We start from the raw sequence: 118,335 nt of genomic DNA on the forward strand, positions 1-118,335 counted from the left end.
TGGCTGCGGGGAAAAGCCTCACCCGAACCCATTTCTCCCTTAGAAAGGGAAGGACACGTACAGATGCATCGGACAGTGCCCAGATCTCCCACAGCCGTGTGTACCCAGAGGTGCCCCGTTTGTGGAGAAGCATGGTATCATTTAGGCTCCTGCTTTAGACAGATGGAAAATTCAGGCTGGTGGATCTGCACCAAGGAAAGCCCAGCTCGACAGCAATGGTTCTGCACAGCAAGATGTCAAAGCACCCAGGTTACAGTGGCATTGATTTCTACTCGTTTCTACCAAATAGGAGAAAACACTTTCAGAAGGGCTTGAATTCCTTGAGGAAACCTGATCTTTTGTCCCAACAGCCTCAATGGACTGAAGCCAAAGTGACCTCTCAATTACACATTATGATTTGCAGCTTCTCCACATCACTGCTAATCGCATATGTGGAAATTATCTATGTCCTGAGTGAATCTTACAGAAATAAGGTCCTGTGTTTAAAGGGCTTTGTTAGGACTCAGAAGAGGTAAAGTTTCCTTTTCTGCTAACAATTTCCTGTTACATCATAGGGCGTATTCAAAGGCCCTCACCCTAGTTAGTGAATGTTATTAATGAAAGTTGTAAGAGCCCTACTCCCAACACTGAGGGGGTCAGCCCCACTCCTCTCAGACAACTGAGAAGGTCTCCAGCCTTCCCCACTGCCCCCAGGTGAGCAGCTTGCCTGAGCTGCACGCAGACCAGTTCTGCTTATCTTCTGGGTAAAATATACTGGGGTCACTTCCATTCCCATCCAATATACTTTTTATTTAAATGAAGAGAAATGACAGTTAAACCATGCATAATGCTACTTTAAGGATAACACCGTGGCAAGCAAAAAAACAAACTAAGGCACATTCCAATTCAGATATTAAATGTCTTTATTCTTTACAGCAAGCACGTAAGATAACAGTGCCCTTAAATTATGAAATCAATTAAACATGTAAAACTGTCTGCTGCACCTCCGCATGCCCAGCTAGTGGGGGAAAAAAAAAAAAAAAAGAAAAAAAAAGAATTCAGGTTACTTTTATTCCTCAGTCAAAGGAAAACAATACTTCTGGTCAGATGTATTCCCACTCATACCTCCTAAACCCCAGGCAGTTCATCCACTTCCACAGAAGTCTCACTGCAAGGGTAAACTTGCATGATTTACTTAAAAATAACCAGTGAATAAATCCATTGGATTTGTAGCACGAAGATAGGTTTCACTGGAAATCTGTACTCTTGGGCCACCTCTTCAATGGGTAAATTCTGGGTGGCAAAGGCCAAATACTACAAGAAAATAAAGATTCACCTGATTGTACTCTCAAGTCCTACTGGACTCATCGAACCAAGGGCTTTACCAGGAAAGTACGTAACTGCCCATCAACCAGGGCTCTGCTGTGAGGACAAGCAGAGGGACTCAAGGCCAGGCTGGACGGGGCTTTGAGCAACCTGGTCTAGTGGGAGGTGTCCCTGTCCATGGCAGGGGGCTTGTAACTCGATCTTTAAGGTCCCTTCCAATCTGAACCATTCTATGATTCTATGACTCCACCGCACAGCAGACCTACGCGCTCATGCCAGGGACAGAGCAGAAGGATACCTTCATCTCGCCAAGATGCACTTACTACTCAGTGCTGAAGCCCCCGGGTCGTGACTACAGCCACCCACACTTGTATTTTCCACCTGATCAGAAGCAACAAAAACCTACAGAAATCCTGCAGGCTGGAAGGAGAGTGGTTTTGGTGCCCTTTCTGCTGAGCAACAAGCTCCGCCAATGTCAGCTATCTCCTAGGTTCACTCTCCCCAGCCCACACCCACATAGGAAAGTGTTTCTGCTGGGAAGAGATGGTACAAGTGCTTCCACAGACGCTGCTCACAGGGACTTGGCATCCACCTACTCCCTCCCTTCTGCCTTATGGAGCAGCTACAGCACCTTACAGCTGCATTTCAGGTGAAGTTTCCTATGTAGACCAAGCCTAATTACCATAACATTCAAACAAGCAGTGTGATAGCAGAGAGACTTGCTAAGCACACCTGGAAATGCTCCCCATCTCCCCCACTCGACCCCACCAGCATGGCCCAGACACCCTTGGCTGCTCTCTCCCAGCCAAAAGGGCGAAGCACCATCACAAAAGGGACCGACTCTAAGCCCAAGAGCTGCTAAGCTCTCCTCCAGCATTACCATCATTACTCCTGTGAGGTAGGTAAGTGTTGCTGCCCCCACCTTACTGTTGGGGAAACTGAGGCACAGAAAAATGGTTTGTTGAAAAATGTTGAGGAACATGATCATGAGTGGAGCTGGTAAAAACCCCATCCCCTACTCCAAGTAAGAACTAGAGAGATGCTGAAGGCACATTACTGGGAGAGAGCACTGGCCGGAGCTGGCAGGACTGCAGACACTTCAGCTGCCACTGGGAAGAAAGGAGCGAGAGAAAGGACAGACGTGCATGGAGAACATACTGCCTTAATTCAGCAGCTAACCCAGAGGAGAGATAGGCAGGACATGACAGGCTGAAGTTTCTGGCCTGAAACTCCAAAAGCGCAGCCAGCCCCAAACAAAACCCAGCTTGTGCTAAAAATAAAACAAGACCTGTTTTATGTTGCATTAAAGTAAAAATAAAAAAGGTATTCCTACCATTATAATAATATTACTCATAAACCAAGGATTTGTAATTAATTGTGTTGCCCCAGAGGCTACAGGCAGCCCTTTGGAACTACTTAAACAGATTATTTTTATATTTTTATATTTATTTATGAAGCCACATCTTGTTGAGAGGAATGCTGCAGGCCACCTCCAAGACCAGCCACCACACCACTGTGGAGATGGCCCAGGTACTATGAGCCTTTTCCGTAACCCCATCTAGCATCAGCCACACCATAGTGTCCATCTGCCGCCCCCTCTAACCCAGGCAGTCCATCAGTCAGTCTGTGAGCACCGGGACAAGCCAGAGGGATGGATCCTGCTCCCAAATCACACTCTGCTCCAGCTGCCATTACTATCAGTATCTTTTGCAGCTTTTATATCAGATCTTTTTTATCTTTTATCTGTTCTTGCTACCCAACAGTGGGCTGTTATTGCATTTCTTCACATTACACAGTTACGTTCAAGCCTTTTCAGTAGCTGGTAGAACTGAGACCTCCTATTTAGTCCCATTGTGGTTTCCACGCCGCTGTGTATTATTTCTCTTTTTTTTTTTTTTCTTTTGCCTTATCAGAGAGATGGCGGGAACTTCAAAGCAGCAATATAACAGGAAAACAAGGCAGCAGAATCTGTTTGCCAGGGAGGCCAGCCCTGGCAATCTCAGCAGGGAGCTTTGCTCAGAATTAGAAAGTGTTCCTCTTTCTTCAAACGAGTGGCTGCATTTCATACCCAAAGTCCCCACATCATCTCGCCCAGGACGTGAGACACATCCCCAAAGGGCATCTCAGAAGCCCAGTGTCCATTGGCAGCTCCAGGCACCCCCAGGCAGCAGGGTGCAGCAGGGGATGGCTCTCTGGCGCGGACCTCAGAGGCCGTTGGCGGCTACAGAAGACCCTGGCGAGTTAAGCCGAGCAGCTTCTCCCCAGAACAGTGGGGCCTCAGGGGAGAGGGTGAGCGGGAATGCACCAGCTCCTCCTCCCACAGCTCCAAATTCACCAGGCAGAACTGGGACACGGACTACGCTGGGCACCCAGCAGCTCTAGGTGCCCATGCATCCAGCGGCTTCTTCACAGTTTCCATTGGGAGACAGGCTGGTCAGAGCCACTTCTTCCTCGGGGTCCTGCAGGTCATCTGCAAAGAGCAGAGAGAGGTGAAGGGAGATCTGAATGGGAAACTCCTCTTCATGCAAAATGCAACTTCAAACAACATGAAAAGAAAGTATGGCACAAAGCAAGTGATATATAACCACGACCTAAGCACAGCTGATTTTTTTCATAACTGATTTTCATTTTGTTTTACAAACTCAACATTGCTTCAACAAACAGGGGTGATCTGTGACCAAAGGAGGATGGGACCGAGCTCCCTGGCCTCCTGCAGTCTCAGCAATCTCAGAACAAGCTGTATGGCCATGAAGCATCACCTGCCTGGCACTGACTGCAAGATCAGACACTAAATTTTTTTTTTACTCTAGAGGACATGTCTCAAAGCTGCACAAACATTTCAGTTGTTTTCTCAGACCCTTACGCTTTTTACAGTGGAGGAGCTTCCCCTCATCTACATGCTCCGTAGAGCAGTCTGGATCTCTACACCATGCACCTTGTAGCCTCCTGTGTGGGAGCTCTCTGCAAAAAGAAAATCACTGCTGAGAAAGGCGAGCAGAAATGCCAATGGTACAGCAAAGACTGAACACTGGGCTATTCAGTACGCGAACAATTTCCTTTTGAATGAGCCCAAGGCTGACCACCCTCTTCCTCCTCCCTCCCAGCCCCAAATACAAGTGGTTTGGGAACGGTCCTTCCAGCCGCATTTGCAGAAAACATGTAAGATCAGCATGATGCTTCCAATTCATTGTTTGGATGAACGGCAGTTGTGCTGCCAGGAACTCCTGCAAAGTACAGCTGAGCCCAGCAGTGTTTCTAGGGGTATAGCCAGGCACCGGACCCAGCGTGTTTTTATTTAGCCAAGTGAAAGGTCAGAAAACAAGGAGACAGCAACACAGCAGCCAAGCGTGCGCTGTTTGTCTTCAGGTTCTGGCCAAGCCACAGCCACAGGAGGAGACGTCAGATGAGGAACTGGATATAGCTTAAGGAGGCCACCAGCAAGGGATTTGGGCATAAGGACCACCAGAAAGTTGGTGAGGAACCTCTGACAGTCACAGCAGGAGTACAAGGGAGGGAACTGGACATACCTTCATGAACATTGTTTGCATCTTTTGCTTTATGACCTTCTCTCCGGCTCCTCCGGCTCCAAGAAATGCAACGCAGGAAGGATAGGAGCCTCCACCTCTCCCTGTCTTTCCCCTCTTCTGGATAAACCAGAGAAGACAAGTTCTGGTCAGGCAGCAGGTCAGCCCTGCTGCTCCCCCACCTCCCCACTGCTCTCCCCTCCATGAGCCCAACTCCTCGCAGCAAAACCGGGTCTGCTCCACAGAGCCCACCCCTGGAAAGCACAGAGCAGCTCGTGGCAATCCTTCTTTCAGGCTGAAAACTCTCTGCTGCCCCGGAAATTTGTCCCTGGTGTGGGTTTCCACTTTGCCACCTCGCTGCCAAAACCATCCTGGATGCGGCAGCCCAGAGCGAGCGAGAAACCTGGCAGGAGCTCAGCCGGCACACGTGGCGAGGCTGGGGACTGACACAGTTAGGGCATTCCTGCAGAAGGAAGTTTTTCTTTGGTATTATCACACAGCTTCTGCCACATCAACCTATTCACTGCTCCCTGCTTTATTAAGCAATTCCTCCCTCCCAGGGAGGACACACAGACTCGCAGCACACTGACAACTATCGCTCTAACTGCTTGCAAAGTGTAGAGCACACGTGGCCTCCATTGATGTATAGTATTTATTCTGGAGGACAACAAAGGTCACAGCAAGTTACTACAAGCTTTAAAGCCATTATAGTAAAACACTACTGCTTGTAAAACACTACAGCAGCGTATTTTATACGGTCTCCAACAGGAGCAGTTCAGCATCTCCATTGAAATACCGTCCAGCCTTTCACCTCCTAATCAGATAACAAACGATAAACCACTTCAGCGTCCTTCAGCTTATCAGACCATTGCGACACTAAAGGGTTCACAGTGGCAGTGTTTCCTGCAGTCAACAAACCAAAACCTCCAGCCGTAAACACATCCCCCCCCTCGCAGTGGATGGGGACTCTGACCACCACTGAGACAGGCAGAACAACAGCCCAGCACGTTCCTGCTTAGACCCGAGAGATGTAGGAACCCTACTGCCATTCCCATCCCAGCTCCACTGCTCAAATGACAGTGTCTGGGACATTCCCAGCACGGCGGGATCTGCAGATCCAGAGCAACTGTCATGGGCAGAGCTGAGCAGCGATGTATGTGGAAGAGGCTTTGAAGCTGGGCTGAAGTAAAAGGGCACAAGCACACGTACACAATGTGTACTTGTGCTTACTTTTTGTGCTTACACTTTGTACACCTCCCCAGCAGCCTTATCCAGATGCAAGAGCATGTTTTTTCAGCTTAGCACAAGCCCCTTTCAAGGTCAAGAGGGGAAACAAGACAAGCTCAGCCCTGACTGAGGACATCTTTATGGTGGTATCCCTAGAACCTGCTTTGCAGGGTGCTCCACAGCCCCACGCCCATCTTTCCCACAGCCCTCCCTCATGTTACATTAAAGATATTATTCTCCTTGTGCCTTGCTTGTGGGGAAAGCCACAGGGTAAAGGAGACTGCAACGAAGCTGGTGCTGGGCACTGCCAGGTCCCCAGGTCTCCAGCGGCATGGCTACACTTGGAATCCTTCCGGCCACATGGAGATTTTGGAAGGAAGTGCTCACAGCATCATGGAGAGAAGCTGCCTCTGCCTAAGGTTGAACCCTACAGCTGATGAGCGTCCTCATTACACATGCAGGTCCTGGGACACTTACATGACTAAGAACACCAGGCAGAGCATCAGAGCTGAATTAAAGCAGCGTGCTGAGTCCTTCTACCCACCACGCTTATAAAGCAGACACAAACAGGTTGCAACACCTGCTCCGGCTCCTTCTGCTCGTCTTTCTCCACTGCTGGCTTCTGTGCTGCTTCCACATCTGCATGAAAGACCAAGCCAGAGCTAGCCACAAAAATACATGTACTGAGCCAAGCACCAGCAACATGCAGAGGGAGGAAAAGGTCGCGTCTGCAGGGATGCTTTTCTGCCTCTGCAGCTGCTCTCCCACCAGGCTGCTGTGACCAGAACTGAAGGGCTCACTGGCAGCTGGGAGCACACCAGAAATCCTTGCAGCAGGAACAATATGAGGATGCAAAAGGACAGAAGCTGGAAAGGGGATCGTGCATGCCTCAGTACAAAAAGTTGTCGGAAGACAGCCCTGCACCCTCACAGTGGGTCCCGGCCATCTCAAAGCTCAACATTCAGATCCAGGATTCTGGACTGAGCTGATGGAAAGAAGCATCTGAGCTGCAGCCGACCATCCCCATGTCCCAGGGATTCCAGAGGATCCTGTCAATGTGGTGCAATGTGGTGCTGCAGGCAAGTGCCAGGATCCCTTGGAGTAAAGGCAGAGAGCAGAGCACCAGAGCCCTGGAAATGAAGGGGAGCAAGGGAAAAGTGGGGAAAAATGAAAGAAGGGAGGAGGAAAGGGAAAGAGCCCAGGACAAACAGTGCCAAAGATTAAAATGAGCCCGGGCTGTTTAGTGTGGCTGCTGTGAGGGCAGAGCCTGCCCAGCTGCCCACCACCCTGTTTGCACACAAACGTGACTCGCCCCAGGGCAAGCGTTGCTCCTCAAGGCTTGTTTGACACTCAGCTTTCATCCTGCCATCCTCACCTTGCTTAAATCACCAAGGGACAGGTGGTTTTAACCCCAAACACCCACTTGCTGCTGTTCTCATTCATTATGCAAAGCCATCACAAGCACCTTCCTCCCACAGGAAGGTCAGGTCCTGCCTGCACCCTACAGCAAGGGCTGAGCCCCAACCCTGCGTCCCCAGGCACACACATCCATAAGCATGGACGGCCACCACGTCACAGCCATCAGCTGCCACATCCCTACTATCCACGAGCTGCTCCAGTGCTTCCCAACCTGCTGGGAAGTTTGTCCTCCCCAGCTGCCAGGGCTGGGAACCCCACTAAAAGAGGCAGATCCCATTGGGAAGGCTTTGATCCCACCAGCGTGAAAGAGATCCCATTGGGAAAAGCCAGATCCCATTGGGGTGGGGGAGAGATCCCACCAGGAGTGGCCAGATCCCAACGGGAAAAGCCAGGTCCCATTGGGATGGGATAGACCCCATCGAGGAGGAGAAGATCCCACAGGACAACGGAGCAAATCCCATTGCAAAAGCCCCCGGCCCCTGGTGATGGATGGAGCAGCCCGGCCACCCGCTGCCCCCCCCCCCCCCCCCGGCCGGTGTGTGTCCCCCTCCCCCGGTACCTGCGGGATGTTGCAGGGCGGCCCGCAGGGCGCGGCAGGCGGCGGCGCGGCAGTCGCGGAGGGCGGCGGGGCTACCGGGGCTGTACCGGGCCGCCTGCACCGTACCGGACACCGGGAAGTGCCTCCGCAACGTGGCGTCCAGCACCGCCGCGTCCTCCCCGTCCCCGCCGGGCAGGAGGACGCCCACGACGGCGGGCGGCGGTGCCGGGGGCAGGCGGCTCCGCACGTCCCGCACCACCTCCCGCAGCCGGGCCCGGGCCCCGCGGTCCCGCGCCGCCCCGCCGCGGCACAGCACCAGCAGCAGCCGCGCTGCCAGAGCCCGCCGCCCGCCGCCAGCCCGCCGCCGCGACCGGCACCCCGGCACCGGACCCGGCACCGGCGGCGCCTCATCGCCCAGCAGGTCGCGGGCGAAGGCGGCCAGCGTGGCCGCCGCCGGGGCTCCCTCCGCCACCTCGGCCACCAGCAGCACGGCCCGCCGTCCGCCCGCCCGTTCCACCAGCTCCCGCAGCTCCTGCAGCTCCGCCGCCGCCGCCATCCGCCGCCGCCGCTGCGCACCCTGCCCGGCGCCCCGCACCGCCCCCGCCACCGCACCGCCCCCGGCACTGGCACTTCGCACCGCCCACCGGCCCCTCGCACCCTGCATCATCCCCGGCCATCGTACCCGGTCACCGGTTCCAGCACCGGCCTCCCAGCGCCAAGCACCACCCCGTGCGCCCATCCCGATGCAGTCAAGGGTACCCCCACAGCCCCATGAAGGGCACCTCCAGCCCCGTCCTGGGACTGGCACCGTCCCACCCCCCCCCGTCCCCCGTCCCCCCGTCCCTCCCCTCCGCCAGCTCCCTCCGGTGAAGAGCCCCTGCCCGCTGCCCTGCTGCCAGGGAGGGTACTCGAGGGGACCTGGGGGCTCGGAGCCCTTGCACAGGCCTCCTGCGAGGCTGGTCTTGTTTCCAATGAGGAGGTGATAAAAATTCAGGCAAAACCCGTGCGGTGTGGAGGGGCTAGGAAGCTGAGAGAGGGGTGAGAGGAGGCTGTGGTGACTGCAAAGTGGGGCACACACGAGGCCACAGTAGAAGAGCAGCTGAGCACACACCCCCAGGGGTATAGTGTGCTCCCCAGGGTGTAACATGCCATACCCCAGAGTAGCGATAGAGTGGCCTCCATGACATCATGTGCCATAGGGAGGCCCTACATTGCTGCACAGCCTGGCCAAGCTATAGCTATATTTGGGAAACAATTCCACTTTGGGAAACAATTACCCCCTCAAAGCCACACTCTTGTGACCCTCACTGGTCACAAGTTCCCTAGTTCGTGCACAAGCACACAGCTGAGCTGCAGCTCCCACCCCACACCCTGCCCCTCCGAGTCCTTCCCAAGCCAGTCCCTTTTGGCTTCCCCTCTGCAAACACCGCATCCATCCCCCTTCACGCAAAACACAGCCCATAGCCACCACCCCACCAGCATCGGCAGCGCTCCGCAGTGACACACACATCCTGTCAAAGCACAAAATGTTTGCAGGGATAAGTACGGAACTATGATCAGGGCTTGGGTGCTGGCATGCCTTACACAGACCCAGTGCGGGGAGAGGCCCGTAGCCCATGAGCTGTCTCTGCCAGCCAAGGGTGAATGAAAGCCACGCAACGGCAGCTGCTGTACCCAGCCCTGGTGCTTGCATGGTGTCAGTGTGTTTGTCAGATGAACATGGATCCACAGCACGTGGTAAATACTTCCTCTGTGCCATATCAGAACAGGCTCCTCCAAACAGTTAACTTCTTATCACAAGAACCCAGGAAGCAGCTCAAAGGTGTAAACGGCCAGAGTCACCTTGGCCAGTCGTTCTTTGAGACTGTTCAGAGCCAAACCATCTCTGCAGGATTGACGGAGGTGGCTCCAAGAGCACTGGGAGTGAAAGCAGAACCAAAATCCACGTGTCTGCCCCAGATCATCATTCCCAACATGTGCGTTGGGGCGCACTTGTGCCATGAAGGTGGCTGAGCCAGCGTGCCTGCTCCCTACCCGTCCTTGCAGCCACCCATCCCCAGAGCCCAGCAGATCAGTAGCCACGACAGGGAAAGGATGTGCCACAGGCGGGTCCCCAGGCACAATAGAGGTGTGGCAGCTCAGGAAGGTCACTGTGTGCCACCAGTTTTAAGCCAGGAAAACATTTGCCCCAGCTATGACAGGCTTAGCAAACACTGCCCCACGGCCGCATCACGGGGGCCGGACGGCCCAGGCAAGGGTTTCAGAGAGACTTTCTGCCCTGGGTCCTAGCAAAGTGACTTACTCATTGACGAGTGCTGATTAGCAAATCAGGGGGAGATAAAACAGAAGGATTAGGCTCCTCTTCCAAAGATCAGGGTCTATTGTTGCAAGAGCCCGTGCTTCCATGTCAGCGTGGTAGCCCTGCAAGGAGCTGTCAACATAGCAGGCCTACAAAGTCAGACATAATTCAATAGTCAGGTCTGGCCTTAGTGTTGCCCAGATTTTGTATGGCAAGGGTTTTTTTCTCATCTGTTCAGAATCCTGCTCATGGTCCCGTGGAGAAAAGCCCTGGGTGTAATCAGCACCATGACTCGTGCCAGCAGCAGCAGGAGGGGACAGGAGCGGGTGCCGGTCCCCAAGAGCCCTCACCTTGGGATTTCTCTGCTCGTACTTTCCCCCACTACAGAATTTCAGGTACAGCCCTCCCACAGATTTGCTCATAAGCCAGTCACAAGCAGAAGGTTTCTGGGAAGAGGAACCAGCAGCTTCAGCTGCTCCCTGCAAGGAACAAGCCAAAGACAGACACTTCTTCAGCCAGCTTGACTGGGGAAGTCCAAATTTCTTGAAGTTGGCTCTAAGGAGGCAGGATGCTCCCTGTAAACTGCCACAACAAGACTCACAGCATGTTTAAACTCCACACAAGCTGCCAGCACAGCCTGTGGTATGATGGTGCCGGTTATACCCTGTCTGACGTGCAAAGACCACTGCAGCGTGGGTCTCGCAGGGCTCTTTTCAAGCAGCGCCATGCCAGTGAGTCACACAGAGGCCCCAGAGTGCCTCAGGAAGTGGGCTTTCAAGCAGGCGATTCTCCAGATTTTTAAGATGATTCCTGCAGAGAAGGTACGGAAAAATGGAAATGACCCATTGAATGAACCACTGGTTATTTCTCTGCAGTGGCCCCCATGTTTAAACTGCCTGCACAGCCTCTAAAAACTAATATTTAGGACCAGATAGAGCTGTTCTTTGTGCTCACTGCAATTCTCTAGTTAGTTTTGGGTACACATGTACCATTGCCAGCAGAGACTGGTTGGAAAGGGGAATATCACCCACAATACCCAAACAACCTTGTTTACATTTCTTTATTCATTAACAGAGGTAAGACCCGATAACAAATACAACTTTATCTTCCTTTGTGGTGCTTAAAGAGGTACAGCTTAAACGGTTCATAGGCAGTCATGAGCTCAGCAGTAGTTGTAGTCCCCGACAAAGTGACTGCAGAGCTCTGGCAGGCATCAGAACGAAAACACAGATGTATTTACAAGGCCTGACACTCCTTCAAACATCCAACAGCCACATTTGTCAAAAATTTTTACAGATAGCCCTAAATGAGGGTAATCGCATCTCTTACATATGCCCATGGCTGTGCAAACACATCTGCTCATTTTGGACTTCAAAGGAGGAAGAGAAGATGCTTTGTTCAGAGAAATAAATTTATCGCGTGTATTAGTAGTGCCTTCAAGTCTAAGCAAAATCAACGGTCCATTAGATTAGGCTCCTTAAGAGATGCATTTACCAAGATTAACCTCTCTTCTGAAGAGAGTAGAAAGAGGACGCGAAAAAATTATTCTCGTGCCAGTTTTGATGATAGGACTGCAGAGAAGTTAACTGAGCAAGAAGGAATCTGTGGGAGCAGCACCAAGGCCCTGCGTCCAATGACCCAGCCCAGCTCCTTAAACTCTTCCCCTCAGCAGCCTCGGTGCTCACAGGGGTGCTTGGAAAAGCCTCTGAGCCAGGCAGGAGCAGGAACTGGCTGCTGATGAAGCTGAGCCTTAGCAAACATTTGCACAAGTGCTCTTTCCCAGACCTGTTCTCCAAACCTACTTCCACTTACTGCTTTGGAAAAAACACACCATCATTATGAGATGCTGGAGAGGATCTGCTCTACTTGTGCAGTGCTACCAGCTGCCACCAGGAGCATTGCTGTGGGGCATCAGCACTTGCTGAGCTCTTCACCCACGGAGATCTTCTTGGGTGTCCCAAAGTGGCAGAGGATGTAACTGTGAGTGAAGAAAATACCCCAAGCCCCATGTATCCCCTTGCCCTGAACATCCCAGCGATCCCCTTCTAGCCCCTGTCTCCTGTTCATTCCTCCGCGGTGGTTCTCCTCCATTGACCTTCCCCAAAACTCCGCTCAACCTTTCTCCCCCCTGAACCCGGACCCCTCCCCACTTTTCACTCACTGCAGCCTGAACTGTATCAAAGCAGACATGGACCCTTCCTGTGACAAGTTCAGTCACAACTGAATCCAAACTGATCACTTTGTTCTGTCCCAGCTCCCCACACCCTTGACCCAGCCACCTCCGGGGACCACTGAGGCAGCTCCAGTTTTGGTCCCCTAGCAGCCTGTGCTGACTCAGCTCTGGCCTGGATCCATCCAAGTCATCACATCCCTCGGAGCTCTGCTCAGCAAATAAAGCTGGGAAGTCCCTGGCTGCCCCACCGCTTGGGGGCACAACCTGGCTTCCTGATGGGGAACCCCAAATCTTTCCCTCTCTCTCTTCTCCAAAATCCCATTCCCTTTGAAAACCATGACTCATCCTGTCCATCTCTGCAGTTGTCCTAAGTTTCCTTATGTTTCCTTGAGTCACAACACTTTCAGGGTGGCAGAGGGGCATAAGAGGGTATTTCTAAGAGGAGGATGGGGACCTGGCACAGGGCCATGTGCTGAGAGCCTGTGGTGCTGGGACGGTCCTGATCACAGGGTAGGAGAGATGTCTCTGCCTGTCTCCTTAGACAGCAATGGAAGCTGCTCCTCAGCCTGCTCCACTCTTTGCTTCCCCACTGGGAGGATATTAAAAAACTGGCTGGTGATATCAGACCCAAGGACCTGGCTGTCTCTTCTGGCCTTTTTTCAGCTGTCCTGCCAGAGCCTCAGCTTGACCCTTGCCTTTGGTTTGACAACAGGACCCCAAACTTGCTCTTCACAGTCACCAGCCTCCATTTTTTCCCTGAACACATGTGCCTTTGACACCAGCAGTCCAGCTTTTTGTGTGCTTACCCTTTGCAGAACCTCTTAAGTTACCCTAGACCCCACTGAGTTGGACACCTGTGGCTGAGGACCACTGCATGCAAACGCAGTCCCTCCTGCTTCCCTCTTGCATCCTCCTCTCTCCTTCACACAAAACCTCTTCTTGGCACAGGCCGAGCCCCCAGGTTCTCCCCCTCTCTTTACAAAGACAAAGGGCAGATCCACCAGCTTCCCAGGCTGGAGTTGCTCTGATGGGTGGAGCAGGTGGGTTTAGAGCTGCTTGGTTTGACACTGTTGAGCCCTGAAGGAGGTCACAGGTAACTAGCTGGCAAGGTACTCTCCTGGCACGCTACAGGATTGCACCAAAGGGCAATCAGGCTTTGTCCTGGCACGTAGATATGGTGTGCCAGATCAGTGAGGAACAGGGGTAGGCCGAGGGTTTTTTGGAAATGGGTAAAGCTTGGTTTGGATGGCAAAGCTTGGCTCAGGTGCTGTCTTGATCACAATCTTCCTCCAGAGGTATGCTCAGATGCTCATACGCCAGGAGCCCACAGGATGGCCACCCCCTGCTGCTCTCACCGGGTGTGATGCCAGCTGTGCAGAGCAGTTTGTTCTTCTCTGGCCTGGGAAGAGACCTGTTACCCTTGGCAGACTTCTGGGCCATGCAGCAGGGCTCCTAATACTTGCTGGTGTGTCTCCTCTTTGGGCTCTGAGCTGAACTGGCTGGAGAGGTTTGAGGCCACAGCTGCTTGTTCTTGCTTTGCTGAATCGCAGTGCCCCTGCCAGCCTGGCAGCGGAGCTATCGCACGAAATCTCACCAACCCTGCGTTAGTCAAAATGAAAAGGGCGTTCAACATTTAAAGAGTAGATGTTCCATGACTTGCCTTTGTTGGGCTGCAGCAGGTTGGGAGAGCAGTCACGGGGGCAGAGGAAGGAGCTCCAAAACTCCTCTATATCCACCCAGGATTAGTGGCTTGAGAGCACCCATGGTGTTCTGCCTCCTCTCCTCGGCTGGCCTGGCAACCACACTCCCCGTCCCAGTTGCACATCCCTGCAGCTACATCACTTGCCCCCTCAGGACATCCCTAGGCTCCCAGGTCCTAGCTAGGACTTCAGCCATGTGCCTCAGAGCTTCCCCTTCCACCAGCAGCGTTTGGCAGTGCTGCACATCACCCCACGCAGAAGTGCCTGGACACAGCACAAACATGCTGCCAGCGGAAAAACATGAAAGAGCTGCACGGACTGCGGCTGGCTTGGGACAGTGAAATAATTTCTGTATCAGAGCAGAGTTGCCAGGTCCAGTTTTTGTTTGAATTGCCATTCAGAAGAAAGTCTTAAATTTACCCAATACTGTACTCTGATACACAACTACTCCACCTCCTTCAGGATTAATTATATATATATATATATATCAGCCCACTGCAGGAGAGGGGCAAAGCCCCGGGCCCAGCAGGGTCCCCGCTGTCTGCAGGCAGCGGGAAGCTCTCACTCAGGGCTGCCCTGGAGCTGGAGTGAGGGACGGTCAGGACCCCTGCCTCACCGACTGGGGACACCTTCCAAATGAGGGAACAACTCCATGGAGTCAACGGTATCACCCAGCTGGGGTACTGAGGGGCCCTTTTGGGACTGTGACATCAGCAGTGACCACGTCAGCCTGCAGCTGCTTGAAACCTCCCTTAACACTACCCAGTTATTTTTGAGGTATCGCACTTGAAACTCATTTTTCACCACCTTATTGTTCAAAATACCTTAAAGAGCTCATGAAAGTGCTCCTCTAGCCTGAGATAAAGATCCACCCCACACTGCACTCTGTGATAAGGCTGGCCAGGAAACCAGCAAGTACCAACACTCAGGCACTACAGAGTTGTGTGATGAAAACCTGTCTAAGTAGATTTCACGGAGCAGCTGCTGCGGGCACACCTGCTGCCCAGGTACTTACAGTCTCACTGCGATTCCACTGGAACCACTGGTTTTAGACTCAAGCTAGAAGTTACACCTGCCAGGATTTAGTGTCCCATCACACAGTTTTGTCTCTTACAGTCATCACTAAGTTTAAGAGAAACAGGAACAAGAAGTTTCCCTTGAGTAGGTAGGCAAGGAAGTATTTCTTATGTTCTATATAAAGCTTGTGTGCACAGTTTATCAGGTTGTAAACATTTATTGTTTAGCCCTGCAAACCATTCAGATTCCACGATGGGAGGCACAGACAGGTCGCAGTAAAGGCTGCCAGCTATTTGCCTTTAGAACGTGGTCTACTCTACCAACGCCTTGCCAGGCACGGCTCAAATCTCCGTGTCGTCTAGCTTGGAGTCACTGCTCCACCCCTGTGCTCTGAACTCTGACAGGCTACTGAAAACGAACCAAGTCCCTCGAAATAGACGGAGGGGATAAAAATCAGAAGTGTACAAAAATTAAACAGGTTCTCCATTTTATTTCCGATAAAAATTTAGATCCTAGATGGATACAGCATCTGCAAAAGACAAGAATGGAGAGAATCATGTTAGTACAGTCCAATAACAGGATTTCTATTTCAAACACAAGTTTTGCAGTTACAATCTAGATCATCCATCTCTTCAACTACTATAGAAGTGATCCCCCCATTTACACAGAAGAGCTTTAAGAATGGAGAAGTGTAACTAGTTCAGTGACTTGATGTAGGACTCTGCTGGTGCACAGGCTCCCCCAGCAGTCAGCCCTCCTGCTCACTGACAGGAACAGTCCTCACGAGTAGTTTCAGGGTTTAACTGCCACTCCTACTGTGCTTTTTCTAAGGCACAGGAGAAAGACACAAAGGAAGGACTACACCCCTCTGATACTCCTTTTGGCAACATCACTAGAAATATATTGCATCAAAACTCTGGGTGAGGGACCACAAGGGACGGTCTCACTGAAGCCTTGTGGCTAAAACACTGACTGTGCAGCAGGTACCAGCGGACACATCAGGACAGCGCAGCCCTCGGAACATTTGGGAAGAAGGACAAAAATCTATCAGCGGTAGGAACTGGAGTAGAAGGATGCAAAAGTACACATACAAGATCCAAGGTAAAAGAGATCAAGATAGCTTTAGAAGGGAGCTAAGTAAGAGCCCCAGAACTCAAAGAGCTTTTCCCGGCAACCTGAGCAAACATACAAAAACCCTGACAATGCAACAACCCCCCCTTCAGCACAAGCAGCCAGCAACAACCTCCCCAGCTCCAAAAGGAGCACTTAGCAAAGAGCAATGCTGAATACACAACAGCAACAGACCAAAACCATGGTTCAACTCTTCCTTCATACTACGTGGAATTAAAAGGCACCCTGAAAACTGCCAATAAATATCTTATTGCTAAAATAAATCCACTTACCACCCGGATTCTGTGTCCAATGGCCTTGGCAGGAAGGTTGGAACGGAACTTGGCACGAACCATGCCACTGTTCCCATGGGCACGCGTTACCTTCCCCCAGATGACTCGTGTCCTGTTGGGTTTGCCACCGGGGGTTACAGTGTTGCTGAGGAAAGAGAAGAAAAGAACTGCTGAGCACACCAGTCACGGCTCCCTACAGCACTGACCAGTGACAGGGCAGACAATGCAGCCTCTCTGAGGCAATTCCTTTATTCCACAGCAAGGAGTAAGTTAAGGCACTTAACTTTATTCCACAGCCATCTTTAATTGGACCACCTTCCACTTTTATTTAACTGTGACATTTGCTAGGCCTGGGATTTTCACTGTAAGTGAAAAGTGTTAAGTGGGCAAATACTGCATCTTGTAACTTATGAGAAGCTCCACTGGAGAACTACTAACAGGTTACTAGGCTTAAAAATTTGGAAAATACTGATGCTAATATGATCAAACAGAAAACACGTCAATTTCAATTCCAAAGAAAACGTAGTATCTTGTTTGTAAATTTTTTCCAGACACACCAAGGGCAGAGGAGACCTAAGTCACTGCTAAGTTGAGTTAGCCTGAGCTAACTCAACAGCTCATAGCACTTGACGCAAATTCACCTCACTTCAATTTACTCGATATCAAGCTGCCTTCAGTTTTTGCCAGTCTCAGGCAAAATCTGGTTCTCACCCCATTTTCTCTCTTAACATAGAATTTGTAAGAGCGGATGATTATTTCATATAATTTTCTGATCTGAATTAAGAACATATAAGCCAACTAAAGCAAAAATAACCAAGGACTTTAAAAATGAAACCAACCCAGGAAACTGGTCCACACAGTACTCCATGGACATTCTCTTGATAAATTAAGCGAAATTTATTTTTGCTCTAACGAAAGCTCTATAAACAGACTGCTCACATCCTGGCATTTGCAAAAGCTGATACAAGAGTTCGCTAATTTAGAATGACAATAAAAGTTACTTACTTTTTAGCTTTGTATACATAGGCACACTTCTTGCCCAAGTAGAAGTCTGTCTCCTGACGTGCATAGACACCTTCAATTTTCAGAAGGGCAGTGTGCTCCCGCTGGTTTCGGAGGCCACGTTTGTAGCCAGCAAAAATGGCCTTGCACCACAGCCTGAAGACATTGAAAACATTTACCAGTTATAATTCACTCCAAAGTACCAAATTTAAACAACAAATCATGTGCTGTTTCAGCAGAAAGTATTTCCACACCAGTAGAAATTTAGCTGAGGAAAAACCCCACTGCTTTTGCTTTTACAGATTACTGCAAATCCTTGCATTCAGTCAACAGAGGAAAGCTAAATAACTGGGACATGCAGTATTTATGAGAACTTTGTATCTTTCTGCTTGTAATAAGCCTCTGGCACTACAGGCTTCACACTAAAACCAAAATACTTCAACATTAGTAGGTGTTATGCTTTCAAATGTCTACAAGCACTCTGCAAGAATTAAACATTATTTTATTTCTATGCATCACAAACTGAAGTCTCCTCTGTTGCAGTAACTGCTATAGGAGAAGATATTAACTGCTGTTAATTTGTAGCCTCAAAGGAATTAACTGCAGTCTATGGGGACTTCCAGAGCGACAGCCCCACATGCACTAGACAAGTGACATTACACAAACTCCTCAACAATTCTTCATGGCAAAGACCTATCTGTACTACCCAGGCAAAGCGATTATAGAGCTCATTCCACACATCACATGCACATCATGGCCGTCTCAACTGCACCCAGCAACTGCCCCATAATGCAGCAATATTAAACTAAGATACCAGTTCCACCTTCCACACATGCACAGCAGAAGATAAACTCCAAAAACAGAGACAAAAAGCTGTGATTCAGATTCAATCCCTCCACCGTTTACAACCTCAACCCCTATATCCGTAAGAAAACCCAATACTATAATAGCCATTACTCAAAGAAACAACATGGAAAGCCTCTACTGTACACTGAAGGGTCACAAACACTGTGCTCACAAAAACACCATTAATATCCCACATCTGTTGATGGGCTAGGGACAGCACGGCACAACGTAAGAACAGCTACAACCAGCTTCAGAGAGAGGCTTCAGAACAGGGAGACACAACTGTGGGCGTTTAACAGAGAGGCCAGTAGGATACTAGGTAAAGGAGCTGTCCTGGAAAATGACAGCAGCCACAGGAAAACGGATCATTGTCCGTAGTTTTAACAAAACACTCTCAGAAACGCCCAGTTTGGAAGAAGACTTGTCAAGAGTACACTCCTAACAGCGAGCCGAGAGCCATCCCAGGACAAGCCACTCACCTCCCGGTCATGGTGTCCTCCTGAAGCCCTGGTCCCAGCAGGCCTAGAAACGACACACAAGCCATGAGCCTCCCAGGCCGGCAGCTCTGTCCAGCCGAGCCAGCGGGAGCTGCCGCAGGCCTGGCCCAGCGGCCAGAACATCCCGCCGGCTGGGGCCACCCACAGCACGGCGACAACCGCCGCCAGCCTCCCTAGCACGGGCTCCGCTTCAAAGGACAGTGAAGGGGACCCCTCCGCTTCCCCACGGAACGGGACGCTCCAGGCGCCTCAGCCCCGCTTCAGCCCCGGGCCTCAACGGGCGGCCAGGACCATCTGCAGCACATCGGCGCCATCCCGCCCTCTACCCGCTCCGCACGGCGCCAGCCGCAAAGCCCCGGGAGCCCCACGCCCGCCGGCGGTCCCATGGCGGGGGCAGCTCCCCCCGGTCCCTTCACCCGGCGCCGCCGCTTCGGACTCACCCCCACGGCTGCGAACCAAGATGGCGGCGAAAGAGAGAGCCGCCGCGCTGCCTTCCGGGATATGGGCCGCGAAGGACCCCCCCCCCCGGCGGGCGAGCACCGCCTGAACGGGCAGAACCAAAGCGGCCCCGGCGGGGTGGGTACATCTGACCCCAGCGCCATCCCTCGTCCCGTTCCTCGCGTCCCCTTTCTCCTCCGGGTGGCTATCCGGGCAAGGGCGGCCCCAGCCACGCTGGGCAGGCACCCGCCTGGGCAGCCTCGCAAGGCCCCCGGAGCTTGGTGGTTGCCATGGAGACGGGCGCCAGCGCCGCCGCGTCGCGGTGAGCGCTGGAGCGGGCCGGGGTCGGGCCGGGCCCAGCACCGGCACCAGGCGGGCAGGGGGGGACAGGCCGGTACCGCCGACCCAGCCGCTGTGGGCAGGGCGCTGCGGCAGCTTGGGGTGGGAGCGGGGGGGCAAATCCCGGCGCGGAGGTTGAGGGGAGGCCTCGAAGGGCGAGCGGAGCCGCAGCCCGGCGGCGAGAACTGGCTGCGATGGTGGAACAAACAGTGGAGACCTACGAGGGGGCAGCGGGGAGGTGAATGGCAGTGCTTGGTGCTTCTGGGGTGGCCAGGGCTCCGGGGCCCCCTTCTGATGGCGGCTCTCTCAGCCCTGCCTGCCTTCCTCCGCTCTCACCTTGAATTAGTGAATCATCTCAATATTTATTTTACTCCTGATATCACCTCACTGACAGAAAACATGTATTTCTATGCTCAAATTCCTATAACTAAATCTCACATCCCTGTGTTTTCCTAAATAAGAATAGGTGGAAGCACGTACTTAGCCATTTTCTCAAGTCAGGGTCATTCACTCCTGACTTCTGTCACTTCCCTCACACAGCCAGAAATTCAGGTGCACTTCTAGAGCGCTTTAAGTAATTTAGGAACTTACTCCAATATGAAACATGCCCTAGCCATCTGGACTTTCACTGTAACTTGGTTCCTAAGTGTCTTAAACTGTATTTGAATGTGTGTACAGAGTGTTTTTATGAAAATTTTATCTCTGGAATGAAAATTACTGTTGTCAGCAACTGGGCTTGGAGAGTTTGAACCTGGACTAAGGAATTAGATCCCAATCCAGGAGGAGAATTAAGCCTATCTGTACTTTGCTGGGCCAGGGAACTCAATGCCTTGTAAGCATGTATAAGCAGAGGGTTTTCTTAGAGAGATGAAATTGTTAGGAAGTAGGAGCAGAGAAAGGATGGAATATTATGAATTCTCCAAATTATTCTGCTGGCTTCTGCAAGAAAGCAAAGCAACGCTCAATAATCTACCCAGTGAACAGTATCAAATGTGTGCTAGGAATCTCTGCTCAGAGAAAGGACACAATCCCTACTTTGAGGAGAATAAACTATCTGTCAAAATACTCTTGTTTTCTAGCAGTAGAGATGCCACAATCAATGCTCCCTAAATCTTATCTTTTCCTGCCCCGTACAGATTTAGTCCCGTATGGGACATACAGCTAAAAGTAGCACCACATCTTTCATTCCTGCAGTCAGTTTTCATCAATAGAGCCTCAGAGAGCAGGAAGTCTTTCGCTACAATCCGGATGAAAACTAAATTGCATCTCTAAGCCAAAACCAAGATTACTTCAGCTTTTCAAGGTTTTGAGTTTTTCAAGTTTTTCAAGGTTTTTCAAGGTTTTGTCCAGTTTTGGGCCCCCTACCACAAGAAGGACATTGAGGTGCTGGAGCAGGTCCAGAGAAGGGCAACGAAGCTGGTGAGGGGTCTGGAGAATAAGTCTTACGAGGAGAGGCTGAGGGAGCTGGGGTTGTTCAGTCTGGGGAAGAGGAGACTGAGGGGAGACCTTATCGCTCTCTACAAGTACCTGAAAGGAGGCTGTAGAGAGGCAGGGGTCGGTCTCTTCTCCCAAGTTACAGATGATAGGACAAGGGGCAATGGCTTCAAGTTACGCCAGGGGAGGTTCAGGTTAGATATTAGGAAATATTTCTTTACTGAAAGGGTTGTCAGGCATTGGAATGGGCTGCCCAGGAAAGTGGTTGAGGCACCATCCCTGGAGGTATTCAAGAGAGGAGTTGACATGGTGCTCAGGGATATGGATTAGTGTTGGGTGGTGTTTTGTGTGTGTTTTTTTTGTTTGGTTTTTTTTGTTTGGTTTTTTTTGTTGTGTTTGGTGGTTAGTGGGGTTTTTTTTGTTTTGTTTTTTTTTTTTTTGTTGTTGTTTTGTTTTGTTTGTTTTTTTGTTTGTTTGTTTTTTTTGTTTGTTTAATCGGTTGGACTAGATGATCTTAAAAGGTCCCTTCCAACCTAGGTGATTCTGTGATTCTGTTTATTTTATTTCTCTCTATTTTTTTTTCCAAATGAGCAACTTACGTTCTAGCATTTGTAGTGGTAGGCAGAGTTTTGTAAGGCCACAACTATTTTGCTTGCCTAAGAGACATTTTTTTGGTAAAAACGAAGGCATTTCTGATTTATGGCCCAGCCACTGCTACTGTGGATATTCAGAATTTCTCTTTGCCAATCATTTGCAAAACAGAGCTAAAAGAGATGTGACGTTCTCAACTTTGAATTTTATCACTGTAATTAATCGGCATCTCCTTAATTGACTAAAAGGAATGCTACAAAAAATGCTGCCTTTGAAGCCCTTTTATTATATCGGGCAGCAGGATGGGAGAAATGTGCATCCAGGACTCTCACACAGCAGAGGGAGTTGCAATCCCCAAAGGAACAGGAGGCCAGACCTCTTATACAGTTGTTTTAAAAATTATTTCTTGATATGTTTTTCTTTCCCTTTAGATCAGCAGGGAAAGAATGTCAACCTAAACTCTTGGGGGAAGCTGAATCCTTCATGTACCTCTTTTTTTTTTTTTTTTGGCTGTTTTTATTAATACAGTTTAATGAAGGAGTTGAGCAAAGTGCAGTGATTAAACTCGATGCCAATGGCTGAATCAGGATGGTTTGTGGGCGCTGTGTTAATGCTAAAATCCAGGGAGAGCAGCTCACTATTTGTAGTGTCTCTTAATGCCCCAGACAGCGGTTTCCTTCTCACTTCCAAGTCAGCATAAGCCCACAGCGGACTGGCTTGGCACATGCACATGCTGAGTGAGTATACAGTTATAAGAGGAGGTATATAGGAGGAACAAACCAGCAGGCTTTAGAGAAGCATTCCAGCTGTGAGCTTTCTTAACATGCATCAATATCTTGAATTAATTCTCTCTTGGACAGAAGCTGCTGATGGGATAGAGGAAAAGCAATTGCATCCTCCTTTGTTTCCAAATAAGTCACTTTTTCCTATGAGAGCTGCAAGTGTTATTTCTTCTTTCAAGAATGCTGTCGTAATCATCTGTCACAGTTCTCCCACAGCAAATCTTTTTTCACCATATCTTTAGCATTAGGACTCCACATGTAATAGATTATTCTCATGTTGTTTAGACTCAAAATATAGAATGTAGATATTTTTTTTTAAAGATAAAAATGAGTAAAACATGATAAAGGTATTTTATTAATGCCTGTTGACTGGAAGGAGACATCATCTAACTTTACGTAAAAATATTTAATTTGTGCATCTCCACTTCTATCACTGATTCCAAGTTTGAAAAGAAATGAAAAGCAATGCTTTTAGTTTATTATACAGATTATTAGTTATTTATTTGTTAGTGATATTATCAGATTCCTATCCCAAGCTGTAGCAATTTCTTTTTTTTAATAATTACGAGAAAGGAGAGAAAAAGTCTCAGAAGTAAAGGGAGGAAATCAGTTCCTTCTTAGTCACAGGTGACCATCGAAAGCCCTGAACAGTGGGATTAATTAGGTAAGTCAGTATAAATAGTAGAAGGAGGACAGCAAACATATTGATAATAATTAAGAATCACTCCTTTGCTGTTATCTTTTCCTGCCATGGTTTAACAAGCTTCTTGAACTAATTTAGAACACCTCTGCCATTATCTTGTCTGAAAGGCTGCTCGATATCTTCATCCACCCAGAAGTTAGAAACCTTATCATAATTGCCTGTCTTAGGGGAAATTACACTCCTTTGACCCTGGACCAGTATCATCCTTTAACTTAAATAGCTCTGTCTCTCCTTGGTATCTACTCTTCATACATATTTACAGAGAGTAATCACAGTCCTCAATTCTTTTAACTTCTTGTAAAACAGAATTTCTATTTCCATGATCATCCCACTAGTTGTCTTGTGTACCTGTGCATGCTTTTTAACATAAACAACTAGAAACATGCATCAGGCCTTATCTGATGTTTACTAATGCCTTATGCGGCAGCACTAATACTTCTTTATATCTGCTGAAAATACCAGTCCTGCTACATCATAGCACTTTGCATTATTCATGGCTCATAAGACTGGAGTGATGCCAGCCCTGAACCCTCTCTGCCACCCTGTGTTCTTGGCGGCATGGCAGAAATGCTTGTGTAAATCCTTGATGCAAGTTTGTGCACCTTACCGGGTAGTCTTCCATTCTGAGTTATTATTCAGTTAATCAAAGAAAAGGGTCCAGGCTGAAAGGAGCAATATTCCAGTCTCATTGACTATCCATGTAGCTGTCATGCAACAGACTGCCACTTGCACACTAGGCTTTCTAGTCTTATCCAGAAGGAAAGCCACGTCCTGTTACAAAGAACAGCACATTTCAATACATGTTGCATTAAACAACTTACTGCAAGAGACAGGGACATCAAGAAACAAATCCATAAAATCTAAGTTATTTTTGTTTGTTTTACCTATTCTGATACTAATAGACACCTAATAAACCTGCACTGAAAAGTGACTCATTTTTCTGCCCAAGTGAAATTAATTTAATCTTCCTACCGTAAACAACTATAGCTTCTTCAGTAAAACCAACAAAAAATAATGCAGAAAAATGGTAACAGTTTCACAGAGGTTACAGTGAGTATGCATGTTTTTTTTTAAACACTTCTAAAGCTACTTATGAAAAATCACAGATTTCCAGTGATCCAGAACATACCTGCATTTAAACCTCTTTAATTTTCATAGAATGTGGCCATGCCTTATCCTGTTAATCACGCTAACAGCATTGTCTGATGTATTTCCTTAGCACGCTTACAGATTGGACTGTAACATTCTGCAGACCTAGAATATGTTTATTCAAGGGTTTAACAGATGGCACAAATCCAGTTGTAAGGATAGCAGCCAAATGAAGATTTTGTTAGTGGATGTTGATGCTGCCATTGCAATGACATTCAGGATCCCAGTTATCTCAGACTCCAGTTGTTCTAAGTATTATACAAGAAATACCTGTTTTGTAAGTATACAGTTTGGAGGGATTGTCTAACAGCTTACCAAAACATTAAAAATCTTGGAGAATTTCTCCATTGTTATGCGGGTGTTGTTTTCTTATGCATTTTTCTAAGTGGACCAATTTCACTTGGACTAATAGCAAATTTCCACCATTTCCTAGATGCGCTTTCACAATATCCCATCTGTAAGCAAGGCAAAGGGATGCTTAAGCGTACATCAGAGCAGTATCACTTTTGAAATGCAATTTAAAATAAACACAGAACGTTAAAGATAGTTTTATTAGTCTAGATACTGGTTCTTGTTTGACATTTAACATCTTAAGGTGGTAACACTTCCTGCTGATGGAATTGGCATCATAAAAATATTAAAGCTATGCAGTCATAATGAGGAATGATTAGAGCGCAAAGGTTCACCACCTGCGATTTTAAAAGAAGTGTGGAATTTTTTTTTTTTTTTAAATTTTAAAAAGGCACCTTCATTCTATTGTTTCTCAAAGAACAAAGTCTGTCTTGAAGCACTGGTCACCCTTGAACTGAAGAGTGAGACCACCTCACTCAGTTCATTCCCTTCTGAGCCTGTCTACCCAGATCTGCTGTAGGAGGGACCAAGACCTACTTTGTTTAGTGAAAGCTAAACATTCCCAATGTCCCTGAATGCAGCCATCAGAGGAACATTGTTCCTCTTATAAACAGCATATGAAAGGCTATAAACAAAGCTAGGGAAGTGTATGAAAGGCTGCAAATAAGGTCATTTCAGGTCTACCTTTAGTTTAAATTACTGTTACTAACACCATATTGTCTTCCTCATTGGTATCTTTTGTCTTTATGCCTCTTAGCAAGAGCACAGAGACTAAAGAAATGGAAAAATTCACTCATCTGGAAGCTCTGCTGTTTACTGCTGTGCTGGAAAATTGTGTTGATCAGCTCTCAATTCTTGGATATATCATGCCGGTTTCATATGAGGGCCAGACAGACATCAGCCACGTATGTGCCTCTATCCTTGTTCTCTAAAGAAATCTCTCCTGGTTTTCTTCTTGTCTTGGTTTTATGTTTTCTAGCAGCATTTTTTTTTTAAATCAACTCAGATACTTTTCCTGCAAAGTGCTCCATGACCCTTGGGTGAAGAAACACAATAAAAGTGCATGGATGACCAATTTTACTATTTATACTGCAGCATCACTGAGAAACCTTTGTCAAGACTTTGTGAAAAGAACCCTACTGACGCAAGTTGAGGTTCCTGGGCTTACAATTTTAAATCACAGTGGTAGGATGACAAGCAAAGGATTAGAGAAAAGGAAATAAACCATCTAGGGTCTTATACAGATAGGCAGCGATTTTAAAAATGCAAAAGAATAGGTTATTTGAAAGTACTCAGACGCAGGGTATTTCTGTTCCTCTCTAAATCCATGCTAAAGATCCTTTAGTCCCACAGACAATGAATTAAGAAAGATTCCACTTCAAAATATATTAGTAACTACCCATTCTCACTGAAAATTATTAATTTGTTTATGTCTAATAAACTTCATAACTAAGAGGGTTTGGGCAGAGATACAAAGAAAGAGAAGAAGCCCTAATGCTCAGGCAGAGGTTTGTTGCTGTGGAGGAAGGTGGTGTATTTCTGGTGGCTGATAGAAATAAGAAACAGGCTGGGACCACCCCGAGGGGTAAATGGTTCTAAGTTCTGTTGTCATATATTTTAAGTGGCATAGCAGGCTATTTCCAATTTAAGCAGGTTTGAACCTCTGTTATAAGAGGAACTCAAAAGAAGAAAAAAAGTGTGTAACCAGGATGGAAATAAAAGCTGGGATCTGAGTTTTCAGATCTAATGCTGTTCGCTCTGCCTAATGTACCACTTAAAAATGCGAGAGGAAGGTAAGTCAATATGTTGATTCCTACGTGCTTCCTTTCAATACTACCTACTTTTCAAAAAATCCACTGCAAAGCAGCAGAAGCTGCTATTTACTGTAAATTTCAGGGCGTGAACGATACTTAGACTGTGCAATAGAGGGCACTCCTCCCCTTAAAAGAGCTCTGCGAGCCAACCTCACCTCTTTCCAGGGCATGCTCCTCCCTCAGAGAGCTGGGTAACCTCCGATGTGCCAGGAGCACAAACACAGAGAAAAGAGCATATCGCCAGGACGGTAGGAATTGTTCTTCAGACACACAGACTCAGGCTGATAGACATGCTAAAGATAGACATTAATTACAGAGAAAACACCTAAGCTTTTCTCTTCAATCACAAATGTTCATTTTTTCCAAGTCACTTCTTAAAACACAAATTTTCTCCCAGACTGTAAACCCTACTTGTGTTCTTAAACATGCCAAAAGAAATCGAGACACAAACAATTTAGAAACAAGAAAATGTCTTAGAGAAGCTACTTGCTAACTTTGGTGCTCTTTAATTTGCTGCTCCTCCCTGTTTCTCAGTTTACATTTGGCAGTTATCCTTGGATTTGTAGACAACCTGTATTTGCAAAGCACCCTGGAGCTATGTCAGTTAAACAATGACATTTTCAGAAATTGACATCTAAATTTCCATTGATGACATTTTTGAGAGGATTAATTACAGTGTTGGCCAGCATCTCCTTGATTACCCAGACTGGGGACTCTTGTGCATTGCTTCGTGCAGTCCACCAGAGGAAGGCAGCCTTTCTATTGGCTGAATTTTGGCAAAAGACTAGCAAAAGATAAACAGCTAGGAGACTACACAGATGCAGTTTACAAACTCCTTGTTCTTACATAGTTATTTGGTAATTATTAGTTTGTAACTCCCTGCTATTTACAGACAATCCAGTTATAGCCTGGCTTGAACTTTCCCAGACATTAAAAAACATGTGTCAGAACATTCATAAAATTTACATTATATTACAGGAGTTTGTTTACCAAAAGTAGTTCTTTCTGAAGTACAGCCATCACCAGCAAACTATTTAAACCCTTTGTTTCTAATCAACTATGTCATTTTCATTGGTCTGTGTATACTTTGCATGAGATTCGTTTAATGTAAATTGAACTGTCCAAAAACTACACATGTAGTCACCTAGACTCCTTCCGTAGTCAGTGGTGAGTCAGGCACCGCCAGAGGCTGATTCATCCCATCCGGAGATGTCCAAGATACTCAGAACGAAGCAGTGCCCAGCACACATAGGGGAATGCAGACATAAACCAATAATCATTGACATTTTGAACACAAATGGAACTGCACCATTGTTAACATCACTGTCAAAAGCTGAAAGGTGGAACAATACACAAGATGCAATGTTGCCTCTCTGGAGAGGCAACAGTGTCCCCTTCTCTGGAAGGGGGTTTTCAAGACCCACCTTGATGCAGTCCTGAGTAATGTGCTCTGGGCAATCCTGCTTTAGCAGGGGAGTTGGACTAGATGATCTCTAGAGGTCCCTTCCAACTCTGACAATTTCATGATTCTGTGATCACCCCTCAGGGACTACAGCACCATCACAGAACACTAACGGAGCCTCGCTCAACAAGTAACTTCTTGGACAAGTAACTGGCCTACACACTTGCTGCCCTGACCACTTGTTTTTATTCTGCCCTCTGTGCTGTGTTGGGACAAACGTGTGTGTAGTTGTGGAGCGATCTGAACTGAGAACTGGTGCTGCTAAAAACAAACTTTTCTTTTTTCCCCTTTCTGCTGGAAAATGTCTCAGCCCAGTGAGTTCTCTATTCCATTTCCCTGAGCAGCCAGGGTGGGGAGTAGGCAGCTATGGACTAGGATGGGGCTGGCAGTGACTGTGTCAGCTGGCTTCAGCGGTACTGCTATTAAGTGGTCAGCCACAGAGATGCTGGTAGGGGGGCAAGAAAATTTTCTTTTTTAATGTCCCATTGTATATACCAGCATTCTTACCCATAGCACGTAAAGCAGAGAACTGCCTTGAAGCAAGGCCTCAGCTGATTATATAGTGTACTTTCCTTTTCTGGGGCTTTTTCTTTTTTTAAGAAAATTGTGCACAGCCACAAGATACCTTTCCACGTAGAAGAGAACTGCCAGTATTTTGAATTTCATCTTAAATTCATGTTATACTTCCTTTGCTGTCACTCTCTCAAAAAAACAGCTAAGCAGATAGCTGATATCTATCACTTTTAATTTCCACACATGTCCGCTCTTGTTATAACAATGATACTGTAGGGAAAGGTGGGGGTGACAGGCAGTGGGAAATGGCAAAGATGGAGAGAAGGCGGGAGAAGAAACAGACTAAGTCTTCCAGTACATAAAAGCAGCTGCAAAGAAGGAAGGAATGATTTGTTCTCTGTGCCTACAGAGACCAGGACAAGAAGCCAGGGGCTCAACTGCAGCTGAGGGGAAAACTTTCTTATGGTAAAGATTGTTGTGATGTGCTGGTACTGGCAGGAGGGTGCATAGTCTCCATTGCTGGAGGTCATCAAGAACATGTCAGGAATGACACAGTCTGAAGCATCATCTCTTGGGGCAGATGAATTCACCTTTTGAGGTCTTTTCTAGTCCTGTCGCTCCAGGACTTGAGATCCAGTAAAACTTCAATAGGCCTATATTGTGTGCTCAGAGCTAACCAAGGTAAATGTTTCTGCTCTTCTACTCTTGCAGAATCTAACATACACTATCAGCTGCTCTTAGTATACCTTCATTCTAGTTTATTATTCATTTTTCTTCCTCTCACATAACGTTACAAAAGGTTTATTTCTACTGCCCAATGTGCAAGCAGGTGTCTCTTATTCCCTTTTAGACTGGCAGCCACGAAATTAAAGAAATCATAGAGACCCAGAAGGAGCTGGACAAAGAGCTTATGTCAGCAAGGGAAGGGAGAGGGGAAACAGTTACCTCCACATCTCTGAAAAGTGTTGAACACAAGCAGCAGCTGGGGAAAACTGAAGATCTAAAAAGCACCCATCGTCTTTCCAATAGGGCCATGAAACACAGTGCTCCGTCTGCAGAGAATCTCAGAAAAATTCAGGCTGACAGGTGAGTGAAGCACAAATACAATGACTGTGGGGGATGCTTAGAGCCGTAAAGTTCTCAGTCTATCTTTTGACAGCAAAAATACAAGCTTCCTGCTCTCCCACTGTTGGTGTACCTCAGTCTTGGTCCAGAAGAAGAGCAGTGAGGTCTAGCTTCACAGGCCATTTAGTTTTGGCCTTCGCTTGCTTCTGGATGCCAAGTAATGACAATCAGTTTATTTTGAATGGAGTTGCAAAATATTACCCAGTTAATAACAGTTGCTTGGATGGAATTCATGCCAGGTAGTAGCCCATGCTGATGTTCTGGTATCAGGAGTCAGGTTTCTCTAGCAGATACGTACAGGCAAAGTGGGATCTCAGTATTGTCTCGTGACCTCAGTTATTCTGCAGGGCACACAGAGCCTCTATGGCAGCTACAGCCATTCTCCTTTATAGAACAGATATATAGGTATAAAGGTATATAATAAAGATATATACAGGTATAAAAACAAAATAATTCCTTTTTAAAGATAAATTTTATTCCTGCACCTAATCCAGTGCATTGATTTGCAGAAATACCAGCAGCCTTTGGCTTAAAAGACAGATTGGGGAGCTGAGCATTCAGTATTCATTTTTCTACATCCTGGCTTCTGTCCTTTAATATTATTTCAAAGGGCTTAAAGAAGATCCTAACACAAATGAGGAAAATGCAGCTAAAATATAACTACCATATGCACCATGAAATTCAGTAAACTGGGTAAGACCATGTGTTTGTTGAGATCAGCTTAGGGCTGTACAGGGGTATTTTGGCACCCAGATATCCCTCCATAGATACACTTGTCTGCATACCCAGGTCTCATTTTCCAAGATCCACCTGTCTGTCACCACTACTGCAAGGCCAACAGCCTTCTTCCTAATGGCAGCATAGTCTGGCACAGCATGGATATGGTTTTGCTTGCTATTTCCTAGAGTAGCATTCAGGGCAGCATTTTTAAATTATAAACTTCAACCAACTCCAAATACAGTTCTCCAGATGTACAAGAAGCAGGTACCATGGGAGAAGCACTCTTGAGTTTGATAGGACATAAGAACAGAAGTGGGATCTTGTATTTCCTTGCCTTTTGAGCTGTAAACAATCAATAAAAGTACCAGCACCTATAAATTACTGTTGTGTTCCTTTTCTTCCTGGCAGGCAGTATGCAAATGATGTAATTACAGTCACTATGAAAAAGATGCAGGAATCAGGAACATTTAATAGCCTAACAGAAGCTAATGAGAGAGAGAAGGAAAAAAAGAGCAAGTTTCATGACATCCTTATCAGGTCAGTGTTGTATTCAGTACTTCCCTGCTTAACTGATGAAAGCCAAAGGCCATTTCTGCTCAGGGCACTTCTTTCCCCTTCAGAAAGAAATATCTGGTGGTTCTGATACTGATCTGAGCTAGGAATTGCCTGAGCTTTGACCACAGTGGACACCAGTGTCTGCATTAACGCAAATGCTGCCCTATATCAATTAAAACATAATGTGATGTAGGAGCTCCCTGATCTTTTAACTCTTGTCCCCAGTGAAAGCCAGAACAGCAGAGAATCTGTTCAAATGAGGGCCAGCAACATATGGTCTTTAGGTTATGTGATGCCCAGGAGAATCTGCTCTGACCCATATGCAAATATGCTCCCTTTTCCCAGTAGCAGTGAGGGGCTAGCACAGATGGTGGCAGAGACAGTTGTCTTATTTAAGGCTAATCCATCAAACACTGTGCTATACAACCTCTTCTGTCCCAAATCTTGTAGATTACAGATTTGTTATCATCTCAGCTCAAACTGGTGATTCCTTAGTTCAAACTTCTGTGCACTAGAGGTTTGGAGCTTTTTGGCATGGGAAGCTCTGGTTCAACCCCAGCCTGTCAGAGAGAATAGCTGTCATCAGAGAAGTATGTGACCATTTTAAAGCTAGTGTGTTCTATGTAGCAGCTTAGGCCCATCATTTAGGGCAGACAGCAAAGTTGCTGGAATTCATGATTTGTCCTGAGTCCAATCTACTGGAACAGCTCCAGTGGTGGCTCATGGGTCTGCCTCCAGGACAAGTCCCCAGCTTCCAGTGAAAAGTGTGATTTCAAGCACGAAACCCAACTCTTCCACTATCTAAACCCAAAGGATTTATTGTTTATCCATGGAAGAGACAGAAAGCAAAAACGAAAGCAGCAATTGCTTGTAGAATAACTGTCCAATACTAGAAGGCAAAAAGGAGCAGAGAAATTATAATCAGGAAGGACATAATCCTTTTTATTCCATTCTGTCAATCACATCTAGCCACTATGTTGTCTGTTCTACTACACATTCTTTTCATGGAATGAACTTGATCTGTCTTTCAGTATAATACATATTTGCCTGGTTTTGTGTCAATATACTAGTCTGAAAGCAGTCTGCAGTAAGACTGGAACTCCTTATCAAGAGCTTTTGTTCATCACAATCACCCAGCTAAAGACTCTGAAAATGAAATGCATGTTTGATTGTAAGGTTGTGATGGGGTACAAAATCTCAAGTACCAACTGTAGTATTTACTGGCTTTAAATCAAATCATGTGCATTATTAGATTAAATTAGAAAAGCACTCTGAGTGAAATAAGAGAATAAGACCTAGAACAAAGCGTTATCTGTTTTGTTTTAGACAGGTAAATACCTCTCTAGCTTTTGGCCTTCACTCATATCCCTTCATGGATCTCAGAACCTGAGGCAGTGTCTTTTGAAAGATTTTAAGTCTGATATAAAAAAAAAAACATTCTCCATACATATAATGAAACTCAGACAATCTGGCACTGTCTGGTGCTCAGGTCTGCTTCTGCACAGAATCAGGGAGATTTTTGCCTGAAATGCAGAAACAGTGACTCAATCATAGGCATCTTACCTCTCTGCTATAGGAATTGCAACATCCTTAACTCCACTCCAGGCTTTCAACAAGAGCATCCCCTGTTTTTTGGCTCATTCTCCCTTCCATTCTCATCCTCCTTGCTCAGTCTGTGCACCTTTTCTTTCAGGATTTACTTACCAAGTCACTAGGTTTGGTGAGAAGTCTCTGTGACTTGCAGATGTGCTGCCTCCCCAAGGCACAGAGTGAAGAGATAAATGCCTTTCTTGCTACTTAGCCACATGAAGCAGCTTGTCTTCTGCTGGTCTGAAGAAGCAGGCCAAGCTTTTGAGTGCAATTATTTAAGTTCAGCTGTTAGAAACTCATTGATTGAGCAGGATAAGTGGGGCAGCACTCAGCAAGGTGCCAGAGTGTATCAGGAGACAGGAAGTTCCCCTTCTAGGTAAACAGCTCTTGTCTTTCTTGATTTATCCAAGTGATTGTATTTATCCATTTTTCTTCAGGGAGGAGGAAGGAAAGAAAGAGATAAAGTCACTTGAGGAACAGCTGCAAGATATCAAGAAAGAAACTGAATTAGAACTTCAGGTGAGATCACTTAGCTGTAGGTATCACTCCAGGGGGGAGGCCTGTGAGCAAGCTGGCCCCTGCTGTCCGGGAACTAGCACTCAGATGAGAGGACTTGTGGCATATATAGTGATCCATCATTTAGGAATATAGAAGCAGAGTAACTGCAATAAAAATTTGTATTCTGAAAAAAGCCTGCTAATGACTTTGAAAACAGCGTCCATTGGTTTTCAAATGGGAGCATAAAGTGCTCATTAATCATGAGAGACCATGATCAAGTTAGAATACCCAAAACCGCTTCTGGGAGTGGCAGAGCATGGACATCTGCACTCAGTAAGAAAGAGGTTATCTGCAGATAGCAGTATCTAAGATTCTGTCATGCTTACTCACACAGACATGACACCCGGCACAGAAGAAAGTGTGATGATGAGGGAGTGAGAGAGAGACTTGGCATAGGGGCATGTCATTTTTCTACATACAATTTTGTTTGGGGAAAATGTCATGATTTTAATATCTTTTTCTAGTCTTCCAGATACTAGAAAATCCCAAACATGGGAGTCCTATACAAGGGCAGATTAATGTTATTGCATATATGCTGTCTACTTTATCTTTCTGGAAAGCTTCAGCCCTTCTGTCTGCAGTATGCAAATAGCGTGTGCGTGCACAGTAAACCTGGGACATTCTGGAAATGTCAGACATGTTACACAAGTGCAGATCAATTGAATGGCATATCACAGGTCACTGTGATGCTCACCAGGCAGCTCAGACTTGATGCTCGTGTGTGCTTTAGAGCAAAAGCACACACAGTTCTGTGCAGAAACAGGGAAACGTTGCCTGGCCCTGCTGAGGCAGGAAAGAGTGTGTGACAGAAAACAAGCAAAAGGCAGGCAGGTTCAGAGCTATACAGGGACTAGGAGAAGGAACAAGACTCTGACGCTTGGTTCAGTGTTGAGCAAGAGGACAGCAAAAGCATCTGAGGAAACAATTGGTATCACTGAATTTTGTCTTTGGACAAAAGCATGGACAGTAATCAAGCCAGGATCTAGTTGGCTACAGAGAGGAACTTTAAGCCACTGACATGCTGGTGAAGTACAGTTTATAGAACATGAAGGTTTTTGAAGCTTGGATGCATATGCAGTAGAAAGTTTAATTGTAAATACAGGATGGTTGTAAGAACATGAAGGATCTATTGGCGCTGGCAGTGTATGCAGCTATCTATAACTGACTGAAGACCAGAAATCTGGGAAGATATAAGAACTTCAGAGAAGAAAGCAGGAACATAAAAGATGGGAAAATTCATGTAGGTCAGTACTCACCTACTAGCAGAAATCCTGGAAATGCGTAACATACACTGGGAAGTGTAACAGGATGAAAAGAACACTGGAAAAAAAACTATGGACATAACAGAGAAGAGAAAGAAGAGGAGTCACTGAAAGAAATGGAAAAGTTAGAATGTTACGAGATGCACCAAGAAAGAACAGTTGTGGGAACTAAAAGAGAAATGCAGGATGAACTTTTTTTCCCTACAGATTTGGACAGAAAATCTAAAGGATGTAGAGGTGAGAACCAGGACTGAAAAGGGGAGCTGTATACCCCAGTATATACTTACTGCCACTGGAAATGGTATGGGAGCCCATTTCCAGGCCCTATGAGACAACCTAAAAGTCCCTTGATGTCTGTGTGGCAGTTAAATGAAATCAGCTGGGTAGTTTGTCAGGCTCAGGGACTGTACGTTGTCTGTTTGCTTGTGCACATTGTCCCTTCTCAGTCAGATCCTGATGGCTCCTGGGAAGCTCCTCTTCTCCTGCTCCCCAGGCTAGTGAATATGATGAGGTAGTTCTCCTTCTGTGTAGTGCCCCTCAGACCTCACAGTGTCTGTGCACACGATATACATCTTGTTTAATGCCTTCCCAGGGACAGGTGTATAGGGGGCTCTAATCATCCCATCTCACACTAGCAGCATGGCCCTGGCGCTGTGCAGTCAGGCTGGGTGCTTCCCTGTGTCCTGTCCTGCTCCTCTCCTGCCTCTTGCAGTCATAAGAAGGTGTGTAGCTCCCGTGCTGAGAGGGTGCTCTTCTCCATGTTCTTTCAGTACCTTCTGCTAATTTAGTTCTTGCTTTTTGCCTCATCAAGTGGGATCTCCACTCATCTGGGATTTTGTTTTATATTTCCAGCTTAAGAGTAATTTTCTGAGCTTCCTTATAGTTTCAGCTTTGATAACAAATCAAAGACCAGACTACTTTCAAGTATTGCTTTCCTCCTGTGCCAAAAATAATGGTGTCTCACTGTGTCTCCCAAGGGAGAATAATTTCTGTTCGCTTCATATGGGATTTTCCCATAGGCAGTTTTACAGACACTTGCATGATTTGTCACCTTGCCAACTAATTAAAAACAAAAATACAGCTTGCTGATTTTGGAGTACTTTGAACAGTAATAATGAACAGACCTGTAGACAAAAGACTACATGGTTGCCTCCGGTCTAGTGGATGAGAAAACAAAAGTGAGCAAATCTTATCATGGAACCAGAAAAACACGGTCTTTGCTTCACGCATGTTGCCTGTATGTTTGTATTGTCAGCCTTGCTACCCCTTAATGAGATGCTAATTAATGCTGCATTACTCTGCTCAGCTCATTTCTCTTCCTAATGGAGCACAAATCAAATGCTAAATATTCTTATTTACTTTGTTTTCATTCCTCTTGGAAAGGACTGATGTCTCTAAAGGAGCTGAAATGACTGGTCTGGTTTTGCTCTTACCCCTCCGTGCAGGAGCATCACCGATAGCTCTAGTTTGGCTGCAGGAGTTCCGTTTGCTGCTGCAGTCTTCATTTTCTAGCTTGTACAAAAATACTTTCTCTAGTTTCCTGGGTAAGTGATGGGAGTCTGTACAGATTTGAAACAAGTTAATATCATATAGGATTATATAGTTTAAAAAAATAATTTAGGAAATGTAAACTTTATAATTCCTGCCTTGCCATTCACCTACAGGACTTTTTATGTCCTCCGGGTTTTGTGGTATACTCATGCCATACGTGTGTGCAAGACATAGTACAATTTTATAACAAGCAGTAATATTGCAGGCTACCTACCAGACAGAAACCCAAGACACTGCACCACGGTACCAGTGAAAACAGGTCCGTAACTTTTATTCTGTGTGGGCTGTCATAACACACTCAGCTCCACTGTCCCAGCACGTCGCTTGGTAGTGCTTTTAGTGTGACTAAAATCCATCATGTTTCTTCCTTCATCCTCTCCCAGGAGAACAAATGCATCAATGAAGTGTGCTGGGGGAATGTTTTAAACATATATACACACCCGCTGGTGCATGTTTCTACTGGAGAAATGCACCAGGCGATTACAGTGGAAGGCACAAGGCTTGTGGTGGTCTTGAGCTCCCAGGTGACTTCACTCCACTGCTGGCAGAGCCCCAGGGCAGCTCAGCAGGACCCGGAGCTGGTGCACTAGATCCAAACCTGGCTCCAGAGGGACAGGACAGGACTTTCCACAAGAGTGCTGCTGCCAACAGGTCTGCTCCCTCTGCCAGCAAAGTGCCCCTCACACAGCTTGCTCCGGCAGTTGTTGGGACTGGAGGCGAGCTAGGAGAGGGCTGCAGAAGCCATTCTGTCGAAGCCGGGTGAGCTTCCAGGCCTGCCGTCCTTTCAGCTGAGGCATTTCTTGGGGGCGCACAGCATGGGGATCTTCTGGCAGCTGGAAGAGATGTGGGCTATGGCCTTATCGAAGTGTCTGTTGGGCTGATTTCAGGGGGAGCAAGTCCAGGCTGCAGGAGGTGTGTAGATCTAAGCGTATCTCCAGGCTTTGCAGCTGCCAGCGGGGAGACTCGAGCTCGTACGCACTCGGTGTGGCAGCCAGGAGGCAGGCAGCGGGATGCTCTGCCTGCCCTCGCTGCCTGCACATCGCACAGCACCCGTCCCCCTGCCCCCTCCAAGGGCCTGCCAAACGGCGGGCATTGGGTGTGCGGCGGGGGGTTTGTCCCACTGCTGGTGAAATTCCTCAAACTGTTTGCTCCTGTTTGCTGTTTTTGTAACCAGCCGTATTTTAAGTGGCTGTAAATACTAATTGCTGTATTAGTACAGGGAGAGCTGAGAGATCTAGGTGGCACTCGCAAGAGAGAGAGAAATCAAAGTAAATGAAAACACAGGAGTGTGCGTGCCCTTTCCAGCTAAGAGCAGTTGCTTTTGCAGCCAAACAGCGTCTGCGGGGCAGACTCCTATGGCACTGGAGAACAGCAGCAGACAGGCCTCTGAGCTGCCGTCTGCGAGCTGAGAGATCAGAGAAAATCAGCTTGTTTACCTGCTTGCGAAGCAGACTGGCTCTTGACAACTATTTCCTGGGTTTTGATCTTGGTCTCTGCCCGTTTTGTGATAGTTTTGGACACACGAGGTATGATTTTGCATCTTTGGTTTGGCAGATTCAGCGCTGAAGTCACATCCCAAATAAGCAGCCCAGAGGTTTACTGCAGTAACTATGAAAGCGCTCCGTGTCTTGGCTGGGACCTCTGCTATGATAAACCAGAATGAGTAAATATTAACTCATTTTCCCAGTGCCTGTCCCTGAAGTTTGGGGAACAGCACGCTCTACAGATGGTGCCCACAGCTTGTGGGCATTTACTGCTGCATTTACTACCTGCAACCCAATACCAAACGTGCCCCAGTTCTGCAGGGCCAGGGCCATCGGTTGGGCTGCAGTAGCTGCCCACATGCCCGCAGCTGACTTTCCCCCTCCAAGCCAATGGGTTGCTGTAAAACCACCAGTGGGGTTTTACATTTCACTTCCCGTCTGCTTTGGATTGTGTAACCAAAGCCCCCAGACTCCCCACCTCTAACAAAGATGTTTTACAACACCACAGCCCAAATCCAAACCACAAACACGCCGTACAACAAAGAAAACAAACAGAGCAGATGGGCCCCCATCCCGGCTCAGGCCTGGGGCGCTGGCATCAAAAGCACTTTTCCTCTACTTTACTAAAATATGAAATGAAAAAGAAAATAACTTGGTGAAGTGTTCATGCTCTGCCCCACCTCTCTAATAGCCAAGTACTTTGTAACCCAGGCTGAGCCCTTTTTTTTCTGACCTATTTGCAGATCCTTAGCAGAGAGCAGTAACACGCTGCCATCAGCAGCACTTGGCTTTGCTGAGCTTCGGTACCACAAAAAATTGGTGGTTTTCATTAGGATCTCCCCAGTCTGTCTGCCAGCCCCTCAATTTAGACATGATTCCACCATGATAGAGGAAGACAATCTCAAAATAAAGTGGTGTGGTCACCTCCCATGTCTTCTGACCCCACACAACCTCTCCCAACGCCCACCAAAATTTCACACCAAGGAAAACAAAGGCCATTACCAGAAACCTTAATAGGGCACAAATGGGTCATGTCTGTAGCTGTCTGCAGTCATATGATGATATGGCTGTAAAGGAATATCTGATGTTGGAAACCTTCAAAAAAATTTGAATGCATGACTTCTAAACCCACGAAACAGCATCAGCCAAGGCCCCTAATTGTCTTGAGCCTTATAAATATACTTTACTCTTCCTAACTATGTCCGACAAGGGGTGCAGAGGGAAGGATTTTCCTTTTAACTGCTCCAAACTCTTATAAGGAAACCTTTTCCAAATGAGTCATGCTGCATAGGCTTTTAAACACAGCACTGTTGAGCTGGCTTCTTCCTGTGGCATTTTTCCATGTTTACAGAGCTAAAGAATGCGAGGGTGCTTCAGAGACAAGATACGTGGGCTTCAAAACATTGAAATGCCAGCACTTTGGTATTTCATCTTCAGCTGCAAGGTCTGGCTGATGAATGTCAGACCTGTCATGGCATGGCAGGAAAGCAAAGAGAAAGGCTGTAATGGAGCAACCGGGCGCCAAACCAGAGGCATTACGATGGATCTTGCATAATTGCACAGGAGACTTTGATGACCTTTTTAACTCTTAAGACAACAGTCTAGAGTTTTTAATTTTACAGACGGTTCTTCCAAGTTCCAACCCCAGATTAATAAATTTTTATCTGTCACTCAAAGAAATTCATTAAAAAGGAGTAAACGAAACCACAATCCCAAACCAAGCAAATGCGCTTTTCGCTTCCTGAGCGCACCCCAAAAGGCGGACAGACGGAGCACGTTGGCTCAGGATTCTTGCCCATAGGGGAGCTCCTGGGGACAGAATTCCCCCAGGAGAGCTCAGTTCCATTGCAAAACAGGGCACGGGGAGAGGCTGGGACCTCTGAGCCAGCTTTTCCTTGGCACTTCTTACTTGCCCTCAGTGTACGCTTTTATAATAAAGTGGGCACCATCTCCCTGGTAAGACTTCAAGAAACAACTGTTTCAACATATAAGCAAGTAGAGATTAGATTTTTACCCGGTCCTAAGGTTGTGTTTATACTGTTGCTGCATAACTAGCATAACTATTCCAAGGAATACAGTATATTTTAGGAAATCAAACTTTTGCGTACGTGGGGCTGAGGCATCATCCTCCTCTTACAGATGCTCACTGATTGAGATGGCCTAATCCAAGAGGTTACTAAAGCCTAACTCTAAGCAGTTGAAATTGTTGGGCTTCTTTCATGTTTATAATAAGCAGGCCTGAATCCGTTCCCGGATGAGAGGCCAGAGGCCTGGCTTCTTGCCCCACTCTTTTCATCACTCTGCCCTCTCCAGGAGTAATCACTCCTCACTGATGGGTTTATTGCCTTCTCTATGGGTTAAAAACCAAACTTCCCTTTGAAGCAGAGGCTGAAATGGGGCAACATTCAGGGAAAGTGTGAAGCCTATAGTCTTGTCCCTTCTGAGTTTATCAGGGAGTGGAGAGGTGAAGAAACAGTGGGCTGACCTCGGTCTCCAGGTTTGCTTTTATGCTTCCCTCTCTTCCACTAGAACCGAGATACTATGATTGCCTTCCTCAAAGATCAGCTCCTAGAGGTGAAGGCCAAAACGAACATGGAGAGCTGCTACATGAAGAAAAGCACAGACCTCCAGGTCCACCAAACCCAGAAGAAGTGCAGCAATGCAGAGAATGCCCTGGATGAGGAAATTCAGGTAAGCCCTTCCCCACAGCCCCTACTGGAAGGCACGTCCAGCTAGTAAAGAAAGAGTCGTCCCTCTTCTCCCCAGATGCCCTTTCTGTTCTCCATCAAAGTCACCAACACGACTGTTTGAACGGGATCGGGAAACTCACCCCATTTAGAAATCTTTATCTCTTCCACTGCTTCTCTGTATGGTCCTGCAAACAGCAACAGCCGGGATGCCATGGCTGCAGGGGACAGCGGCTGGAGGCAGGGACTGCTTAAACTGATACCATTGTCAGAGAAACGTGCCCATAACTATGTCCAAAGGGTGTAGTTATGAGGCCATTTAGCAACATAAGCAGCCCGAGCTCCCAGCCTGGCCCACAGCACATGATGCTGATAGAGCTGTTCATGTGGCCGCGTGGTGAACTGGACCAGAAAACTGGTCTGGTTTTGCAAGCTTTTTTTTTTTTTATTTTGACTGACCAAGGTCTGATCTAGTTGTCCCTTTCTCACGGATGGCCCGGGGCGAGGCTGCCTCAGTTAGTTTTGTCACTGGGAAAAACATGTGTGGACTACACAAATTGCTCCTCCGTGTGCTCTAACATGGTCTCTCCTGTTTTCTGTCTGCACCGGTCACAGAAGCTGAGGAGGAAAAGTGATGAGGAGATTCGAGTCCACATGGAGATTGATAATTTCCTCAGGCGACTCCATAAGGTATGTGGCACTTTCTGCTAATGCTTCAAATAGCAACTGGTAAACATTATCAATTAGTGCCTAAAGAAAACGAGTTATTGCTCCTTCAAACTAACCAGGTTCATGATTTTTGCTGTTTGAATGACCATTAATCCTCAAGTCTTAATTAACCCAGCTCTCCCAGACTTGGGATTTGCTTCATTTGGATACATTTCCTTAAAATTAGAGTTCATGTAATGATCGGCATTGTTTATTCAGGCATTACATCTTTTCCCTCCCTCAGATAGTTGTTAGTTATTCAGCTAATTGGAATTTTATTTAGACCTCCCTTAGCAGTAGCTGGGGCTCCCAGGGACTGAGTCAAGAGTGGGGCTGCTGCTGCTCAAAGGGAGGGCAACAGTTTCACACACCCAAGTGTTGCACAGAGGGGGCACTAAGAAGGAAATGACACAAACTGCCAGCCCAGTTTTGCCTTATCTTAATCTGAGCAAGAATCTGGGTTGGATAATTGCTAACTCACAATTATTGTGCCCATTTTCAGCAGCAAACATCCATGAATGGCCTCGTGCTGTTGATCCAAAGGTTCAGAGCTTTTGTGTCATCAACAGCAGTGCCCGTTACGGTGAATAACACTGGAAAGCACCTCACAAACCGTATGACTGGAAGGAAACCTTACTACTTCAGGGTACCTCACATCACTGCCAGTACGAAACTTAATAGATGATAATAAAATGTAAAAAACATAATTTGAATGAAAAAAGCGCTGTATCTTGTGCACAATTAATTAGTGTCCTCTATATCCCAGAGCCTTAGTCTCAGCAACGCTTCACAGTGAGGGGACTTTCCCAGTACAAGCTGCAGCCTATTTGACCTCTATCAGAAGGCAAAGTACAAGCCCCTCTGCGCTCAGACAGCAGCTGGTGGCTTTACAAGGGCCCACAGAGAAGAGGATGACCATGGCCCCCATCTCCCTTGTGTGTCCAGCTGTGGTGCCGTAATGAGATTGATGCTTTTCCTCAGATTATTTTTCCATGCAAGCACTCATGGTTGTTGCTATGGAGAAGCTATTCGTGAATGGGAGGAAGTCAACTGGGTGACTGTTGCAGCAACACCTGCCCTCCTATTCACGAGCGAGACAAAGCCAAGTTCACAACCTGAAATAGCGTAAAGTGCCGTCCCTTGGGACCTTATTCCTGGTGCACTGCGCTTAATCCAGGCAGCGGGCAGGGAGTCAGGCAGAGGGTAAAAGCTTTCTTACCGTCAGATTCTGTTTCTTAACCCCCCCTCCCTCTGTATACACACAAAGGATGGCTTCTGGTTGTCACTTACATCACCAGGATTGACCGTGCACAAAACTAACCTCCAGTGCTTCTCCGTTCTTCTGAATGGAGACCTCTGAAAGTCCAACATGGTCTGTCTTCTGGGCTAAAAGCTCAGTCCAGTGCTGCGGCTTCCATGGTGAATCCCCAGCGAGGGGCCTGCAGGCCACCAGTAATTTATCACTAATCCTAGGGGTCTGAACCTTTCAAAATGAGAAGGAAACATTGCCTATGCAAAATTTACGGGACATTTACACCACCATCCTGAGAGCAGGCCACATAATAGTAGCAAATCTTTCCCCTCTGCACTCTGTACCGTGCTGAGCACCACTCTATCCCCATGCAGAAGGTGGAAGAGAAGCTGGAACACTGGGTGGACAAGTTTGAAAACGACACAGATGCTAAAGAAGAAGAACTGGATGCCCTAAAAGCATTAAAGGCAAACAACTTGGAAATGCTGCGACAAATTGCCATGGAGGTAAGACATCAACAGCATCTCAGTGCTTAGCCGTGCAAACCTGCATCCCGGCTTTTTCCTACCCTCAGATAAGGAACCAGGACCATGGAAGAAAAAGATCGGTAATCTTGAGGTGTAGGCTGCGATTATAAGCAGTGGTGCTGGGAAGGCAGGGACTGAATAGTCATCTTCTGTTTGCCACCTGTGACATCAAGGAGGGATGATGTTTCCCCTACAGCTATTTTCAAATACCAGCAAGTACTCAGAGAGCTACTGACAGCCTTTGTGAAGGGCAAAGACACTGTTCCACCCCAGCAGTACAGGAACTGCCTCACCACAGCTTGGTGCCTCAGTCTGACCAAATCTGCTCCTTCTAACGACACCTGGGTACGCCCGGCTGGGACTGGAAATGGCAGCTCCATCCCCTCCTGCAGACGCACAGCGCTGCTAGAAGGGAACTGATTCCAGTTAAAACCATTCCTGCTCCACGTTATTTTCTTGGTTAATTGCTGGGCTGTGATCACAGCTATGCAGGCACAGCAGAGCAGGCAGCACAGGGCAGAAAGAATTGTCTAGGAAAAGGGGTGTTTTAAAGCCAGAAGGAATGGACTTGTAATCATTCCTTACTGTCACTGGCTCTGAGATGATGGGACCGAGTTAGATGTTTCCCTGCTGGTGGGCTCATTTTTCACTCTGTACACTGTCATCTCGGTGTCCCAAGTGTGTTTGTGGATCATCTGCTGCCTGGCCTGGGGGAGCACGCCTCCTTCCCACCACCATCTGTTGCCCGAGACGCCATCAGAGAGCCATTTTACAGCACAGGACCAGAGGGTTAATTGCAGCCAGGCCGTGAGAGGTTTCACTTTGGCAGCAGCTCTCAGTGCCCTAGGACTGAGGCTGGTAATGAGCAACATTCGCCATCTGGATTCAGGAAAGATCAAAAAAAGGAGGTGGGGGAGGAAGGTCGGTGCTTGCACATTACCCTTGGGCTGCCAGGGAGCTCCTTGGTGCAGAGGGTGGGACCCACGGGCCGGAGCAGCCGCTGGGGGGCTGTGAAAAGCATGTAGCAAGGATGGGGTCAGAGGAGAAGACTCCTCGCACCAAGGTCCAGGTGAGCCCTGCCCTGCCAAGCTGCTGGGCAGAGTGAGCCTAGAAGGTTGGCCCTACAGCGCAGGGGATGCGTTTTTCACGTGGCTGTTGCCGCTCCTGTGCTCTCTTGCAGTGCCAGATGTTTGAGGAAACCATCATCAGAGACCGAGCAGAAAGAGAGGCTGAAAAACGACAACGAGAGCAGGATGCCCTGGAGCTGAAGAGCATCCTGAAGGTAAAGGGGAGCCAAGCTGCGGCAGTGCCGTTCCATCAGCAGCTGGGCGTTCATCATTTGCTCCACAGGCTTTGTTTGGGCAGAGAACGGCCTGAGAAAGTTGGCTGGTGTGGGGCGGCCCAAGGCAAGGACAGATGAAGCCTGACCCTTTCTTCTGGGGCAGACGCAAAGCCAGCTGCAGGTGTTTGAGAGGGGATCAAAGGGCAGAAACCAGTCTCCTCAAATGACTCGGGGCTGTGCTCATCAGACCAGCCCCGCTGCCTGGGTGACACAGGGAGGGTCACGGGGCGGTTGCCCTGCTCATCCCCTTGCCACCACCAATGTCCTCAGCCCAGACGTGGGTACCTTCAGTGTCACCAGCACAGGCCCAGCTGCTGCTGCGGGGGCCAGGGGCTGGGGAGTGCAGGAGGGAGGCTCTGGCCGTTGAGCTGTACCAGGTACTCCAGCAAGTGATTTCCCCTAAAACCTCTCTCTCTCTTCCAGCTGCAGGCCTGGTGGAGAGGGATAATGGTCCGCAGAAACCTGGGCCCCTACCAGAACCTCAAGAAGAATTTGGAGAAACAGCTATCAAAGCAGGAAGAAAAGGGGAAGAAGGCAAAATATGGAACAAAGAAAAAGAAATGATGAGTAAAGAAACCTGGCTCCAGGGCTGTTGCTGGGCAGGGCACTGTGGTCTGTCTGTCTGACAGGACAAAATAAACCATGTCACAGAGCTCGGGCTATTCTAGAGAACACGGTTCATGACAGACACAGTTCAGGTGAAGCTGCAGTAACTCTGAAGGTCTTGAAGCTGCCCTTGTACAGCAGAGACACCGTTTCTCCCGTAGAAAGGGCATTTGTACAAAAGCAGCGAGAAACACTAATCCCCCAAAGTATTTTGTAGAAACGTGACAGCTTAGCAGGAGGTAATCCTGTTTACAGCCCAGTAACTCACCCGCATGGGACGCCCTGCGCCGAGGACGGCCTCTGCAGACCCCAAAGCACCGGCCGTGGCCGAAGCGCGGTGTGCGCTGTGGCTCCGAGCGAGGCAGGAGACCAAGTCACCCGCATCTGGGCTCCGGCAGCACCGTCCCTGTTGTCAGAGCTGGCACCAGGTGGGCAGGGAGAAAACTGCTGCCAGTTCGCAGCGTGACACAGGGGCAGTCAAATTGATTTTATGATACGTCAAGTCCCCGGAGCCGCAGCGAACAAACCGGTAGGAAGTTAACGCACTGCGCTGGATCAGGAAATAATTCCAAACTTTCATTTCAGTGACCGGTATCTCAAAAAGAAAAAAACAACAAAACAAACCCAAAAAACCCCCCAAACCCATAAATTGCACAGGCACAGCAAAGTCTGCTTCCAAAACCGGGAAGCTCTGTGTCTGCGTGTATAGGGGAAGGGGTACTTTTTATTTCAAAAATGAAATAATGATAATTAAAATTAACAGTAGAATTGGGTTTGCTCTCCCAGTAAGATGGAGGGTGCTGAAATCTTGAGTCCCAACACGAGGGTCCTGGCCGCCGGGTGACAGTGGGACACGGAAGAAGGTTTTTAACCCAACCGAACCCCTGTGAGCTCACGCCTCCCGGGTGAGACCCAGCAGCTCTTCCCTGGAGACCCCAGCCCCGTTGCCGCCCAGCTCCCCCCGGCCTCCGTCCCAGCGGCGCCGCTCTCCTCACCAGCCTCACCGCGCTCCCTCAGAAACCAGCGGTGGGAGCAGAGCGCAGTGTCCCAAAACCCGGCAGTTTTGAGGAATTTCACCAGGGTTGGCACTGCTCGTCTTTTCCAGCTGTGGAGAGATGGGATCAGAACTGCACATCCATGATATCTTCTCTACAGGGAAAACCAGAAATCACAAGCCCTTTGGAGAAACTGGTTTCCAGGGAGGTAAATGGAGAAGGAAGGCTGGAGAGTGAGAAGCTGGTCAGGAGAAGGCTTTAGACAGAGAGAGGCAGAAACGGACACTGGGAGAGAGCCGGGTGGCCCTGACGGTGGCAGGAACGGAGTTGTCCCAAGCGACTGCTGGAGGCACCGGGAGGTCACAAAAGGCGGCTGAAGCAGCTCGGTGAGCAGGGAACAGCCCCACGGGGGTTTGCAGCGCGTGGAAAGGAGGGAGGGTTTGTGGATCTCCGGCAACTTCTAGGCCTTGAGTTGTTGGGTTGTTTGTTTGTTTTTTTTTAATAATAAAAACTAGCTCTGAGGAGGGAAGACGAGAGGAACGGATGTTTCGGTTAATAAGAACAAACCTTCCAAATTCTGCAGGGGCACGGAGCAGGGCTGCAAGTTTTACAGATCAAACCCGAGGCAGGATAAAACCAAGCAAAAGATGAAAAGGGCGAGGAGCAGCAGAGCTGGCAGCAGCAAAGGACCCACACCCAGAACGGGCATTTCACTTCAAGAATGAAAAAAAAAACCCAAAAACAAAAAACCAAAACCCAAAAAAGTTGTGTGGGGAGGGAGGAGCAAAGGATTCTGTACAAAATCACTGCTGCTCACTGTCTGGGGAAGGTTAAAAATATCCCCAAGAAAAAGCTTCTGATGCGGCTGCAGAACGTGTGTAAAAATGCTGGAATTTTTCTATCCCAGTTAACTATGAAAAAATAGAGAAACAAACCAGGTCCGCGAACTGTGAGGATGGGGAACAGACACCCGCCGGAGGGTGGATGTGACGCTCAGCGATGCGACACAAAACCGGCAGGAAATACACAGTAATTCATGTAAGTTTTAAAACTTTATTTCAAATTACCCACGGTTTCTTTTTATATTATCGATGTGCTGGAAGTTCACGCTACTGGCAGAATACAGGCAATTTCAAATAAAGTATACAATATTCAGACACATTTATATGTAACAGGCTTAGAAATTATGGAATGTATTTACAGACATACAGCATGGGATGAAGCTTTAAAATCCTTTTCTCTATTAATTACACGTTTACACGCCTTTCAGAAATAACAAAATTAGATCGCTTTGTAAAACACCACAATATCTATACAAAAGAATTTTTTCGATGTCCAAATTCACCTTAAAAGTCCTCTGGTTCTAAAACTACTTTTTTTTTTTTTTTTTTTTTTTTTGAAGAACCATTTATAGTCATGAAAGGGTAAAAATCCCATTTGCCATCGTGTCACACCCAGAGGTGTTCTCAGCTGCTGTAAAAAGTCATCTCTGATTTATTTTAGGCAGGTCGCCGAGGTCGGGGACTTTACGAAAACCTCCCCCTTCACAAGGGGGAAAGACCCAAACCTGGCTGTTTTGGCCCCGACCACTCGATGCCACCAGGGATTCCCGAGGGCCCGTGTCACTCCATCGCGAGCGTGTCACCTCGCTGAGCCTCAAACGCTGCTCAGCGCTCCACAGGTGGTAACGCAACGGAGTCAGTGTATGAACACCATCAAGCACGGAACACTCGGATTCCTCCCGCACCCTCCCACGCAAACGCCCCAGAGAGGAAAGACAATCGCCTCTTTGCTTTAACACACAAAATAGAATTTTTTTTTTTTTTTACTTTTTTCTTTTAAAATATTCTTTTCACGGGATACGACAAAAATTGCACATAAATACACCCAGAAATCCCAACCCATTTTATAAAACAGAACTGCAGTTGGTTTTGGTACAATACATTAAATAAACCCTATGATGAAACTTCAGGTTTGGATCGTTGCCCTCAACACCTGGTCACGATTCAGTGTTTGCCAGCACGAAAACACGGGATTATAAATGTCGAACCGACACGACAACACACATTTGAAACTGCCAGAGCGAACCGTTGCTTAGGTCACAGCACGTGACACCGGGGAGATGACGCCTGCCCAACCCCGCAGCCGTCGCTCCTCACGGGAGCTCAGCTGCTCCAGCAGAACCAGGCATGACTGGAAACAGCCATTTCCGGCAGTTCAGGCTCAAGCCCCCACCACATTAATTCCTTAAAAACTGGTATTAATGAAATGACGTCAAACTTCCACCAACCTGAACACTGTTAAGGTTCATTTTCCCCAAGTGCTGGAAGCTGGGCTGGAGCGAGCAGCACACCCTCACAATTCCACGAAGGGAACGGTTTTCTTAAAATGGGAATATTTAAATAGTCCAAAAAGGGTGTGCTATTAAAAAAATAACGTGCCCCTGTAACAACACAAGTGACCTAATGTTGGAAAGGAAGCTGAAATCCCTGCCCCCCTCTTTCAAATGACGCGCAGAGGCAAACAGGGAAGAAACACCCGTGGTCTGTCCTGTTGGCTGCGAGTGGCAGAATCTACAGCCGAGACTCCAGACACCTGTATGAAATCCTGGAAGAACGACCAACGCCCCTTGCAAGCGAAATTAAGGGAAACGCAGGATGCGCTTAAGGAGGAAAGCACGTCCGTGCGGAGCTGGCTCCCTTCCTACGGGTATCGCAATCAGCGGCACGTTCATTTCTCGCAGGGCTCGGGGCGACGCGCTCACCCAGTAGGAAAAGGTCTCTCTTTTCAGCCACGCGCTTTTAAATACCCTTCAGGTGGGATTTTTTTTTTTTTTTTTTTTTTTTTTACCCCTTCCACTTGCAACGCCATCAGCCAGTGCCAATAAGAAGCATTTGGAATAATTATGTGAAATAAGGGATTCGACAATCACCACAACGGACCTTGACAGAAATACATGAAGCAAAACAGAGCGGAAACAAAACCGCAAATCAAAAGGGGAAAAATCCAACTAAGACCAGTCCTTGCCCGAGTTCCCTCGGCAGCTTTAATTCAGCAAAAATGACTTCTAGCTCGCCTCTTCCCATTTCTTCTCCCTCCTTATCCCCATGAAATCCTCCTGGTGTGTTCTGCTCCAAATACACCCCCAGATGCAATATCTCCGATGCCTGAGGTTGGTCTCGGACCTCGTGCACCCTCAGTATCAGTAGCACAATGTTCTGGGACGCTTTAAATTGGCCAAAACATAACAAGGGAACCGCACGGGTGGAGAACTGGACTTTGCAAGGTCTTTTTGGGGAAAAAAAAGAATAATAATTATTATAACCGATCTGGTAGCGGGCTTGGCCTCATCACTGGGACCAGAGCACACAGAGCTCCTCTTTGTCTGGCAGGTCAACTTCCCAGCAAAACGCAAGACTTGTTGGCTGCTTCTCCCATTCCTGTATATTGAATTTCCATTTTTATGTTAAGGCAAGAGGAAGCAAGTCATGGTAGTTCCGTCAAATCAGTGCGTCTCTATATGAATTCCAATGCTAAAAGGCTCTATGTATTAAAGCCTTGTTAAAGCCACAAATAGAAGCTACCCTTTTGCAAGGGACTGCTGCTGCGGGAATGTGCAGCCCACCCAGGGAAATTCAGTAATTGCATTCTTCCAAGTGGTAAATTTCTCAGTGGCCGGGACATTCGCCAGCGTCGGCGCGTCTGCACGGGACGCTTCAGCCCCTAACAACCGTATTATTCAATAATGGGTTTCCAATGATTAGCGTGGCAGGCTGTGATTCTTCACGCTGCAGTAAAATACATACACGGTTCTTGATGACACCTGGTCACCATTTGACAAAACCGAGTGACCAAAGGCACCCCTACACGACCAGAAGGGGAGGCGAGAGGAGGCAGGAGATCGCTCCTCACTGATGCTGGAAAAATTTTCAGATAAAGACATGTTAAAATCCCCCCTAAAAGTGAACCCAATAAGAATGCTAATGTGATTAATACAAATTGAACAGTTCTGCTTTAGTATCTTTTACTAAGGTGTTTCTTGTGGAGAAAACACGCAGGTTTTTTCCCCTTGGGGAAAAGAAAATTATCCTTTTTCCCTTCAAATATTAAGTACTGAGAACACACCAACACAAGTTACAGCTGCGTGAGTTTGGACCCTGTTACCAGATGCTGCAGGTTAAGATTGTGTGTTGCAAGCTTTTAAATATATAATAGAAATAGCTGTTGTTGTTCCGAGGCAAAGAAATTCCCTTTCTTTGAACCCTGCGGGGAAGGAAAGAAATTTCATTTCCCACGTGCCCAATGTTTTCACAAACGAATTCCCCGTGGAATCGCTCTCCCAACTCTACACCCATGTCTTCAGTCCACAAGCTCAGTTTCTAGAGCTGGCTCCGACAGGCAGCCACTGGAATTCCCTGCCCTCCTCCCAATGAACTCTATTTATTTTTTTTTTTTCTTAAATAAGGGGCAAAAATACTGATAATAAAAATGTTATTGGAAACTGTTGCGATCTCCAAAAAAAATGGAGCAATGAAGTAAAACATTCCTGTCAGGAATCACGGAAACTCATTTCCTTAGAACAGAGCTCTGTGTGTTTGGATGCACTGCACGGGCAGCAACGTCTTCACGTCCTTCTGCTTAGCCAAGGTAACCCAAAAGGTCCCGCAGGTCTCTACACAGCAGACAAGTGGTGAAGCTGCTGCTGCTTTGGGGGTGCCAGCTCCAGGAGCGCCTGGACAGTCACAGCTACCTGTGTCAAACCCTTCTCTTCTAAAATATGTAGAGGCAAACATAATTGCTCCTGAATGGGGAACAAAACAAAGACAAAAACAAAATGGATGAAAAACACTCAACTGAAAAGAAATTAAAAAAAAAAATAAAAATAATAAATTAAGCAAAAGGTGACCGAAATATGAAATGTTCTGGACAGCCAGCACACACACAGGTATGGAATGAAACTTCTGCTTGTGACTAAGGAACCGTGAACTCGACTGCTCGAAGGAGGCGGCCCTGGGGTAACCCTTCTGTTTGCTTACCAGAAAACCGTACAAATAAGAACTTGGAAAAGGATCGTGGGAGAAGTGGGGAAGAGCAAATCGTCCTCTATCTCTGCCCATGCTGAAATGGCAGCAGTTTATGAAACCAAAAGTCGATGAACTTAAGGAGGGGAAAGCTTTGCTTTGACATGATGAACCTGCTACAACGCGGAGCGGGAAAGGAACCGCGTCCTCCTTTCCACGCCACAACTGCCTTTTGGAAGGAGTCCTCACGCAGGGAATCTGTTGAGCTCTCAAACGTGAGGAAGGACCTGCTTCAGGGCAGAGAATGAAATGCGAGTGTGTGCTGCGGAGACACTGCAACAAGTCCAAGAGGAAACGTCGTACTTTAATACTGAAAGTAATCCTCATCTCATGAGACACACTGCCCACGTGAAGTCCTTCTGTCTGTCTGTCTGTGCTGATCTCTATCCTTACAAAAATTCCTTGGAAGGTATGAAAAAGCAAAAAGCACAGGTTGTTTTATGGAAGAAAAAAGAAAAAAGAAAAAAAAAAAAAGAAAAAAGACTTTCTTCTATATATGACTGAAATAACCTTGATCATGAAAGTAGAAAATGCCCTGTCTCCTGTTGAAGGCAATGAGGAATTGACAGTACATTTACAGGCAAATATCAATCCCACCTTACGTGTGAGTCGCTACCGCTTATTTGTCTGCCAGAAGTACCCCTGCTTGGCAGGTTACCTCCAAAATCCTTCTGAGGAATAAGAGTAATACGCAAAATGCAAAAAGAGGTTTCAAAGTGTTTATTAATAATTGTGCTATTCTCAGTCTAAGATGGATGTAAAGCCTCACGCTACGTAAGTCCTTGGCACATCCTGGCCACCCTCCCTCCACACCAGCCAGGAGACGTGTCCAACAGTTCTCTGTGTCTGTAGAAAATAACCAAACTGTGTCCTTCCTACAGAGCTACAGAGATTGTTTTTCATGCGTTATTTCCACCACAACCTGCATTTCTCCACTTTTTGAATCTTTACCGATTTTTGATAAGAAATCCTTCAGCATAAACAGTTAGAGCCAACACTCCTCCCGCAAAGCTCAGAGAGGACAGAAAACAAATGAACCCACGCTGAAATTCTCACAGTAAGATCAGGCTGAAATACATTTTTTTCTTCCAGCAAATTTGTGTTATTGTGAAAAAATGTGCTTTTTGAGAAAATACTTGTAAACTTGAGCAAATATGCCTTATCTTTTTTCTCACGTATGCAAACAGATAAGGGTAAAAGCTTTGGAATGACTCCATACCACAGACAGTCACGACAAACAAAATTTAAAAACTGGAAGGCACCGTTAGTGTAAAACCTCTTGCAGCTTTTATCACAGTGTTCATTAGAAGAAGTTAAGAAACATAGGAACCGAGTTCAGTTTAGTTCATACCAGTAAGCAGTGCAAAAATAGCTTATTTGAAAAAACCCACAACAATCTCCCCCTGTCAAAGGTCCCCTCTTTCCTGAAAAATGTTTTGCTTGGACAGAACACTGCGTGTGATCTGGAGAGAGGGCATCAGCTCCTCTACTCGCCCCTCTGTGAAGTTCTCATCACTTTTATTTTACAAGAGCTTGTGAGACCCATATACACATAACACATCTTTACTGGTAGCGACCACATTTGCAACTGAACTCCTGTGTATCTTAAACTGTGCTCCAGAGCTGTTGCCAGGTTACCATCGGAATGCTGACACCACTGAAACCGGGATTACAAACTGTATTTTCAAATGTAACAGACATGTATTGAAAACACATTTGGAAGAGCCGTTTGACTTAACACTTACCTGTCACCCGTCCCTGAATCAATCTACACTCTGAGGAGACATGGTCTTTTACACATTGCACGGGGAGTGCCCTGAAGTTCGGAGGTGTCCCTGAGACATTAAAGCGTTAAAGCACCAGGATGCTTTTCCTGGGGAGGGAAAAGCTTTATGGAAGACCACCTGAGTTTGGTAAAACAGTGAAGAGTGACCGTGCAGCCCGGACTTATATTTCTGCAACTGCATGGTTCAAAGGTTTCTGAAAATGACGGGGTAAGAGGAAGAAGGGAATAAGCAGGACACAAGCCCGGGTTGGGGCACCCACGATCAAGTAGCAACTCAAGATGTTTTTGTTAAGTTTTATCCAGAGCGCAGTAACATGCTATGACATTCCGTGGCACCTGATAGAATCTTAAAGTTTTTTTCCTTCTGTGCCAGAAAACGTTTCTCTCAAAGCTGTTGAAGAGCTCAATTTTCGGAAAATTTCCTGCTTGATCTGTTATAAAGCTCAAGTAGCTCAGGATTCATTGACAGTTATTTTAAAAATTCTGACTCAAAGTAATACACCACAGTCTACAAAAATGAGAAATCAAATGCTCTCAGAGGCAGGATAAGGGACAGAGGGGTAAGAGAAGAAAAATCAGTATACAAAGTCTTGTGGCCAAAACTTTACAGACCATGTCTCCTAAGAATGTGGGATCTGATCAAGAACACTGATGTTGAAAAAAAATACTTTGCATTCTTTCACATTTTTCATCAGATAATCCTGAAGCAATTTAACCAAAGTGGGTGCAATTCCCATTATACAGATGGGGAAACTGAGGCACAAACTGACGTCGCAGTTTTCCCAGAACTATATCACTCGTCAGCAGACCAGGGCACGCGCCCTGGGCTCAGTCCCTCGCTCTAGCCCCGGGACAGCACTTCCTCCCTCGTAAAAGCGTTATATCTGCTAAATATGACACAGCAAATACAAACGTGAGTTATGTCACAGATGGTCGTGTGGGTGCACCAATGTGTTTACACATCGTACTCGTCACCTCTGTCCCAGCAGTGGGAAAGAAAGCACTTCATACACACAGTCTTGAGAAAAACCAAAATCCTTTCCCGAGCACCGGGGTGACGGAGGGAGGAAGCAGCACCACTACCCCTCAGCTAGAGAAAAAAGACCCAGCGATAGAACATACAGAGCGTTAGCATTAGAGTACAGTAAAACACCACAAAGCCCCAGAGCTGAACGGAAAGGAAGACAAGACTGGATTCTTCTGAATCTGTCCCCAGGGAAAGAAGAGTCTCAACTGTTCTTTTAACGCTGAGGTTTAGCTGAAGAATGTCAGAAGGGGAACAAAGATTGTCCTGTCCAGAGTGTGTGAGCAGGAAGGGAAAACAGACAGAAAAAAAAAGGTCAGTCAGTTAGCCATAGCAACATCCACCAAGCAGTCAGTCATCAGACATCTCAGATAAAACCGACGTGTTCGAGAAGCCTATCACAGCTGGTTAGTTCTCACAAAGGAATCTGCAAGACTCCCATTGCAAAGAACTCACTCAATGCAAATATTTAGTGTTCAGTGAGGTGCCTGTCACCTGCACAGCTTAAACATGTAACTATTCTTTGGTGTTAACAACACAGCACTTCACACATGCCTTAGCAGAAACCATTTTCCTCTGGGGGAAACGAAGAGGCTACAGGTTTCTGAGATGCTGTTGGCACTGAGCGCTCACCACGGCTAAGTCCCCACATGTACCTTAGTTAAAGAAAACAGTAGGACAAGGGATTATTTACACGTAACTGATGCTTGAATGCAGCATCCTGCAGAAACATCTATTGAGTTTTAGTGTTCTGTACCTATTCCCACTGTGTATCTTTTCCCTCCCTTTCACACAGGTGACTGCTGTAAATCAGTGAAATCTAGATGCACATATCAATCTGTTCAACTCTCGGTTTCTTTTCATGCAAGGGCTTTAGCCAGCAAAGTCCTACAGAAATAGCTGCTCCACTGTGGTGCCTGTAATTAGCATTTACTTAAAGTAGTCTCCCTCTTAGAAGGTAAGTATTTCTACATAGATCCGTACTTTCAGAAAGCCTTTTATTTTTGTAATTAGAATTTAAATGAAAGGAAATACCTGCAGGCATCTTTTCAAGAAAAATGTATTAGGCTGCCACGCCATTCTTACATACGGCTATCTTAGGTTCGCATCTCAGCAGATATGTAATGTAGACATGTGAGAGCAACTCGAGCGTTCAGGTGGGGGTATTTCAGTGAGTTTCCCCAGAGACACTCTCCTTGAACTCTTGCACATTAAAGCAAGAAACACGAGAAACCCAGGAGGGTCCTAGAGAGTAGGTGTGGCAGATACAGCAGACTGGGTCTATAGGGGACCTTTTCTTGAGTGGCTTTTTCATTTGTTTTTAAACGTGGGTCACTTCTGCTCTGTACTGCAATCCCATAAAAACTACATCTTCATCTTTGGAGGGACTATAAATAGGGAAGCTGGGATGGAATTGAATAACTTTGCCCCAGACGAGTTTATGTTGTGCAGTTCTGCTGGGAGTAAAAGTCTGAAGTTTCTTAGGGGACCAAAATAGTGCAGGCCTCTCAAAGTACTATGGATCACTTGCAACTCCCTACTACGTTCCAATGCGATTCACCACTGAGTCATGTGAAATGGCCAGGCAGCTCCATAAATATGCTACCCCAAAATCCCAACGGCTCAAGTGCCTGCAAGTGAAGCTATCTGAAAACACCAGAAAATCCTGCATGATTGACTTGAGAACGCTGCTTTTAGAAATAGCTGGAAAATGAGTCACTGGATCTACTTTTCCCTTTCACAATACAAAAGAAAGAAACCAGCATCTACAACAGAAACACCAATGCTCAGCAGCACAAGAAAACAAATCAGTTAATACACTAGAAGAAAAATTAAGAAAAACATGACATATCAAAACTAGTTTTACTGAGACAGCTGCTGAATAAGACAAAGTGGAAAGGACAGGACAGCATAAAACAGGATAACTGGACTCAGAGGGACTGTTTTACATGTTCCCACCTCCTAGATCTTCCAAGTTTCAGAAGGGGACAAGGAATACCAGAAGACAGACTTCTACCACTGGTACATAACAAAAGAATTAGGATCTATGCAAAGATAGGTACCATCAGAGAAAGGCCAATAATACTGTGACTTGTTGCAAAGACAGTAAAGACCTTCACGCAAGAGAATAATTATGAAGAAAGATGAAAAGCTTTGGGATAAAAATAACACATACAAAGCATCATCCAAATTTTATCCCACTTCTAAGCTGTCAAGTATCTAATATTGAGAAAATGTAATTGCTTTTATAGAAACACCTTGAAATTCTAAAGGCAGACTCGAACTGCATCAGCTATTATGAATTTGAGGCAGAGCAGTAAGTGAATGAGATCTCTGATAAACTGTATCTGACTTCACTTTACTTTGGAAGGCAATGCAAGAGAAGTCTGATCTATACTGCAAGGCACAGCATATACCTGAACCTTCTACACTTTTCATCAGTTTGTTTTCATCAAATCTTTCAAAGGAGGTTTTATTTTCTGAAGCCTCATAGAAAACTGCACCTGAAACATATCGTCAGGACAGTAGAAATACGTACCTGAGGCACTCCGATCCTCCTGCACGCTTCCAAGAAATTCTCCACGTTTCGTCTGCATTTCGCCATTGTAAGTTTAGGCTGCAAAGAAGTAAAGGAGGCAGACGGACAGTGTTCTTAATTGGCAGGATTTCAAAAGGTCTTTATTATTTATTTAAATAAAACTCTTAATCAACCTCTTTGCCAAAAAACATACCGCACTGACATAAGCTTGTCTAATTCAAAGCAGGCTCTGTGGAAGTTTGCTCTTCTTTAGAAAAGCAAGCCCAAATTTCAAAGCTATTTTATGAAAAGCTAATCTATGAATGCTCAAATGTTTTTAAAAAAACACAATTCTAAGCTGTGCAATATTTATACACAAGGTGCTATATAAAACTAGCTAACACTTTTAGTGACTATAGTATGATAATTTTAAAAATGTTTTTTGAATGAAACACAGATGCATGGCTTCCATGCTACGATTTCAGAGCAATTTCATGATATGAAGCAATCTGGAGTCTGTTCTGGATTACTACAATACAAAACCATATAAATATCAAACCATATTTCAATTAACAAGGAGAGAGGAGAAAAAAAAAAAAAAAGGCTAGAAGAAACCAGAAAATAATGGAAGAAAAGCAGAACTGAAGCTTGCTGCTTGTAAGCCTCTTGCAGATGTGTTTGATGGAGCTGTTTGAATTGCTCTCACGGCACTTTTTCAAGCAAGCTTTTTTCTGCAGTTGGCTTTCACACCTCCACACAGACACACCGCGGCACAGGCACCGTCTTGTTTCTATTCTTGAAGCTTATTCTTTTCTGGTCGAAGAGACTCAAGCTTCCTGCTCCTTTGAACAAGCTACCCACAGCCTATGTGGCAGCAGCCTCTGTGGGTTCAATACTTTTCCGTAAGTGGTGGGGTTTCCGGCCTGTGCCCTCAATATGCTGTATTTCCCCACCGAGAAACCAGGTTAAAGGCTGGTGCTGACTCCTTTTTCCCCAAAGGATGAAGGGAATACAAAGATCACATTGTGACTGAGGAATGACATGATGCCTCTTCTGCTCCTGCAGCCGTGAAGGCTGCCTCTTCCTTGGGATTTATATGACAAAGCCATGATTTAATTCCTCACACAGAATATTCAACACCACATAAAACCAAGCCATTGAAAAGCTGTTCTCAGTGACGCAAGTCTGATGAATAGCGGCTGTATGCCTCTGCTCTTAATGATGCCACAATCTGCCTAAAATGTTGGCGTGTCCAGTTCAATCATTCTCAAAATAACGAAGACATCTGCTCGTTCACATGAAGTCCAAGGGAGAGGAACCACAATGACAGAGCAGGCAGCTCTGTAAGTGCCAGTTCAAATTCCAACCAGCACAAAGACAGACTCCAAAATAAGGAAAAGCAAGCACGACATGCGTGTTTCAACTTCTTCTCCCAGGAACAATCTTCAGGTTTTTTTCCTTATTCATACAATTTAAAGGTGCATAACAAGCAATCTGCCTATCCATACAACTTTTAAGTAGCTGACCCTAAATATTTTCACTGAACTTTCTGACTTCCACAAATACAGATTAGGTAAATAATCTGTAGTTATTTCACAGTTCTTGACCTTTCTCTAATTCTGTGCTTTCCCTACACGATACACAGTTAATGCACCCAGAAACAGATCATCTTCGTTGGTTTCCAGAAACACTGCAGCTGGGCAGGGTAAGAGAACAACTTCAGAAATTTTCAGTCTTCTCTGTGTGCTTCCTTCCTTGCTCTGAACAGTCCCCAGATACAACAGCCTTTTTTCCTGTTATCACAAAGGTATGACTGGATTTGCTTTGTTCCAGGAGATGCTGTTCTCCAAGTAGCTTGAGTGTGCTCTGCTCAAATTCCTAAGCAGAGGACTTGTAGTGCTGTAAAGTGGACACAGGAATCAACTTGGCTTCTCTGCCTGTTTTCACTGTCTTGTGTGGTGGGATCCTAAATGTTGTAGAGAATGTACTTCCCTACTATCTGTTTTCCTGAACTTCTTGGACCTTTTGATCTTTTGAAATACCCTATTTCAGTTTTCATGCTGAACCGTCTCTTATTTCACTAGCTTTCAAGTTAACATAGGGAGGACTCGAAAACATTAACATTTTCTTCCAATCTGTTAGAAGTAACTTCATTTAAATGACACACACCCAAATATAATTTATTTTAATGAAGCTATAGACCCTTTTTAGACAGAACAGATAGTTATTTTTTGTCACACACATTCACAGAGGAGAATGCTGAATTTAGCATTTGTCTGGATTACAGAACTTTGTTGGATGTTATTTTGGACACCTATAAAACACTATCTTTATTACATACTTACAACAGCAGGTGAGGGGACATGGATGCTGGGAACAGATCGGGGACGCACGTGATTAGCTAAATGGCACAGAACAACACCGTCGGTGAGAGCTGCTCCGAGATCACTGGGCAAAGACACTTTCAACCGTGATTCTATATTCTGCAGAAAAGCGAACATGGAGACAGAAAAAGGTAACAGCCAGTTTCCTCCAACTGCTCAGTTCTGCAGAACATTTTATAAGAGGCAGAAGCTACTGCATTACAACTCTCTGTCCATCCTCGTGACATTTCTAAACAGTAACACCTGTGATCCAGAGCTGACCAGAATCTGAGAGCAATTGAGTTCAATGATAAACAGTTTTCATTGTACAGCACAGGGCACTCATACAACCATTCTTCAAAAATAATGGAAATCAGCATCTAGGAACAGTATTCCTAATCCTATGTGTTCTCAGAGAATGGTTCTCACAAGAGAAGTGAAAATAATAGTCTTTGTGGTTTGAAGGACAACATAATTAACAAAAGTCAAGACAACATTTTTCCCTGTAAAGAAAAAACTGAACTACTTGGCATAAATGGTTTTAAAAAAGGAGCTAGTTAGCATTTGTGTAAGGGAATGAATGAAAATTCAGTTCAGCCTTTTAATCTTATTTCAAATGCTGTGTGAATTTCAGTTGTTATACTGTATCTAAATTTTTTTTTAAGCATAAAAAAATAGTAATTAAGCTCACCTGGGAAGCAGAACAAGAGCCAGACTGTATACAAAGCATTTTAAGATAAGAGAAGAAAGGCTCTGCAAGCAGCACCAAGTTTTGCTTTGTTTTATTTCAGGTAACTTTCTACTTTTAGAGAAAGGAGAATGTCCTTACCTGGGTTGTTTATGGCTTTTAAAATCAGCTTTAACGAGGAGAAAGTCTTGTTTTTTGCGACAGTTCAAACAATTAGAGTACCTCAAGGAATCCTTTCATGCTCTCCAGAATCACGTCTGGGGCAAAGCAGAGCAGTACCTTAATGCCATGTGGGATTTTATATATTCACGTGTACTGTCGTTGTACCTGGGCACAACCCAGGAGTGCGAATAGACAAAAAGCACAAGTATAAGGAATATTTGTGCCTCAGGTGTTCTCTGCTTAACTAAGGATAAGGCAAGAATCAATAAATGAATCCAGAGCACACAAGGAAACAACACTGCCAGCGTGACTGGTAGGAGACCCTGCACTCCATCTGCTCGTCTCGGGGCTTTACAGCAGAGGAGTTTTAAAAAAGAGATTAAAAGGAAGGCAGTGAGGCAACTTTCCGGGGAGTTCCTTACAAGTTTGAAGGCTGATAAGGAAGAAAGCAAGCACACATTCATTTGAAAAGCAGAGATCATGGGATATTCAGAAGCAAGAGTCAGCACAGTTTACTTTAGAGAATGCGAAGCTGACTTTCTCCACCACAAAAGCCAAAGCGAACACCACTGCATCCATCTGAAAGAACCAGACTGTACAGTGCCATTTCATTTTTATCAGCTGGGCACCATATTGGTTCAGTGAAACTGGTCCAAGACACGAGGACAGCTTTAGCAGATTGCACGCAATGCATTTACTACGATACTACTTCCTGGCTCCCGACAGCACTTACCTTACGTAGCTGCTCTATGAGCTCCAGCTCCTCCTCTCGCTGTTTGGAGTTTTGTCTTACTCTGGGATCTGCAGAATCATTAGCAGGAGACAAGGCACGGGTAGTAGATGAAGTAACAACTAAAAAAGCAGCACGAAGGAAAGGAAATCACTCAGCATGGTGTGGCTGACTGTACTTCACTGCTGTGCTATACACACACACACACACAAGGTTCCAGAATGGCTACAGTGCGTTCCTTTTCACAAATCTGTTTCTTTCATTTGATTATCAATCAAACAAATGGTCTACTAATCTAAATGAGATGGTTTATAACACATTTTCCTTTCTGTGTAGATTCTGTTCTTTCTGTTGGCTGATAATCATTCCCAAAAAGAGGCCAAGGTTTTGCCGGTTGAAGGGTGGTGAAACAGTTCCGTCTTTCTACAGAAATTGCAATTTTGTTACATGTGACTGTGCAATGCAAAATTTATCAAGCTGCCTTCAACAGCTGTTGAAGGCTTTTGTGGCATTTCCTTGGTATCTTTTTAGGTGTAAGCACAGACCAAGAAGAACAAATTCCCACATTTCCACAAATATGACAAAAGAATATTCGACAGCTCTAAATAAAAAATTGCTTATTCACAAAGTATTTAATGCCATATGTTTACAAATGGAACTCTAAAAGTAGTTTGCGGATGATGACCTGAAGTAACAGAACAGTGCAAAATCAGGTAATTCAGATGTTAATATAATGTAGCAAAACTAGCTAATTTCTGAGCTACGTAACCTACCTTTGTTTGCTTCATCCCTGACAGCTGCTCGGAAAAGGAAACTCTCAGGTCGCTGGGAAGGGTTTCTATAGGAAGGTGGGGCTGCATGACCAGGATATGGAGGGGAAAGGTGGACTAAACAAAAGTGGAAAGGCACAGGAAAGGAAAGGAGGAAGAAGGAAATGGTTACAGTTTAAATAGGAAATGGGTTCAGCGATGTGGTAATTAAAAAGAACAAAACAAAAATTTTAATATAATAATGACAAAATAAAATACAGCCATGCATGATAAAAGCGCAGGGCAGGAAAAGGCACTTCCAAGGGCACTTGCATGCAAAGCACATTCCACATACCAATTCCAACAACTGTTCTGACTGTTGCTGAACGCATCTGTGTGCCAAAGCCTGTATGAAGGCCTAAAACAGCCGAACCCTACACTGCCTGAGGACAGGCTTCACCCGTTGTCTCTTCCCTCATGTGTTTCTCAGGAGACCCAAATAACTGGGTAAATTCTAAAGCACAGCAGTGCCGTGTACAGAGATGGGAACATACGCTCCCTTCTCTTCACAGTACAAATAAGCAAGCAGGCATTTTGATCTTGTATTTCAGAAATTTTTCTTCCCTTCCCTGTTACCTGTCTGAGTGTTAGGTGAGCCAGGGGAGATGGTAGATCTGTCATCACTCTGTGGACAAAAAAAAGCAGAAGAGTATAAATGGTCCTAATCTGGAAAAGCTTTGGCTACATTTTAATTTGCTGTGTTTTAAAAGAGTCACCACCCATCTAAACGTGTTTCAGAAAAAACAACAAACCAGAAACGTGACAAAACACAGCATGTTGTTCCCCAAGCCTCATCTCTGCAGAAAGTGACAGTTTTTTCTTTTGTAGAAATGACACAATTGCTTTTATTTTCCTGAGGAAAAAGAATGATGAAACAGCACTGACTGTGCAATGATAGATCTTTGTTTACTCTTCCTTTCAACCAAAACTTCCAAAGTATTCTTTGTAAAGGAGACATGGAAAAACACATAATTAAATTAAACGCAGAACTGATATTACAGCAGCACCAAAAAGGATACACCTCTCTGACATCTTTGCTAATGCAAAACTGCTATTTACTGAACATCACTCTCCCTGGTGTGTTTTTATTACAGAGCTTGCACAGACTAATGATTTCTGGTGATGAATACATTTGGTATAGCAGTATCCACAGAAGAAAAAGAAATATAGGATATCTGTATTCAATTGTGAAAGTAAGCTGGTAAAGAACACAACAAAAGTACTTTTGATGAACTCAACTTGGTCAAGAGAAAATCATAAAAAGTAACATCAAAGAAAACCAAGAACCCCTGGGAGCAGAGACTGGTTGCCATGTTTTGATAGCTTAGGTCTCCTGGAGACACAGCCTAAAGCTAAGATGAGGTAATATCTACTACAGTTTAATCAGGTAAATCGGATTCATACCCTACCTGAACTTTTGATTAGCAGCTGACAGACTTACACCTGTTAAAACAGATGTGTGGATCCAAGAGATTTTTTTGTTGGCTTTAGTGGTGAATGATAATAGCAAGAGATACCTTGACAGGAGTGAAGGCAGAGGCATTAGGCAGGACAGTGGCACAGCTTTCTTCACTCAGCCCTGAGAGTGACTGAATGCAGAGAGAAAGAGAAGGCAGCAGCAGGGTTAGCAAAGGGCTGACAGGTCGCGCACAAAGAGGGAACGCAGCAGACAAAAAGGAAGAGGTGATCACGATCACATTCTCAGAAACACTCAACGGGCAACAGATACACACTTGCTGAACTATAGGTAAAGCCTTCCTGCCCTCCTGAACTTACTGGTTAATAAGCTTGAGAGGTGCAATGTTTCTTTTCCACTCAACACAGTGACATCAAACACAGAACTAAGAACAACATGAGAGGCAAAAGCTTCTTTAGTAATACTGAATGTAACACCTATGCCATCAAACAAAAGGAAATTTTACCCTACAACAGCTCATTCTGAGCCACTATTCAAAACAGCTTTCTTTTTAATGTTTCAAGTATGTTATGCATTTTACTAAGTTATTTTCCTATCAACTTTGTAAAATCAGAGAAACCCACATCTAACGAGCTGAAGAACACACGCTTTGTGTCTGCCACAAGGATTCACTGCTGATCCTTGTGAATTATATACAAAGTAAATTAACGTTCCGTGGGTGGAATCTAGCTCTTGGAGAAGACGTCAGTGTGAAGATTTACAGTGTTGTCACAGATAAAAATGCTGCCAAATTTCAATTATAACCATTATCAAACCTAACAAAATAAACAGCAATTTCGTGTTTCCAGAATGGGAGGTCCAACTGACAGGTGGATCCAGAAGGCCAAATTCTGTCTTATCGAAAGCACAACCAAAATGTTAATGCTCATGGACTGAATGGCGGAAGAATGAAACCATACTTTATGAAGCAGCATTCAAATAGCAAAGTGGCAGTGCAGCACAGGAAAAGAACACCAAATGACACCTAGAAACTCTACAGATGCAAGCGACACACTTGAGAGTGTTTGCATTTTAAACAATTCACAACTATTCTGCCACTTCAGCACAGCCCAGCCAGGAAGGACTAGAAGGAGAAGTTATACTCAGGGCAAGCCTTAAAACACAAACATCTTCGGGCCCTGCGCACACTAACAGCTGATCCACCAAACAGCCTCTTTCTCCACAGCAATGCAGAGCAAAAATTGTGGATTTCTCTTTTTTTTTTTATTTAAAAAATTTCAAAACATCACTTGTCTTAGGCAAAACATTAGCTAGTATATGAGAACAGTAAAGTAAAACAGAAGTAGGTGGTCTGTAACATTAACTTAACTATTTATTCCTGTATTAAAAGAGCAAGAGAACCTTGACACAGACTAACAAGAAGTCATTACGATCCACGTACCCAGCAGTGGGCGAAGGGAGGGGGGACACGGCACAGCACAGGGAAGGACAATCACAACAGCAACACACGGCATGCTCTTCACCTGTTTGCGAGTCCCTGGCCTTCGTTTAATGGTATTGGTGTTACTGTCAATCTCAAACACAAAGAGAGGCTCAAAGCCATTCTGTCACAGCGAGGAAAGAAAGGGAGGAAAGAAAGGAAGAAGTGAGGCAGAGAAAAACCGTGAGAGCAGGCAGCCGCAACGCAAAAGGAACCAGGATGCTGCAATTCAGACTTACAACACTCTACTGCACATGCCGCACGTGGCCTCTAGGTCTAGCACTGAAGTCAGAGAAATCTCCCTGCGCCAGAAACAACCGTAGATAGTGGGACTGCCAAAGCAGAGCCCAACCAGAACTCTGCACCAACCAAATAAGGATATTTTAAGGGAATATAATTATTAAACATTTGAATACGCGAATGGATGCCAACGGTCTGAGAGAAAACTCCAGGGCACAAGTTAGCATAATTCAAGTCCTGCTTACTTTACTCATACCATCATTACGTGCAACACAGTGCCTTAGCTTAAAAAAAGCCTTAACTTAAAACGTTTCAGACATCCCACACGCTAACAGCAACATGACAGCCTCAGGCCACGTTTGAGACCACAGCAAGAAAACACAGCGCAGTTCGGGGAGCACAAGGCAGCAATGACACAAAGGTTACAAAAGGAAGAGGTCACACCAGCTGCCTGATGCTTATCAAGTGTTTCACAGGCTTCTTAACAGGGAAATTGAGCAGCAGTTTAAGAGGTTGTTTTGGTTTTTTTTTTTTCCTTCCATAGTACTCACTTTATAAGGGATAGTTTGGTAGAAAACAAGAAGATATTTGGGGAAAAATGAGATTCATAAGCAAACAAGGCTGAAATCATGAGCCAAGTCTGAAGCCTTCATATTATCTCAACAAGTAATCTCAAATGTAAGGAATGGGACTACCCTTGTGAGAATAGCAAGCAGGATATGACTAATACAAAATGTTGAGGTATAAAGCCCATTTTCTCAGAGGCCAGTGATTACATTTCTTCAGCAACATTTTAGTTAGTCTGGCTATCACAAGTCAATACGAAGAAACCCGCCAGTGTGCAATGAAGTTCTACAAACTCCACTTCATTTCTGATCACAAGCACACAGAAAAAACACACAACTAAACTGAACTATTAACATTCATAGAAAGTTTGGGTAGCGATTTTGTGAGTTCAAACAGACTGTCCTGAAATTGCTTGCAAACAGAAGGAAACAGTCAGAATAAGCTGTGCAATGTGAACACATTTTAATTAGTGATAAAAGACAAGGAAAACACCAACAGAAACATGATGTAAGATTTAGAAAAGGAGATTCACAACTTAAATTCTGGTTTTCAGAAAATTTTTGTTAGAGCAGTTAACAATACCAGAAAAGGGAAGCAGTAAAATAAAAGAAAGCTCACTTGCTTTCTAACTACATGTTAGACTTACTAGTTTTATAATCTTTTCCTTACATCTGAGTTGAAAACATTGTTTGCAGTAAAAGAAAAGCAACTGCTCAGTTTAGAGAGCTCTGCTGTAATGAGGGAAATGCTGAACAAAAGATCTTTTACTATACCTCTATGTAATATTCTCCTCTTTTGCCACAAAGTGTTATTCCCAAACCATAAAGCTAGAACAATCAGTGGAAAACGTAGCAGAACATTTTATTTTATTTTAAACTAGCTCTTCTGCAAGTTTCAGTGTCCAAAAGTTTTGTAAGGAAAAGTTTATACTACTGCATGCAGTGTTTATGCAGAGAAAAAAAAAGCCAGAGAGGAAACTATGTAAATGGAAAATACATACTGAAAACTGCCATTAGTGAATAGAATTTTGATATGAAATGTCTCCGTATTTTGGTGGAGGAAAAAAACATCCTCAGAAATTAGAAGTAGAAATTAGAATTTCAAATCCATAAAGACAGGGAAAATGTCAAATGAAATGCAATAGAATGTAAAAAGGTAAAAGCAATTTCGACTCTTATGACAAAACCTTTTTCTTTTTTTTAAAAAAAAGGCAAACTAATGAACATTTCCTTGTTGTTGAACAAGTTTTTACCATACAAAATACATTCGTAGAAACAAAAATGCTACAAATTCATGACCTAGCATGGGCTTAATGTTCCAGTTACAATAATTGCCAGAAACAGCTGCCCTGGCGTATGTCATCATTAGACACAGTGTGTATTTCCACTACAAAACAGAGCTGCAGATCATCCTTCAGCAGGTCAGAAAACCCAGTATTTCATATATAATTATAGTTTAGTGTTGCTGAAAAGAGTTGCAAAGAATCAAAAGAAAAATGAACACAGAAATGATTGCTTTCAAATCTAGTTCAATCTCTCCCTACGAGCCTGTCTGCTTTTTTTGTGAAGAGCGGGGATGTAACTTGGTTAAAGACACAAAGGAAACAAACACAAGTCACAGGATCACATGGGGTCCTTAAAGGTATCTTTACAATATATTCCAAAGATGAATTCACTGACAACAGAGTATCAACACTTAAACCAAACCACTGTTTCTTGTTATTAAAGTACGAAAGCACATTTTATTATGCTAATTGATTGTGATTTCTCTAAACAGGCACATGCATGATCACTAAATTTCTCTCTATTATTATAACCTTTCTTTCTCTCCCACAGAATGGTAGTCATGTGAAAGCAGGAATAAAGAGACAGTAAATATCTTGATGAACACATTCTGGAGTGAGATACTCTAACTAAGAGCACTGCCTAAAGAAAATTTAGGCAGATAATGGAAGCACATGAATTAAGAAAACAAATCCCAGGCAGGCATGCAGTCATGCAACAACAAGCAAATCAGGTGTATTTTTTTTTCATAGACATGGATTATGGCATTATAGTCTTTAATTATGCTACATCGCTAAGATGCCATAAAGGAAGAAATAGCATAAAACATGAATTAAGTACATAAATGTTTTTATTTTTTGTAAGTGTTCAAAATAGATTATTTTTAAGACATTTTCATCAATAAATAATAAAAAGGTATGAGGAACATTTCATTATTTGTAGCATTTTATGGAGAGCAGTTTTTCTCTGTGCTACGATATGGTTACCAAGATACTAAGTATTTCTAACCACCATGTGCAGGATGCAGACAACTTAAGTAGAAGGCTGTACTCGAAGCATTAAAACTGCTTACTTGACACTGAAGAGCACATCAATTAGGAAGCAAGCTAAATGGAGAAGAAATCAAACCAGAACAACTATAGGTGAAGTTTTATTTTTAGAAGCTGTTCTTTACTATCAGTAATTTTCTTCTGCTCTCAGCAAAAGATAAGTGTTAATTATTTTGTGGAAAAAAATCACTCTATTATTAACAAATGGCTGACAGTACTAGTTATCAACATATTCATAATATTAAAGTTCACAGCTAAGCTACTTTTCAAAGAAGATGGTCATGTTTTATGCTATTTAGATTAGCTCTAAAATAGTCGGTCTAATCTGAGACAATCGTAACATTATTTCTACACTCTAGAATCTGCCACGTAAAAAGGCCATTGCGTGCAGGATCTTACCACTAACAAGGCACTATCATCAGTATGCTGAGACCTTCTGGATGGAAAGGGACACTGGGAGGTGGGAGAGATGGAGTAATGTCAGAAACACACAGAATGTCAGAAACACACGGTATGTGAACAGACAGACATTTTGGAACACGTACTGCTATTTATAGCATTGTGAGGCTCTTTTAAAAAGCCAGAAAGTATATGTAACTCTGTAGGAATATACAGTCACTTGACCCATGAATTACAGTGCATTCGTATTACTTAAGGAATCAATTATTCTGCTTTCTGTGTTGTCTCAAGCAAATAAAGACAACTATGTATTCACAGTTCTTACTGTGGTAGAACAAAGGACCCTTTAAAAGAATAAATTAAGAACAGAAGAACATTAAGAAGGAAAAGGAGCACAAACTATTTCAATTACCCCATGTTTTGGTAATTTTCTAACAAAAGAGTTAGTTGGAAAATACTGCTAAAGAACTATTTATATTCATTATATTATTAAAAGTTTTGATCTGATTAACACTGCCTAGTGAATTATCTTCCCCTGGAGGAAAGTGGGGATGGCAAGCAGTGGAAGAGCTATTACTATGCAGAAATCTGATGCAGAGTGAACAGATATCACCGGCTCAGCTCTGTATATTCCAGAAGTCTGAGGCTTGTATGATGTGTTCCCTACTGACTTACTGTTTTTGATTATAAAACTACAGTAGAATAAAACTTTCAAAAAAATTTATTTATTTCTTTTTCTGATAGCCCTCAAAATTTTAATGCTTAATCTTTCTGTGATAACTATTAATCTAATGATCGGAAACTGGGAGAAAACGGATCAATGAAGGATGACGTCAACACAGTAAGTTGTCTGAATACTCCTGTTAGAAAGTAAACCTACTGCTCACAAGGAGCATCTTAAAATAGCATATGAAATGTATTTTCTCTATAGAACATAAAAACCATACAAGAACTAATAAAGCAGCACACCTGGACAGGCAATCTGCATGAACAGAAGGAACTATGAGACTGGTTCCATGAGCAAAAAAACCAACCAACTCAAGGTTTAAGAGTAAGTGTGAAAAAACTATGCTATAACCCAGCCCTGAAGAGTTCTCCACAATCAGGAAAATATCTCTGATGGAACTAAGAATTCGGGTGTTGACATCCCTAGTAATACTCTTATTGGACTCTTACCTCACTATCCAGAGGACTTTGCTTCTGAGGATTTAAGGATGCTTTTTGCTATAGAGAAAAAGGAAAAATGAAAGACCAGTTTAAAAGAATGTGACAGAGAAACAAAAGCTCAGAACAAACCACCATAATTTAGAAGTGTTTTAAAACACAAGAAGTCTTAGTTGTTAGATAAAACACACATTGGGGAAATTTCAAGTTTCCACTGAGCTGAAACTTCGCTGATATTATTACTAAAAAAACAGCCTTTATTCCATACAAAACCAAAACCCCCAAATTGGTTTTGCCTATTAAAGATGCATAATAAACCCAAAATATAACCCAAGGGAGGAATTTAATTGCTGAGAATAAAGTGCTCATGAATAACAAAGGCAACAGAAGAAAAAGAAACCAAACAAAATCCAAAACCCCCAGAGGCTCATCAATGGACAAAATGCATCCTGAATATCTAAAGTCTTTAACTGAAAGACTAAGCTGAATCTTTAATAAAAGCAGCTTTTCTAGAAAACACTGCCAGGGGCCTGAGATTAGTTGGTGTTAATGAAAAGCCTAGTTTCAGGCAGCTAAAAACCCTTCTCTGAATTAGCTTCATGCTTTACATAAATGCAATGTAACATTCTTTTCCTCTCTGCAGACCACCCTAAGCCCATGGTATTAACTGTAACATTTATTAAATTTGTCATGGCGAGATTTGGGTAGGTCACCAGAACGGCAAACAGTAAAATAAATTTAAGCCAAGTAGAACACAAACAAGTTTGTGCCTTAAGCAGCAGAATACTTCATACTGACTGCAGGGAAAGAGAAAGTGAAGACACGGTGCACACAGAGTATCTGATGTACCAGAAATTTGCACCAATGCTTTATTTACCTGGAGGTAACTTATTTATGCATCGTAAAATGCCAAAATAAATCAGGCAACATTATCTTCTTGTGTGTATGACTGCTTTGCTTCTCTGCTAAATTTGTCTTAAAAATGAAATTGCCTCTATGCCTTCTAAAATAAAGTCCCCTTCCTTCTTACACCAACCTTGTCACATCTATGCAAATGAAAAATTGAAAGAATGAGGCAGACTAAGTAAAAATAGAATTCTTTACAACAACCACATTTTGGGTAAATCTCTTCTGTCTTCCTCCCCAGTTCTAGTTTTCTCTATGTTAAGCTGCAGGACCAACACTGAATGGAATTAAATGCTATTTCTCCATTTTCTTTATAAAGTGCCATGCACGCCCAAGAGTGAAACATACAAGTATTAATGATCTTGGCAATTAATTTTCAATGAGGGATTCAGAAAAGATAAAGTGTCAAGTAGGCACCTTAACGAAGTCAAGCACAGCTTCTCTCTGGATCTGCTTAGTTCTCATCCTCTCCTCCTCGTACTGAAGCGCTGCTAGCTGTGCCTCACGGCGGGTACGCTCTATGTGCCTGCGGTGCTGCTCGGGGTCTGTATTAGTCACCTGGAACAAAACAGTGCAGCTGCATCAGGCTGTAAGGACAGAGCTACACAGGGTACAACAGCTGGGTTATGGAGGAACAGTCCGTGCCTTATGGCTTACGTAAGTTTGGTTTTGCATCACCTTGAATACCGTGTTCAGTTTTGGGCCCCTTACTACAAGAAAGACATTGAGGTGCTGGAGTGTGTCCAAAGAAGAGCAAAGAAGCTGGTGAAGGGTCCAGAGAACAACTCCTACAAGGAGCAGCTGACGGAACTGGGGTTGTTCAGCCTGAAGAAAAAGAGGCTAAGGGGAGGAGACCTTATTGGGCTCTACAACTACCTGGAAGGAGGCTGTAGTGAGATGGAGGTTGGTCCCTTCTCCCAAGTAACAAGCAACAGGGCAAAAGGAAGTGGCCTGAAGTTGCACCAGGGGAGGTTTAGGATGGATGTTAGGAAAAACTTCTTCACTGAAAGGGTTGTCAAACGCTGGAACAGGCTGCCCAGGAAAGTGGTTGAGTCACCATCCCTGGAAGTATTTAAAAGACGTGTAGACATTGTGCTGAGGGACATGGTTTAGCGGTAACTTGGCAGCGTTAGGTTTACAGTTAGACTCGATGATCTTAAAGGTCTTTTCCAACTTAAATGATTCTATGATTAGAACAAAATAGTAGAGTTACCTGACTGTGGTGACTTGACAGGGAGAGAAAGTAAGGTGAATCAGCCGGGGGTCTGACAAATGGAAGAAAAGAGAGTAAGTATACTTTCTATCTTAAATACAATCTTTCATACGTGAGTTATCAGCAACACACAAGCATTTCATCAAATCTAAGAGCAACTGTTTAGTAAGCTAAGCTGTTAAACCAGCTGCTGCAATAATGATTTAACTCATTGTGCATGGCAGATTTTGTGCTGTCATTTCTATCTCTCCTCCTGAATTGCAATAAAATTCTTCTGCAGCTCAAGACGTATCAATAGGATTGTAGGTTTGGCGTATTACACTGAGATAACCAGTACTTTTTAACCAGCTTTTAGAGAATGGGTATATTAACGAACCCATGAACTTTTCAGATGATCCTCATTTAGAGAATCTGGTTACTGTGGTTATTTAGAGGGGGGGAAATGAAATAAAATTCATCAGTAGAAACAGTATGTTTCTTTTCCCTACCTCTCTGTCCTGTCCACATAACTCCTTAGTACTTGGTGATGCTCTCTGTCCTGCATCAAATTTAGAGTTTCAGGTCTTCGCAATTCATCAGTATCCCTGTGGGTAAACACCAGGTGGAAGGGGGATTGGCCACTGATGCATGGAAACTACTGTCAGATGAATCATTCTCTAGATTACAACTGTTTTTGTAAGAATAATTTCCTAGACAATTAGCTTCAGATAACAAAGGTGAAACTTAGGAGGACTAAAGAAATTATGCTGTGATACCAAGTCAGACCACAAATACTACAGTTCATAACCAAATAAAATATAACTCTCTCAAGACTATGTTCTGGTTATTGTGGCCCTTATTCTGCTCTGGAAAGAACAGAATTAGTTTTGAACACTAGCATCCTCTGATGTTTTCAGAACAAATCTGCTCACTTCACCAATCAAGAGGTGACTTTCTGTCGGTACAAGCCATCAAAGTCACAAGGTAAACAATAACTGATCTGTCTCTTATACATCATATCAACAATAAAAGAGAAAATTTGCAGTCGGTTCTTTGCTAGAAGGCAGCTGCTAGCACTGAAACAATTCCCAAGGTCTACAGTATGTTCCCTGCCATGTTGCTTCCTCCAAAGAAAGTAGATGGAAATTGAGTATCTTACTCTTGACAGCCACTCTGCAACCTTCTCTCCAGGGGCAGCTATGGAATGGAGAGACACCAATGCATTTCCAAAAACTGTCAGTCACACTGCCTGCATATAGATTTATTACTTATTCTGCACAGAGAAGCTTAAGAGATGTAGAAGATCCATATGCTACAGGTCTCCTCTCTTACTTAAATTAGCACTGATGCACATGACAAATGCATTACTGAGCTGTTTTGAGTGGACATGACTGGGTTCAACTCAGTGCCAAGAAGCGTATTCAGACCAGAGCGCACACAGCTCTGCTGCATCAGAAAAGCAAAGAGGCTGCCTGCCAAGGCATTTGCACAGAATTACTGCAGAATTACTGTGGAAGCAGATTACAGCTTGTGGTTGCCACAAATGAAATATTTGACTAATACAAGCTGAAATATAAAAAGTTACTCATTGTCATCTGGCTGATTTTACACAGTTTTGAAGGCAACAACAATATGACCTGGTTTTAGTGACTCATTAAGAATTTCACTCTGATTCAGCATAATATGAATGTTACAATTCATTTAGATCTTTGATTAACTACTAATCAACTAATCTTCCGCATGAAGATCTGCTGCCATCCTTAAGTTGAATTCTGAAAACACTGGATACCCTAGTGAACTACAATTTCCTTTATCATTAAAATCTGCCTATGTAAACAGCAGCTCCCTTGTGGCTAACAAGCCTTCTCTTATTTCCTTCAGATATGTCATGGAATCCAGTGTTTGTAAAGTCTAATTATTTCCATGTTGACCACAAATGTTCGACTAGAAAAATAAATAAATAAACAACGACAAAAAATAATCAGTCTTTCAAACCAAGAGCACTCACTTTATTTGGGGAGAACACATGGGACTGCTAGATTATCTTACACCTTACCTGCAGACACTACAGGATTAACGAATGCCAGTGTATGCTGAGGGACTTACCCTCCTTTTTATCGATATAGCTACTGTATTTGCACATCTACTGTACGTTTCAAAATACCTATTAAAATGTTGTCATAACTCTGGAAAAAATTTACACACTATTCTTGATTTCATTTTTTCTTTCAATACCATTTTAGTATGCCACTATAAATTAATTTCTACTGACAGCATAATGACATACTTATGGCTAGCAGTTGTCTGTCATGGTTTTTTTTAACATTCCTAGTACAATTGTTTTTCTGCTGAGTCCTTGCACATTCACTTTCACTCCACAGAATACTGAAATGCTTCAAAGGCATATTAAAGGTGCTACCAATTTTAATCCTAGTTCCATTAGCAAGAAGCTATACATTTGCTTCTGTTCTTTTAACTAGACACCCAAAACCCTCTTCTCAAACCCAACCGCCTGATTTATATCCTAACTCTGACCCATATTTTACGGATAAGCATTCCCTCCAATAAGCCAAGTAATCATTAAAGAGTATGGACATAATTCAAAAAGTCTACTTCATTAAACTAAGTGACCTGTTTTCAGCATTGACTCCCATTCTAACTCTTCTTTCCCTTATGTAAGCTAATGATTATGGCACAGAAAAGCACTTTTTATATTAAACTAAACCCCTACAGTACTACAGGTCCCAAGAGTCCACCAAGAACGTGACGTCATAGCACATCAGATACTCCACAGCAACTCTCTGCTTCCCCTAAACCCGCAGGAACTTTATCCCTTCTGTCCTTTGAATAATCTATCTTAAGTCAACTATTTAATCAAAGCACAAATTAAATCATGAAAAGTAGGTATTAAATCAGTTTAGAAGTATATGCTTTAACCAATTTAAAGCTGAGACCTGGCCTAGAACAGCCAAGCGTTTTGGTCACTGCCATTATTAGAATACAAATTCCTAATCTAGAGCAATAACTTATAAATAAAGTGCCATGCACATCTTGGGTGAGGCAACAGAAAACAGTGTCATTTTCGAAACACATTCAGTAAATACGCGCTCTGCATTCATCATGGAACTTTGGAGAAAATGACTGTTACCACACATTCTTACCTGTTTTGATGTAAATATCGTCTTGTATCTTCTGTTCTCTGAAATTCTCTGACAGAGACAGGCTTTACTGGTGAGCCCTAAGCAAAATAACACAGAAGACTATTAGCAACTTGTTCAGAAAACTGCACATTAATGTCAAAGAATCTTTTTTAGAGCAATGTTTGTAACTACTGGTATACAAAAATTCAAAGAACCACAAAACACAACTCAGGGATGTTCATTTCCCACTAGGCAAGCTTGCTTACTTTTTCCTGCAATTTAAAGAAGTTTTAGTTTCAAGATTAAATACGCCCACTGATACATTTAAGAGTTTAAAAACCTCCACTATTAAGAATCATGCAGAGAAGTAAATGTAGGTAAGAAATAATTAAAGTCACTTAGAAGAAATGTAGAGTTAAGGTCTGAAGAATATGTGTACAAGTGTACAGCAATGCAGTCTGGACTCTCAGAAATATAGGATACAACAGTGATGTTCTCTTATGATGCCCTAAAGACAGGTCACAGAGGGAACAAGAAAGCAAAACATAGCATGAATGAGAACATCTTAGGCTCAATTTGAGTTATGAAAGAGTTCATCCCATTGGAAACAAAGACATATTGCCCTTGGCATTATTTTAAAACTTCTACTGGTACCCATTAATCTAGGAAAATGCAAACTTTTCTAAGATTAACTTGCCAATTTTCATTTATGCCTCTATGTATGTTGCTATATTGCATACAGTTAGCTTTCCTAAGTGGTATTTTGGATTGTCTTTTTAGAGAAAATAATACGAGTTATAAGCATTCTAATTTCTGTGAACAGATAGATCCCTATGAATAGCTTTTTTGATGTTGATCAATGTTTTTCACTATCTACAGCAAAGAACCCTTGGGTTGTATTGCCAATAGCTACCTCTTCTGAGTGTTGCTTTCTGTCTGTGCTTCAAGTGGCATCAGCTTTTGTGATTTGATACTGAATTTGTAAGATTTGCAAAATGAATGCAACTCTCAGATGTCCGTATCACTGATTTTAAACAAAGTAAACAGTAATATAAAATGGACAAAACAGGGTCAAGGCTCCTACGTGAACATTAAAGATCCACGTTTGGTTTTCTTTTTTTTTTTTTTTCCTTTCCTCAAAGAGCAAGTATCTTTCTGCTTCAAAACACAAAAAACCTTTGAAAGGACACATTTCAACCACAGCACAATAGGTACCATTTAAGCATGTCAACCACAAGATTTTCTCAGACAGGTTATTCATGTAGTACGCACAATGAGCCACTAAGCTGTGTAGCTGAGTACACAGGTATTAATTAAGACTGACAGAACACAGAAGGAAACATTACGTGGCTGAAAATCTGTTTCTATAGGTTTGATTTCTGAGGACACTTTCCAAACGTGTACCAATCCAAATGGCTTAACTGGGAAGAGTTTTCTCTGTGTGTTCACAGCAGTGGCTGCTACAACTGGAGCAAAGGCATCTTCAGTTTTGGCATTTGTACAATTTCAAAGCAACTCCAGTGGATTTTATTAAAGTGCACACTAATCCTTGTGTAGCTAGAAAGCAATGAAATGACATGAGCTAAAGAAAAGTGACTGTAACTTTACTGGAACCATTGCCCTCGTCTGCACCAGGACATCATTTGGATACAGTAAGCAATCAATTAAAGCAGCTATTATTGTGAACGCTGTCAAAAAGTATGTGAAAACAAACTTCATCCCTATGTTGCGGGGAAATGGGTGCACAAATCTTGGCTTTCAGGAATTCCACTGCAGTTACTGTTACTGAGATTTCTGAAACACAGTATTCCAATTCAAGTGTTACATACCAGCTCAAATGGAAAGATACTCCAGAGCAAAAATGAAAAAGATACTGTTTAGACTTGTTGGGAAAAAAGAACAGAGACGCTACTTTGCCCTCCTTTTTTTTTCTTCTTGCTTTTTAATGTGTGAGAGGAGAACATAGGGCAATATCTAGAGCTAGTCATGTCTGTTTCTAGATGTTTGTAAAAAGCTGTCTGGAAAACTTTCTAACCTGTCTAGCAATAATTTCACTTATTGTTCATTTAACTGTGTACATTTACTGACTAAGAATAGTGTGACATCAGGTTTATCTGAAACTACAGATGACAGCTTTTGTTCAGAAAGGTGACCATGTACATAACCAAGTCTGTACCTGTGGGTTCAAGCCTTGCTCAACAGCAAGACAGAAAGAAATTGTTTGCTGCAAATAGCAGACTTTTCAGAAAGTCTGAATATGTAAGTTAGTCTAAACTTAAAATGGATGCTCAAGACAGTGAGTTTCCTGGCAAATAACTTATAATCAACATGAACAGCCAAATTAACGGAGTTCCAAAATTCTTGTACTAAATCTTTACACTAACAACAATCAACATCTTTCTGTTGAGAAAGCTGGTATATATTCAGTACGACCAAGTAGAGGTTAACAATTTTCTACATATCAACAATCACCAGTTGGAAGCATCACCTTCAGTGTTTTCTGAAGAGAGAACTCCTTTGGAAAAAACATTTACTTCACATATCTGTGCCTAAAGCACAAATTTGCAAGAACCACATGACAGGAAAACAGTGTGGCTGCCTTAGAATTATTCCACATATCCCAAAGGGCACTTGGGAGCAGCTTAACACTCCAGCTCTGACCCTCCACAAAGCACAACACTGTGCTCTTCCCCTGTATCAGGCTTAATTATTTTTTTTTTCAAATTTTTTTTTCCCTTGTGTTTAAAAAAAAAAAAAAAAAAACACCAAAAAGAAAATCTCTGAGGATAAGAAGCATTAGCACCATCACAAAGGCTTTCCTGGGGCATATGAATTTATCTAATTTAAGTAAAAGCACCACCTCATTAGAGATTCGCCGCTGGTCAATATATGCCATGAATTGTGAGCTCAGGCTGTCTGCGTCCACGCACTTGGGCTGCCTCACCTCTTCCTCCTCCTCTTCTGTGGCACAGCTGTCAATATAGTCAATCTGATCGAGGTCATGTTCCACTTGACATACATACACAAAGAAAACAGCCGTAATTAGATAATCAACAGGAGAGGAAAAAGCCAACACAAAAGCAGTATCAGAAAATAAGGCCCTGCTGTTTTTCTTTCGTCTGGGAAAGCTCAGCCTGAAAGCTCTTGAATTTTGCCTCGCCCACTAACATTTGTTATATGTCAGATTTTGAAATAATGATAAAAGTAATGGTTTAGAAAAAGCAATGAGAAACATGTATCAAGCACATTGCTTTAAATTGCTGGCCGCAGATACTTTTGCAGTGACTGAAAAAGGAAAGTAATACTGTGATTTTCTTTTTCAATACTGAAAACTATCTATCAAAATCTATCAACAGCAAGACTGTACCATTATTTGTGTACATTTTGAATAATTTCTCTTGGTTCTACTTAATCTCTGTCAGAAAAATTAGAATGGATATGATAGGTACTTCTACTATTTTTTATCACTACTACAACAAAACAGAGGGCAGCATGTCCAAGTTATCTGGATGCAAATGCAGTAAATATAAAAAGTGTATTTGGAAATAATGAAGGACAGTACAGAGAGCAACAAATCCTTCTAAAAGAATATAAAAGCATCTGCAGTTTTATTTTGAAAAGAGGAATGAAAAAAGAAATTAGGAACCACTGAAATGAGAGCAAGAAACAGCACAGTTTGGCTAGTATTGATTTTCCCTTGTGTGGGTGATACTATGTAGGGCAATTTTTTCACTTGTCACCGCTTTTACACATTCGGCCCAGGATTCTGAGTCATGACATTGAGCAAACTACCCTGGAGAAAAATACTGTGCTGGGGATGCAGGGGAAAGCATAAGCTCCTTTTCTGAGCACTAGAGCTTTCTTTTTCTTCAAACTCTCCCCAAACTTGCTCCAGACTCCCTTGCAGACATTCTTTTTCTACTCCCCCGCCTCTTTCCTGCTTGTCTAAAACAGACTTCTCTTTGCCTCACCACACAATCTAGCAACTGTTACTGCCAAAGCCACCTCCTCTGCTACTACAACCATCCAAAACAGGATTCCTATATACTTTGGCTTCATTAAATCTCCCACTCAGTTTCAAATCTTAAAAAAAACCCAACAAAACAAATCAAAACAAAATCCCCCTCTTTCCAGACTTGCTTATTAAACTTAAATCATCATAATAATACAGTAGAGGGTGAAAGACCTTCGTATCTGTGTTAGGAACACAAAATTGGAAAGGACCTCCTGGATCGCTGACAGCCACACGCTATGGCTTGTGCCCCTCTCTGATACTCCTACTCATGAACTGACTGTGCTCCATCTTAAGAGACTAGTGAGGCATTTTGAAATCCCTGGTGTACAAAGCCCAAAGCACAAAATAAAGTTAGTCTTAGAGGCGGTGCTGGCAGCGCTACCTGTTATTAAGGCTGCCCACATCTTCCCATAACACCACATCTTCAATTCTTCTAACTTTGCCAGAATTTAACTGTTTGAACTGAATTTTTTGGCTGTTAATATGTAAAAGAGTGTGAGGCAACCAGAAAGTTTCAGGTGTTTCTAGAAGGTAGCAAAGAAAGCAAAACATTGCCACAGAGAAGAGTAAGACCAAGAAAGGAAGATGGCAAAAGATGAAGAGGGGGATGAGGAGGGAAGGAAGAAAAAGTGGGAGTTGGGCACAGAAGATTAAAACTAGCTGGGAAGAGTGATACTCAGGTAGGGAATATGAACTGAAGCCATTAGGGGAAATGGAAAACAGGGAGCAGCTGACAAAGAAAAATTAATCAAAGTATATGGGGATGAGATCTAACAATCAGTAGTGCAAAAAAACGGAGAAGAGGGAATGAACTTGGAAATACGAAATTCCCTGACAAAATTGCTCATCCCGTTCTGACAGCAGACAGCAAGAGCACCGACAATTTACTACTGCTGTAAATTTTCCCCAGTAGCTCAAGCAGCAAAACACCGAAATTCAGGGTTCAAAAATACTGTTTGAAGCATTTGGAGACTTTAACATAGCATGTACACAGAGGCTGACAGTGTTTCCCAGCTAATCCTTATTCCATTTGCTATTTGATTTTGCTTTGTAACATCCTTAATACAACAGTGTTTTTACATTGTTTACACAACTGTGGTTTTGTGAAATTCCACCTAGATCATTCTCTTTTTCCTCTTTAGACAACATACTATTTATAGCAAATACTCTGGAACTTTAGTAATGATGACAATAAATATTCTTAGCCAAAGATCACTATTTACCTCCACCATTAGTTAAGACTGTGCTCCCTCGGTTTTCTTGATACTGACTTTCTCTTCGCAGTCTCTGTTCTTTAGTGATCTCTGCCACACGTAAAGGGAGATCTGAGAACTCATCTGTTGGCTTTATAAAACAAACAAGTCAAGAAATACTTTTTGGAAACATCATCTTGTAAGCTACTACCTCTTGATTTGTGTTTTTACTTCAACCGTCCTGTTTTGCACCAACAAAACATGTAAGTTAAAGCAAAATACGGCTAGTGAGTATTGTTTTTAAAAACCCACATATTTAAGCTTTCCTAAAAAAAAAACAGCTTGCCTACAGTTTTGCCTGCAGTATCTACAAGGGCCTGAAAACTTCCCAGGATGGAAACTCCTGGAACACTCTCAAAAACCAAGCTAGGAGCGCAAGCAGGCATATGGAGTATAGCCCACTGAAACTCTAGGTCTTGGCTACTGCCTTTTCTAGCTGTCCCAAGAGGAAAAGACAGCTTTTTCCTGGGAAGAATAATTGATGGTCTCCTTGCTAGGAGATCCCATTTTCCTGCTTCTAAATGGCAAATGTTTTATTTTTAACATTTGAAACAAGCTGCAAAGAAAGAAGGTGAAATTTCTGTCTCATTTTTTAAGCTTAATTTTCACGTTCAGATTTATTTTAGTGAATCAACTACTCGAGTAATTGTAGTTGACTCAACATTGTACTATGATACAGTTACAAGCTTTTTTAAAAATGAGGAATACCTTTTTTCCCATCTTTTACGCTCCAATAAATTCATCTGTCATGCACTGTTTTATACATTTCTCTTATTACTTCCAATTTTATGTTCATCCCATATAAATTTTGCTTCTTTTTTCCTCCAATAAAACAACAAATAATTTTGGCTCAAGGCAACTTACACACTAGCATATGCATGTTATGTATTGAATATACTTCCAGATCTATTAGTTTTTTTTGTACAGTACTGCACTCAACAAATATAAAGCTGCAACACTTACTTCATTCCCTGACCACCTTTTGTCTCCGCTGTCGACACTATTGAAGCCAGAATCAAGTGCTCCATACGGCCGGCCGGAATAGAGTTCCTCATGGCTGTCAAACACACAGTTTTAGTTACTGTAATATAACCACCACCAAAAGCTTCTCAGCTATTACAGAACAAAAGCAGAATAAGCCACCAAGCACAGTTGCTGTGTTCACAAGCTCAGCATACTAGAAAGTATCATACTGCATTTGCCATATAGAAAGAGGCACGTGCTTACAAACATACTCACCAGTCAGCTGCCCACCTGCCACTGCACAGTATTTTAAGAGCTAATCTGATCCAAAGTATATATCCATACTTCAAACACTTCCCAAGCAGAAATTATGACCAAGGAAACTGCAAAGTGCTCTCTTATTTCAGTGTTTAACAAGTCAAACTTTCATTTTTCACTACTCATGTTTTGGTTGAAAAACACTGTCCCACAAACTTTTTCGTAAGTAAGCGTAAACTCCTGCAACATTACTAAAAATATAGGTATACCAGAATATACTACTACTACTTCTACACCAAAGAATGCAAAATGTATTACATAACTATCTTCTGTATCACAATCACCTAAGAAACTGTGCAGTACACTGGACAGTATTGCAAATGATTCATAATATAATAAATACAGAAGTATAGTTTTCATCTACAGAGCCTGACTTTTTCAATGACATGTCTAGACAAAGGCATTAGACAAGTGCCTGGTGTTACAATACACACAACCAAACAGCCATACAGTTCTTCTCTAAGTTTCTGGGCTCAGAAACTACGTAATTCAGCAGTACAGCCATCACAGATGTCAAGTTTGGCAACTGCTGTGGATAGCTACAGTAAAAGAGACAATGGGACTTGTCTGATCCACTGCAGATGGCATTTCACAATGGCTCAACTGTCCTGCTGGCACTCCATGCCCCAGGGAGAACTGCAGCAGTAATTACTACATAATACACAAGGAAGAGTGAATTTCAGGAAGCTAATTGCTTCACCCCATCATAACTAAATTGCAGGTCATTTTCTCACTGGTGTTGCTCTCAAGTTGTTGCTCCCACTAAAATCCCCTTTTCAGGAAATACTTATTTTCAAATTACTATTATTATAATTATTATTTATGCAGCACCATATGCATGCATGGGACTTTGTAGAACAGTGACAGACTATTATGCTGGGAGATTTTAATTTTCAGATAGATATAAAATAGCAAAAAACTAAGAGGAGGCATGGAGGGCTACAGATGAGAAACGTTAGGCTATACAGCTGCTTCTATGCAGATCTAGATTCTGCAAATGTACACCAAAAGACAAGCTCTTATACCTGCATGGAGTTGTGATTAACTCAAAGGAGTTCCACCTTTATGGCCCCTGTATTTGAACAGAAAGATCATCTGCGTAATAAGCCCCAGAGAGAAATAAGGGGAAAGGAAAAACAACTCCCTTCTCTTGGGCAGGGAAGAAAAAAGAAACACTATGAAATCACCCAGCGCAGTTAAAGTATCACTAACAATAGAACCATACTTATGCTAACAGTTCACATTGTTTAAATACTGGATTTAAAACATGATTCAGAGAAAATTAAAATCCATCTGCAGTATAATTCCATTTTAAATGCACCAATATTTTCGGAATCTCTTGAGAACCCTGTTGTAAGTTGAACAATTATTCTGAAATGAAGAGTATCAAAATTATTATTTGGCTACATCTCTAAAATAGAGAAGTATTTTGATACAAATTTTCTTCTTTTAGCCTTCCTTTTCCGTTATAGATTTTGAAAAGCTAGCACTAAGGTTATCTGGAACCTCAAAAATTCATAATCACTGTTGCCAGGACTCTTCTCCTTTTTAACATGAAAGCTGCTTTCTGTCTTCCCAGCTCTCACGTCTAAAACAACTATTCAATGCTGCACACTGTACACGTTTATAATCATACAGCACCGGGGAGCTATGTAAGTCTTGAAATCAAGGGATGAGAAGCTAGATGCCTGGTAAGGCCAAGAGCCAAAAGAAAGACAATACCTGCCAACATTTCAAAGACACAGCTCCAAAGCCACACTAACCACGTATTTTTACCTCCTGGAAGAAAGAACAGTTGCCCGAGTTCCAGAATACCCACTACAGTGGTTCATGCATGAGTACTTCCATGTTTTAAAACCTTTAACTCCAGACTATACCAGTCTGCCCTCAGTGCCAAAAGAATTGTTACTTGGCTTTGGCACTTCTGCCTCCTCTCAATCCCACTCACTCCAGCACAAACCCCAGCTGCTGTGAACTGCAGTGCTGTGAATGAGAGACTGGCTGCAGCACATCAAAACTCGCTGCAAGATAAATTTCACACAGCTTAAGTTTAGGAAAGGACTGCAACATACAAGGTTTCACTCTGGTAAGACAGTTTGACATAATTTGATAAGGCTAAAACAAGTAATTAGCTGCACTGGGACCTCCAAACCACAATTTCTGCCATAATGTTTCAGAGTGCCTTGTTTTATTAGCAGTATTAACAACTTGTTATTAAAAAATTTTTGATCAACAGTGAACTCACAGCACAACTCAAACTTCTTTAAGCTTTAAGAATCTCTACTACTCGGTTTCAGCTTCTTAACCTTCATGGTATTTCACCTAGCTTATCAGATAAAACAGCTACAAAGCCTAGGTGTACTGACATATCTTACTTCTGTTGGTCACCTTTGAAGATAACAAACATAAAGCTCTTGTGACTTGCCTGGAAATATTAACTACATTGTGGATGAATGCTTTTATTTCTGTCATCCTAAATTCCAGAAGAATATAATAATTTGGGATCCTCTCTTCCACTGGATCATTCTAGTATTTTCTCCTAACGTTCTCAGATCCATGGACAGTTCTTCCATATGTACATGAACGCAGGAGGAATCACGTGCAGCACTAAAGCTCCTAAACAGCATGGTAACAAGAAATAATTCTACCGCCAAATCTTATCTCCTCTTGGGGATAGAAATACAGCTAAAGGAAAGCCAGTTGAAGCTCATTTCACATGGCTGAATCTGGAAGCAACTCTAGAGAAAGCACCCTCAACCAGTTCTGCACTTGGTTTTACATTCATAATTCCAAGTTATGATTAAAATAAATTTAGTAATATACAGCTACAGCCAACAATAAATCAGTAAACACATAGCCCACTGATTTTGTTGGAATTTCTCTTAAAAATAAACAAACTATGCTAAACAGATCATGACATTTTATCATTTAGAGCCTTTTCAGTAACAGGACAGTATTATGCAGAAACTTTCTGCAACAGCTTATACTCTAGGAAACTGCGTAATGCTCGTAAAATGCTCCTATGTTAACCTCATGTAAAAAAACAATTTAAGACATTCAGTGCTGTTGAGGAATCACTCTGTCAGTCCCTCATGCAAATTCTTCTTCACAAATCTGACTCATGATGATTTATTGTGAGGCCCTCTGATTCGTATTTTATTGCTGCTAAGACAGTGGTACATCCTTTAGCAACTTATTCTTCCACACCTTATTGCCACCTTCCAAGATGACTGAGGTAATTTCTATATATATTTAGCTTCTTACTTCACTGACTCTCTTTCTTTTATACCATGTAACAGAAATAAATCTTAACTCCTGCTTTTCTCTAGACATCTTAATTTAGCAGCTGATAGGGCTGACTGTTCCAATATTTGTGTTACAACGCTGAGTGATAGTGCCAAGTGAAAGCCTGCCAAAACCAACAGTTTACTGATGGGGTGGAGATCAGCATTTACACCTGCGTTTTGATCACAGTAGTTACAAAATTATGTACAAAAGGTTAAAAATCACAGCAGGGGTATACCTCAGTAAGTGTGTGGAGAATATTAAGATCTTATAAACTGAATACACATGTTAACAACATGACTCCTCCTGTACTGTGAAGATACCAACACTCTCTTACTGTATATCAACTCGTTGCGTTTCACATGATATTGCCCAGGTTTTCTTCTGAACTGGTCCTTGCTTCTTATATAGTGATACCTTGTTAGAATGCATGAGTTAACACGAACGGTATTCTTCAAAGCCAGCTCCATCAATGCACTTACCAAAGAACAATCCTTGGATCTATTTTTTTAAAAAATTCAGGCTGACAAAATTTTCCTGAATGTCATCAAAACTAGGAATTTGAGATTATGCCAAACTTACCAAGATCCAAACCCCATGGGTCTCCTATCATAGTCAGGCAAGTCTGGAGCTATCTTGCATGCTTCTATGTTCAGATATTTAAATATGTGAATTTTTCCTTTTATACATATCTTTAAAAAAAAAAAATTACATAAGTATAATTTGAGAATACATTTTGAAAGTACTCTATAGACATTTAATCTGTAGTTGAGAGTAATACATGAGCACACTTATGTCAACCAATGCATCTTTTCTTCTAATCTCACTGCATTTTAGAGAAACAGCTACAGGGGGGCATCATGGGATGCCTGTGATAGACAAATAGAAGCTGTCCTCCAAGTACATCTGGTCTGCATGCAACTTTGTCAGCCGGATGCTGAAATTTCATCATGCAAACAAGACACAAGCATTTACAAGTAGTAGAATTTATACCCTTGGCATCAGAACAGATGCATCCCACCCATGCCCAGCTTTGAATGGCAGTGGCAGACTGCCAAAGCAAGCTCAAATTTAAAGTGAATGAAGCAAGTAACAGCTGTCTTTGCTTTCAAAAGGGAAGCAAAACCCTATTGAAACTACAGGTCTTAGCAAGTGCCACTCTTGACTCGGAAGCAGCAGCTCACAGCAGAACCTGTAACACTCCAGGGCTTATATATCCACATTAAAAATCAAATTAGTCACTGGCCATACTGCAGTTTCTAGCTCAAAGGCCAGTTTGAGCACTCTGCTGCAAAGTGGCGCTGAGGCCTCAATCAAAATTTCAACATTTGAGTGAAACAAAATTGCCTAACAGAGCTTCCTCTCTCCTCCACCGAAAGCAGAAATGTTCAGCTAACATTAGTACAATGCTAACAGAGGAATTCTTAGTAATATCCCACAGGTGAGACTACTAATGCAGCAAAGCAAGAGAAGAAAAAGGGATTTTTCAAGCTGTGCTGTTTAACACTTTCAGAACATACAATTTCTTTAACGTCCTCTTGTTCTTAAATAAAGTTTGTAGTATAATCCTTCAGTTTATAACTTCGTTCTGCCCTTTTTAGTTGAACTAGTCATCTGAATTCCTCACTGCAGTTTACCTGTGCAGGGGGTGACTGGAGAGGGTTGTTCTCTAACATGATGGTCTGCAGATGTCTGAGGTTTCTGTAACAAACTGGTATTGTTGTTATTTTATTGCAGGAGAAATCTAATCGAATCAAAGGCAACTCAGCAAGCTCTGTAGATAGAAAATAAACATACAATTAAGCAGATCAAAATAGTATAAAAAAGCAAGAGTATAAAATATGTGCTTTACAAAATAATGAAGTGTGCTGCTTCTAGCTCTCAGGGGAAGAAAAAGGCATTGAAAATAAAGGAGTGCTTGAAGTTTCCGCTGTTATCACTCACAGCCTTTATCTTACCTTCAGGTAAATGCACCAAATTATTTCTTCTGACATTTAGGTCCCTCAAGGATTCCAAATTACCAATCTGTGGAGGTATTGTCTGTATTTCATTACAGCTCACATCCTACAAAGTAAGAGTAAAGAATGAGTTACCACTGACTGGTAAGCTTCTGTTCACTAAAATACGTGGCACTTTATTTGGGGACTGAAAGAAAAAGACATCTATTTTCACCTCAGATCCTTATATTCATTAAATATCATTGCCGATGTGAAACATTATTCTCATTTTAAATACATGGGGAAATAAAAGCTTTAAAAGATTAAGCATTCAAATGTAGAAGTTTATTTCAAGTTAATCTCATTCAAGTTATTCCATATTATTTGAGAGAGCACAACTTGCTACATAAAAGCTTTTTGCTAGAAACAAATGCATTAAGAGCTCTAATTCCATCCAGCCTTCCTTTCAGAAACAGGGAAGACTCTTAGTTAAATTGACATGGATCATTTGCTCTCCAGTGCAAGGCATCTTCCCCTCACATAATTTTTTTTTTTAAATTTCCAAGTATTTCAAACTGTTTTCTAACACCTCTGTACAATGTTAAAACATAGTTGGAGATACTATGGCAGACAGAAATCTTCCTTAGGCTAAGAGCAGATTTAAATAACTTGTCATTGCATACAAGTGACTGGTTTACAATCACAAAGTTCTCAGTAGAATAAGAAACAGGATGTTGATCTTGCACATGCCCAGATAGCATCCTAATTCCTGCATTATTTTGATCAGTTTAAAAAAATTGTTATTTCTTCTGAAGCACCTCTGAACCTATTAAACACACCAATTAAAAATGAATAGTAATAGTTAAAAAAATAACTGTATACTCACAAGCTCTGTCAGCTGTCTGAGCTGGCCAATTTCTTCAGGTATTGAAACCAACTTATTATTACTCGCTATCAAAACCTTTAGTGGTAGACTGCAGAGGTGTACTGGCAATGTTGACAGCTGGTTTCGACTTTTTAGACAGAAAGAAAACAAAATCATCAGAACTCTAATGAGAAATCACCTCACATCTTGATGCAACGAAAGACATACAAAAAGCACACTCCATTTAGATGATCAACTCAGTTTCTAAATTATTACTGTAAAAGTAGTTCCATGAAGTCTTTCTTCATTACTTGCTTTATCTAGTTACATGTGAACAAGCTCTGAATGTCAACTACCAAGCCTGATTGGATGCTTTCAAACCCAGTGTTGGGGAATATGATATTTTCATGCCCTTTCAGGTGCTTCTGATAACTGGCCACCCTCTGTCACAAATGAGTATGTTTGAACAGGGTGCAAAAGCCTTTCAGATAGGTGGTATTGCAGGCCAGCACATACAAAATGCCACAGAGAAAGTTATTACTTACTCAATTAGAAATATACTTTAAATATTCAGTAAGTCATACGGGTCAAGAATCTTGGTATGATGGATTTCACTATTCCAAAATACAGTCTTGGACATTTCATAATAAACTACTATTAAAGCAAATATGAGGTCATATGACTGGACTGTAACCTCAGGTGAGAATCAGGCAGGATGAGAATGGATTGTAAAAGAGAAAGATTCCCTTTAAAAATAATAAACATAGAAAGGAGCATTAACTGGATGATTAGGAAGTTATTAGGATCTTAACTAAGGCTTTGATCAGGTGGTGACATTTACCAAAATATGCTGCTCTATTATTTCATTTGAAACCTATATTTCCCTACTATTAAAGGAAAAAAAAAAAACCCAAACTACTGAGCAGTAGATGAACCAAGAGCAGCTTTTAAAAGGATAATAACTGGACTGTGCCGATTAAGAGATCATAGCAACAGAAAACCCAGACCTGATTCACATCCTATTCCTACAATTCTCCCCATCAATAAAAAAAAGAAAATACAGAAACATAAGCATACTAAATTGGCAAAAGTATAACACCAGAAGGAAATAGCCTGAAGCTCTTCTTGATTGATGTCACTGCTAATTTGTGATAAGAAACTTACCACACTTCTTAAAAGGCCTTCTGCAAATGGAAGACGCTGTACAGAGTGGAATTTCATCAACAGGCTAAGTTGCAGTAATTAGTTTTTAATGCTGGTAGAGAAGTGCTAATGCTTGAGAAAGATCTTTAAAAGCCACTGGTACAGTGAAAGTAAAGGGAAATTGCACAAGCCTTATTCAGCTGCTGAGAGCTGAATTGTAAAGACTATCCAAAAGCTACAACCTTTTTTTCAGTCTGCATGCCTCTATTCCACACGAAAACTACTGGAATTTATTTTGTGAGTCCTTTAAGTTGGAATTAGCTTTCTTCTTCATACTGCCCTTCTACAAGTAGTTGCTTAATCCTGGTGTTCCCTGATCCACCTAAGTGGGTAAGACTGGTTCAGGTTGCTTTAATTCAATATAGAGGAAGATATATATACACACATACATACAATGTAACAACTTTATGATTACACACTATGTTAGCATTACTTACGGATGCACCAAAATTTATAAACCTAGACTACTTATGCTAAAGCAAAATTTCCAAGACAATCGTTACCTGATATTCAGAAACGTTAAAGACTGTAAGTTCAAAACAGCCTCTGGGATGTATCGAATGCAGTTCTGGTACAAATTAAGACTCTCGAGGGAAACAAAGTGACATGCTTCTGCTGGGAGCTCTGACAGTCTGTTCCGTGACAAATCTAAAGGGAAGGAAAAAAGAAGCATTCAGTAAAGCTATCTCCAAACTTCATGAGGACAAGTATTGTCTGTATATTCGCTGTCACAGAGTGGGAACAGTTGGAGAGGTATCAACCTGCAGAATTTTCTAGATCATGAAGTGACTCTCAAAATAAATCAACAGATTTTAAAATCTTACAGCCACAACAAGAAAAAGAGAGCCAGATGCAACATTCACACTTTCATATCCTGGACTGCCTTGCGCTTAGAGGAAGCGGTTTAAGATGCTGAAGTCCAGCTTCAAATCTCTGTTCCAGGACCATCTTTAGCTTATGGAGTTGGTGGGCAGTGCCCTAGTCAAAAAATCAGAAAGTACTTTTCTCCCAGCTGCCTGCTCAGGTACTCTCTGCTACATGGAAATCTCAGCTTCAAATTTCTAATCTAATATATAGACTTCATATAGATTTGGAAAGCTGCCTGGAAGAAAGAGACCTGGGGGTTCTAATTGACAAGCGGCTGAATATGAGCCGGCAGTGTGCCCAGGTGGCCAAGAAAGCCAACGGCATCCTGGCTTGTATTAGAAATAGCGTGACCAGCAGAAGTAGGGAGGTGATTGTGCCCCTGTACTCAGCACTGGTGAGGCCACACCTCGAGTATTGTGTCCAGTTTTGGGCACCTCAATCCAAGAGAGATATCGAGGTGCTGGAGCGAGTGCAGAGGAGGGCAACGAAGCTGGTAAAGGGCCTGGAAAACAAATCATATGAAGAGCGGTTGAAGGAGCTGGGACTGTTTAGTATGAGGAAGAGGAGGCTGAGGGGAGACCTCATCACTCTCTACAACTACTTGAAAGGACACTGTAGAGAGGTTGGTGCTGGTCTCTTCGCACAGGTAATTAATGACAGAACGAGAAGGAATGGCTTCAAGCTCCAGCAGGGTAGGTTTAGACTGAACATTAGGAAAGAATTTTTCACAGAAAGAGTGGTCGGGCATTGGAATAGGCTGCCCAGGGAGGTGGTTGAGTCACCATCCCTGGATGTGTTTAAGAGACGTTTAGATGTGGTGTTGGGGGATATGATATAGGGGAGAACTTTGTAGTGTAGGGTAGATGGTTGGACTCGATGATCCCAAGGGTCTCTTCCCAACATGGATGATTCTATGATTCTATATTTATAGGTAACAGTTCCAACAGGGGAAACACGAGGCACATACCTTAGATGAGCCTTCTATACCGTAGCCAAAGCATTCCCTCCTTCAGAGGGACACCAGTTCAAGTCTGTAATCTCAACCAGGCAATGGAAGGATTTTCAACAAAGGGTCTTCCCAGCTGCAGAGAAACACTCTGCTTGCTGCTATCAGTAAGGTTTACTGCTTCTTTGTGATCATACATTCCTTGCTTAGCAAGAGACAAGAGTTTAACCAAAACTACTATCAAATGTTTGTATTTGAGGAATGAATATTTTCCCTTAGCCAGTTCTAATTATGAGTCTGTATGTATAAAATACCCATTAGTGTTACTCTCCTTCAAGAGTAAAAGCTGCATTATGATAAATAATGCAAAGGGTTCTTTTTTCTTTAAAGGTCAAGGGAAGCTCTTGCTTATAAACGCCAAAGGACAGTTCTCACAAACGCACATTAACAGCTCCTGCTTCCTAACACACCCAGCTCTTAATTCTGACAGGAGTTAACGCTCACATCAAGAGCACCTTGCGTCAGCAGGGAATTCCTATAGAGATACCGCCTGTTTAATAAACTGATGCTTCACCTTTGCTTTTTTAAGGGAGGGCAGACATTCATTGTAAAAACCCATCTAACCTGAATCAGTGTCATGAAGGATTAAAAGAAAAATTGCAAATTTAATTGCTGTTTTCTTTATTTGTTTTGAATTTCAATTTGTCCTCATCAGCATAAGAGGATAAAAGCTCCCACCCCAAAAGATGTACAATAAATTGACACAGGAATTTCTGTATCTTTATTCCATGAAGGACCCACCCAATAAAGAACACTTTTTAAAGACTGCCAATGCAGATGGGTCTTGTGTCTCTTGACATTTATTTTTTTTTTTAAAGGGAAGCTTTTCCAGAGTAAAAAAAGTCCTCATCAGAGGTATCCTGCCTACAACTGTTCCAAAGTATTCTGCATGAGGTTGCCCAAGGAAAAGAGGTCACTCTGAGTGCAGCTGGAACTGACTCTAGGTCTATCTCGATGCTTAGAACAAGCCACAAGCTAACTAGTAACCCGTAATTAAAAATCTCAGTAGAAAGAAGCACTATGAAAAACTTTGTAGAGAAAAACCTCCAGATGTACTTTAATGTACAAGTGGGAAGGAACTGTATTATCCAATCTATGGGTATGACTGAAGCTAGCTATAGCAGAGGCTGCGATAGATACAAAGTTCAGCAGATATTGCATGGTGCACACAGATAAGAAAACATAAAAATCATGGAAACTTCTAATCCACCGATACAAAAAGATTACATGGAACATAACATAATTGTCTGTTCAGCAAGGAGTATTAAAAAATACAAATTAAAATTTGCACTAAGTGCTTCTTCCCAGCTTGTGCCAGCCTCAAATGTGACCTCAGCTTAAACTTGTCTGAACTTGATTTTAAAAACCAACCGTTTTAAGTTAAAGTTTCCAACCACTTCTAACAGTGGCAGCTAAAACTACAAAATAATAGAAGTCATCAGCATTAAGCCTGCATTGCATAGCTAGAATTGTTTAATTGCCTCGACATAAAAGTTTGAGATCTTTGTCCCCCTTTTCTGTTTTTCTTAAGACAGACAACATTTTTCCCCCCTTTTTTTCTTTTCTTCTAAGAGCAAAAAAACCCTGCACCTATCGATTCCTAAAGATTGCTTCCATAAACATCCTAATCTTACCATACACTAATCCAGACAAAACATCAGATAAATGCCTCAAATGCAAAGACAGACCACAGTGATGGATCCTGCTTCCTGCTACTGACAAATCCGAAGTTTTCTTACCTCTCTTGCTCATCCCAGGCCCTTCATATTGTCAGAGTTTGTGGGAAACTCTGATTGGAATTAAATACAATGGGTATTTTTGATCACCTCAACACACAGCCCCATAAACCCCATGCCAGCATCAGGGAAAAATTCTGGTGCGGGCAGCAGAGTCCCTTGTTCTGGTGACAGGGATTACCTTTGCTGGTTTAAAGAACACAATGAACTCCAGCCTAAGTGGAAACAGCAAATGAATCAGACTGACCAGAACCTGATTAAGAATACGTAGATAGTAAAGGAGTCAATAAAGTATCCGTGTAAATCCTGCAGGGACACAGCATACATTTTCAAGGGAATTTATGCAATGGACAATTATTTTGCACAAGCCATTTCCCGTAATACACTAGTCTGTCCTAGGGTTTCTTCTGCTTTACTTCCATAATTTATTCTCATTAACGTTTAACTGAAAATGACAGCAAACTTCAACCGTCCTCTCCTCTAAGTTGTATAGCTGCAGTAGATTTAAAGCAGAGTAATAGCGCTGAAACTCTGCAACAATACGATGTCCAAAATTACGACATTCCCATTGGGATGTCTCTTGTGCCAACATTGTGGTAAAATGTAACAGCAGAAGAGTGATTTCCAAACAAACATACTGTCCCAACACAAACAAAAATTACGTATCCTGAAAAATTTCAAATAAGTGCAGCCAATCATAGTATTTGTAATGACTGAAATTATCTGTGATACATACAACTTGCCATAAAGTTTCATGGTACAGTTGTATGTTTCCATATAAGAAGGGAAAAGGATGCAAATTATTTCAGAGTTGACAAGAAACAAGCAATTATAATTTAGAAAAAATACTTAGCTTCCACATTGACTAGATGTTTAAACACCTATTTAATTTAAAGAATTACTGCAACATTGATTCACCTATAAGGTGTAAGTGTTTTTCTTAGGGACCCTGCAGGATGGAACTGAATTCCAACACCTACCCCACAATCTACTCCTTCAGCACACAGCTGCGCTGGCAGCATCTGTTTTAATACTACCCATTTTAACAAAGAAATAGGCTTCCCAAGTAATGAGCCATATTTTCTGGAAGAATAGTCACAAAGAAAAAGTTTCTTTCAACACTGTTTTGGAAAGGATTTAACCACGAACATGGGAATTCTCAATTGCTTTTTGTTTCACTTTATCTTATCAAGGAACATTTAAATCCTACCGTCTACATAGTGTTCAGACCATAAGGCATGGGAGCACTAGTAAAGAACTTCATATATTCTGAGCTATGATGTAGTATTTCTAAAGAAATAACTCCCTGAGAAATAACATTAGGTATGAAGAAATGAAAATACTTATTTTTAAACAACAAATGAGCTCATAGCATGACAGAAAAGAGACACCAAAGCTGGTTAGCAGCAATGACTAAGTTTTTCCAGACTTCCCTCAACCTACAGTGATTTTTAAAACTTGGCATTTCTGTTTAGCAGTAGAAATCCAGTGGAAAGCGGATTAAATCTGAGCTGAACTTTCATGCTGCAGTATAGTCTCTTAAATCATTCAAAATGGGTCTAACCAACGACAAATTTGGTTAATAAGACTGCAGCATTTTTACTCACATGATGGCCATGAGAATGCTATCTTATACACAGCATCCGTGATTTCATGTGCTCAAATGTGATTTCATGTGCTAAGTGGGAGGGTCTGCCAGGACCATAAAAAAAAGGCAAGTGCTAGAAAAAAAAGACTGGAAACCAAGAATACCTCGAGAATTAGATAGAAGAAATATATGATAAAATACAGTGTGAATTCTGAACCTGCAAATGAAGAACTGCTTTTGGTTATTTGCAGTCCCCATCTTGCTCCCCTGAAAATCTCCAACAAGTACTGACATTTCCCAAAGTCCCAAACACAGCATACCTAAGACTCAGTAATATTTTTGATTTTGGCCAATTTCTCTGGAACCCTCCCCCATTCCAGAAAGCAGACCTTAAATGAGACCAGAATCGGGGCAGAGAGTACAGCAGTCATTGTATGAAACAATTCAACAACTCCATCCTCTTCCCCACCTTCCTTCTAAAAATATCTGAATGAAAGGAACAGCTCTAACAAAACCAGGAGAGAAGTAAAGAAACAAGCACTCCAGTGACTGGTTATATATTTACATATATGCTATTCCTGCAGTACAGCAGTAGCTGGTGCTTTTCCAGAAAAGAAAGTGGGAGTGAGGTAAAGGGAAAAAAAAACTAAGGTATTTTATTGAAAATATCTTGCCAATTAAGACTTGTTTTAGTGATAGTCTTCTGCTTGTGTATCCATAACTGTTCAGCAATGACCAGAAAATAAAAAGGTGTTATAGTACAAATTATTGTGCAAACCAAAACTTGTGCAGATTTCTCTCCACTTCTCAGAAAAATGACAGAACGTTGCTGTGAGATAATTTTATATATATTTTTTTACAAATATTGTATCATGAATTAAGAAGCAATTGATAACTGTTAAATCAACCAAGGAGTAATCAGCATGATGCAGATTATTTGCTTTAATATGTATGTATGCACCCTTACTGCTTGACATACCATAAAATGCAAAGAGTGAACAACTAATTCCCCCTGCCAACAGCCCAAACGCTGAATTTCACTATGAATGAGCAGGAGCAAAATATGCCTATTATAATTTGAACTAGGATTGACTTGTTTGTGTTCACATTTCATGGGTTAAAATTACCATTGCCAGAAATCTGCTTTAAAGAAGGTTCTTCTAGCCCGCTAAAAAAGGATGTGTTTCCTTGAAGGCAAGATCATGTGGAATTTTGGCAAAGGGGAAGCGTTCTTTGGAACTAAGCTCTTTGTGAAAGATAAAAAAGCCAACAGTACAAATACAAAATGAGATCTCAGAGCAGAGTCAGATCACTGACCTTTTCCATCTTAATTGGGATTCCACGCAGAAAGCCAGCAAATCCAATGTTAAAAGCGACTACAGAATACACTTCGTATAAAACTGCATCGTTTGGCATGAAATGCAAACTCTTCCTGCTCAGTGAATGTTCCTCTAACATCAAACATTAGCAGGGCTGTGTTCACACATCTTTAGCTTAAACTGTAACACACATTTTGTCTCCAAAGGAAAATTACTGATGCATAAAGATACACCATTTAAGGTACCGGGGACTTTAACCCACTAGACACTATGAAGAGAGGGAGCTGTAGCTCAACTGTTGCTGGCACTCAAACGAGCTGGGCAGTGGTGAATTCCAATTCATCATGAGATGCTAATGTGATCAGTCCACTAATACTGTTGCGATGGGAATATGCTTTGCCTCTCCTTCCAATTAACTACGACAATGAGTGCCAGTTCTAGGCCTGGCCTGTGCTAAAAAATTTTGTTGATAAAAATCTGCCTTTTGTCACCAGAGATCTGCATGCGTTTGCCACACACATTTAATTTTTTTTTTTTCCTTTTTAAATGCAAACCAGCAAAGCCTTGATTTTTGGCCATCTGTTCAAAACCAAAAGTCAGCAACCACCATAACACCCGCTGGCAAAACACTAACGTAAGAGAGATTGTGACATTATGTCAGCAGCTGTAAACTGTGGGCTCCCACCCATGATGTATCATGTCTTCTGTAACAACCCAGTTGCAGCTGTGTGACATCAGCCGCAAATGTGCTGCAGTGATGCAACGATACCGCTATCTGTGAATTGATCTGAATCCTGACAGTGACACTGGCTGCTACAGGCTGCCCTCAACCAGGATGACTTCATTTGAAGGCCAAGAAAATGTTCTGTTTTCCCTGAAACTAGGAAGCAGGCATCGTAACTTAAAAGCACGCTCACAGTTTTCCTTTTATACCAAATAAATCTAGGATATATCAGCTTGCAGCTTACAGACAAAAACATATTTTCATACCAATAATTAGATAAGCCAATCAATGCCCAGGAGGCTGACAGCCAGTATAGTGACAGAAGGAAAAAGGCTGAACGAACTGCTGTAAGAGGACAAAGTACAGCTGTTCAAGAAGAATTAAGTTCAAAATCTGGAGCTGTGTGAACAGATTGGCTTTTTTTTTCTCCTCAAACTCAAAGACCAGAAGCAAACTCCACAGTTTCACAATGATAACAACGAAACCGCAATCACCAGCTTCTCATAAAACACTGAAGAATATCCTTGAGGTAGTTGATGTAATCTCGCAGATATGGAAAGCAGCTCACCTCAACAGCTCATTTACAGCTACTGCTCCGGCAGAGTCAGGCTGCTCCCGGGAAATTAACTGCTTAGGTTACAGGTAACTTTCGGATAACGTCATCGAACAGATCTTTTGAGGAATTTGGTGCCATTTGATTGCTCAATTACGACATTTAGAATCAACTCTATTAGAACAATTACTCATATTTCCAAATGCATTTCCAAACACATTGTTATATAAACTTTAACTCTACTTTTTGTTTGTCATTCATTCTATTAGCCAAATAAATTCATGCATACCGATCCCAGTTTTATGAATTGTTTTCTTCCACCTCCCAAACATCTCAGAACTTGAAATGAAAATCTGAGAAGACCAATGCTTGTGATCCTGCTGATTTTTAGGAAACATTCCCATAAAGCTACTGAAAGAAAATAAATGAAAGCATAGCCCTAAGCAAATGAGCTATTGGTATCATTGTACTGACTTTTCTTGCACAAGAAAACTAGAAATCATCATAAAAGAATACCTCTGTGATACACTTCTGATGCTGTTGGTCTCTGTACTCAGTACCTGGGAATGTTTTCCTTTCTAAGCACTGAAAATATTGGCATCCTTTGGAGCTTCATTTCACACCTGGAGGATTTCCTGACACGGGAGGGGTGATTTTACTTCTTCCTGCCTGCTGTGATACAACACTACCACTTTTGTCATACCCTAATTTAAAACAAACCTCAGAAATGTCATCTCCTGACTCACCTCCTACCTGCCAGTCCCGTCAAACCTGAACTCTTCCCAATTACTCTGCCATGTATCTAAGATACACTTCTTGTACACCTATTAAGTTAAGGTGGAAGAAGGTGGCATTTACTGAACCAAAATGAGGCCATCCCTTCTTTGTTTTACCTAGGTAATGTAAATTCCTGATACAACAGCACCACTGCCCAAGCAAGAATACCCGAGTAACAGGGATAATGAAGACTATTTTCACCTACATTATTTTTTTAGCCCTGTAATGAAATACATCCCCCAATTTAGAGGGAGGTGTCCCTGCCCATGGCAGGGGGGTTAGAACAATCTTTAAGGTCCCTTCCAACCCAAACCATTCTATGATAATTTCTAGTTTCAATTTCCAATATTTCATAAAGGAAAATTAGATTCAGACAGGCGATCTGTCCTTGATACCACGTTTCAGTTCTCAGTAGATCTGTTCTTGGTATGTATGATCACATTCCTACTTAGCAGCAGTACTAGCACCACTAAACTGTGTTTTAACCATTTCCAAGAACTAACATTTTGTAACCAAGAATCTCCAACCTGCTGTTTTTTTGTAACATGAACAGGCTGTGATTTCTGCAGTTACAGAAAATGACTCAAAGGTTAGTGGTTTCTTCCAAATGCCAACTTGGCAGTGCTACGCCTGGAACGTAGAGGTGCTTACCACCAAAGCCTGCCTCACCAACCTGAGAATATACTGCATGACACGCAAAACAAATTGAAAGATTACACTTCACACTGAAATCAGCCCTCTAGATTCCCTGCCTCGTGCGCTAAAGTCAAGGTCTGTAGCTTTTAACCAAAGCTGTTTAACATTGCCCTTTACAAAACCTGTTTCAAATCATTGCCAAATCACTGTCAAGTTTCAGATGCATGGATCAAAGTTTCGCGTACGCTATTTCCTCTGGCTACACTTTTATTTTGGAACATTCAATACAAATAACAAAGCTTCTTGCCAAAGATTTAAAAAAAAAAAACCAACAAGAAAACCCCTCACTTCTCTGAAGAACTCTCACAAATCCCTTGCTTGAAGCAATTTGAGTGAGAACTATGGCCAAAGCATTTACCTTTTCCTTCAACAGCTAGATTACCAAATGAAACCTGGCTAGCTCTTTTGGTCTTTAACTCAGGAGCATCTTAATAACAGTCACAGAAGGGAGTGTTGCAGAATCTGGCTTCCTAATTACTTGAACTACACTATTTTCTCTAGTCAGTAAGTTACCCCTTCAACTCTTCTCCATTAAAAAAACATTAAAATACAACATTAACCATTCTCTGTTACAACTAGAAAAATCTATGTACAAAGATGTGCAAGAGCTTTAATTATATTAAATAAGAAAACTCAGTCATACCTAGGATCAAAGAGCAAAACAGAGAATATTCTACGCACCAACTCTCATTCTCCCTCCTTTTCTTCCTCTTCACATCATTTAATGCGTATTTGCTGTAGTCTAGCTTTCTGTTTTACACATGAATGAAAACCTCACAGGTGTCACCATCAAAAACACTGACCAGACACAAACAAATATTTTACAGTCCTGCACTTAATGTCAGCTGCTGTATGTCCTCTGACAAGAAAGCACATCCCAACACAAGCACAATTTTCTCACAGGAGTAGACTGCTTGAGTACTGCAAGAAGAGGATAAACATTCCAATCAGAATAACATCTTGGAATACAATGCCATTTCCTCTGAGAAATAATTTCATTTTCCTTTTGCAAGGAATAATGTTGCTTGTTTATTAAAAATAATAAAAAAAACCCCAACAGGGGAAGCTATACACCACCATTATACAGTTGTTCTTCTGCGGGCACTGGCAAACAAGGAAGACTGACAAGCTCTAGTCCCTGCAAGGAACTGAGAACTCTTAATATTCAATGGACTCCAGTGGCTTTTCTTCTAGTTGGGTCTACAGCAGGAAAATCAGTAGCGCAAATGAATCAACTTGGTATGTCAAGTTTTATTTGTTTATTTTTCGATGCAGACCCTGGCTTCACAGTCAGCCACTCTAAACCAGTAAAGGGAATGATTCCTTACTGGCCATGTGTTTTCATCCCCTCCCTTGCACCAGCACTTCCGATTGTGCAGCCAAACGATCAGTTGGGTCTTGTTATTGAGAAAAAAATCCTTCAAAAAAACAAAGCCACAAATAGTTTTCAGCCCTTCTGAGGCATGATCTGATTCATGCTGCAGTTGTGTAATCTCTAACAGCAATGTAAGGGAGAGGATGAGAATGTGTGACTGCATGTGTAGGGAAGAAAGGGACCATGACTTTCGACAGTAGCTGGGATTTGGGACTAGCTGCTTAATAATAACCATGAAAAGGCACTTTTTTTGTTCCTTAACACACGCACTCCTAATAAAACACAGAGTTCTTTTCAGAGTAGCAAATACAAGGTTGTGATCAGGGATATATGCCCAAGTTTTGCTCATTACAGATATGTACCTGTGTACACAGTATAGTATTTTAAGGATAGCACACAGTGAAGCAAAATGAACACTTCAGGAATGAGATACAACCGCTTTTGAGATGAGCAGGGAGCAGAATTAGAGGCTTTAAAAGGCAGGCATGATGCAGGAAGTCAGATGACCTACCAGCTGGGCCTTATGACTGGTCAGTAAACAACAGGACAGACTACAGACAGAACACAAACTGCAACTGCATGAGCTGCTACAGCAGAGATGCCGCAAAGCAGAACTGTTTATCTGTGTTTGAAAATAAGGATTAATTCTAACCCCTTCCTATGGGGTTTGGGGTTAAATAAGTTTTTACATATGCTCTACTTCTAGCAGACACCACCACACCCCTCCCAGCCTCCTCCCCAATCTTCTCTCTTCTAGCAATTTCATTCCTGTTCCTCACCAAACTTGGGCATTCAGCCAACAGCATAATCATGCTTCTCTTCCAAACAACCCTAAAACTTAAAGCCAAACAAACTAAGTGAAAGTTGGAGAAGCAATGTTGCAAGAGATCTAACACTGAGGAAATGAACCAGTCTCCAGCTCACCAAGTCCGGTTAAATTGGGGAAGTTCAGTTCCCCACAGGCCAGCTGCATTGCAGGTCCCTCTGTTTTTTTTTGTGCAAAACTAGATGCATACAGTATTTAACTCCAGGGAAAGCAGCCTTTGGACTAGACCTACAAAGCTGGTATGGCAGCATACACCACTTCATTGATAAACTCGGTTTAAAGGAGGCTATTTTGGTTTGACCCAAACCTACTCCTTCTTGATTATAAATTTAAAAAAAAAAAAAAAAAAAAAAAAAAAGGAAAGAAAAAAAGTCAAATCAGAGAATGAAACCTGCATATCTAGCCTTTTATACTACTTTAACCAAGACAGTTTAAAATGATATCTGAAAGTCTCAGAGATACACTCTCTGGGATCCAACTATACTGGTGTAAAATTATCACCTGTATTGGGTGCTCCTTACCAGCCCTTTGCTGTAAGCTACTGATTCTGCAATGCTTGCGTGAGCATTTCCCAACTCATATCATGCAGAAAAACAGTCAAGTTAGCTCACACGATTTTTTAAAGTTGTTTGAACTACTTTTGAAAATTTTGCCTGAAGCTAACTTGGGGAGGACTTACATGAACTGTATCTCAAGCGGATACAGAAGGGCAGTGACTTCCTTTGGCAGCACAGTCGCCTTAAAAGTAGCTGTTATCTGCACATTGACAAACAAGTTGAAGCCTTGCCTTTACAAAAAGGTTTAGAAAAAGACAGGGGAGAAGAAAGAAAACAACTTTTGAAAGGAAATCTTTAATCAGGATTTTCTAAGCAGATATTACTTGGAATTGAATCAGATCAAAGTCCTAATTACTTAAGCATTCTATTTTCTTCTAGTATTAATCAACCATCTCAGCTAAAACAAAGGACGCTAAGCTTGTTTTGTAAATGTTTTGCTGCAACACCATTACTTAGAATCATTGCATGGTTCAGATCTGCTCCTTTGATTTAGGCCCTCAATCCCAGCATACAGAATATGAAATTTACCTCTCCTCCTGTATTCCTTTCTCATTTGTTTTTGTTTTAATTTAAGACATCTGCTTTTCTCAGTTCTCACACTCAGGATTAATGGAGAATGAATACCAGTAAATGGACATACTCCCAACCAAGAGCATCGGTGCCTTCCACTATTTTTGCTTCCCACAGGCCTGGGCTGATCTTGTCCCATATTATTCAGAAAAGACATACCTCTGTTCTATGGACTCTCTTCCCCAGTCAGGAAATAACTTCTCATTTTCTTTTACATTTCTTCACCTTCCATGAATAATTCAAGACAACTGACCACTCAAGACTTGAGTATAACTTCTCACTTTCACCAGGGCAGAACTAACCTGGCTGTCACTTCGTAACTTAAGCAACTTATTCTAACTGGTTCGGTTTGCAGTGCAGAGGAGAGATGAACCGCTGCACAGACAGGAATGAATGTGGCAAAGGGCTGCAGCGTCTTCAACACATTGTGACAGTGTCTCCTGAAACTATACTCAAGCTTCGTTAAACTTCAGTTGAAGAACTTTTGCAGGCTCGAGTTGGAATGCTGAATGTAAAAGTCAAGTCACTTAATAATACGTATTTCTAGTCTTGTTTTTAATTAAAAAGTTTGCTATTGTCATTCTAAAACCTGTCCTCACATCACAGTAAGCTGTATTCAAAAATACACTTCAGTACCAACACAGTGTAGGCTGCCAACTCCAGAATAGAGGGCTGAGCTAGTGCTGGAACTGGAAGACATTTGCTTGGTAAGAGGACAGAAGGCTGTGTGTTCTACATGGCAACTTTTCATTTCCTTACAAAAGTAAGTTTAAAGAAACATGTTTTTCTCACAGCCCAGAGACCGGTCAGTAAGCACTCAGAGGGCTTCAAGGTCTTTGCAGACATCATCTCCTTCAGTTCCATTTCTCTCACCTTTCCATTTTCACACAGAAAACTTGTAGCATGAAGTATGCACATAAGGTACCGCACACACAAGAAGTTGTGTAAAATAGAGAAGACCCTTGCCAAGAAACTATACTGCACACACAACTTCTCCTCACAAAAAGGACAGGAAAATAAAAATACGATAAATATTATTTCTTCCATTTCATGATTAGGCTCTAAGATACTATGTGAGATACCATAGTCTACAGTATAAAATTCATAGTTGATTTTCAATTATTCAGAAAAGGAGGAGGAAGGGAGAGTCAGATAACATGGATAAGGCAATACCACAGGTTAATATAAAACATAATGCAGACAGCGTACAATAAGTAATGACACTGATGACAGCAGAGTATCAAGACCTCCTAGGTAGCACTGAGCCAAGCTAGAAAGCCCCTATAAGGCAGCACAGTGCCTTTAAATAAATTTATGCTGTCCACGCTGGCACTCCTACAACCAGCTTAGGCACTCTAAATAAACATATGTTGTTGAACCACCCTGAACAATCTGTTCATAGCTATGGGGAGCTCCACCTGAAAGGACTGTCAGTGAGGAAGATTGTATTTTACCATCACTTTGCTTAAAGCTCTGCTCTGGCTTTCACCTGTATCAGTGAAAAATCTCATATACTCAGTAATTACAATGGCTCTGTGACTAAACTGTAACCTGGGAAAGGAGACCTGGAATGGAATAAAGGCAGGAATAGGTCAGTCAGGAAGGCTGGAGATGTAAAATGCAACCATAAAGACTCCACGTTTCCACCATTCTTCTATTTACTTTATTAACGCTAGCAATGACTTCAATTCATCTTAATATTGTACATAAAATTCTCCATCTACAAGTATTTTCACATGTCAGTTAATATAATAGCAGTAACATTAGCAACAGCTGCAATTTATCTAGCATCACATTAGTTTTGCATATTCTCCCTATATATTTCATCACTCAGTTCAAAACATGTTACCTTAAACTTTCTGTGAAAAAAAGGGAGTAAGTAGAATGATATATAAAGTCAGCAATAGATGGTCAGACCATAAAGAAAAACATTTTAGCTGTGAATGCATTTCAGAGCGTCTTAAGTGGAGAACTACAAACAAACCAGCTCAAACCAGAACTGAAAATTCAATGGTCCTAAAAAGCAAAGTGAGTAATTTCACATAAAAAGGCCAATTACTTTCAGAGAAAGGCAAGCATTTCTATAAAATTTTATGCCTGTTATTACTGCAATTCTCTGAAGCTCTTAATACAGTGCCTCCGTATTTATGGCACTTAGATACAGCTTCATCAGACTACGCAGTAAGGTCACCAAATATGTCTCATACCACTGCAGACACTAATCTGTCTTCAGCAGGATGGTATTTTATTGAGGAGAAAAGTCAATAAAGTCCAACAGTCAAAAGTCCTATGTTCTTTTAATGACTCCTTGAGGCCATCTCTCATGCTGACATCATCCCTAACAAAAAAGGTCTGTTACACTTTACACAAGCACTGCTGCAATTTTCAATAGGACAATTATTGCCAGAATTGTAGAAAAAGAGCTGGAGTCTTACCAAGTCATCTGTGCAGTACAAGCCATTTTAGTGTCAAGAAATAAAACAACAGTATAGGGTATGTATGGAAAATATCCCGTATCAAACAGAGAGAACTGCCAAATGAGGAGATAAATGACAGCAATTGCCAAAACATATGTTCATAATATGAAATAAATTTTGAATCTGGAAACCATAAAAGTCACCTTCAGTCAAAAGCACACCATGCAGACATTCGCAGGGATCAAGGACTACAGAATTGGTGGTCACAATTTCATACATCTTCACTTTTTTAAAAGCTAAGCTTGCTAAAAACCAGTAGCAAGGCTATCAAAAAGATTGTTACATTCTTAAAGTAATATTTGAAGTGAACTGTGTACATCTCTTCACAAAAAAAAACCCCAAACCATTATTAAACCCTGTCAGCAAACATGGAAAACAAAATCCAAAGTAATCTGACTACAACTGAAAATAGATTTTTTTTTTTTTCAAAACCAAACCCAACCCAACCTATCGCTGATCAGGAAAATGCTTAAGTCAAGGTTTAACAGTAAACACTGCTCTTAAAGGCTGCAACGGAAATTAATCTCAAACTGCAAAAGTCACTTTGAAAGTTTTTGGCTGGTTGTCTCTGTCCCTCCAGCTCCTTCTTAGAAACATCAGTTTTGTGCACATGACAACTCTATTGGCTTAGTACAAACTGCATGGAGCAGGAGAAAAAAGGAGAATAAAAGCTTTTTGCCTTGATAGAAGAATTCTTGACAAACACTGAGCCACAGAAGAAAAGCTGTGTGGCGACTGCCCACACTGCATAACAACTACGCGAATTCCACTTCCAGAGATCTCTGGTTTTCCATTTCGTAATGACTATTTCAGTGCAAGTATTTTTAGAGCTCTACATTTATACAAAACGTTATTAACAAAGAAAAAAAGAAAACACCCAAGACACAAATCTGTAAAAAATTCAAATGGAAAAAAATCTCAAAGTTACAGAGAAACTGCTTCATACATGGTCACACATGGACCCAAGCGTGACACTGGAAATGTATGAAAGCACAGTCCTGCTCCGCAGCAACACGACACCCTGCCTTCTGCCCACTGCTTCTGAAATACTTGACTGTGTTCCAGCAGAGCAGGGTTTCATTTTACAAGAGTGCTTCACAAAGTTAGCAGTGAGGGGAAGTGGGAAGTAAATGAACTCGTCACCCCAACCCCCCAAAATAAAGTTTCATCAGGTACACAAGGAATGACCCCACTAAATAAACTGACTTAAAAAAAAAAAAAATTTAAAGCAAAAGACATAAAAAAGCTTTGAAAATTGAGGTAGAACTATTGCCAGATTTTAAGTCCATGTGCAAACCCCTGGGTCCATCTATTATTTTCTTCCTATTAAAAATTATGAGCATTGTTAAAAACATACATTTAATATTTACTCCATAATCCATTTATCTTTCCCAAAACCTCACTAGGATATCAATCTTAGGCAAAAAGAGGGGCAACAGTCTTTAACTGAGGTGAAAAAGCAGGTAAACTAGTAGTTCCAGCACTGCAAAAAAACCCCAAACAAATCCAACCCCAATGGGGTTCTATGGAGAAAATAGTCCTACTGCAACAATCACTCCCTGGATTTTAAATCAAGAGACTTAATGGAAATTAAGTCTCCTAAGAGGAGTAGCCTACAGGAGAGCTGGAAAGGGACTCTTTGTCAGGAAGTGTAGCAATAGGATGAGCGGTAATGATTTTAAATTGAAAGAGGGGAGATTTAGATTAGATATTAGGAGGAAATTCTTTTCTGTGGGGATGGTGAGGCGCTGGAACAGGTTGCCCAGAGAAGCTGTGGATGCCCCATCCCTGAAGCGTTCAAGACCAGGCTGGATGGGGCTTTGAGCAACCTGGTCTAGTGGGAGGTGTCCCTGCCCAAGGCAGGGGGGTTGAAACTCGATGATCTTTAAGGTCCCTTCCAACTCTAACAATTCTATGATTCTAAATAATTTAACAACTTTCAGAAGTCTGCACAGAGGAGTGGGGAGATAGGAGAGAATGGGCTTTGATGCATCAAGGGTACTGGATAGCTTAAGAGTCCTGAAATTATAAATTTGATTTTCACTGAATAGCGAAGAATAAGCCAACAAATCACACACAGCAAAATGGAAGGGTTATATACTGAAAATAATTGGTCCTGATATGCAATTTTTTAAAGACATTATAAAAACAGCACAGTATTAAAAAATTAATTTAGCTTCAGTATAAATATGGAAGTGATCAGCAAAGACAAAGCAGTAAGGGTAGGAAAATGTGAGTCAAGCAGGATATTTGAAGTTTATACAAAAAGAAAAAAAGATGATAAAATACTAACAATAGTGATGGTTCTGAATATTTCTTTCGCTCTGAAAGTAATATTGATCTCATTACTGTAAGTACGAGATGATGAAGAATATCTATCCCGAGATCACTAGAAGCACAGAAATCCAACTATACTTCTAACAGAAGTAAAATAAAACTTTTCAGGCTTCTATAAAGCAAGAATGAGAAACTTGTGAAAAAGTCTTACCACAAAATATATGTGAAATATAAAACCATTTTAGTGTATATTTCACCTGATAATATTTAATATACTTTACAAAGAAGAATTTCCCCATCTCTGTTAAACTGCAACTACAGCCAAAAAAGAAACAGCTGTTATAACTGTAACAAGAAATACTACATAAAAGAACTACAGAGCACTGCATTTCATTGATGCAGAGTAAGAAAGCAAGAGCAGCACTGATCATCAGGCAGACAAGGTGTCATTAACTGCTTAAAAATTTGGTAAATGAAAATTTGCCACTGGAGTTTCACACCCCCTGAAAAAGTTCACACCAACAATACAGCAGGAGTGACTCTTCTGTCCCAAGAGCTACACGGAAAAGTTGTCATGTGGAAAGTAACATGAAGAAAACTCTTGAACAGCTGGAGTGAAAGTTTATTACAGTGAAGTTAAACTGATGCTACAGGTGTGAAGCAAAACAAAAAAAAATTGTAAATGTAACATCACATTCACAATTTAATACGCACACACACATATTAAACACTTAATTAAACACATTAATCTCCTTTCTCATCACGGAAAATGCTATCTGTCAGAGGCAGGCTGACTGTTTTATGAATCAAGATCTCCAGATCACCACAAACTATTTTTGCTTATCAAAAAGGATGTATCCAGCTTTACAATTGTTAACATCCCCAGTTCCTCCTTGTCATTCCTCCACAACATGCAATTTCTTGAGATTACATAATTGGTAACATAGTTTCAAATCAACAGGCATGGAAATAAAATAAAGGCATATAAAAAAAACCCTCTTGCAACAAATTTAGTCTATGTGCAATATAAAACTTGAAATGAAATTAAACTCAAGTCCCCCAAATAAGATGGATGGCTTACGATTTCTTTTTTCCTCCTCTATTCATGGGGCACAAACTGTGTTTTTTGGCTTTAAAATTAGATGACTTTGCCTGAGAAGTAAAACAATACACCAAAGAAGTTCTTCTATAAATTCCTCTGACACAAAAATGTATCACCATGCAAAGAGCAAGGAAGCAGGATGTACCACACAAATTACAGAAAGCAAGATGCAAAGAGACGGGAAACAGCGGTGGTAAGATTTAAGGTCAAAAACAGAGAATGGAAATAGAATAGGCAAATCTAAGCAGCATAATTTATTTTAAGTAAGAACACATTTTCTTTTAATATAATTGAAAACCAGACACCAGTCATCAGCAGACTGCAATATCCCCAGTTGACAAAACCAGAAGTATATGCAGGAGGAGCAAAGAGAAATCCTCATGAAGAGGAAATCTATTCCCCGAAACAGAGGAGACCCCACCTCCTTCAAGTTATCCCAGAATCTGCTCACGCAGCTTGCAATGCATGCTTCAAAAAAAACCCTGGACTTCCATTTATTATGTATTTAACATGGTCAAGAACTGGAAAGAACTGCATCGTATGGGAAGGATACAAGCAGGTTTAAAAAATAAAAAATATAAACCTCCCCACATTTCTGTCTGAAAATCTAGTTAGATAGAAATAGTAACAGTGATTATTAAAATGGTAAAACTATTTTTTTCCATTTAAATACTGCAAATCTGGCAGCAGTGTGCCAACAATTGCATTCTTGATGAAAATATGTATTTCTGCCTTTTGTTTTACATATTCAAAGAGAAAAAAATGTGTTTTAAGAAAATGGAATATGAACCTAATAATATTTCAATTTTATTTAAATATGAAAAGCTATTGAAATGGCCTAGTCTCAAACTGATAACAGGTTACTGAAATGGAACTTCCATGGACTTATTTCTTAACCTGCAAGGACTGTGAGTGAAAATTATACTGCAGTAATGCTGGCACAAAGAACTTAGATGCACTTCTCATTTTAGCATGTATTGGTGAAAGCAGAGATGGCAGATATTTAAACAATTACATCTGTATTACTCAGTTACATAATTCACACCCAAATCATGTGCACTAGAAATATGTGGGGGAAAGAAACACCGCTTCCTTTGTGACTTCCCTCCTCGGGGTGCTGTACATGCCTCCGCCAGCAGCAGGAAACACAACTCTCTCACCGGTTCCTCAATAGCAATTTGAATAGAAAGTTACGGTGCAGAAAAAGTTAAACTCATGAAAAACATAAGTAATATGTTAATTTCATAAGCAAGGAAACACAGGTTCAAAGATTAATTTTATTAGTACTTTAATATTTTGGTCTAGATGAAATTCTGTAAATTGGAAGAGATTCTTGCATTAAGTAACAAAGATGCTCTTTTGAAAAAAAGCTAGAAGAGCAATCAAGCTTTGCAACCTGTAATATAGTACTGCCAAGGTATTTTCAATATCTGAAGGAATAAATTTTTAGAAAACATGGTATGTAGAGGTGTTTGTAGCCACAAAAGTACCCTCAAATACAAAATATAAGTTCCAGATCTAGCATAAAAGTAGTTTGCACCACTCCCTTTATTCATACTTATGATTTTTCTTATTTATTTAACATGATCCTAACCATCTGCACACTTGAACATGTGATGAATGTAATGATATGGAAAAAGCATTGAAAGTGAAAACTCTAAAAAACACGGTGTATCACAATCCATGAAATTATCAGAATAATTACAGGTGTATTTTTGTAAACCCCCACATTCTTGGTATCTTAAATTACAGTCCTGTGAAAAAGTTAATTCTTCAAATTATCATAAGGCAAGCTGGAGAGAAACTATGGCTTTATCTTCAGGTTTGTTTGTTTTTTGTTTTTTTTATTGTTTTTGTTTTTTTTTTTTTTTTAATAAGCACATTAATACTGTTACAACTGTATTTCTGGTAGTATAAACAAACCTTCAGATAAACAGCAACAGACTGTAAAATAATGTTTTTGAATAGAAAACTAGCCCCCTTTTTACTTTACATGAAGAGAGAATAAATCACTCAACACCATTTGCTAACATTCATCATATCAATTAACCAAGAGAAAGAAGGATGTACTACTTCAGGAAGATTTTTAACAGTTGTTGTGCATTTGAGCACTAACAAAATAAACCAAAATCTTCATCATCTTATTTCAAATTACAAGGTAATGCTTCCCCTCCCTCCCACCCCCGAAAATTTAAAACCAGCAGGAATAAAAATTGTGAGCCAGTATCTTAAAAACAACAACAAAAAAAGAAAAATAAGTTGATCATAATAAGAATGTGCAGTTAAATATTGTCTCATGATAAATGATATGACAGCCCCTTTAAATTGAAAAGTCAATCAGAAAAGCTGATTTTTAATAAATATGTTTTCGAGAACAGGAACTACAAGACAGATTGAATAGCATTAGTTACGGGGTGGAGGGTAGTCTCAAGGAAAATTGCTTTCACCATGCTCAGAATGAAAAACTAGCATTTAATCATCAGTGAAGATTATCAACAGTGACACTCCTAGGCTTTCCTTCTTACACTATAACTTGTAATAGTAATTATAGCAATCTTCTGACACACCGGCATCCCCGAATGATGGGACATCATTCACCCGCACAGCAGCAGAACAGAACCATGCAACATAAAATATTTGAATACTTTGCAACACTCAAATGATCAATCTGCTGTTTTAGCATAGATGGGTCCCAAAGATAATTCTTTTACCCTGCTAAGCACAAAACTATCCACCCCCTGGCAAGCCAGCAGAATAAAAGGAAGATATAAATAAGGGAAAAAAGGAAGATAAGCCAGCAGATATTTTATGGCTCATAACCACATTCAGTCATAGCCCTCTACAAAAACATTTATTCCATAGCTGAGCTTGGAGTCAATGTAATGACAAGCACCTAATTGTCCTGCTATTATTGTGCTCAATGACTCTATTTCTCCTACAGAACAGCATGTATGACACCAACTCAAAGAACAGTAAAAGCCTTGGGCTATGACTGAACTAAGAGGTAATGTATATGGCCATAAATAACAGTCATAATAAATTAAGCAGGTCTAAATTACCAATTGTCTCATCAGCACTCTAAAATTAATGTTCTCCTTGGATTTAAAGGTAATTTTCTACCATACATGAAGATACTGATTAATCCTCTTTTTATCATGCTAACAACTTGGATTAGAAGTCTGGAGTTGGCAATGAGAGGCATTTGAGATGGGGCAAGATTAACAAGGAAAGAAGAAAAGGTTAAAACATGGAAGCTGCAATGAGGGAGGTGAACAACAGAAATTGGGAGAAAAGACAGAACTGAGATAGTAAATATATTGCTGGGGACAAGACATGTGACATGAACACTCAGGGGAACCCCAACGTGGTAGAGCACAATCCTCTCCGGTACCAAGTACAGAACCCAAGACCTGCACATCCTATCGTTCCTCTGCTCTCAAGCAGCGATACAGCTCAGAGGAAGAGCATCCCGCTCTACAGACAGGTCTCCGGGGAACGACAACCTAATGTTGTCTTGCTGGCTCAGGTAAGAGAGACCTGATGGACGTCAAGGTTTGAACTGTGCTGATGACTCACATGGATGCTAGCACAATTCCACTTCACTGAATATAGAAATTCAGCCTGAACCTCTGACTGAAATTCAGCCTGAATTTAGAACTCAGTGTTAGGAAAGTAACCCGAAAAAAGGCACTGATATTTTATACAGAGAAAACTCAGTTAGAAACATACGTAACACTGCTAAGTCAAGCACACAGATAGTACAGTCTATAATCAAAGATACCCACGTAACTTTAATTGCTCATTTCCTGTGCATATCAACTGTCCACAGGTCTTTAATTAACAACCACATACTACTTTTCATTCCTCTTCAAGATTTTTCTGTTCAAGTAGATTTCTTCAGACAAGATGAAATTACTGTAAGAACCAGAACTGATCACAGTAATGGTCTTCTGCAAGAGACTGTCTTTGAAAAAACATTAGGGAAAAAGCAGGAAATTACAGAAAGAAAAAGGGATGGCTAACCTGAAAGCTGGTGAACGCTGCTTTTAAAAAAATAGATTGCATCCTGTCAGTGCCATATATGTCCTTCACAATATTAAGCAAATATTCTAAACTATTTTTTCCAAAGGTAGTAATTAATCACATATTTCCATTTTCCAGATGTTGGGCTTGATTTCCAGTACTCCTGAGGAGTCACCAAGGCATCCAAAATTATTAAGAACTGCATTTAAAAAAATTAATTAACCTCTAATAGCTTGGTTGCCTGAAAGTTCGGGCACTAAGTGTTTTGAATTTGGTACCCCAAAACAGCAAATGCTTTCAAACTTTGTACGATTCCAAGCCACATATATATAAAATGCAGTAACATCACCTTCACAGAGGTGACATGAAAAACAGCGTTTGAAACCTTTTCAATAGTAGCAAGCACTACCCAAAATCCCAAGGCAACAATAACACATTTCTTTATTCAGAGCTAAGTTTCTGCAATAGGCAGAATTAAGAGACTAAAATTCACATGGGTCACTGAACAATGAGGGGAAAAAAATTAAAATGAATAGATGTTTGCTAATCCTACTGCCCTCTGCAAAGACCAGACTACAGTTAAAAAGCATATGTTCCAGCAGCCAACACCTGGGCTGCATAGCAAATGGGATTTTTTTAGGCATATCCTCATTTTGGAGTGCTTGAACTACAGTTAGAGAAGACTATGACTGTAAATACTTTGACTTTCAAATCAATAACATCACCAGCTAGAAAAGAACAAAGACTCTCCTCACTCTAAAGAGACTTCTGGGCTCTATCAGTGAAAGCAGCGGTTTGAAGTGTGGGAATCATAAAGGAGGCTGAAGTAAAGGACTATCGGGACAGTTCTGGGGACTTCAAAGTGAAAAATAAAGCCCTCTTCCTGCATATATACAAGAGTACTAACTTATGCAAAACAAACCTATAAAGAAAAGACCACAATGTATTACCCTTTATGTCTTCTCTAAATATCTGTAATTCGGAGAACTAAAGCAGTTTTTTAACTCTAATGCACTAATAAAGTCTAATCCCCAAGACACTTTTAACATGAATGGGTTTTCACTCGTCCACTTTGGAGAGGGGGACATAGCAGATAAAGAAGAAAGCACACTGCGTGGCCCATGACTTCAGCTAAATACACAACTGCAATTCATTCAAGCTGTTTGGCTAACATTGGAAGCCATGAGATCCAAGCCTGATTCGTTATTAAAGGGAGAAGAACCCTTGAATTGAGTTATAGCCTTTTCATTAGCTACCATGTAATTTTATTTTTAACACATGCTATATAATTTGCAGTGTTTGTTGTAACTAATTCTTTACTGCTGGTTCTTCTACTGAAGAAACTAATCACGTCTACTGCATTCTAAACCTAAACCATCAGTTTAAAATTACTTGCATAAAATAATGTATTTTGCCAAATGGAAGCATGAGATTCAAATCTGTCAGCAGTAAAGTTTCACTGAATGCAATTCAGCTCTGTAAGCCATACTCCAAAGAAAAAACTCCTGTGCTCACTGACTTAAAAGCTAGCACATTGTTAATTTGCTAATTATTTTCTGTAAAACAACAGGTCAGTGGTAAACCAAAATACAAAACAGAGTTACAAAATAGAGCTAAGGTGTGATTTCGCAATTAATGCAAGTCAATTTAAGCCTACATATCTGCCAGAACAGACCTTCTCACTCTCATCACCCCATACAGTCTTTCCACCCTCTCTGTTTGCTGGCACTCACACACTCGCACAAATGCAGCGAGCTGTCCAAGGATTTGATCCAACTAGTTACTGGCTGAGTTTTCAGCCAGATAAGTACGAAGCAGCTTGCTGGAAAGCGGTATGATTGCTGGTGTTGACTGCACAGCAGGAGATGAAGACAGAACTTCCCCTTTTGGCATCAGCATAGAACTTGGGTCACATTAGGCTGTGCATTTACGACTGACTTCAGGGAGTACTTAACCAATATAAATTTGCTACCTCCAAGCACAGGTATAGCCACAGGAGAAGAGGGCTGGAATCGCAATGAGATAAACAAAGACATTTCCTTTTTTCCTAGACTCTTATTTTGTCCTTCACGTGATTGCAGGACTCAATATATTCACCTCTCAATCCCCATCCTCTTTACTTCTTATGTAGTTACAGTTACCTTAAAAAATATAACTAAGAGCGTGCATGCAGAAAAGACAGTATTAAAAAAAAAGCCTGATTGCGATGGAGGCAGGGAAGTGAAAGGCTGCTAGGGAAGTAACTAGTACAGAAGCAACCCTGAACACCACTTTGAAGAGTTTACTGGTAGCAAAAGTTTGGTTGTTGGACTTTTTTGTTTTGCTTTGTTTTAAAAGATCAACTCGCTAAACAAAGGCATTCCAAATGTCATGTCTTACTTTTATTGCAGCAAGGCTTAGAAACTACAAGCTCAGACTCCACTGCCTCAGTTGCTATAAAACACTAGGAAAGAGACTGCCTGTGTGCCAAGAACCTTTGAGCGTTACTGTAGGCCTCAGCTCTCCATCAAAACCCAACAACCTATTCAACAAAACCATAAACTATGATAGTCAACTGCTCTCTGCATTTTGAGGGGAACAAAAAAAAGCAAAAGAACTGACCCAAATTTAACAAAGCACCACTCACAGATAATTCCCTGAGCCTAGACTAAGAACTGACAGTATTTATTATAGAACACACCATGAGATCCAGACTTTCTAATAACAGAGACATAACAGAAAAGAAAACAAGAGGGAACAGCAGTCAAATTATAATGGAGTGACACAAGTAGAAGGTAAGACCGAAAAGTGAAACAATGTAACAAGCTAGATTACCTTCTTAAATTTGAGGAAAGATTGTCTCTCTCCATCTCTCCCCTACAGCTACTACAACCTCTGGACAGTGTACTTCTGTTTGGGTTTTGACAAGGGTAGAGGCAAGTATACAAATCTGAGCACAAGACTCTGAACTACCCTAATGAAATGTTAGGCTTTGATTTTTAATACTGAGACGTTAGATAATCTAATTACCAACACTGAAAACTCTTCTGACAAATCTCCTGCAACTTGAACAAAGAACGATCCCATTTCCTTCCAAGTTATCTTAAAGGTCATAATAAAATTACATTCAAGATATGGTAACCCAAAGAGGTTTTTTTTCAACCAATTGTTTAATTTTAGGATAGTTTGGATTCTGCTATTGTGGCTTTAAAAACAAATGTTTGGGAAATAGGGACACTGCTGTACGAGCCATACTGTACTTCTCAAGCTGTTTTATATTTCATCAGGTAATATCAACTACATTTCTAGCAGGAAAGAAAAGTGCCAGTGAGACCTTTTACTGCAGAACACTCATATAGTCACTGTAATCCTTCCAAATGCATGCAAGCACTTAGCATGTAGAAGTTTTATTGACACTATGGTCAGATTTTATCGTTTCTATGGAGAGCTGCTAAGAACAAAACTATAGAGATACCTTATTGGCAAAGTAATTCAAAAGGTAACAGCAGACAACTTTTTTCCTTCTTTTCAGTCTTGCTATCCTTTTTCACTATTAATACATTCCAGAAACAAGACATAGTACTCTGCATGTAATTATCTTACTAGTTGATTTCCATACAACAGCCATTTCTTCTATTGCATAAACCCACATAATCCCATCTTCTCCTTTAAAAATGGAGACAGTGAGTGGTTTAGGTAATTACAGCTGTCATGGGGGGTTTGACAAATAACTTTTCTGCTCAATGTATGCTTTAGGCCACTGGGAAAGCTGTCAAATAATGACATCAGAATCTACATTAACACTGGCAAAATGCAACTGTGCTTCCTTTTATATTTAACTCAGATGGTTTATGGCCCTTGCTTTTCCTATTCCCTGGTCGCGAATAAGAAGGGAATGAACAAATGGGTAATTTAGCCCAGACAAAATGGAGATAGATAACGCAGGTTCAGTGAAAGAGTATGACAGAAAAAAAGCAGCATGTCTTTGCTTTGTTAACGAAAAAGCTTGCTCATTCTTCATCATCAAGGAGTTTTGTAAGCTTGAGTCACTTCCTAAAATTCCAATTAAGTTGTAGGGGATGAGCATAAAGAACAGCTGCTTTCCCCTCTTTCAGTATCTAAGTTTTTATTACACTGGATTTCTTGTACGTGAGCCATCCCACATGGACAAGAGCATTAGATGGACTACTGCATCACGCACTGTGGGGAACTACCTTCCCGCTAATCCATTCCAAAGCTCTCAAGCACAGACCATCCCATCTATAATTTGATTTTGTATTATATGATCTTAATTCCAGACAAAGCACAAAACAACCAGAAACTCACTATTACTTCAATGCCTGCTGAAGTTACCTGCTCAGTTCTGAGAACAACCTTGAGCACTGATTTTGGTTTAAAAAGCCACCTGTGGGTCTTCACGACCTGGAAGACAGCAGTGATCAGCAGCAGCTGAGGCTCTGACATTACTAGAGTGATTACTTTCCAGTGAAAAGCTTAGTGACTGTGGCAAATGACTAAAGAGAAACTTCATTTTTCCACTGATGCCTGCCAGAAATATTACCTTTAACATCCAGAATAAAAATGCAGCAAACCTGATCTGATCATACAGTTTAGTTTTATGTAGTCTTGTGAGGAGCATGGAATTGGACTCAATGATCCTTATGGGTCCTTTCCAACCTGAGATATTCTGTGATCTGTTTATGAAATATTTTTCCAAAGTTAAATTACACCTGCCAGAAACTCGGCTCTGATGATTGTTTAATGAGTTAAGAACGGTACCTAGGAGCTATCACAGCTTGAGCACCAGGGTTTAGTACTACTGTCAACTCTGAACCCATAAAAGATCCAAAGAAATGTGACCTTGCCATCGATTTAATGTTTGAAACTGTACCTTATGGCTGATGTCTACTTAAAGGCAATCTCCCCTCACCCATCACCAACCGCAAAATCTGCACAGAACACCCAACTACATTAGATGTAGCATCTAATCTCTAATGCCCTGTTCCTGCCGACCCGCTTTGCTGGTTCATCTGCATTATCAACAGCTTCCAGGCAAGGCCAGTGATTCTGTTAAGGCTTAAGGCTATGCTGGATGCTGGCTTTCCTAGCAGTGTAGTTAAATTAATGAGGGATGTGATTCATTCCCACCTCTTTAGCATCAATGCAGTTACAGTGACGTGCAATTACTTCTATTAGTACAAGAACGGCAATGAGCTATACCAGTATAACATGATCCACACTACAGAGGTGTCTATTCTGGCACATAAAAAGGAGAAAGAGTTGCGTATACATTGTTTTGTCATCAGTTCTATAATTTGGGAGTAATTCCAATTATTTTTATTTTAACTCCACATACACATACCCCACCTGATGTGCTTTGAGTCTTTGCAGCATCGCATGCAGGAAGGCACTCAGAGTCTACAGTCTAGGGGGTTATTTCAAGTGTTTATTTTAAGTGTTTGTAACACCTAACGCACAATATACATTACACCATATTATTTGTGGCCACTGCCATACAAAAGAATTGGGAGTTACACAAGAAAGAAATTGACATGGGGAAAGAAGTGGATTAAATGCGTAGCTGAGCACTCAACCGAAAACTGGGGGTCAGAAACACTTGCATGGATTTTTCTCCACTGCCCAGCCTTAGTCAAAACAAAAGAGTCATAGAACAGACCACACTAAATAAGGCACAAGATTAAGTTATTCACAGCAGCCTTCAAAACAGAGAAGTTAAACAGAAAGTGTCCTCCCAATAAGCTTTGCTTCTTACAACTTAAGAATAGTTCTAGCTATTTTCTAAGGTTCATTGTGATGATAAATGCACAAAAGTGTATGGTATGCACGGCCGCTTATTAGCGTTTAATGCTTCTTGAACAACTACAATGCAAATATTCATCACAATAGATGGGAACCTTGGTGGAAACAAGAATTCCCACAAATTGTTTAAGAGTACAGTAAATGAATAGTATTATAAACAAAAAACCCAAATGCCTCACAAACGCGTATGTTGCATTTGCCTACAGATTAACCCACTACACATTCATTGTGCAACTGCATTTGTAGAAAACCCTTTGAACAACAACAAAAAAATTTATACCCTAACAAGAAGCGTTTTCTATTTATAGATGTGTCCAAGTCAGACCACATTTGTCTCAAGGTTTGGTTGGGTGTTATGTTTTGGTTTTTTTGTACCAGTGACAGATTTTTGCATAAATGGGATGTTACAGGACAGAGTATGAAGTCAGACAATTTTAAAGGCAGCTCCATTTTGAATTGCTTAACTGACAGTGCATCAACACACTAACAAACATGGTAACTCTCAAAAAGTAATGTTTGGAGTTTATTTCTAAGCTACAACTCAACACAAAACACTAGAAAATCTAAATGACTACATGGGAAGTAATCAAAGCTACAAACAAATGGCATGCTGACAACTTTAAAACTACTTTTACTTCACTTATACAAGAAATTCTAAATAAATATAAACCACATTTGCTTTATATAATGCATTAAGAAAACTTCTACATACCGCACGAACTCTCATCATTTCCCAAGTCTCTGTTCAATACCATAATATGTAAACATACTCCACAAATGTGGTTTTGCTTATGATCAAGGCGCTTACAGGGAAAGTATATGTTTTTAATCTACTCCTATGAATATATCTGAGGGACAAAGGGAAAAAACAACCCTATTGCTTACTGTATCTTGTAAAGTATTTCTCAAAAATCCTCAATATATTATATACAGGAGAAAAAAAGAAAACGGGACATGATTTTGTTTGCCGTACCTTTCGTATCTTGCTTATGGCTGTCAAAAATGACAATAATAGGAGCATAAGATCACAAGAAACAGTTGTCTTTAGCGTATACACACCTGACAGCCCTTCTTGGAAAGTTAGCTTCCCCTGTCACCAGCACAAGATGAGAGATGGCGAGGGGGTGTATATACGTGTATACACACACACTCTCACATATACATACATCAGAACAAGAACATGTCTGGCTAAAACCACATCAGTGAGCAGCAATACTGAGAAAAGCCTCTTTAGAACAGTCCCCCAAGGGAAACGCCTCTAGATTGGAGATGGCGAAGACAAGAAAAAAACCCCAATAAATCGAGAGATCTCATCGGCGGGCAGAGGAAGGAGGAGTACGCTGCCAGGGCTCTCCTCCATCCTGCCTCTCAGTCTTCCTCCCTCAGAGGAGAGGAAGGGCGGAGAGCGAAGGGAGGAGGCGAAAGCACGAAGGAGAGAAACGGCTCAAAGGGAGAAATCTGCCAAGCATCAACTCCAGTGAGGAGAAACCCCCTTCTACGCCCACCCAACACGCTCTTCAAGAGTAATGGGGGGGGGTGGTGGTGGTGGATCCCCCACCCGCGCCCTCAAACATCCACTGAGGAAATTTCTCCTCCTCGTGCATCCAGCTACAATTTACTGAAGAGACAACAAATTGATCACCTCAGCCCCACTCTTAGCTGGGGGCTGGTTGTCCTCCCTCCCCCCCCCCCCAACGCCCTTGGGCGTTGGGGGGGGGGGGGGGGGAGGACAACCAGCCCCCCAAAAGCCCCTTCTGAGGGGGAGCCTCCAGACCCCGCCACACCAGCTACCCTCAGCCCTGTCCCCACTCCCTACTGTCTCATCCCCTCTCCTCTCAAAGCTCCATCCCTCACCGGCTTGGGTGGTGTCGCTGAGGTCGTGGTTGGCGGCGCTGGCCCGCGGGTAGTCACGGAGCTTCCTGCCGCTCAAACTGAGGGTACCGCTGGCCGCCGCTTCTTCTAAGGCTCTGTCCAAAGAACGGCTCCACGAACCGGGACCGGAGGGACCAGGTGGCGGAGGACAAGCCGACACGTTCCCCGACGGCATCACGGCGGAGCCGCCCTCCGGCGCCGACAGCACCGCTGCCGCCATTTCACCCCCCGCCTCAGCCCGCCGCCGCCGCCGCTGCTGCTCCGGCTCCGCGCGCCACTGCGCAGGCGCGGGGAAGCCCAGGGACCGGCAGGCAGCGCGCATGCGCCAGCCGTGACAGGCGTGCGCATGCGCAGCCGCCAGCCCGCGGGTACAGGGAGGGAGGGGGGCACCTCCTTAAAATAACCCGAAACATCCCTCTTTTCGAGGCCCATGTTTCCGCTCGCCTGGGGTAATTTGGCGTGCGAGGGTGCTGGCCTTCCCTTGACAACGGCTGCAGTGCCCGCATACCTTCTGAAATTCAGAAAAATTCTAGTTTACACCCCGCCAGGGTGGGATGCCACAGGGGCTGCTGGGCACATCCCTGAACCAGATGGGAACAGTACCAACGGCATCACGTTTTTTATCTTGATGTCATCAATCCTTAATCCTTTACAGGTTGCACTCTTTGCAACGTCCGAATGAATGGCAGTTTTGCTCTGGGACAGCAGAGACCAGCTGCTTACACAGACTGCAGATGGCCCAGTACTCTGGTACTATTCCCTGACACTATCCCGGTATTCCCACCGTACTCCCCACCTTATTAAAGAAATGGACAGGCGCGATGTTTTTTTTTCCCTTAATACCACAGCACTGGAAAACACGACGA

At 42.6% G+C, this 118,335-nt stretch overlaps 4 protein-coding genes across 12 annotated transcripts; 1 reads left to right on the forward strand and 3 right to left on the reverse strand.

Annotated features, from left to right (window-relative positions):
* Positions 1-3,683: 3,683 nt before the first annotated feature.
* On the reverse strand, positions 3,684-8,752 carry C9H2orf72 (chromosome 9 C2orf72 homolog). Its single transcript, XM_074153571.1, has 3 exons — positions 8,035-8,752; positions 4,833-4,949; positions 3,684-3,775 (listed from the first exon to the last, which is right to left on the reverse strand). The coding sequence occupies exons 1-3, from the start codon at positions 8,750-8,752 to the stop codon at positions 3,684-3,686; spliced, it is 927 nt and encodes a 308-aa protein (XP_074009672.1).
* A 6,652-nt stretch (positions 8,753-15,404) lies between these two features.
* Positions 15,405-19,462, reverse strand: RPL35A (ribosomal protein L35a). 2 transcript variants are annotated; one of them, XM_074154004.1, is made up of 5 exons: positions 19,391-19,462; positions 18,933-18,975; positions 17,611-17,763; positions 16,606-16,750; positions 15,405-15,731 (listed from the first exon to the last, which is right to left on the reverse strand). In XM_074154004.1, exons 2-5 carry the CDS (start codon positions 18,941-18,943, stop codon positions 15,708-15,710), a joined length of 333 nt encoding a protein of 110 aa, XP_074010105.1. In that variant the 5' UTR covers positions 18,944-18,975; positions 19,391-19,462; the 3' UTR covers positions 15,405-15,707. The 2 variants fall into 2 exon arrangements, with proteins under 2 accessions (XP_074010105.1, XP_074010106.1); XM_074154005.1 differs by lacking the exon at positions 19,391-19,462 and having other exon boundaries at positions 15,411-15,731; positions 16,609-16,750; positions 18,933-18,943.
* Positions 19,463-19,612: 150 nt separating this feature from the next.
* DRC9 (dynein regulatory complex subunit 9) lies at positions 19,613-44,451 on the forward strand. The gene is made up of 10 exons (XM_074153574.1): positions 19,613-19,710; positions 25,495-25,642; positions 29,377-29,612; positions 30,780-30,908; positions 32,954-33,035; positions 39,901-40,062; positions 40,674-40,748; positions 42,393-42,524; positions 43,726-43,827; positions 44,311-44,451. Exons 1-10 carry the CDS (start codon positions 19,679-19,681, stop codon positions 44,449-44,451), a joined length of 1,239 nt encoding a protein of 412 aa, XP_074009675.1. The 5' UTR covers positions 19,613-19,678.
* Positions 44,452-49,946: 5,495 nt separating this feature from the next.
* LRCH3 (leucine rich repeats and calponin homology domain containing 3) lies at positions 49,947-117,732 on the reverse strand. Of its 8 annotated transcripts, XM_074154006.1 has the most exons (23): positions 117,452-117,698; positions 87,829-87,973; positions 86,144-86,270; positions 85,279-85,384; positions 84,958-85,094; positions 83,903-84,012; positions 79,718-79,811; positions 78,725-78,845; positions 76,347-76,495; positions 73,508-73,584; positions 70,856-70,951; positions 70,368-70,419; positions 69,572-69,712; positions 68,261-68,308; positions 67,085-67,138; positions 63,590-63,670; positions 62,167-62,238; positions 61,226-61,274; positions 60,614-60,727; positions 59,844-59,962; positions 58,243-58,380; positions 55,919-55,996; positions 53,446-53,646 (listed from the first exon to the last, which is right to left on the reverse strand). In XM_074154006.1, exons 1-23 carry the CDS (start codon positions 117,687-117,689, stop codon positions 53,446-53,448), a joined length of 2,547 nt encoding a protein of 848 aa, XP_074010107.1. In that variant the 5' UTR covers positions 117,690-117,698. The 8 variants fall into 8 exon arrangements, with proteins under 8 accessions (XP_074010109.1, XP_074010110.1, XP_074010111.1 ...); XM_074154008.1 differs by lacking the exons at positions 53,446-53,646; positions 70,856-70,951 and adding an exon at positions 49,947-50,289; XM_074154007.1 differs by lacking the exon at positions 70,856-70,951 and having other exon boundaries at positions 51,275-53,646; positions 117,452-117,732.
* Positions 117,733-118,335: the final 603 nt, after the last annotated feature.

The sequence above is a fragment of the Numenius arquata genome, chromosome 9 (genome assembly GCF_964106895.1).
Source record: "Numenius arquata chromosome 9, bNumArq3.hap1.1, whole genome shotgun sequence".
Taxonomy (NCBI): Eukaryota; Metazoa; Chordata; class Aves; order Charadriiformes; family Scolopacidae; genus Numenius; species Numenius arquata.

What these genes read in the sequence shown, in the direction of transcription:
- C9H2orf72 (XM_074153571.1), bottom strand. Translation starts at nt 8,752, where the DNA reads ATGGGCGCACGGGGTGGTGCTTGGCGCTGGGAGGCCGGTGCTGGAACC. An exon ending in CGCCCTGCAACATCCCGCAG is followed by an intron (nt 4,950 to 8,034) that starts GTACCGGGGGAG and finishes TGGTTTATCCAG; the next exon opens with AAGAGGGGAAAGACAGGGAG. An exon ending in TGCAAACAATGTTCATGAAG is followed by an intron (nt 3,776 to 4,832) that starts GTATGTCCAGTT and finishes TGCTCTTTGCAG; the next exon opens with ATGACCTGCAGGACCCCGAG.
- RPL35A (XM_074154004.1), bottom strand. An exon ending in TATGTATACAAAGCTAAAAA is followed by an intron (nt 16,751 to 17,610) that starts GTAAGTAACTTT and finishes CTCTTTCCTCAG; the next exon opens with CAACACTGTAACCCCCGGTG. An exon ending in TTGGACACAGAATCCGGGTG is followed by an intron (nt 15,732 to 16,605) that starts GTAAGTGGATTT and finishes TGTCTTTTGCAG; the next exon opens with ATGCTGTATCCATCTAGGAT.
- DRC9 (XM_074153574.1), top strand. Translation starts at nt 19,679, where the DNA reads ATGGAGACGGGCGCCAGCGCCGCCGCGTCGCG. An exon ending in GCCAGCGCCGCCGCGTCGCG is followed by an intron (nt 19,711 to 25,494) that starts GTGAGCGCTGGA and finishes TATGCCTCTTAG; the next exon opens with CAAGAGCACAGAGACTAAAG. An exon ending in AAACTGAATTAGAACTTCAG is followed by an intron (nt 33,036 to 39,900) that starts GTGAGATCACTT and finishes CTCTTCCACTAG; the next exon opens with AACCGAGATACTATGATTGC.
- LRCH3 (XM_074154006.1), bottom strand. Translation starts at nt 117,689, where the DNA reads ATGGCGGCAGCGGTGCTGTCGGCGCCGGAGGGCGGCTCCGCCGTGATG. An exon ending in CAGGGATGAAGCAAACAAAG is followed by an intron (nt 59,963 to 60,613) that starts GTAGGTTACGTA and finishes CTGCTTTTTTAG; the next exon opens with TTGTTACTTCATCTACTACC. An exon ending in TCATAGAGCAGCTACGTAAG is followed by an intron (nt 58,381 to 59,843) that starts GTAAGTGCTGTC and finishes GCTTTTCTGCAG; the next exon opens with AATATAGAATCACGGTTGAA.